Here is a 144,179-nt window from a genome sequence, read left to right as displayed (position 1 = left end):
CATCGTCTCTCTCTATATATATCCCTGTAATAATTAAGAAAGACAATAAAAATCACAAACTAATAAGGATTCAGGTGGGGATTAAATACCCCCCTTCTCTTTTTTTTTTCTTCCACTTCCAGGGAATGTTCCCTAGACACACTAATTCTGTGTAATTCGATCCCTTTTACCCATTAATTCATTAAGAAGTCTTCTAAGGATAAGTTAAAGATTTACAATAGTTAGTTTTAACAGTTTTAACCTTAAAAGTCTTTGTTAAGGCGGTCTCTCACTTATCAGGTTTAACTGATGCTTTCACCTGGGTGTAATGAGTCCACCATTTCTCAGCTGTTCTTACTGCCCTCTCAGTAGTCAGGAGTACCTGCAATGGTCCGTCCCACTCAGGTTGCAGCTTTGATTCCCTCTACGTTCGTATCAGAACCCACTCTCCTGCTCGGAATGGATGAATTGGGACTTCCAAGGGTGGGGTCTGAGCTAACAATCCACGGGTCCTGAGAGATGACAAAGAGGACGACAGCCCAAGTATATAGTTTTTAGGAAAAGCATCTTTTGTCTTGAATTGAGGTAATTCATTCTCTTTGCCTAAGTTCAGCAATCCAAATAATATTTCATATGGTGAAATTCCCACATCTTTTCTTGGCGCCATTTGAATGCAGAGAAGTGCCAAAGGTAAGGACTTCATCCAGCGGAGCCAAGTTTCCAGAACTTAGTCAATTGCTTCTTTACTGTCTGATCCGCTCCACCCTTCCAGAAGAGGAAGGATGCCAAGGAGTTTGAAATTCCCATTTAATTCCTAGAGTCCGCATTAGCCCTTTCAATTTTTGTGACGTAAAGTGCCTTCCTTGATCAGTGTCAATATTTTTGATGATTCCATACCTGGGAATTATCTGTTCTAGAATTACCTTAGCTACCACGCTTGGCTATCTTCTTTCCAGTGGGGAGGGTACTCTCAAATATGCTCTAAATACTTGACTTCTCTTTCCACATATTGTAATTTAATTTTCAATACTATCAAGCCCTGTTTTCCCAAAAAGTTGAATAGCTTGTTAGTGGCTTCTTTCACCACTGTTTTCTCTTATTCTGATAATAAAAGATCATCCACATATTGTAACAGTAACACCCCCTCTGGAGGTTGGAATTACTCCAAAATCTGCTCTAAAACTTGCCCGAATAAATTTCATGATTCTGTGAACCCCTGAGGTAAAACTGTCCATCTATATTGTTGCTTCCATTTCATTTCAGGGTCTTTCCACTCAAAGGCGAATATACCTGTTGAGGTTTAACCCGGCTGGCAGCCAAGCTAAATCCAAAACACAGCACTATACCAGCTACTAGGAGGAAAATTAACTCTATTCTAGCTGAAACCAGGACAGTATCTTTGGTCTCAGGGTCTGAGAGCACCCCATTAATAACAACATTATTTCAGTGTAACAATTTACTATTTGAATGCCCAATTTCATTATCAAATCCTTTCCCAACAAGTTAGTCCCCGCCTCGGGTACATACAATAATTGCCCAGTGATCATTTTATCCCCTAGTCTCAGCTTGGTGTCCCCAAAAAGTAGCTCTGTTATCCCAGTCCCTTCTACCCCCATCACCTTTAGGGTTTCGTTAGTTAATTTAAGCCCTGATACTTTACAGGCCAGTAATGACCTAGCTGCCCTAGTGTATTGGGTTTACGTGGCAAGGCTCTGGTAGCGGAGGGGTGTGTGTGTTTGCAGTGGTGGCCTCTGTGAGAAGAATCCAGAAGCTGCCCTATGTTAGATAAGGGCCAGTTTCAGCCAGCTCCAAAGGGGCCCACCACTGCCCAGAGCCAAGCCATGAGCGAAGCAGTTTGTGCCTCTGTGAGAACATATCCAAGAAAAGAAAAAAAAAAAAAAACACCCTGCTGCACAACAGCAGCTGGGAGAGTGAGGAGTGAGAAACCTCCCTGCAGGCACCAAGGTCAATGAAGAAGGGGAGGGGGAAGAGGCGCTCCAGGTGCTGGAGCTGAAGCCCCCCCACGGCCTGCAGAGAGGCCCATGGTGGAGCAGGTTGTTCCCCCTCCCCCCCCGCAGCCCATGGTGTACCACGGCGGAGCAGATCTCCATGCTGCAGCTCGTGGAAAGCCCTTGGGCTACTGGGTCCTCAGGATTCATCCCAGAGTACTTTCTCATGCTGATCCCAAGTCTCTCATGATTTCTGTGTTGTGGGTTGTTATTATCCCAGTTGGATAAGTGGATATTTCTGCTCTGTCGGAATTACTCCCATTCCGGGGGTGGTGGTGGTGTTAGTTCTTTCCCATTCTTGCATAGCTGCCTGCTGAATCATTCCCATCCTAAACATTCTTCTCCAGTGAATAACTAACTCAAGATTGACATTTCCCCCCCCCCGGAGGAATACAAATTAGGCCTTAGAAACTGATCTTACTGTTCTGCTAGTCCTATAGGGTCCTCAATTAAAGAGTTCATTTCCTTCTCAGAACTCCTAACCTCTCTGCTGGTATGGGGGGGAGTTCACATAACCTATTTGTCCTTGTCCCACTGGGACCTCCCTAAGAGGATACATAGGAGTGTTAGTACTGGTAGTATCAGGGAAGGTGAAATTCTCAGTATCTCTTCTAGATTGTTCTAATTCTTGCCAGAGCCTAGAGTGCACTCCTTTTCTAGGGACAGTGTTAATTGCAGTCCCTGTCTCCCTTCCTGGAGCGGCTGCTGCTGCCACCGGTAAAATATTAGGATTATATGGAGCATAACTTGATTCCTTCTCTGAAAAAGTTTTATTATTTATATATAAATTTAAGGCCTGAGTTTTCATCAGACCCATATTTTGGCCAAAATACTGAAGTTCCTTTAATTGGCTTTTTAGGCCAGACAATTACACAGTATCTAACCATTGTTTTTTTTTATCTTTCTCCCTGTTTTTTGGGTTGTTTTTCCAATTCCTTATCATTCTCCTCAAAGGACTATCTTTAGGCAAAATTCTGGGGTCTCCATCCCCATTACGCTGATGCTTGGATCCCTTATTCCCCATCTCTTCCTGACATGCTGCTGTGGACTTTACTGCCCACAGGGGTACCTAGGATAAGGAGAGAGGTGGGTCGTACTGCCGAACACTTTACCATGCCTGGGGTACTGTACATCTAAAGGGTCCCAATTCACCGAGACTCTCTTTTGCCCTTCTATTTTTTGTTTCGTCCGTCTCCAGCCGTGCCCCTCGCAGGACTACGGAACTGCGGATCAGGACTCCACACTCACTTCGCACTAAAAGCGCAACTTATCCCCCCCCCCAAGGCAATATAGTAAAGCTTATCTTATACTGGTCCATGCACGGTATTACTGGGACCGGCTCATCAGCAGTTACGCCTGTGCTGTGCCTCCCTTCTCCTCAGTGCTTCACAGAGCCTGTCTTCAGTTTAACAGTCTTGGTCCTTTGTTGGCAGTCCTGGAACAACCCACCATCCCCGACGTGCAGATGTGCAGGGTGCACACCAGGGTGCACACCAGCAGGATGCACCTTCCTGTCTGTGGTGGCAAGAACTCTCTGGTAGGCGACAAGATCCCGGATGAGCCCCCAAATTGTGAGAAAAATCTCAATAATGTTTTCAGACAGGGTCTTCCGTGAAGCTATTTTATTTGCAATTAGAATGGCGGGCATCCTGCAAGCAGGAGCACACAGTAAAAGTATATCGTAACCTTATATTCCCTATTATCTGACACTTGATTCCTCCCCTGTTTCTTCACTGTCTGACTACAGGTTCACAAACTACTTGATGCTTATTACTATACCATATATGTAAAATTTTATTTGACCAACCATTAATTTCTCCTTTTCCTTTTTTTCCTTCTTTTCCTTCTTCTCTCGTGACTAGAGGGCCCATTATTTTTTCATTTTTACTGATTTCGTACTGCTTGTCCTGTTTTTCTTAGCTGTCATCCTTATTTTGGGACAGTGGGACCTTCCCCTTATGTGCTTAACATACTCCCCACTGCTATGCGACTGTCATGCCTGCACAATCACTTTTGAATATGCAAGGTTAGTGGAATTTTCCACTGCAAAAACACATTCTACTTCAAAAACACAACTTTGTTTCTTTGTTAGCTTGCTTTTGCAGACAGTAAATTATCGCCGGCAATCCAAAGAACCTGTGTACCTGTTGTGTTGCTGTAATAAATTGCACCTAACTGCATTGTTCCTAGCTGTGATAGTTCTCATTGAACGTGACTAGAGTAAGGACGTGATACGTTATTGGTGAACCTGTGATCGTGATAGTTCAGTACCCTGAATCTGACCGGACCCGTAACGGTTAATCGGCTACACCCCTTAACGCGACAGGCCCCACTTGGAGTACTGCATCCAGGTGGGGGGGCACAGCCCAAGAAGGATGTTGATTTGTTAGAATGTGTCCAGAGGAAGGCCACAAAGATGATCAAGGGGCTGGAGCACATCTCCTATGAAGAAAGGCTGAAAGAGCTGTGGCTGTTCAGCCTGAAGAGAAGACTCTGGGGAGACCTCATTGAACCTTTTCAGTACTTAAAGGGGGCTTATAAAAAAGATGGAGAGCAACTTTTTGCTCAGTCAGATAATGACAGGAAAAGGGGGAATGGTTTTAAACTAAAAGAGGGGAGATATAGATTAGAGGTTAGGAGGAAATTGTTCACTCAGAGGGCACTGAGGCACTGGAACAGGTTGCCCAGAGAGGTTGTGGATGCCCCATCCCTGGAGGCGTTCAAGACCAGGTTGGCTGAGGCCCTGGGCAACCTGATCTAGTGGGTGGCATCCCTGCCCATGGCAGGTGGGTTGGAACTAGATGATCTTTGAGGTCCCTTCCAACCTAAGCCATTCTATGTTTCTTATAATTAACTGACCTACTGTTGTTAGATCTTGATTTTTTTTTCCATTTCTTCCTATTACATCTCTTAAGAGTAGATCAAAGGGAGATGGAGAGATGTGACAGCCTGTCCTGGTTTCAGCTAGGACAGAGTTAATTTTCCTCCTAGTAGCTGGTAGGGTGCTATGTTTTGGATTAGAATGAGAAGAGCGCTGATAACATGCTGATGTTTTAATTGTTGCAGAGCAGTGCTTACACCAAGCCAAGGACTTTTCAGCTTCTCGCTCTGTCCTGCCAGCAGGCAGGCTGGGCGTGCAGCAGGAGCTGGGAGGGGACAGACCCAGGACAGCTGACCCAAACTGGCCAAAGGGGTATTCCATACCATCTGAGGTCATGCTAAACAATATATAGGGGTGGCTAGCCGGGGTGGGGGGCCGGCTGCTCGGGGATAGGCTGGGCATCGGTCAGCGGGTGGTGAGCAACTGTATTGTACATCACTTGTTTTGTACACATTATTATTATTATTACTATTATTATTATTATTATTTTCTTTTCTTTTCTGTCCTAATAAACTGTCTCTATCTCAACCCACAGGCTTCAGTTTTCTCGTTTCTCTCCCCCATCCCGGAGAGGGAGGGGGGAGGGTGCGCGAACGGCTGTGTGGTGTTTAGCTGCCAGCCGGGTTAAACCACAGCAGTCTTTTTGGCGCTCACGGTGGGGCACAAAGGGTTGAGATAACGACAGATCTGACCAGAGTGTGTTAAAACAAGATTCTGATAAGCATTACATCAGTTTAATAGTTACTAATCACAATGCCGATTTTTGTGATCTCAAGTATGCTGTGCCTGTTTTCTGAATTGAGTTATATAGCACATTACTTAGTGTATGTGTTCTCTGTCGTGTTGCTTATCACTTCTGGGGGTTGGTACAGGGTTATTATTTTGCTGTACTGTGTAACACTGGCTTACGATATGATAAAATTACCAGCCATGAGACTAATCTGGTATTTGTACTCAGCACTGTCATCAGCTCCATACTTTGGGAACCCTACCTCAGAAACTATTAATAATTACACCTTTCATGCTTTTTCTTCAGGGGGACAACCTATGGAGGGGTCAGGGGAAGATGTTTTTTCCCACTTGTTCACTCTCCCTTTCTTCTCCTCCAGGCGAGTTATGGTAGCTTTCCCAAACTTTGAATATCCTTGGGATGTTCAGACCAGCATGGTGTTATTGTTATGTCTCCTGAATGCACTTCAGGTTTTGTCTAAGGTTAAAAAAATACTTAAGAGTGTCATCCAGAGATCTGTTCTGAGGCAGGATAGTTATGAGTGGCAGGGAGAGTGGGAGGATATGGGCAGGCATCTAGAGCAGTGGGCACCTCCAGTGCTTTGGAAATTCACCCCCGAACAACTGCAAAATCCTAAAAAACTGGTAGAGTGCTTGAAAAAGGTGTGTCATCACCCTGGCAGTACCAGACATACAGAAATCACTGCAACGTGCTGGGGCTTCGCCTATGCTTACCGAGCTGCACTCAATGCCAATATAACCCCAGTGACAGACCTGGCGGCCACTTCAACCTCTGAGACAGGCCCAGCGGCCACTCCTGTGGGAAAGGAATTCGCAGGTGGCTTTGCGCTGTTTCACATGTCCCTGAATTAGAGATAATGAGGAAACAAGTGGTAGAAACAAAAACTTGAGCAAGGTCGAGATAAAGTAAATTGGCTACAGTGTTAAAGATGAGCTTTGGGCAGTGGCCAATTGCTGGCTGGCTCGAGGCACGTGTCTGAGGGTCTCTAACCAATTGTATGACAGATTGGGGCGCATGGACAGCGCGTGGGGCTACAGGGAAAGTATATGTAGTAGTGAAAAAGGGCAATAAACGTCTCCTGTTCAAGAGCCATCAGGAGTCCGTGTCTTTCATCCCTTCAAATGGTGACCCCGATGTGATAGGGGAGGAGCAGCGCTGCACGAGTGTCCGAAGGGAACCCAGACGAACGAATCAAACTCGCAGCTGGACTGCAGCTTCAACCCTGGGACATCACCTGAAGGACAGGTGAGCGGCTGGGCATTAATCATGGGAGCTAGCCTTTCGGCAGAGGAAGAGGCTATAGTGAAAGTACTAAAGCAACTCCTAACAGACAGGGGAGTAAAAAATGATCCGTTTAAGATAAAGCTATTATTGAAATATTTGTGAAAACAAGGGCTCCCCTCAATGGCTTCCACAGTATTTGATGTAAAAACTTGGGACCAAGCGGGGGAAAAAATATGGGAAGCAGCGTCCAGTGGGGATACTAATGCTGCTGAGGTGATGACTATGTGGCGGCTGGTGACTGAGACTTTAAGATCGTGGCAGGCAGAAAAGGAAGTACAGAACGCCGCTGCCCAGGCAATAACAGCAGCCGAACCGAGATCAGAGCCTGCAAGGTCACCAGAGCGGTGCAATTTGATAGACCTGAGGGATGATAAGGAAGAGGGCCGCGGACCGCCGCCGCAGAGCCCCTCCCCGCTGACCCCCTCGGCTCCCGCCTTGCCTGCCCCCGATAATGCCTCCCTGGGGGCCCGAGCTTTCGACCCGCGGGAACGATGGGAGCTGGTGCGCCGGGAAGCGCTAAAGGACGGGGACCCGGTAGGAATGGCTTTCCCGGTGCAGGTGCGACCCAACGGTCCAAATGAATATAATGCCTTCCACTGGGACCTAATTAAAGAATTAAGAAAGACTGTGACTATGCTAACGCAGGGTCCAGCGCCCCCTGCAGCCCCGCTGTTACCTCCGAGCACCCGCCCACCCGTCCCGCCGCCGGCTGCTGCATTTCTCAGGTTTGAGTGCCCGCCCGCCCGCATCGGGCGCTGCCATGTTCCGCCTGCTGCTGTGCCCGGGCCCGCCGCCTCGCGGGCCCCCGCTCGCCGCCGCCCGCCGCCGCCGCCGCCGCCGCCGCTGCTGCCCCCCGCCATCCCCCCCACCCCCAGGCCGGCCTCCCCTCAGTCCGCCGGCCCCTCTGCTGGCGCTGCGGGACGCCGCCGGCAGCTCGGCCAAGGATGTGGGTGGATCCCCTGAACAGGCAGCCACAGATCTCAGCAGTGAACACAAACTCAATAAATCCCAGCAGCTGAAAAAAGTTTTCAAAGAATGTGGTGCTGTAGGGGTTTCATTCCACGTTGGTGTTTCATTAGTATCTCTAGGAATCTTCTACCTGGCTGTGTCAAGTGGTGTGGATATGACTGCAGATCTCTTCAAACTTGGTTTCAGTGAATCATCGCTGGAATCTAAAAGGGCTGCTGGTACAGGCACATTTGTGTTGGCATATGCTATTCACAAATTGTTTGCTCCAGTATGAATAATTTGTGTGCCAGCGATACAGATGACAATGTTTAACAACAGGAAAACATTACATTGTTCCTTATCCAGCTAAATTAGATGGCTAAGTACCTAAACATGCTTCCTCACAAACCACCGTGTCCCCTGCTCACCACCTTTGGGTTTTTCCAACTAAAACAAGAGTTGCTGTTGTAACATCACAATTTGCGTGAATAACAATCTGTGTAGCTCAAAAGATTACACTGTTTCTCTCTCTTGGGGTAGAATATTTGCGTTGTGCCAAATGCTAGTAGATATTTTCATATATTTTCTATGCTCTGTGATACCTTAATATATGCAGATTTTCAGACTTGTGTCCTCTTGTGTTAGAGATAAAAACCATAAATGATGGAGAAATTACATTGTGAATGTGTCTTAGGCTGTTAAATATTTGTTTTTCAGATTTTTTAAAAATGTATATATTTAAGTACATTTGTTAGCATATTTTTGACAATTTATGTTCATAAATGTTTTGAAGTAATTGTTTCAGGGAAAGTATCTGTGCTGCACCCTCAATAAAAATGTGTTAAATAAATAAATAAATAAAAGAAGTAAAAGAAAAAAAAAAGACAAAAAAAGGAAAAAAAGGAAAAAAAGGAAAAAAGAAAAAAAGAAAAAAAGCTAGTACCTTTGAATATTGTATCGGACTCGCAATATGCTGTGTCGCTCAGCACATTGAGAGGGCACATTTGAGATATATCTCAAAGGAAAACTTGTTTCTAAAATTTAAAGAGCTGTTATTTTTGGTAGAGCAGCGAGTGCACCCATACTGTATTATTCATATGCGGAGCCACACCATGTTACCCGGTATTTTTACAGAGGGTAATGCACGCGCTGACCAGCTAACTAATATGACCCTGACTGCCCCGGTGCCTAAGGTGCTGGAGCAAGCACGGTTATCCCATGCCTTTTTCCATCAATCCGCCAAAGTCTCGGCGAAACAATTCACTATATCGATCACTGACGCCAAATTGATTGTCCAAACATGTCCTGACTGTCAACAACATGTTTCGACCCCGTCTTTAATGGTAAACCCTAGAGGTCTACGGTCCTTACAGTTATGGCAGACCGACGTAACGCATATTCCAGAATTTGGTCTCTTGAAATATGTTCACGTATCGGTAGATACTTTCTCTCATGCTATTTGGGCGACAGTTGCGGTGGGTGAAACTAGTCACCACGTCCAGGCTCATTTCCGTGTCGCTTTCGCAGCGCTAGGCATCCCAAAGGAAATAAAAACCGACAGTGGCCCCGCCTATACTAGTCACTCCCTTCAAACCTTTTTTCAAACTTGGGGTATCCGACACATCACAGGCATTCCTCATTCCCCCATGGGCCAAGCCATTGTAGAGCGCACACATCGCACCTTGAAAACACTGCTAAATAAACAAAAAGGGGGAGACACCCAGGAAACACCACAGAACAGGTTGGGAAAGGCACTTCACGTAATGAATCACCTATCATTACCCTTTCCTCACAAAGAGGTACCGCCCATAGTAAAACATTACAAAAATATGAATTCCGCGCTCTCACGGGTGCCACAGTCAGAGCAGGCCTTAGTAATAGTAAAAAATTTAAATACAGGTCTTTGGGAGGGACCCCAGCCTCTAATAACTTGGGGTCGAGGGTATGCTTGTGTCTCCACAGGTCACAGACCAAGATGGGTACCATCAAGGGGGGTAAGGCTATGGTTGGCCTCCTCCTCACAATCGCCGCTGTCATCGGTTATTGCCAGCCCTGGGTCTCCATCCAACCACGCCGCAACATCTGGGTCACCCTCGCCAACATGACAGGACAAGAAGCGATGTGCCTGTCCCGGGCTAGTGCTAACGACCCATTCACGACATGTCTGGTGGGGATCCCGGCAGATAACAAAGACTGGACTGTCTACTTGCCGCAAGCGCCCCTAGAGCCACAGGAATTAGATATCCTGGGATGTGTAACAGCAACAGCATGTGGAAGGTTTAATTGCTCAGGCAAAAAAACAAATCATGAAACAAATGGTCAACGCCACACTTGCTCCTTACTGCAATGCATCTCTTTGCTGTAATTATACAAAACTATAATAGCATCCTTCCTTGCGCCAGGAGCTGCTCTGCTCGGCTGTGGGATCGACTGTGGAATGGACGCCCCTAGGTGCACCCCGAGCATTTTCCTCGGAGGGGTCTCCACTCTCAGCCGCTCACCATGGGAGTAGACAAGGACCTCCTGAAGCCACGGACAAATTATTTTAAGTGATATTTTCTAGTGGTATGAATGAGAAGTGCAAGAGGCCTCTTTGCGTGACTGTGTGATTGTGTGATTGTGCTGTGCGAGTGATGCAGCATCGCTGCGAAGCAACATCCCTAGCACTTAGTGGCTTATTGACTGATGTAGATTCTAGTAGGCACGCTACTTTACAATCGTAATTCTGCATGTGATTTTTACCCTGTTGCTTATTGTACCTTGCTTATTGCAATGTCTGCGGCGATTGATAGAAAAATCTACAGAAAGCGTTCAGTTGGTTGAAAATAAAAAAGGGGTGTTGTGGTTAGCCCGGCTGGCAGTCAAACACCACACAGCCGTTCGCTCACCCTCCCCCCTCCCTCTCCGGGATGGGGGAGAGAAACGGGAAAGTGAAGCCTGTGAGTTGAGATAAAGACAGTTTATTAAGACAGGGAAAAGAATAACAACAATAATAATAATAATAATAGTATTAATAGTAATAATGTGTACGAAATAAGTGATGCACAATGCAATTGCTCACCACCCGTTGACCGATGCCCAGCCTATCCCCGAGCAGCCGGCCACCCCTCCACCCCGGCTAGCCACCCCTATATATTGTTCAGCATGACGTCAGATGGTATGGAATACCCCTTTGGCCAGTTTGGGTCAGCTGTCCTGGGTCTGTCCCCTCCCAGCTTCTGCTGCATCCCTAGCCTGCTCGCTAGCAGGACAGAGAGAGGCTGAAAAGTCCTTGGCTTGGTGTAAGCACTGCTCTACAACAATTAAAACATCAGCATGTTATCAGCGCTCTTCTCATTCTAATCCAAAACATAGCACCCTGCCAGCTACTAGGAGGAAAATTAACTCTGTCCTAACTGAAACCAGGACAAGGGGGAATTGTGGGAAAGGAATTTACAGGGGGCTTTGTGCTGTTTCACACATCCCTGAATTAGAGATAATGAGGAAACAAGCGGTAGAACCAAAAACTTGAGCAAGGTCGAGATAAAGTAAATTGACTACAGTGTTAAAGATGAGCTTTGGGCAGTGGCCAATTGCTGGCTGGCTCGAGGCGTGTGTCTGAGGGTCTCTAACCAATTGTATGACAGATTCAGGCGCGTGGACAGCGCGTGGGGCTACGGGGAAAGTATATGTAGTAGTGAAAAAGGGCAATAAACGTCTCCTGTTCAAGAGCCATCAGGAGTCCGTGTCTTTCATCCCTTCACACTCCAAGCCCTAAAACGGGCCCCAAGGCTGAGCCAGTGAAACAAACTGTACCACTGTCGGTTGCACCTGTAACCAAGGTGGAAAAATGGTATAGAGAGTCAGATCATTTAGTACACAGAGAAACTCCTGCTAAGACAAGGTATGGAGACGACGAGGCTGGGCCATCAGAGGAACAGGAGGATGAAGATGTCGCAAAAACAACGGTATCTAGCCAAAACCTATATGAGCGTGAGATATGAGATGTGCAAAAAGATTTTGGTCGCTGCATAGATGAGCAGCTTGTCACCTGGCTGCTCCGGTGCTGGGACACCGGAGCCAATTGTGTGGAATTAGAGGGCAGGGAAGCCAGGCGGCTGGGATCCCTTGCTAGAGATGCAAGCATTGACAAAGCAATTGGAGATGGAGCACGACCTTACAGCCTCTGGAGGCGTCTCCTGTTAGCTGTGAAGGAAAGGTGTCCCTTCAAGGAAGAACTTGTATGTCTACCAGTCAAGTGGACCACTAGGGAGAATGGAATCCAGTACCTGAGGGAATCAGCCATACGGGAGGTGATTTATGAGCACCAAGACAACGAACAAATATCCACAGATCCAGATGAAGTCCAGTGTACTCGACCCATGTGGCGGAAGTTTGTACGGAGTACACCATCATCATATGCCAGCTCATTGGCAGTAATGGCCTGGAAAGAGGATGAGGACCCCACAGTGGATGAAGTGGCTAAACAACTCCGGCAGTACGAAGAAAGCCTCTCCTCTTCCCTACAGGCCTGCGTCTCGGCTATGGAGAAACTTTCTGCAGAGTTCCACCAACTTAAAGAGAATTTATTTTCCTCCCCACCTGTACAAACCAGTGTCTCAGCTATTAGGGGTAAGCGTCCTTCCGTGCAAGGAAGACAATATAATGGGTACACACCCCGTGCCACCCTGTGGTTTCACCTACGTGACCATGGAGAGGACATGAGAAAATGGGATGGAAAATCTACTGAGACCCTAGAGGCACGGGTATGTGAGTTGCAAAAGAAAACAATCGGGAGAAAGGGGTTCTCTGAGAAACTTGCTGCTACAACTTCCAGTGGCAGTCCTCCAGACACAGAAACGAAGATTCTGACCAGGATTAGAGGGGCTCTGCCTCCAGCCAGGGGGAGGAAAGGGACAATCGAGTTTATTGGACTGTGTGGATTCGATGGCCTGGCACGTCAGACGCACGGAAGTATAACGCTTTAGTAGACACCGGTGCACAATGTACTCTAATGCCATCAAGCTATAAAGGGCCAGAACCCATCTGTATTTATGGGGTGACAGGGGGATCCAAGCAGTTAACTGTATTGGAGGCTGAAGTGAGTCTAACCGGGAATGAGTGGCAAAAGCACCGTATTGTGACTGGCCCGGATGCTCCGTGCATCCTTGGCATAGACTGTCTCAGGAGAGGATTTTTCAAGGACCCAAAAGGGTTCCGCTGGGCTTTTGGCATAGCTGCCTTAGAGACAGAGGACATTAAACAGTTGTCTACCTTGCCCGGTCTCTCAGAGGACCCTTCTGTTGTGGGGTTGCTGAGGGTTGAAGAACAGCAGGTACCAATTGCTACCACAACTGTGCACCGGCGGCAATATCGCACCAACCGAGACTCCTTGATTCCCATTCATAAGCTAATTCGTCAACTGGAGAGCCAAGGAGTGATCAGCAAGACCCATTCACCTTTTAATAGTCCCATATGGCCAGTGCGAAAGTCTAATGGTGAGTGGAGACTAACAGCGGACTATCGTGGCCTGAACGAAGTCATGCCCCTGCTGAGTGCTGCCATGTTAGACATGCTGGAACTCCAATATGAACTGGAATCAAAGGCAGCCATGTGGTATGACACAATTGATATTGTTAATGCATTTTTCTCCATCCCTTCAGCAGCAGAATGCAGGCCACAGTTTGCTTTCACTTGGAGGGGTGTCCAGTACACCTGGAATCAACTGCCCCAGGGGTGGAAACACAGCCCTACCATTTGCCATGGACTGATCCAGACTGCTCTGGAACAGAGGGAAGCTCCTGAACACCTCCAGTACATCGATGACATCATTGTGTGGGGTGACACAGCAGAGGTTTTTGAGAAGTTTTTGAGAAAGGGAAGAAAACAGTCCAAATTCTCCTGAAAGCTGTTTTTGCCACAGAACAAAATAAGTTCAAAGGACCTGCACAGGAGATCCGGTTTGGAGTAACAGAATGGCAAAATGGATGTCCTCAGATCCCCATGGATGTGACCAACCCACTAGCAAAAAGGAAACACAAGCTTTTTTAAGTGTTGTGGGTTTTTGGAGAATGCACATTCCAAATTACAATCTGATTTTAAGCCCACTCTATGAAGTGACCCGTAAGAAGAATGATTTCAAACAGGGCCCTGAGCAACGACAAATCTTTGAACAATTTAAATGGGAGACAGTTTATGCAGTAGCCCTTGGGCCAGTTTGAGCAAAAAATGTATAAAATGTGCTCTATACCACAGCCAGGAGAATGGCCCTACCTGGAGCCTCTGGCAGAAAGAGCCAGGAAGACTCAAGATCAACACATTTAGCAAAGGCTACCTGGTTCATCAACACTAGGGGTCTGCTAACCGAGCTGGCCCTGCCCAATTGAAGCAGTTACATCCTGTAGAAGGGGATAAAGTCCATGTAATGCACGTAAAAATCATGTTGGGGAAGACAGTCTGGGCTATTCCTGTCCTAGGCAAAGGCAAACCCATTCATGGGATTACTTTTGCTCAAGGACCTGGGTTCACTTGGTGGTAATGCAGAAGGATGGGGAAGTTCGATGTGTACCTCAAGGGGATTAAATCTTGGGTGTGAATAGCCACATGATTTGAATTGTGTAATGTTAATTGCTATATAATTCTTTATGTCATCACTACTATGGCAGCTATATGCCATATTATGCATAGAGCCAGTAAGTCAGCCTCATCAAGGGCCCAACTTAAATGTCTCTATGCTAACGAACATAGCATGGGGAATAAGAGGAGTTAGAGATGTAGGCATGCCTGCAGGGCTATGACCTCATTGGCATCATGGAGACGTGGTGGGATGGCTTCCATGACTGGAGTGTTAGGATGGAAGGATACAGGTTCTTTAGGAAGGACAGGCAGGGGAGGTGAGGAGGGGGCTTTGCCCTCTATGTCAATGAGCAGCTGGAGTGCATTGAGCTCTGCCTGGGGATGGGCGAGAAGCTGACAGAGAGCTTATGGGTCAGGATTACAAGGAGGGCAGGGACAGGGGACATTAGAGTGGGAGTGTGCTACAGGCCACCTGACCAGGAAGACTGAACGGATGAGTCCCTCTATAGACAGATAGAAGCAGCCTCATATTTGCAAACTCTGGTATTCATGGGATACTTCAACTACCCCGATATCTGTAGGAGAGACCACATAGCAGGGCATTGGCAACCCAGGAGGTTCCTGGAATGCATTACAGAATCGCAGAATCACAGAATGGCTGAGGTTGGAAGGGACCTCTGAAGATCATCTAGTCCAATCTCCCCTGCTGAGCAGGAACACCTAGAGCACATTGTGCAGGATGGCATCCAGGAGGGTTCTGAGTATCTCCAGAGAAGGAGACTTCACAGCCTCTCTGGGCAACCTGTTCCAGTGCTCTGTCACTGTCCTGGTTTCAGTTAGGACAGAGTTAATTTTCCTCCTAGTAGCTGGTAGGGTGCTATGTTTTGGATTAGAATGAGAAGAGCGCTGATAACATGCTGATGTTTTAATTGTTGTAGAGCAGTGCTTACACCAAGCCAAGGACTTTTCAGCCTCTCTCTGTCCTGCTAGCGAGCAGGCTAGGGATGCAGCAGGAGCTGGGAGGGGACAGACCCAGGACAGCTGACCCAAACTGGCCAAAGGGGTATTCCATACCATCTGACGTCATGCTGAACAATATATAGGGGTGGCTAGCCGGGGTGGAGGGGGGGCCGGCTGCTCGGGGATAGGCTGGGCATCAGTCAACGGGTGGTGAGCAATTGCATTGTGCATCACTTATTTCGTACACATTATTACTATTAATACTATTATTATTATTATTGTTGTTGTTATTCTTTTCCCTGTCTTAATAAACTGTCTTTATCTCAACTCACAGACTTCACTTTCCCGTTTCTCTCCCCCATCCCGGAGAGGGAGGGGGGAGGGTGAGCGAACGGCTGTGTGGTGTTTGACTGCCAGCCGGGCTAAACCACAACAGTCCATTTGGCGCCCAACGTGGGGCTCGAAGGGTTGAGATATCGACAGATTTGACCAGAGTGTGTTAAACTAAAATTGGTATAAGTATTCGACCTGCTTAATAGTTGCTAGTCACAATGTTGATTGCCTTAATCTCAAGTCTGCTGTGCCTGTTTCCCAAATTGAGTTTTATAGCAAGTTACTTTCTGTATGTGCTCCCTGTCGTGCTGTTTATCCTTTCCGGGCCCTGGTTTAAGATCATTATGGTACTGTGTGGTGTAACGATGGCTTATGAAATGATGAGGTATCTGGTCATGACTCTAACCTGGTATTTGTACTCAGCACTGTCGTCGACTCTATACTTCGGAAACCATATCTCAGAAACTATTAGCAATTACACCTATTGCCTTTTTTCATCAGGGAGTCAGTCTCTGGAGGGGACAGGAGAAGATATTTTTTCCTACCTGTTCACTCTCCCTTCCTCCTTCACCACCCTCTTATCCCCCGAGCTAGTTACGGTAGCTCTCCAAGATGTTGAATATCCTTGGGATACTCAGACCAGCATGTTCTTGTTGTTATGTCTCCTGAATGCGCTTCAGGTTTTGTTTAAGGTTAAACAACTACTTAGGAATCTCATCTGGAGATCTGTCTTGAGGCGGGATATTTGCGAGTGGCAGGGAGTGTGGGAGGATATGGGCAAGTTTCTAGGGCAGTGGGCACCTCCAGTGTTTTGGACATTCACCCCTGAACAACTGCAAAATCCTAAAAAACTGGTAGAATGCTTGAAAAAAAGGTGTCATGACTCTGGCAGTTCCAAAGTGACACAAATCACTGTGGCGTGCTGGGGTCTGGCTTGTGCCTATCGAGCTGCAATTGATGCTACTATCAACCTAGTGACAGACCCTGCGGCCGTTCCAGTCCCGGCTCCTGCAGCCATTCCAGCTCCAGCTCCCGCAGCCGTTCCAGCTCCCGCAGCCGTCCCAGCTCCAGCTCCCGCAGCCGTCCCAGCTCCAGCTCCCGCAGCTGTTCCAGCTTCAGCTCCCGCAGCCGTTCCAGCTCCAGGTCCCGCAGCCGTCCCGGCTCCAGCTCCCGCAGCCGTCCCGGCTCCCGCAGCCGTCCCGGCTCCAGCTCCCGCATCCGTTCCAGCTCCCGCAGCCGTCCCGGCTCCAGCTCCCGCAGCCGTTCCAGCTCCCGCAGCCGTTCCCACTCCTGTGGCTGGGTCAGAGAAACGAACTGTAGCAGTGCAAGTTGCCCCTGCAGAGGGTATTCCAACCCCTGTGGCAGACCCTGTGGCTGGGTCGGAGAAACGAACTGTAGCAGTGCAAGTTGCCCCTGCAGAGGGTATTCCAACCCCTGTGGCAGACCCTGTGGCTGGGTTGGAGAGGCGAGCTGTAGCAGTGCAAGTTGCCCCTGTAGAAAAGGTGAAAAAATGGTATAGAGACGCAGGTCGTTTAGAACGCAGAAAGTCTTCTGCTAAGTCTGGGTGTGGAGAAGATGAGGCTGGGCCATCAAGTGTGCAGGAGGATGAAGATGAGGATGAGGATGTCAGTAAGTCAACAGTAACTACCCGAACCCTATACCAGCGTGAGCTACGAGATGTGCGAAAAGATTTTGGTCGCTGTATAGGTGAACAGCTTGTCACCTGGCTGCTCCGGTGCTGGGACACTGGAGCCAATGGTGTGAAATTAGAGGGCAGGGAAGCCAAGCGGTTGGGATCCCTTGCTAGAGATGCAAGCATTGACAAAGCAATTGGAGATGGAGCACGATCTCACAGCCTCTGGAGGCGTCTCCTGTTAGCTGTGAAGGGAAGGTATCCCTACAAGGAAGAACTTGTATGTGTACCAGTCAAGTGGACCACCATGGAGAAGGGAATTCAGTACCTGAGGGAATTAGCCGTACGGGAAGTAATTTATAAGGACTTAGACGATGCACAAACATCCACAGACCCAGATGAAGTCCAGTGTACTCGACCCATATGGCGGAAGTTTGTACGGAATGCACCATCAACATGGGCCAGCACATTGGCAATAATAACCTGGAAAAATGGTGAAGATCCCACAGTGGGTGACATGGCTAAACAACTCCGGGAGTACGAAGGAAATCTCTCCCCTTCCCTACAGGCCTGCGTCTCGGCTGTGGAGAAACTCTCTGAAGAGTTCCACCAACTTAAAGAGAATACTTTGGAGAAACTTTTTGAAGAGGTCCACCAACTTAAAGAGAGTGTATTTTCTTCCCCACCTGTACAAACCAGCGTCTCGGCTATTAGGGGTAAACGTGCATCCGTGCAAAGAAGACAATATGGTGGGTACACACCCCGCGCCACCCTGTGGTTTTACCTACGTGACCATGGAGAGGACATGAGAAAATGGGATGGAAAACCTACTGAGACCCTAGAGGCACGGGTACGTGAGTTGCAAAACAAAACAATCGGGAGAAAGGGGTTCTCTGAAAAGTTTGCTGCTACAACTTCTAGCAGGCAGTCTTTTAAACACAGAAATGAAGATTCTGACCAGGACTAGAGGGGCCCTGCCTCCAGCCAGGGGGAGGAAAGGGACAACCGAGTTTATTGGACTGTATGGATTCGATGGCCTGGCACGTCTGACGCACAGAAGTATAAGGCTCTAGTAGACACCGGTGCACAATGTACTCTAATGCCATCAAGCTGTAAAGGGCCAGAGCCCATCTGTATTTATGGCGTGACAGGGGGATCCCAGCAGTTAACTGTATTGGAAGCTGAAGTGAGTCTAACCGGAAATGAGTGGCAAAAGCACCGTATTGTGACTGGCCCGGATGCTCCATGCATCCTTGGCATAGACTACCTTAGAAGAGGATATTTCAAGGACCCAAAAGGGTTCCGCTGGGCTTTTGGCATAGCTGCCTTAGAGACAGAGGACATTAAACAGTTGTCTACCTTGCCCGGTCTCTCAGAGGACCCTTCTGTTGTGGGGTTGCTGAGGGTTGAAGAACAGCAAGTGCCAATCGCTACCACAACTGTGCACCGGCAGCAATATCGCACCAACCGAGACTCCCTGATTCCCATCCACGAGCTAATTCGTCAACTGGAGAGCCAAGGAGTGATCAGCAAGACCCATTCACCTTTTAATAGTCCCATATGGCCAGTGCGAAAGTCTAATGGTAAGTGGAGACTAACAGTGGACTATCGTGGCCTGAACGAAGTCACGCCACCACTGAGTGCTGCAGTGCCGGACATGCTAGAACTCCAGTACGAACTGGAATCAAAGGCAGCCAAGTGGTATGCCACAATTGATATTGCTAATGAACTTTTCTCCATCCCTCTAGCAGCAGAGTGCAGGCCACAGTTTGCTTTCACTTGGAGGGGAGTCCAATATACTTGGAATCGGCTGCCCCAGGGGTGGAAACATAGCCCTACCATTTGCCATGGACTGATCCAGTCTGCGCTGGAGCAGGGGGAGGCTCCTGAACACCTGCAGTACATCGATGACATCATTGTGTGGGGTGACACTGCAGAGGAAGTTTTCGAGAAAGGGAAGAAAATAGTCCAAATCCTTCTGAAGGCCGGTTTTGCCATAAAACAAAATAAAGTTAAAGGACCTGCACGAGAGATCCAGTTTTTAGGAATAAAATGGCAAGATGGACGTCGTCAAATCCCAATGGATGTGATCAACAAAATAACAGCTATGTCTCCACCAACTAGCAAAAAGGAAACACAAACTTTCCTAGGTGTCGTGGGGTTTTGGAGAATGCATATTCCAAATTACAGTCTGATTGTAAACCCGCTCTACCAAGTAACTCGTAAGAAGAATGCTTTTGAATGGGGCCCTGAGCAACGACAAGCCTTTGAACAAATTAAACAGGAAATAGTTCATGCAGTAGCCCTTGGGCCAGTCCGAACAGGACCAGATGTAAAGAATGTGCTCTACACCGCAGCCGGGGAGAATGGTCCCACCTGGAGCCTCTGGCAGAAAGAACCTGGGGAAACTCGAGGTCGACCCCTGGGGTTTTGGAGTCGGGGATACAGAGGATCTGAGGCCCGCTATACTCCAACCGAAAAGGAGATATTGGCAGCATATGAGGGAGTTCGATCTGCTTCGGAAGTGGTCGGTACTGAAGCGCAGCTCCTCCTGGCACCCCGACTGCCGGTACTGGGTTGGATGTTCAAAGGAAGGGTCCCCTCTACACATCATGCAACTGATGCTACATGGAGCAAGTGGGTTGCACTGATTACTCAGCGGGCTCGAATAGGAAACCCCAGTCGCCCAGGAATCCTGGAAGTGATTATGGACTGGCCAGAAGGCAAGTACTTTGGGATATCATCAGAGGAGGAGGTGGCCCGTGCTGAAGAAGCCCCACTGTACAACAAGCTACCAGAAAATGAGAAGAAATATGCCCTGTTCACTGATGGGTCCTGTCGTATTGTGGGAAAGCATCGGAGATGGAAAGCTGCTGTATGGAGTCCTACACGACGAGTTGCAGAAGCTGCTGATGGAGAAGGTGAATCGAGTCAGTTTGCAGAAGTGAAAGCCGTTCAGCTGACCTTAGATATTGCTGAACGAGAAAAGTGGCCAGTTCTCTATCTCTATACTGATTCATGGATGGTAGCAAATGCCCTGTGGGGGTGGCTACAGCAATAGAAGCAGAACAACTGGGAACGCCGGGGCAAACCCATCTGGGCTGCTGCATTGTGGCAAGATATTGCTGCCCGGGTAGAGAACCTGGTTGTAAAGGTACGCCATGTAGATGCTCATGTGCCCAAGAATCGGGCTACTGAAGAACATCAAAACAACCAGCAGGTGGATCAGGCTGCTAAGATTGAAGTGGCTCAGGTGGACCTGGACTGGCAACATAAAGGTGAATTATTTATAGCCCGATGGGCCCATGACACCTCAGGCCATCAAGGTAGAGATGCAACATACAGATGAGCTCGTGACCGAGGGGTGGACCTGACCATGGACACTATAGCACAGGTTATTCATGATTGTGAAACATGTGCTGCAATTAAACAAGCCAAACGGTCAAAGCCTCTCTGATATGGAGGACGATGGCTGAAATACAAATATGGAGAGGCCTGGCAGATTGATTACATCACACTCCCCCAAACCCGCAACGGCAAGCACCACGTACTTACAATGGTGGAAGCAACCACCGGATGGCTGGAAACATATCCTGTGCCCCATGCCACCGCCCGGAACACTATCCTGGGCCTTGAAAAGCAAGTCCTATGGCGACATGGCACCCCAGAAAGAATTGAGTCAGACAATGGGACTCATTTCCGAAACAACCTTATAGACACTTGGGCCAAAGAACATGGTATTGAGTGGGTGTATCACATCCCTTATCATGCACCAGCCTCCGGGAAAGTTGAACGATACAATGGACTGTTAAAGACTACACTGAAAGCAATGGGTGCTGGGACATTCAAAAATTGGGAAACACATTTGGCAAAGGCCACCTGGTTAGTCAATACTAGAGGATCTGCCAACCGAGCTGGACCTGCCCAATCAAACCTGTTACGCACTGTAGAAGGGGATAAAGTTCCTGTAGTGCACGTAAGAAACATGCTGGGTAAGACAGTCTGGGCTACTCCCGCCTCAGGAAAAGGCAAGCCCATTCGTGGGATTGCTTTTGCTCAGGGACCTGGATGCACTTGGTGGGTAATGCAAGAGAATGGGGAGGTCCGGTGTGTACCTCAAGGGGACCTAATACTGGGTGAGAATAGCCCATGAGTTGAATTATAGTATGTTAATTATCATATAATACTGTATGTCATTGCTACCATGGTTGCTATATATCATAGATGAAAATGGTGATTAACTAGAATGTATTGGAAAGAGTGTAACCTGAGCATGACATAAATGGTATGGAATAAGGGGTGGATATCTGTCCTGGTTTCAGTTAGGACAGAGTTAATTTTCCTCCTAGTAGCTGGCAGGGTGCTATGTTTTGGATTAGAATGAGAAGAGCGCTGATAACATGCTGATGTTTTAATTGTTGTAGAGCAGTGCTTACACCAAGCCAAGGACTTTTCAGCCTCTCTCTGTCCTGCTAGCGAGCAGGCTAGGGATGCAGCAGGAGCTGGGAGGGGACAGACCCAGGACAGCTGACCCAAACTGGCCAAAGGGGTATTCCATACCATCTGACGTCATGCTGAACAATATATAGGGGTGGCTAGCCGGGGTGGAGGGGGGGCCGGCTGCTCAGGGATAGGCTGGGCATCGGTCAACGGGTGGTGAGCAATTGCATTGTGCATCACTTATTTCGTACACATTATTACTATTAATACTATTATTATTATTATTATTGTTGTTATTCTTTTCCCTGTCTTAATAAACTGTCTTTATCTCAACTCACAGACTTCACTTTCCCGTTTCTCTCCCCCATCCCGGAGAGGGAGGGGGGAGGGTGAGCGAACGGCTGTGTGGTGTTTGACTGCCAGCCGGGCTAAACCACAACAGTCACCCTCACAGTAAAGAAGTGCCCTCTCATATTCAGATGGAACTGCTTCCTGTGCTTCAGTTTGTGCCCGTTGCCTCTTGCCCTGTCACTGGCCACAACTGAAAAGAGTCTGTCCCCATCCTCTTGACACCCTCCCCTCAGATATTTATAAACATTGATGAGGTCTCCCCTCAGTCTTCTCTTTTCCAGGCTAAACAGGCCCAGTTCTCTCAGCCTGTCCTCGTACGACAGGTGCTCCAGTCCTCTAGTTATCTTCATAGCCCTCCTCTGAACAGTAGCTCCATGTCCCTTTTATACTGGGGAGCCTATAACTGGACACAATAACTCCAGGTGTGGCCTCACCAGGGCTGAGTAGAGGGGGAGGATCACCTCCCTCGAACTGCTGGCAAAACTCTTCCTAATGCACCCCAGGATCCCATTGGCCTTCTTGGCCACAAAGGAGCATTGCTGACTCATGGCTAACCTGATGTCCACCAGGACTCCCAGGTCCTTCTCTCTGCAAAGCTGCTTTCCAGCAGGTCAGCCCCCAGCCTGTACTGGTGCTTGTGGTTATTCCTCCCTAGGTGCAGGACCCTGCACTTGCCCTTGTTGAACTTCACGAGGTTTCTCTCGGCCCAACCCTCCAGCCTGCTGAGGTACCTCTGAATGGCAGCACAGCCCTCTGGGGTATCAGACACTCCTCCGACCTTTGTGTTGTCAGCAAACTTGCTGAGGATGCACTTGGTTCCAGTTCCATCATCCATGTCGTTGATGAATAAGTTGAACTACACTGGGCCCAGTACTGACCCCTAGGGGACACTGCTATCTACAGGCCTCCAACTAGACTCCGTACCACTAAGCACAACCCTCTGAGCTCTGCCATCCAGCCAATTATTAATCCATCTCACTGTCCACTCATCTAGGCCGCATTTACTGAGCTTGTCTATGAGGATGTTACGTGAGACAGTGTCAAACGGCTTGCTCAAGTCAAGGTAGACCAGAGCATTGACGACAACTTCCTTCTCCAACTGATATAGAAGCCAACGAGGAGAGGTGCTATGCTATATCTCATTCTCACCAACAAGGAGGAGCTGGCGGAGAATGTGAAACTCAAGGGCAGCCTTGGCTGCAGTGATCATGAAATGGTGTGGTTTTGGAATTAGAGAGTAGCGAGGAGTGAGCACAGCAAGATCACTACCCTGGACTTTGGGAGAGTAGACTTTGCCCTCTTCAAGGATCTGCTTGGTAGAGTCCTCTGAGATAAGGCCCTGGAGGGAAAAGGGGCCCAAGAAACTTGGTTAATATTCACGGATCAACTCCTTCAAACTCAGGAGCAATGCATCCCAAAAAAGAGGAAGTTGGCCAAAGCGCCAGGAGGCCTGCATAGATGAACAAGGAGCTCCTGACCAAACTCAAGCAGAAAAAGAAGGCCTACCGAGTGGAAGCAAGGACAGATAGCCTGGGAGGAATACAGAGACATTATCCATGCAGCCAGGGATCAGGTTAGGAAAGCCAAAGCCCTTTCAGAATTAAATTTGGCCAGGGACATCAAGGGCAATAAGAAAGGCTTCTATAGAATCATAGAATCATTAAGGTTGGAAAAGACCTCCAGGATCATCTGGTCCAACCATCCTCCTAACACCAATATCAGTCAATAAACCATGTCTCTAAGCACCACATCCAACTTTTCCCTAAACACCCCCAGGGATGGTGAATCCACCACCTCCCTGAGCAACCCCTTCCAATGCCTGACTACTCTTTCTGAGAAGAAATGTCTCCTAATTTCCAACCTAAACCTCCCCTGGTGCAACTTGAGGCCATTCCCTCTAGTCCTATCACTAGTTATCTGTGAGAAGAGGCCAACCCCCAGCTCCCCACAACTACCTTTCAGGTGATTGTAGAGAGCAAATAAGGTCTCCCCTGAGCCTCCTCTTCCCCAGACTAATCAACCCCAGCTCCCTCAGCCGCTCCTCATAAGACTTGTGTTCCAGACCCTTCACCAGCTTTGTAGCCCTTCTCTGTACATGTTCCAGGGCCTCGATGTCTTTCTTGTAGTGAGGGGCCCAAAAGTGAACATAGTACTTGAGGTGCAGCCTCACCAGAGCAGAGTACAGGGGGAAGATCGCCTCCCTGGTCCTGCTGGCTACACTATTCCTGATACAAGCCAGGATGCCGTTGGCCTTCTTGGCCACCTGGGCACAATGCCGGTTCATGTTCGGGCGAGTGTTGACCAACACCCCCGGATCCTTTTCCTCTGCACAGCTTTCCAGCCACTCTGCCCCAAGCCTGTAGCATTGCATGGGATTGTTGTGACCAAAGTGTGGGACCCGGCACTTAGCCATGTTGAACCTCATCCCATTGGCCCTTGCCTATCGACCCAGCCTGTCCAGGTCCCTCTGCAGGGCCTTCCTACCCTCCTCTGGCATATTGACACTTCTCCCCAACTTGGTGTTGTCTGCAAATTTACTGAGGATGCACTCAGTTCCCTCATCCAAATCATCAATAATGATATTAAAGAGGATGGGCCCCAACACTGACCCCTGGGGAACACCACTGGTGACCGGTCACGAGCTGGATTTCAATACATTCAGCACCATTCTCTGGGCCTGGCTGTCCAACCATTTTTTAACCCAGCAAAGAGTGTACCTGTCCAAGCCATCGGCTTCCAGCTTCTCCAGGAGAAATTACATTGGTGATAAAAAGAAGACTAGGGAAAGTGTGGGCCCTCTCCGGAAGGAAACAGGAGACCTGGTCACCTGAGATATGGAGAAGGCTGAGGTACTTAATGATTATTTTGCCTCAGTCTTCACCGACAAGTGCTCTAGCCACACCGTCCAAGTTACAGAAAGGTAAAGGCAGGGACTGGAAGAATGAAGAACCGTGCACTGTAGGAGGAGATCAGGTTAGAGACCATCTAAGGAACATGAAGGTGCACAACTCAATGGGACCTGATGAGATGCATCTGCAGGTCCCGAGGGAACTGTCAGATGTAGTTCTTAAGCCGCTATCCATCATATTTGAGAAGTCATGGCAGTCTGGTGACGTTCCCACTGACTGGAAGAGGGGAAACATAACCCTCATTTTAAAAAGGGAAAAAAGGAATACCCTGGGAACTACAGGCCAGTCAGTCTCACCTCTGTGCCTGGCAAGATCATGGAGCATATCCTACTTGGAACTATACTAAGGCACATGGAAAATAAGGAGGTGATTGGTGACAGTCAACATGGCTTCACTAAGGGCAGATCGTGCCTGACAAATCTGGTGGCCTTCTACAGTGGCTTTACAGCATTGGTGCCTAAGGGAAAAGCAACTGACATCATCTACCTGGACTTATGCAAAGCATTTGACACTGTCCCCCAGGATATCCTGGTCTCTAAATTGGAGAGAGATGGATTTGATGGATGGTCCACATTTGGGGGTGGATAAGGAATTGGCTGGATGGTAACACTCAAAGAGTTGCAGGCAACAGCTCAGTGTCCAAGTGGAGATCAGTAATGAGTGGTGTTCCTCAGGAGTCAGTATTGGAACCGGTGCTGTTTAACATCTTTGTTGGTGACATGGACAATGAAATTGAGTGCACCCTCAGCAAGGTTGCCAATGACAGCAAGCTGTGTGGTGCAGTTGATGTGCTGGAGGGAAGGGATGGCATCCAGAGTGGAAGTGGGAGAAGGGGGCTATTTAATCCCCACCAGAAGAAACCTTATTAGTTTGTGATTGTTATTGTTTTTCTTAATTATTATTTCTTAATTATTATAGGGGTGTATATATACAGAAATAACACATTTTAAGTTTATCTTAGTAATACCTATTCTCAAAGGATTAGTAATAGGTTGGAGGGAAAAATCAGCATTTCCAATTAATCCAGAACATCTCTCGAGTTCTGTCTTGAAATAATTGTTAGATTTGCACCCAGATGCCTAGAAACACTGAAAAGGCCTTGTCCCTGATTGCCATTTCCAGCAGCAACTGTGTCTGGATTCTCTAGATTTCTAAAAATGACAGATCATACACAGTCCCGGGAAGGAATCGATTTTGAAGTTGAGCTCCCTACACATAATCCTGGCTACAATATAAAGTGCTATCAAAGGTGCCTTTTAAACAACATTGATAGAAACTCAGGGGGCAATAGTACTAACCCTGGGTGTGGAAATATTATCCATGAAGTAGGGAATCATCCATACTGTACTGAATATGGTAGCCACGGGAATGCTAATATACATAATGCACACCAGCTACAACACGAGAATCCTGTAACCAGATGGCCTGTCCCGAATGGAAAGGGGTGGTACTGGCTATGTGGCCATAAAGCCAGGAAGGTGTTGCCCCTAGGATGGAAGGGAGCTTGCACCCTGGAGGCAATAATTCCAAATGTAACTATTATTGAAGACCCACAAAGCCAAAGCCCCCTTGAGACAACACGCAGAATTAAGCAGACTCCAGATAATCCTCTAGTAAAATTCTCTAGCATATCATAGTTTTGCAAGGTGGTTTTTACCTTGGTTAGGGGTGAGTGAATTAGAAAAAGCTATTGTAAATATCTCAGCTATAACTGAAGAACTGGAAAATAACAGTCTGGATGCAAGAAAAAGGAGATATGTTTGCAAAAATAGTACTTCAGAATCAAATGGTATTAGATTTATTACTAGCCTCACAAGGAGGAGCGTGTACTGTAATTAATGCTAGTTGCTGTATATATGTAGATCAAATGGGACGAATTTGATTGATCTCAAAAATATTTGGAAAAAAACGAAACAAAACAACAAAAAAAAACAACAACAAAATCCCACATAGAGCAGCTCAAGATGACACTTCCTGGGGATTTAGAAACATTTGGGAGCAACTAACTTCATGGTTACCTGAATGGAATTGGCTCAAACAACTATTTCCTGATATCATAATAATAATGGCATTGTATATCTGTCATCCCCTGTGACATCCAAAGAAGAATATTGCGCCTTAATGTTGGAAAAACTCAAGAGTGGGGTATGTGAAGAAGTGCAAAAACAACAACAGGAGTAAGAATAGAAGAGGGGGGAATTGTGAGAAACTAAGTTTTGTTTTTGCAGTAGAACATGTTTTTGAAGTAGAGTGTGTTTTTGCAGTAGAAAACTAACCTTCTATATTCAAAGGCAGTTGTGTAGTCAAAATAAAGAGAAATGCTAAGTAGATAAGTGGACAGTAGAAGGCCTCACTGTTCCAAAATAAGGTAGTAGCGTGAGAAAAACAGGATGAGCAGTGTGAGAACAGTAAAAACAAAGATAACAAGTTCCCTAAACATAAGAAAGGAGGAAAAAAAAAGGAAAAAGGAGAAATTAAAGGGTTGATCAAAAAAATTTGTACATGTATGGTATAAAGAAGCATCGAGTAACTTGTGAACCTGTAGTACTCAGCCAATGAGGAAACAGGGGAGGTGATCAGGTGTTGGGTAATAGGGAATAAAAGGTTATGGTATAGAATCATAGAATCATAGAATCCAATAGAATCCATATAGAATCCAATATTCCAAGTTGGAAGGGACCCATAAGGATCATCAAGTCCAACTACTGGCACCGCACAGGTCTGCCCAAAAGTTTAGACCATGTGACTAAGTGCACAGTCCAATCGCTTCTTAAATTCAGACAGGCTTGGTGCAGTGACTACTTCCCTGGGGAGCCTGTTCCAGTGTGCGACCACCCTCTCGGTGAAGAACCTCTTCCTGATGTCTAGCCTAAACTTCCCCTGCCTCAGCTTAACACCGTTCCCACGGGTCCTGTCACCGGTGATAACGGAGAATAGGTCACCTGCCTCTCCACTCCCCCTCGCGAGGAAGTTGTAGACTGCGATGAGGTCCCCCCTCAGCCTCCTCTTCTCCAGGCTGAACAGGCCCAGTGACCTCAGGCGCTCCTCATATGTCTTCCCCTCTAGGCCCTTCACCATCTTCTTCGCCCTCCTCTGGACACTCTCCAACAGTTTAATGTCCTTTTTGTACTGTGGTGCCCAGAACTGCACACAGTACTCGAGGTGAGGCCGCACCAGCGCAGAGTAGAGTGGGACAATCACTTCCCTCGACCGACTAGCAATGCCGTGCTTGATGCATCCCAGGATACGGTTGGCCCTCCTGGCTGCCAGGGCACACTGATGGCTCATATTCAGCTTGCTATCAACCACAACCCCCAGATCCCTCTCTGTGGGGCTGCTGTCCAGTGTCTCATCCCCCAGTCTGTACGTATAGCCAGGGTTGCCCTGTCCCAGGTGCAGGACCCGGCACTTGCTTTTTTTAAACTTCATGTGGCTGGTGATCGCCCAGCTCTCTAATCTGTCCAGATCTCTCTGCAAGGCCTTTCCACCCTCAAGGGAGTCCACAACTCCTCCAAGTTTGGTGTCGTCGGCAAATTTGCTCAAAACACCTTCTAGTCCTACATCCAAATCATTTATAAAAACATTGAAGAGGACTGGCCCTAGAATGGAGCCTTGAGGGACCCCACTAGTGACCATCCGCCAGCCTGATGTGGCCCCATTTACCACAACCCTTTGAGCCCTGCCCGTCAGCCAATTGCTCACCCATCGTATGATGTTTTTGTTTAGCTGTATGCTGGACATTTTGTCCAGTAGGATCCTATGGGAAACCGTGTCAAAAGCTTTACTGAAATCCAAAAAGATCACATCAGCTGGTTTCCCTTGATCGACTGGATGGGTGATCTTATCATAAAAGGAAATCAAATTTGTTAGGCAGGACCTACCCCTCATGAACCCATGTTGGCTGGGACCAATGACTGCATTGTCCCCCAGGTGCGCTTCAGTAACTTCAAGAATCATCCTCTCCATAATTTTACCAGGCACTGACGTGAGACTGACAGGCCTGTAATTGCTAGGGTCTTCTTTCTTACCCTCCTTGAAAATTAGCACAACATTTGCCAGCTTCCAGTCCTTCCAGTCCAGGACCTCTCCAGATTCCCAACATCACTGAAAAATAATTGAGAGAGGTCCCGCGATGGTGTCAGTCAGCTCTTTAAGCACCCTGGGATTATACCCATCCGGACCCATGGACTTGTATGGATCCAGGTGGAGCAGCAAATCCCGCACATGTTCAGGGTCGGTAGGGAGTTTGTCATTCCCACTGTCATGGTACCTCCAGCTCAGGGCACCCAGGGTCCCGAAGCCCATCATCAGTGTTGAAGACGGAGGCGAAGAAGGCGTTAAACGTCTCTGCTTTGCCTACGTCATTGTCTGTGAGGAGACCTTCCCCATCTAGTAGCGGACCTATGTTTTCTTTGGTCCTCCTTTTTCTGTTCACATATCTAAAAAAACCTTTTTTATTGTCTCCCACAGACATGGCCAGCTTCAACTCTAGTTGGGCTTTGGCCACACGAATTTTCTCCCTACAAACACGAATAGCATCCCTGTATTCCTTCCTCGTCGCCTGACCCTCCTTCCAGCAGCCGTACACTTTCTTTTTCCGCCTAAGCTCCAGTAGAAGATCCCTGGTCAGCCAGGCCGGCCTTCTGCCCCGCTTGCCTGACTTCCGATATTTTGGAATCGCCTGATCTTGTGCTTTTAGGAGGCAGTACTTAAAGAATGACCAGCACTGATGGACGCCAATGCCTTCAAAAGCGGTTTCCCAGGGGACCTTGCTGACTAGTTCCCTGAGCAGCCTGAAGTCTGCTCTCCCCATATCCAGGGCTGAAGTTTCGGTGGCAGTTTTCCTTCTGTCACCATAAATTGTAAACTCAACCACTTCATGGTCACTATGACCAAGACGGCCGCCAATTGCCACGTCTCCCACAAGACCCTCTCTGTTCTCCAGCAACAGATCTAGGAGGGCACCTTTCCTAGTTGGCTCCCTTAGCACCTGCACCAAGAAGTTATCATCTAGGTGCTTTATGAACCTCCTGGACTTGCTCGTGTCAGCTGTGTGGTGATCCCAGTTGACGTCTGGCAAGTTGAAATCCCCCATTAGGACAAGGGGAGTTGATCTTGAGGCATCTCTTAGTTCTGCAAAGAATAATTCATCGGCGTTGTCGTCCTGGCAAGGTGGTCTGTAATAGACTCCCACAACGACATCCCCTTTATTTGTTCGTCCCTTAATCCTTACCCAGAGGCTCTCAACTTTGCCATCGCCAACTTGAAGTTCCACACAGTCTAGCCCATGCTTCACGAAATACATTGCCACCCTGCCACTCGCCTACCCTGCCTGTCCCTCCTGAAGAGCCTGTAGCCATCTATTGCAACACACCAGCCACAGGACTCATCCCACCAGGTTTCGCTTATGCCGATGATGTCGTAGCTGTGGGACTGGGCCAAGACTTCTAGCTCATCCATTTTATTCCTCATACTGCGTGCGTTTGTGTAGAAGCACTTCAAATGCACCTCCCTACACGCAGCACCTTGTGTAGCTGACCGAAGGGCCTCACTAGCACACAGTCCCTCTGATTCTGGCACACCATCCCTTAGCTCATCACCGGCGTGCCTGGTTTTATCCCCTTCCTCCTTCGACTCTAGTTTAAAGCCCTATCTATCAGCCCTGCCAACTCCTGAGCAAAAATCTTTTTCCCTCTCTGAGAGAGGCGCATCCCATCTGGTGCCAGCAGGCCCGGTGTCACGTAGACCTTCCCGTGATTGAAAAACCCAAAGTTCTGTCGGTTGCACCAGTCCCGAAGCCACGTATTAATGTGATGAGTCTGTTTGTCGGCATTGATCCCCCCTATCAGAAGGACAGAGGCAAACACAACCTGTGTCCCTGATCCTTTAAGTAGTCGCCCCAAAGCCCTGAAGTCCCTTTTGATCGCTCTCGGACTTCTCGTTGCTACCTCGTCATTACCAGCCTGAAAGACCAGTAGCGGGTAGTAGTCGGTGGGCCGTACCAGGCGCTTGACTTTCTTAGCGAAGTCTCTCACCCGATCCTCAGGGAGGCAACAGACTTCCCTGTGGGTTGGGTCCGGTCGGCATATCGGGCCCTCTGTCCCTTTCAAAAGGGAGTCCCCCATGACAATAACCCTTCTGTCTTTCTTGACAGACAATGTAGCAATGTGGGGGATAGGTTGCCTTGCCTTAGGCATCCTCTCCAACTGGGACGGGCTTTCGTCTACTTTGTTGTTCTGACTGTCATGTTCTAGAGCCTCATACCTGTTATATAAGGGTAGATGGGAAGGTGAGGTGGGCAGGGACAGGGCTCACCTACCACCCCAAACAGGAACCTGCCTCCATTCCCCCCCGTGGCCTAGGTCTCCTCCTACTGCCTGGCGGGATGAGGGAACTTTTGTCTTCTGCGTAGCAGGAGACATTTGTGCTGCGGCAGGCTCCTGAGTCTGTCTCAGAGAGGGTAGAGCACACCTCCACCAGTCAATTTCCCTCTCTGACTCCCTGATGCTCCTGAGCCTGCTCACCTCCTCCCAAAGCTCCGCTACCTGGCTGAGCAGCTCTTCAACCTGGGCACACCTCCCACAGGCATACCCCTCGCTGCTGCTGTCGGATACCGACAGAAGACTCGGGCACACCCTGCAGCCCAAGACCTGGACGGCGGTGTGTTTCCCCGAGCCCTCCGTCTGAGTAGCCACATCGGTGACCGCGGCTGGAGAGGCCGCAAGAGATGCGGAGGCCATGGTTTTCTGCCTGGTCGATACCATGACCAGGTTCCTCGCAGGCAGGTTACAAGTACCGAAGGGAAAGACCGCTGCAAAAGAGCGGCGAGGGGCCCTCCCTGCTCGCCCTGCCCGCGCGAACTGCCGCGCCACGCCCTGTTTGCCCGCGCTCCTGGTCGCTCGCGCTCCCTAGGAGCTACTTTTGAACGGCCGGGGAGGGGGCGCTGCTGGCTTCGCCTACGCCTCGTCAGCCTCCCTCGCGAGGGCTGCCGGGTCTTGGCGGCTCCTTCGGCTGCTTCGAGTGGCCTCGATGCCGAAAAAAAGCCCTGCCTGTCTCGATCCCCCGCTCCGCTGCAGAACGCGTCTGCCCCGAGTGGCCTCGATGCCGAAAAAAAGCCCTGCCTGTCTCGATCCCCCGCTCCGCTGCAGAACGCGTCTGCCCCGGAGCCGATCACCTCGGCAAGTGGATATGTTTACTATAATGTGCTCCTAATTGGCAGGACGGCCGCCATTGCAATCGCGAATAAAATAGCTTCACAAAAGGTCCTGTCTGAAGAAAATTATTGAGATTTTTCTCACAGATTATACTTCTTTTAGGAATCTTTGCTAAATGTCTTTCCACAATGTGTAGATGTGACAGAAAAAGAAGCTTATTAGACACAGGGTATGCAATGGACAGAGAAATTGGCTACCACCAGTGACATATTTTGTTGTAAATTTTCCAAAGAACAATTAACTATACAATGAAATATGGGACCAGCGCTGTTTAACATCTTTGTTGGTGACATGGACAGTAAAACAGCGCACCCTGAGCAAGTTTGCTGATGACACCAAACTTTGTGGTGCAGTCAACATGCTGGAGGGAAGGGATGCCATCCAGAGGGACCTTGAGAGGCTTGAGAGGTAGGCCCGTGCAAACCTCATAAATTTCAACAAGGCCAAGTGCAAGGTCATGAACCCGTGTTAGGGTAATCCCAAACACAAATACAGGCTGCGTGGAGAATGGATTGAAAGTAGCCCTGAGAAGAAGGACATGTAGGTGTTGGTTGATGAGAGACTCAACATGAGCCAGCAATATGTGCTTGCAGCCCAGAAAGCCAACTGTATCCTGGGTTGCATCAAAAGAAGTGTGGCCAGCAGGTTGAGGGAGGTGATTCTCCCCCTCTACTCTGCTCTTGTGAGGCCCCACCTGGAGTACTGTGTTCAGCTCTGGAGCTCCCAGCACAAGAAGGACATGGATGTGTTAGAACGAGTCCAGAGGAGGGCCACAAAGATGATCAAAGGGCTGGAGCACCTCTCTTTCGAAGACAGGCTGAGGGAGTTGGGGTTGTTCAGCCTGGAGAAGAGACGGCTCTGGGGAGACACAGACTAAACAAACTCAGTGGACATTTTATATACATATATGAAAAGTGGTGATCAATTGGAATGTATTGGAAAGTGTGGGACCTGAGCATGACATAAATGGTATGGAATAAGGGGTGGATATTGTCCTGGTTTTGTCTAGGATAGAGTTAATTTTCCCCCTAGTAGCTGGTAGGGTGCTATGTTTTCGATTTAGGATGAGAATAATGCTGATAACACACTGATGTTTTAGTTGCTGCAGAGCAGTGCTTATACTAAGCCAAGGACTTTTCAGCTTCTCATGCTGTCCTGCCAGTGAGGAGGCTGGGGGTGCACAAGTTGCTGGGAGGGGACAGAACCAGGACAGCCGACCCAAACTGGCCAAAGGGATACTCTATACCTTATGATGTCATGCTGAACAATTAATATGGGGTGTCTGGCCAGGGTGGGGGTGGACCGCTGCTTGGGGATGGGATGGGCATCGGTCAGCGGGTGGTGAGCAATTGCAGTGTGCATCAGTTGCTTTGTACATATTGTTATTATTACTATCATCATTATTATTATTACTCTTTCTTTTCTGTGCTATTAAACTGTCATTTATCTCAATCCATAAGTTCTTACTTTTTTTTCCCCCCAACCAATTCTCTCCCCTGTCCCACTGTGTGTGTGAGCGAACAGCTGTGTGGTGCTTAGCTGCCTTCCAGGGTAAACCACAACACCATGATATGTTCTTTGCTTAGCACCATTCAGAGGCAGTGCACATATGCAGCATTATTAAGAAATTAAGACAATTTGAAAATTGCTTTGCACAATCCAGTACATTTCCTCCCCAAAATCAGTGTATAACTGTGCACTTAAATGGCATGTTCTTAGACTACACACATTTGGCCAGAGTTATTTTTTTTTTTTTAATTGTCTTTGGACATCCTCACCTAATCTCTAATCTGACTGATATTTGGCCTTAAGATCCAAGATTTCTCTAAACAACCAAATTAAGTGTTTTTATTGACATCCACTGTTCTGCTGAATTAAGTTCTGCAACCTTTTTCCATTCCTCTTTCCATGCGATATTTCAGAAAAATACTTTGATTTTTGCCTTTGAAACAAACCTCCTAATGAATGCAGTGTTCATATAGTGCTGTTCAGTAGCTACTTGAATAGAGAATAAAAAAGATGATAAAATGAGGTAAGGTTTAGCCCTTTATTGAAGATAAACCTGGAGTTAGAGCCTAACTAGTAGAAAAATGAACAGAAATCAGAAATCTTCCACAACCGACAATTGAAGAGACACATCCTAAAATATTCATCTTTAATTGAGGAGTTATTTGTTCTTCCGGGTTTTCTTTAAAGACGTTATCCTGGGAATTCCACTGATAGTATTAAACGATACTTATTTGTGTTACAGCTGTTTTAGCCCTTTATTTATTTTACTTGAAAATGTATTTTCAAAGAGACCTTATAACAGTATTTCTGCATTATCAGTTCATTTTGTTCTCTTTTTTCTTAGATATATTAGCCAGGAAAAGAATTTTCCAGTCTGTAACAGACATTAATTCACACGTTTTAGTTTGTTCACATGGAAAGATACAATTTCTAGATCATTGAGGCATATGGACTATGAACAAGACACTCCGAAAACTAACTATCCAGATGGGAATATACTTACAAAAATCTTTAATGTCAAAGTCAGAATTTCACAACATAACATGCTGATGTAAAATTCAGTAGCACCTGAAAGATTAAGGTAGCAGCTGCTATCACTTGCACTTACTTGAAAAAGATTTAAGAAAAAAAAAAGTAAAAAGTACATTCTCCAGAGATCAGCAAGTGTGTTTCAAAATAAAAGCTCTATTTTTTATTTTTCTTCTGGTTTTGTTAGGTATTTCTGTTAGTTTTTTTGTAATCATTTTTTAAATTATTTTTTTATTTTAAACAAGACTGTTGTTGCCATATAACAAGTTATATGCAACGTGACTGCTTACCTCTCTCCGGTGTAAGTTCATGTTCATGTTTTCAGGTTATAGCACTCAACACCATTTTATGGTATACATAAAATAGTTTCTCATAATTTGATCAAAGATAGATACAATGCATAATACCTGTCTCTGGGAAAAGTATGTTTCAAACAGGCAAACCATCACCTTAAAACATAAGTGGAGAGGCTACAGTAGGTATAACCACCCAAGTATGAACTTTAGGTTGTAGTTTTTAAACACACATTTACTGCAAATAAGCATTAAAAATATTCTTAGCAATAAGATTTTATTTATATGTGCACGTATGTCCCCCTTATTCCATATTTATGTTAGGCAACTATTTGGGAGTTCAAAGGTGCAGCCCTCAGTAATTGTATTATTCAAAAAAAAAAGTAATGAAACATATCTACTGTATGAGAAAAGAAATTCTCAAATATCAATTTCCAGTTTAAAATTTAATTTCAATAGGAAAATATTAAAATTGTGCACATCTAATTATTCCATATTCTGTATATACGTGTGTACATAGAAATACTCATGTACCACACATTCACAAAATTTAAGTGGAAATATTTCTGTCCACTATTTTCCCACATGTGAATGACATAATATATTTTAAAATGACAATAATAATATCATTGAAAACAATATTACATTTATTCCATTATCAACTTTCTATTGTTTGTATTCTTTCTTCATCCTTATTCTGTCCATTGAGCATAATGGGCCAGATTCTCCTCGTACTTCCACAAATGAATATTGCTGATCCCATCAGGGACACATATGGTTTGAAGCAGTGCAAGTGACAGGAGAATCAGGCCCAAATATCCACAGGTAAATTAAAACATGGTGATATTTGCTTATCTGGACCTGATGTAGATATACACATTACTGTTTTAAAGCCACCGAATGAAAAACATGTAGCTCACCACAAAGTTTTCAACCAGTAGCATGCTGAACCAAGGTTCCCACACCCCTTTAATAAATAAAATATATGAGAAAATACCCTAAAATATGGAGAAAACCTAAACATTGTGTACATTAAATACAGTATAATACATGATGTTTTAGCATTTGACCTGAACCACTTTCCCGACTAGTCAGGAGACACCTGGTAAATCACTGGTAAAGAAAAAACACAGTATTTTGAAATAAATAATGTATTTCTGATATAAATGAAAACCCACGTATATTATATGCTGTATATACATACAGTACCCACATAAAAACAAACTTTTCTAGTTCTATATAGAAGTCTCTAAGTTGAGAAAATCGTGTTATACAAATTTAATAAGCAGCTAGATTTCATGTTTAAAAATCAAATTTGGAGAACAAACAAAGGTCAGTGCATCTTTTGGCTCTGAACTCTGACACTCATTCATACATTTTTAAAAAGCCCTCTTCAACATTACAAGCAATTTATGGCAAGAACGTACTTTGTTGCAAGACACATGACACTTGGCTTACCTTTCAGAGCTTTCTGTGTTGTTTGCTTTTTTAATAAATCTATTATATAAAGAAAGGTGTTTTTGCCCAAAGTGTTAAAATTACATGAAAACAACTTAAAAACCTGTCCACTGAAGATAATTTAATTCCATTTCCTGTTTTTAAACATTTAGTTAGCAATTCGGAATATTGCCTGGTGTAGTAACAATAAAGATGTGATATGAAGATTCATAAAAGAGTAAATGTCTCCATTTCAAATTGCTATGACAACAAAACTTCTAGAAACAGCTTTCTTGGCTGGGTAAGTTCAGTGTATGAGCAATCCCTTTCAATAGCTCTGTGCCCTTAATGCAGTCTATAATAAACAGTGTTCCCCATAAGCCATTAGTCACAATACCAGAAATTCATGTGACATTCTGAAAAAGTCTCCTGCAGAACAGGTTAACAGCTAATTGAACATACATATTTGATATATGTACTGGCCATTTCTTGTTATTTGTGCATGTCAAATTCTCCTTTTTTTTTTTTTCTGAGGGACTCACCTGATATCATTGGTTGGCTTCAAAACATAGTTAAGTGGAAATATCGCACTGTAATTACATAGAATTCATATGAAAAAGTAAACCTTACATTGGTCAGTATTGTAGAACATCAGAGTAAGCTCCATAAAGAAATACAGCATTTCCAGTATATATATAAAACAACCAAACAAACAGAAACCCCAAAAGGAAGAACTTTATACAAGCAGTTATAGTAACTTTGTTTCAATTAAAGATGCAACTCTCACACCTGGGAAGAATAAATTAGTAATGGCACTGCTTCTCCACAGTGTAAAATATCCTGAGAAATTAAGAACAACAAAATACAGGGCCATCAGCACTAAGTTTTTGAACAAATTAAATATCTTGAATAAATAAAACAGCAGATAACCTATATTGTGTCTATTACAAAAAGAAGATGTAACCTGGGCCACTACTACTTCTTCCATCACTGAGAATTAGAAAAGGATTGCATTCAATTACTGTTAATATCTTTCAAGTTATCTATGCCCAATAATGTACAAGGAGGTAATTTGTAATTCAAGTTTTTTTTGTTGGTGGTGTTTTTTTCTTCAGCTAGCTTCAAGCTGAGTTCTAAATTTTACATTGAAGTATGACTCAAATTTAAAATAAGCCCTCTCAGAGAAGCATTTTAAAAGTTGCACAAAATTAGATGCAGAGCTCAAGACAGTCCTACAAAGAGAGACTGCATCTTTAAGCTGATTGGCACTGAAATCCCATTTTCTTTAGCTGCATTCTATTAGCTTGGCCAAGTTATCTCGTAACTCGGTCAGTTCAAATATTTTTCCATCAAGATTTTCTAAAAGTGTCTTCAAGTTATTGTGAAAAGCTTCTTGCTCATTCTGACTTTTCTCCAGACGTTGCTCTAGATCAGAGAGCTGGCCTTCCAGGTCTTTGTTTCGAATTTCTACTTCCTTCAGAGAAAATACATAACATGTTAACGTGCAGTCTACAAACAGGAAGTAGTCTAAACTCCTGCTGATGTTCATGTGCTATTTCTGTTTTTTAAACAATTTGCGACTCTTTAAGGTTTCCACAAAGCCAAAACCAGAACCCAAATTGTTTTTAGGATTGAACGTGTACTATTGTATCCTCCATTTTTTCAGTAATTTATATGAAGGACAAAAACTTTGAGACAGGGATAAAATTTAGTCAGTGAACAATGCATTTGATATACTTACTCAGGTAAATTATTACTTACGCGGTGGCGGGCCATTTAAATCAGGTGTAGCCACCATTATACAGTCACTCGCCCAGGCAATTGGTGATCCCCCCCTCTGCGAGGGATTGCAGCATGCAGGGGGTTTCCTGCTTCAAGGCCACTCAAGGCAGAAGAGAAAGCAGCCAGGACCCGGCAGCCCTCATGAGGGCAGCTGACAAGGCTTGAGCGGAGCCAGAAGTGCCCCCCTCTGTTGTACAAAGGCAGCCCCTGGGGAGCGCAAGAAACCAGGAACGCAGGGACCAGGACGTGGCAGGTCAGTTTGTGCAGGTAGGGTGGGCGGAGTATCCCTCTCCACTCAGGAAACAGGCTGACCTATTGGCTGCCTCCCAGATGGCAAATCCAGCCGTGGTGTCCTCCACACAGAAAGCTCTCGCCAAAAAGACTCTGGCAACCGAGACTAACTGCCTTTCCAATGATGCGGCTCTTCAGGTCTCCGGTTGTAGGGAGTGCCTGAGCCTGTTGCTACCAATGGAGGGTGGCAGAGATACTACCTGCATGAGGTGTGAGCAGGTGGAGGATCTGATCAGCCTGGTGGCAGAGCTCAAGGAGGAGGTGGAGAGATTGAGGACCAACAGGGAGAGTGAGCAGGATTTAGACTGGTGGAGTAACTCCCTGCCATGCCTGAGAGAAAGGCATCGGGGTGATACACCCCAAATAGTGGTGGACCCCCTTCCCTGTCACTGATGGGCAGAGGGAGGGGACCTAAGAGATGGAGAGGAATGGAAACAGGTCCCTGCTCAGTGTCGCAGGCGAGCCCCCTCCGTACCCACCTTGCCTCCCCAGGTGCCCTTACACAATAGGTTTGGAGCTTGAGGGATGGGCTGGTGAGGATATGGGGGAAGGTCCACCCAGGAGGTTGTCTAGGGCAAGGAAGTCGACTCCACACCTCAAGACTTCCTCCACCAAGAAGGAAAGAAGGGTAATGGTCGTAGGTGACTCCCTTCTGAGGGGAACAGAGGGCCCCATCTCTTGGCCAGACCCTACCCATAGGGAGGTCTGCTGCCTCCCTGGGGCCTGGGTCAGAGAAGTTACCAGGAAACTTCCTGGCATGGTTTGCCGCTCCGAATATTATCCCTTAGTGATAGTTCAGGCTGGCAACAAAGAAATTGCTGAGAGAAGCCTGAAGGCTATCAAAAGGGACTTCAGGGGATTGGGGCAGTTAGTGGGAGCACAGGTGGTGTTTTCCTCTATCCCTTCAGTGGCAGAGAGGGATAGTGAGCGGACCTGGAAAGCACAGCTGATCAATACATGGCTGAGAGGCTGGTGCCATTGCAGGAATTTTGTTTTTTTTTGACCATGGGGTGGTTTACTAGGCACCTGGTCTGATCACTGCAGATGGGTCCCACCTGTCTCAAAGGGGGAAAGGGATCCTAGCCCAGGAGCTGGCAGGGCTTGTTGAGAGGGCTTTAAACTAGGTATGAAGGGAGATGGGGAGGATATGAGGCTCGATAGAGATGAGCCTGGGGGAGACGTCCCAGGGTTGGGGGTGAGGGCAGCGGTGCAACTGAAGTGCATCTACACTAATGCATGCAGCATGGGCAACAAACAGGAAGAGCTGGAAGTCATTGTGTGGTAGGCAAACTACAACTTAGTTGCCATCACTGAAATGTGGTGGGACCACTCCCACTACTGGAGTGCTGCAATGGATGGCTATAAGCTCTTCAGAAGGGACGGGCAACAAAGGGGAGGTGGCATGGCTCTCTATATTAGAGAGTGTTTTTATGTTGTTGAGCTCAGCGCTGGAAATGATAAGGTCGAGTCCCTATGGGTAAGGATCAGGGGGATGGCCACCAAGGCGGACATCCTGGAGGGGTCTGTTATAGACCGCCAAACCAGGATGAGGAGACGGAAACCAGGATAAAGAGGTGTTCTACAAGCAGCTGGTGGAAGTCGCTCAGTCGCCAGCGCTTGTTCTCATGGGGGACTTTAACTTCCCTGTTATATGCTGGAAATACAACACAGCCCTGAGGAAGCAGTCTAGGAGGTTCCTGGAGTGTGTGGAAGATAGCTTCCTTACCCAGCTGGTTAGTGAGACTACTGTGGGGGGGTGCCCCACTAGACCTGCTGTTCACGAATGGAGAAGGACTGGTGGGAGATGTGGTGGTCGGGAGCTGTCTTGGGCAGAGTGACCACAAAATGGTAGTGTTCTCTATTCTTGGTGAAGTCAGTAGGGGGGTCAATATAACAGCTACCTTGGACTTCCGGAGGGCAGACTTGGAATTGTTCAGGACACCGGTAGGGAAGGTCCCTCAGGAGTCAGTCCTAAAGGGCAGAGGGGTCCAGGAAGTCTGGATGTTCCTCCAGACGGAAGTCTTAAAGGCGCAGGAGCAGGCTGCCTCTGTGTACCGTAAGATGAGCTGGCGGGGAAGAAGACCGCTGTGGCTGAACAGGGAACTTTTGCTAAGTCTCCGGGAGGAAAAGAGAGTTTATGTCCAGTGGAAGAGGGGACATGCAACTCAGGGGGGATACAAGGAAGTTGAGAGCATATGCAGAGAAAAAGTCAGGAAGGCCAAAGCCCAGCACGAGCTCAACCTGGCCACTATGGTTAAGGATAATGAAAAATGCTTTTATAAATATATTAATGGCAAGAGGAGAGCCATGGTGAATCTCCATCCTTTACTGGGCGCAAGAGGGAACATGACTACTGAGGATAAGGAAAAGGCGGAGGTTCTCAATGCCTTCTGTACATCTGTCTTTACTAGTCAGACCAGTTATCCTTGGGGTACTCAGCCTCCTGACCTGGAAGTCTGGGACGGGGAGCAGAAAAAACCCCCCACGATTCAAGTGGAAACAGTTAGAGACCTGCTGCTCCACCTGGACTGTCACAAGTCCATGGGGCCAGATGGGATCCACCCGAGGGTGCTGAGGCAGTTGGTGGATGTGATTGCTGAGCTGCTTTCCACCATCTATCAGCGGTCATGGTCATCCGGAGAGGTCCCGGATGACTGGAGAGTTGCTAATGTGACGCGCATCTATAAGAAGGGTCGTAAGGAGGATCCGGGGAACTACAGGTCTGTCAGCCAGAAAAGGTTATGGAACAGATCATCTTGAATGCAATCACGCAGCATATGTGGGACAACCAGGGGATCAGGCCCAGCCAGCATGGGTTCATGAAAGGCAAGTCCTGCCTGACCAACCTCATCTCCTTCTATGATCGGGTGACCCGCCTGGTGGATGAGGGAAAGGCTGTTGATACAGTCTACCTAAACTTCATCATTGCCTTTGACACGGTCTCCCATAGTATTCTCCTGTAGAAGCTGGAAGCCCATGGCTTGGACAGGTACACTCTTTGCTGGGTTAAAAACTGACTGAATGGCTGGGTCCAGAGAGTAGTGTCCAGCATTATAGGACCTGGTGGTCACCAGTGTGGAAGAGCTCATTAAATAGGTTAAGATTTGAGGAATCCTGGGTTTCAGTGACCATACCCTGGTTGAGCTTGTGATCTCGAGGAACATGGGCCTGGCCAGAAGCAAATTCAGGACCTTAAGCATCCGAAGAGCGAACTTCAAGCACTTCAAAGAATTAGTGGATGAGATCCCATGGGACATGGTACTTAGAGACAGAGGAGCTGATCAGGGCTGGCAACTCTCAGGCAGCTCTCAGGCAACTGGATATTTTCCTTAGAGCACAAGAGCTCTCCACTCCTATACACAATAAATCAAGCAGGGAAGGTAGGAAACCGGCATGGATGAACAAAGATCTGCTGGTCAAACTTAGGCAAAAGAAGGAAATGCACAGACGGTGGAAACAGAGACATGTGACCTGGGAACGGAGCGAAATCCAGCTGTGACCGGTCACAAGTGGTGTTCCCCAGGGGTCAGTGTTGGGGCCCATCCTCTTTAATATCATTATTGATGATTTGGATGAGGGAACTGAGTGCATCCTCAGTAAATTTGCAGACAACACCAAGTTGGGGAGAAGTGTCAATATGCCAGAGGAGGGTAGGAAGGCCCTGCAGAGGGACCTGGACAGGCTGGGTCGATAGGCAAGGGCCAATGGGATGAGGTTCAACATGGCTAAGTGCCGGGTCCCACACTTTGGTCACAACAATCCCATGCAATGCTACAGGCTTGGGGCAGAGTGGCTGGAAAGCTGTGCAGAGGAAAAGGATCCGGGGGTGTTGGTCAACACTCGCCCGAACATGAACCGGCATTGTGCCCAGGTGGCCAAGAAGGCCAACGGCATCCTGGCTTGTATCAGGAATAGTGTAGCCAGCAGGACCAGGGAGGCGATCTTCCCCCTGTACTCTGCTCTGGTGAGGCTGCACCTCAAGTACTATGTTCACTTTTGGGCCCCTCACTACAAGAAAGACATCGAGGCCCTGGAACATGTACAGAGAAGGGCTACAAAGCTGGTGAAGGGTCTGGAACACAAGTCTTATGAGGAGCGGCTGAGGGAGCTGGGGTTGATTAGTCTGGGGAAGAGGAGGCTCAGGGGAGACCTTATTTGCTCTCTACAATCACCTGAAAGGTAGTTGTGGGGAGCTGGGGGTTGGCCTCTTCTCACAGATAACTAGTGATAGGACTAGAGGGAATGGCCTCAAGTTGCACCAGGGGAGGTTTAGGTTGGAAATTAGGAGACATTTCTTCTCAGAAAGAGTAGTCAGGCATTGGAAGGGGTTGCTCAGGGAGGTGGTGGATTCACCATCCCTGGGGGTGTTTAGGGAAAAGTTGGATGTGGTGCTTAGAGACATGGTTTAGTGGCTGATATTGGTGTTAGGAGGATGGTTGGACCAGATGATCCTGGAGGTCTTTTCCAACCTTTATGATTCTGTTTCTATCACTTCTATCATTGAGAAATATGCCACCTACTGAAAATAGCTTCTCAAAGGATTATTTAAGTTCAAACATCCCCTTATTTAGACTTCATGAATTGCTCAAGGACATAGTCCCTGTTAAATGGTCTCATGCAGCAGCTCATCCAGAACACTCGTTTATGGATGGAGGATTACCGCCCTACTCCTTTCCCACATTATATGCCTTGTTGTACTGAAAATTAAGACTGAAATAAAAATTAGCAAGACTGATGTCAAGGTGAAATGAATTATAACATATTTAAATCATACAAGTGCAAGCTCAATATCTTGTCTCACTGCTGTGTGCCCTGGGGCACCTAACTGCAAGGTCCATGGCACAATAGAAAGCATCAGAGCTATTAGTGCTGTACAGACAAGCTGTTCCAAAACAGTTGCTGGAAAGATGGAGCAGCAATGTTACATGTAGCTCATGGGATCTGACCCCAAGCAAGCTCATCTCTCTCAGATTTTATGTGGAAGAGAAATCCCCAAACTGCTACAAGTAACAGCACAGAGTCACTCTGCCTCATGTCAAGCAGCTTGTGGGGAGCACTCCAGGCTGGGACCACCACCATCTCTGGCTTGTGTATGAATAGGAGGAGAGGTTGTAGCCTCATTTTTTGCCTCGTGCAAAGTGGGTGCCCTATCTTATATCAAATTATATAACATATATATGTATATAATATATATGTATAACAGTGATGTGGCTCTGGAATAGCAAATTGTTCATCTCATTTGTTGCATGTCTCAAATTCATGCAGAATTTCATAATTTCAGCTATGAAAACCCCTTTCAAAGGCAGCACTGGGACAGTGTACTTAGTACACCATACATCCTGAGCAGCCATTTTCTGGAAAAGTGCATGGTTAATTAGCATTTATGTACACTAACATTTTTTAAACACTGTTTACCTTTACAGCGGCTTTGTGTCACAAAGCTTTAACAGAGCTCCTCTGAGTTTTTACAACCGCTTGTTTCGCACACAGCCATAGGGAGAGCTGCTTGGCATCCTGCAGCAGTCCTTCCTCCCAGCACAAATGACTCCTCTTTCTGCCCTCCCACACTCCCACTGTTTTTATTATTAGCCTTCTGTCTCCCTTGAAGCTAACAAGTATATTCATGTTTACACTGGAGTGATCTCTGTGAATCATAAGAAACAACCTGACCCATATGTAATATGTATTTGAGAAGTCAAGAGTAATAGGAAAAAAAAGGAAGCTTTGTGTCAAAACCCATTGCCTAAAACATATTTCCATCTGCGACGGGCATGACTGCTTTGTCAATTGGCTGTTGCACCTCTAGGCAGAGGAAGAATGGGGCAATGTGGCCAGTGCTCAACATCATCTCCCAGCTCCATTGGGTAAGAGAGCTATGGGACCCCCAGAGGCAGTGCAGGTGGAGAAGACAGAGCAAATTGTAAAGGAGAAGAAGACGACAGAGGAATTGTAAAGGAGAGCTCAGGGCCACAACCCTCATGAGTGGTGATAGGGCTGGGGTGCAGACCTCATCTCCTCAGAACTGGAATACCTCACTTCTTGTTTGTAAATGGACAAATATTACAGAGTTTTGGCCACCAGTCTTGAACAGCACAGCTGAGAACAAAAATTAGCCCTTGCTGCCAGAATTAAGAGAATAATTATTTTAATCTGTTTAACAGTGAATAACATAGTTGCCAAATGACTAAAGGAAACTAACTGAAAAAGAGTATTTGTAGAAACAATATAAATTAAAATGCATGCATGCTAATGTAAAGATTAGCTACTTCACAGTTGCTATAATGAACAAGCTAGCTGATTATAACCCAATCCATAATTGCTGTAGGCTCTCCTTCATTGGGCCTACTCTGTCCTCCAAACCAAGTATTGACAAGTACTAAACTGTGTAATGACTGCATGGATTCAAGACCCTCTGAGGCTGAGTGACTGTATATAGGACAAAAAAAAAAAAAGGGAATTCAGGGCCCTCTCAGCTCTGCAGGAATGACACAGTCCTTTCTGTAGCTCACACAAAAGTGGTTGCTCACACTTTCTGCTTCTCCTGTCACTGTTCCTCTTCTACTCACCAAACTCATGTGCTCTAGGAAGTCTCCTTGCCACTGCTCTTAATCCAGATAAATTAATTTCTGTAACTAGGGAAGCCAGTGATGAAAGGGATCACTTTGGAACAAATGCATGGATATGTATATGGTTTTATTTCACAACATGGACACCAGCTGGGTCTGAAGAGCAGCCTGCTGGCCTGTATCTAGCCCTGAACATCTTTCAGGTCCTCCTCAAATGCTCTTAAATTTAGGAATTGTTCTGCTGTGAGCTGTTAGGGCAGGAGCACCCAGGTAAAAAACAAAACAAAACAAAAGCTTTAGATTAGATGTAGGAACTTCTATCCATATCCAGCATAAAGCATTTCCCTCTAACCCCCTCCATTGCTAGTCCTTGCCCTGTATCTCCTCAAACCAAGTGTTCCTTTCTTTTGTTTAAACTTCCAGCTTGCATATGTAGTAATTTTTATTCCGTGCTTGACGTCTTTCCTTATCCATATACATTTAGCTTCCCAAACATTTTCTCAGATATACTTTCTCCATATTTCCTCCTGTTTTATTTTTCCTAATCTGCGCTTAACATATTTAATGACTTATGGGAAGTAGAACTAACTGAAATATGCCAGGAGCAGTTGCTTTTAATTTCTGGAAAATGCTACTTCCCAAATTTTACATTTGATCCTTACACATATTTACCCTAAATTAGTATTAGTGATTTTTCAAAATAGCATTGTATTACAAGTTCATGTCCATCTCATGTGCAGTTTCTTATTATAAGTCGGTCTACCTCAAAACTCTTGCTTCTTGATTGGAAGAAGTGAAGAGGTATCCATGTAATATAATTGATTCCCCTAGTTGTGTCATTTCACTTTATTTGCAATTAATCTCATCTGACAATAATCTGACTCTTCTGATACATTCAGGCCCTTTACAAGGTTTATTTTATACTGTTTTTTCAAGCTCTTCTTACAGTTGGCATAATCACTTTTCATCTATTGTTTTCATTTAGAAAAGAAATTATTAACAAGTTATGTTTATTGTTTGCACTGTAATAATCTCTTGTGGAACTCAGAGCAAGGATCAGAATAAAATATTCAAACCATACAAAACAGCTATATTTAGGAATCAGCCATATAGTAATAAAGATATCCTGATTTACAGTGAGAGTCACACTGATCATGATTCATTGATATGTCTTCTCAACATTGGTAATGAAATTATTAAGTGTCAAGGGCCCTGAGAAAATTTTTGAGTTTCTCAATTTCCTTTTCAGCTGAAAGCTCCCATGCTTAGTCTAAAGCCAACAACAATTTTTGGAATAGTGGAACAGGCAAGCTCAGATGTACTCAAAATCTTTAAAGAAGCACCATAATAACATACTTTTTACAAATAATTTGACGTAAGAATGGGGAACAAATAATAAACTTACTTTGATCTTATGTGGTTTATTCTGTAGGTTAAAATGAGATTCAAGGAAGTTCCAATTCATACAATGCATTTCAAAGAATACCTGTTTAGTGATTTTTAAGCTGGGGATAGCCTGACAAGGCTTGCTTTTAGGGTGATTTAGGTTGAGATGCAGAACAGTGAGGGTGACTTTTCAGCACTTTGTATTTGGAACTATTTAATGCCTCAGTTTCCAGTCTTATCTAAACTCTGAAGTCTGAATTCAGAGTTTAAACCTATCTAAGCATTGGGGCAGCCTCATTCAGAAGGCTGGTGCTTCCCAAGGCAGGATTGTCTGTGCTGGCTGGTCAGTAGCTCAGACATAGCAAGGGAGGGTATATACAAAATAAATTAAAAAAAAAAGAAAAAAAACACAATAAAACCACAGTGATTCTAAATAATTCCAAGAAAATGTCAGAGTCTGTTTTTAAAGTCTGTACTACACAAGAATGCTTTAACTTTTACTTTATCAGAGAACGTTTAGAAGCTGAATACAGACTCATCCCAACATGATGATATAGAACCTGACAGTTCAACGGCACACAAGACCTATGAGAAGATACTGCTGTGAAAATGGGACCATAACTGTCCAGAATATGTATCGATGAAGGATATCTGCTAGCCCTGGAGTACTCCGTGGAGTTCTAGATGAAATTTGGGTCATTTCCCTCAGGAAAAAAATAACATCTTACAGCAGGTGGAAATTGTGGTACAAATTCCCAAGGAGCATCCTGACCCTCCACTTTGCCATGCAATCTAACCTACATATTTATCTATCAGTTTCAATAAATATATAGCACAAGGTGCTGATGTGAACTGCTTACTTGAAGATCATTTTGACATTCTACCTAAATTAAGATGATGCACTATAACTCACCTGTAACTTCTGAGTCAAAGAATCCCTCTGTGCCTGGAGCTCTCTGGCACTGTCAATTTCTTGTTTCAGTCTTTCTATTTCCTGAGCGAGAAGAAAAAACTCTTTAGCAACACATTATCTGGCTCAGACTCAGTGCAGGTAAGATGGCTGCTGCTGCTTCTCTCAGAGCAAGCCATTGCAATAAAATGAAAACTGGGAATTGGCTACTGCACATCATAGCACATGAATTTTAAGCTCTGCTCCCAATATTCTTGAATCACAGTCCCAAAACAGCATTTCCATTGTGAATAAACAATACAGATAAGTATTTTCTTTGTTATAAAAGTCCAAGCATCCTTCCAACACAAAAGATCTGAAATATTTTTTTCTCCTGGAAAATTAAGGGTCCTTGTAATTAGAGAAACAGTCTTATACTTTAAGTTCTATTTTAATCCATCCTTCTTCATTTTTTTTCAAGATAAAAATACAATGTTCATCTGTGAGCTGCTTATTATGCCACTAGCAGCAGGGCTGAGCATCAGAAATTACCTGATTTGACCACTGATTTCTGAAAAAGGGATTCAAAAAGAAATATATCTTTAATTTACCAAGAGTACAGTAATAAGGTATAAAATAGCATTATATATAAAATAAAGAATGGAAGAGAAATATTTTCTTAGATTACTTTCAAGAGTTAATGAAACTAAAAGGTATCAAACTTATAGCTAATAAATACTTTTTCCCAGAAGGGCATATTTACCTCCCAGAAATCCTTTTGGAAAGGATTTCTTTGCATCTTCATAATTCAAAAGAGGATGGGACCAAAACAGGAAACATTACCAATGTGAAGCTAATCTCTTAAGTGTGTGGGAGTTTGGAAAAGGTGTTCTTCCATTTCCTGCCATTGTACCCCCAAGAACTGGATTTCCTGTGGTCCCTTGACCTTACTCTGTTTAATAGCAAAACCAGCTTTCAAAAGGATTTGGATTATTTTCTTCCCTTTCTCAAAAACTTCTTCTGCTGTGTTGCCCCACATGAGGATGTCATCAATGTACTGCAGGTGTTCAGGAGCCTCCCCCTGCTCCAGTGCAAACTGGATCAGTCCATGGCAAATGGTAGGGCTCTGTTTCCACCCCTGGGGCAGTCGATTCCAGGTGTATTGGATGCCCCTCCAAGTGAAAGCAAACTGCGGCCTGCATGCTGCTGCCAAAGGGATGGAGAAAAATGCATTAGCAATATCAATTGTGGCGTACCACTTGGCTGCCTTTGCCTCTAGTTCGTACTGGAGTTCTAGCATGTCCGGCACTGCAGCTCTCAGTGGTGGCGTGACTTCGTTCAGGCTGCGATAGTCCACCGTTAGCCTCCACTCGCCGTTAGACTTTCGTACTGGCCACATAGGACTATTAAAGGGTGAGCGAGTCTTGCGGGTCACTCCTTGACTCTCCAGCCAATGAACCAACTCATGGATGGGAATCAGGGAGTCTCAGTTGGTGCGATATTGCCGTCAGTGCACCATTGTGGTAGCGATTGATACTTGCTGTTCTTCAACCCTCAGCAACCCCACAACAGAAGGGTCTTCTGAGAGACCAGGCAGGGTAGACAGCTGCCTAATCTTCTCTGTGCTCAAAGCAGCTATGCCAAAAGCCCACCGGAACCCTTTCGGATCCTTGAAGTACCCTCTCTTGAGGTAGTCTATGCCAAGGATGCATGGAGCCTCGGGGCCAGTCACAATGGGATGCTTTTGCCACTCATTCCCAGTTAGACTCACTTCACCTTCCAATACAGTTAGCTGTTGGGATCCCCCTGTCACTCCAGAGATTCAGATGAGTTCTGTCCCTTGGTAGCCTGATGGCATTAGGGTACACTGTGCACCAGTGTCCACTAGAGCTTTGTATTCTTGTGGTTCCAATGTGCCAGGCCATCGGATGCACACAGTCCAATAAATCCGGTTATCCCTCTCCTCTACCTGGCCAGAGGCAGGGCCCCTCTAGTCCTGGTTGGAGTCTGCCACTTAATTCTTGCAAATGAGAAGCAGAGGTCCCTTCATCAGGGTTAAGAATAACATCAGCCCTTCTACTGCCTCTGGGGAACTGCCCAACAGAAACTGGAGCAGCATTTTTCTTAGGAGCCCCTCTTCTTGCTGCTGCATTTCCTTTCAGTTCACGTACCCGAGCAGCTAGGGTTGAAGTAGGTTCACCGTCCCATTTCCTCATATCTTCCCCATGGTCACGCAGATAAAACCACAAGGTGCCACGTGGTGTGTGTCTTGGGTACTCTCTCTCTCGAGCATGAAAATACTGATTCTTAGTGGCTGAAATATCACTCCATCTGGATGAGGAGGGAGATGCTGTTTCTACTAGGTCGTGAAGCCTTTGGAACAGTCTCTCTACAGCCGAGACACAGGCCTGTACTGGAACAGAGAGATTGTCTTCATATTTTTGAAGCTGGTTGGACACAGCATCCACTGTTGGTCCCATCCCCTCATCCCAATGAATTACTGCCAGCGTACTGGCATGTGATGATGGTGCACTGTGCACAAACTTACGCCACATGGATGTTGTGCACTGGACTTCATCGGGATCTTGAGGTGTCTGGGTGTTGTCCAAATCACTATAAACCATCTCCAGCACAACTAATTCCTGCAGGTGCTGGAGACCTTTATCCATGGTGGCCCACTTGCCTACTTGATATACAATATCTTCCTTATGGGGATACCTTTCTTTCACACCTGCCAGGAGTCACCTCCAGAGGCTGAGAACCTGTCTCTCTCTCCCCATTACTTTGTCCTTTGTACTTTGTATTTTTTTTAACCCCTTCTCTAGAGAGGGATCCCAGCTGCTTGGCTTCATTGCCTTCTCATTGTTGGCTATTGGCCCCAGTGTCCCAGCATCAAAGCAGCCAGGTGAGGATGTGTTCACTTGAGTGTCGACCGTAATCCTTTTGTATTTCTCGCAACTCACTCAGGGATAGGGATCGGGTGGTTTCTGATTTGTTTATGATTTCCATCTCTTCTTCCTGCTGTTTTTGTGATGGCTCTGCTTTAGAGCTGCCTGCCTTTTCCCCTTCTCCCTCCTTCTTAGGAAAGGCTTCTTCCCTTACTAAATGAGCTGACTTCCGTTTCCATTGTTTTGACTTGACTATGGGGGCGACTGATACCATAGTCAGTTGGTCCTCTGGGTCAGCCACAGCATGTGTTATCTGGTCATCAGATTCAGAGACTTCCTCCCTCCCTTGGGGGTCTTGGGTGGTGTTAAATAGTGTTTGATAGGCGTAAGACAGGACCCAGCACAGTGCTGCAAGCTATCTTTCTCCGGCATTGTCAGGGTCAAGGCATACGACTCTCAAACATTCTATCAGGTTTTTAGGATTTTGTACTTGTTCAGGGGTGAAGTTCAAAACTATTGGAGGAGGCAACCATGACAGATATCTGCCTATATCCTCCCACACACCTTGCCACCCGCCACCACACTGTTTCGGGACAAATTCCCGGGTAAGATTTCTAAACAATCGACTAATCTTAGAGAGAAGAGGAAACCCATTATTCAGAATTAGAAATAGCAATATATGGGTTATACATGGATATTCAAAGTACTCAAAAACTGTTGTAATTAGCCCACTGTGAAAGAAGGAGGAGGTACCATTCCTGATATTATTCATAAACTGACTTCCAGATGAGGAAAGGAAGGCAGTGTAATTCTCTAAAAGTGCAGAGCCTGAATGCCAGATTAAACTCAAGGCCAGTGCTTGACAGCACAGCGAATTAAAAAAAAATGAACACAGATAGTAGCACACCCTTGGATCAGATATAAAGGAGAACATTACACAGATTACATGACACATGATCAAACAGGCAAATATTAACAGGACACTGAACATGGTGACTAGCAAGTAAGTGTGTTAGTTGTAAGAGTTTTAATCAATTCTATTGTTATTTCAACCCTTCGTGCCCTGTGATGGGCGCCAAAAAAGACTGCTGGTTTTACCTTGCTAGGCAGCTGAACTCCACTACAACTGCTCTCTCACTCCCCCTCCTCAGAAGAGGAGGGGAAGAAGAAAAGGAAAGAAACAACTCACAGACTGAGATAAAGATAATTTAATTAAAGGAAAAAATAATTATTAAGGAAAAATTATTATTAATTAAACAATTTAACTAAAGAGAAAAAAGGGAAAGGGGAAAAGGGAAAAAAAAACAACAAGCAAAGGCTGTGTGGAAGTGCAGAGGAAAGAAATTACTCTCTACTTCCCACAAATGAGCGATGCTTGACCACGTCCTTGAAGCAGGGCCTCAACACACGTAGCCGGTGTTTGGGAGGAAGACAGACATTTTCACAACGAGAGCCCACCCCTCTCCCCTTCTTCATTTTTCCACCTTTTATTGCTGAGTGTGACATCATATGGTATGGAATATCCCTTTGGTTGGTTTAGGTCAGCTGCCCTGGTGATGTTTCTTTTCTCACATTTTTGCCCACCCCCTAGGAGAGAGGGGGTTAGATAGAGTCCTGATGCTGTGCCAGCACTAATCAGCAGCAGACACAACACTGGTGTGATACCACTGCTGTTCTAGCTCCAAGTGCAGAGCACAGCACTGTATGGGCTGCTGCAGGGAAAGTTAACATCCCAGCCAGACCCAGTACACAGGATCACCTAGAGCGCACGGCACAGCATTGCATCCTGGTGGGTTTTGAATATCTCCAGAGAGGGAGACTCCACAACCTCTCTGGGAAACATGTTCCAGTTGTCTGTCACCTTCACAGTAAAAAATGTTTTCTCATATTCAGATGGAACTTCCTGTGTTTCAATTTGTGCCCCTTGTCTTTTGCCCTGTTCCTGGGCACCGCTGAAAAGAGTCTGTCTCCATCCTCTTGACACCCTCTCCTCAGATATTTATATATAAATATCTCTATATATCTATATATATATAAACATAAATATAAATATCTATAAAATATAAATATTATATATATATATAATATATATATATATATCAGTCTTCTCTTCTCCAGGCTAAACAGGCCCAGCACTCTCAGCCTCTCCTCATATGACAGATGCTCCAGTCCCTTAATCATCTTCGTAGCCCTCTGCTGGACTCACTCCAGCAGTTCTAAGTCCCTCTTGTACTGGGGAGTCCATAACTGGACACAATACTCCAGGCGAGGCCTCACCAGGGCTGAGTAGAGGGGGAGGATCACCTCCCTCGAACTACTGGCAACACTCTTCCTAATGCACCCCAGAATACCGTTAGCCTTCTTGGCCACAAGGGCACATTGCTGACTCATGGTTAACCTGATGTCCAGCAGGACTCCCAGGTCCTTCTCTCTGCAAAGCTGCTTTCCAGCAGGTCAGCCCCCAGCCTGTACTGGTGTATGGGGTTATTCTTCATTAGGTGCAGGACCCTGCACTTGCCCTTGTTGATCTTCATGAAGATCCTCACTGCCCAACTTTCCAGCCTGTCCAGATCCCTCTGAATGGCTGCACAGCCCTCTGGGGTATCAGACACTCCTCCCAGTTCTGTGTCATCAGCAAACTTGCTGAGGGTGCACTCTATTCCATCATCCAGGTCATTGAATAAGTTGAACAACACTGGACCCAGTACTGACCCCTGGGGGACACCGCTAGCTAAAGGCCTCCAAGTAGACTAAGCGCAACCCTCTGAGCTCTGCCATCCGGTCAGTTCTCAGTCCACCTCATTGTCCACTCATCTATCCCACAGTTCCTGAGCTTGCCTATGAGGATGTTATGGGAGACAGTGTCGAAAGCCTTGCTGAAGTCAAGGTAGACCGTGTCCACTGCTCACCCCTCATCTACCCAGCCAGTCATCTCATCATAGAAGGCTATCAGGTTGGTTAATCATGATTTCCCCATGGTGAATTGATGCTGACTATTTCTGGTCACCTTCTTATCCTCCACATGCTTGGAGATGACCTCCAGGATGAGCTGTTCCGTCACCTTTCCATGGATGGAGGTGAGGCTGACTGGCCTGTACTTTCCTGGGTCCTCCTTCTTGCCCTTTTTGAAGACTGGAGTGACACTAGATTTCTTCCAGTCCTCAGGCACCTCTCCTGTTCTCCATGACCTTTTGAAGATGATGGAGAGTGGCCTAGCAGTAACATCGGCCAGCTCCATCAGCACTTGTGGTTTTATCCCATTGGGGATGCACCATGGATTTGTGGGTGTGAAGTTTGTCTAAGATATCTCTAACCCGATCCTCCTTGATCAAGGGAAAGTAAATTATTATTATTATCTAACTACTGTGTCTATCCTTCATCCTTCTCCAAAACACCCAGCAGCAGCCCTGCTGGAGGCAAGACACTGCAGGACACACTGCCCCTCCAAACATGCACAACAGTGCCCGCTGTGTCTTTCATGGAGGACTTAAGGGATCTGGTCTTAAACAGGGCAAGCAATCCTTCATACACAACACCTTTCAACTCATTCCTCAGCCATAAAGAGGTGATTCTTCATTCTGTGGCACAAATATGCTTTTCTCTAGGACACATGCCAGTACAGGCGTTACACCAGTTCCTTGTATTTTCCTGCTGCTGGTCCAGTCCAAGGCAGATGTCATAATAAATATCAAGTTACAGACTGGGATTTTGGCATGCATTAAAGGAAGGACTGATCTGAGGGATCCTAGAAGTCAGTTATATTAACATAGTCTGAGAAATAGATTGGCCTGAAAAAAAAAAGGCATTGATCTATTTCTTGCTCCAAACCCCACTGTCCAGAAAAAGGAAAGTGTGTTTACAACTGCTTTTCTTCTTAGTTGGAGTGCATCAGTGTGACGACTGCTCTGTAGAAACCACGTGTCTCAATGCAGGCTTACTTTTGCAGAGAGATGCTCAGTAAAAGCAAAGAATCTGTTCTTCACATACCCAGCACTATATTGGACTGATGCAAGTATATACAAGGAAAAATATCAATCATTTCAAAGAAGCTGAAAAATGGATTTTACTTTTTAACATCTGTAGGAAATACCACAGTATGTACCAGCCATAACAAGATTAATATTGAAATGCCTTTAGAAATGATGCAACAGAAAAGCCAAGAATAAATGTTAGCAAATACCTCTTGTTTTTTCTTCAATGTAGATTCAAATTCCTGTATTGTCTGGTTTAATTCTGTTTTATGTGTGTGGACTACATTGGCTTGACTGCTTACACATTCTAGCTCAGTTACCTGTTGAAATTAGAAGCAACACATACAGAATTAATTGCAACAATTTCAAGGCACTGTTACTTTTTTGCATAAATAGCTGCATTTGAAATATACCCTTAGTTCTGTGTGACTTATGTTGATTAAAACGTTGAAGGTGTTCTTATGAAGTCAGTACAAAATCCCTTAACAAATTGTTTTGCATAAAATTGTTGCCATGACGTCTAGTGGTTACTGTAATATCTTGGAAACAATACATTTAAAATGTTGCAGGCTGAAAAGAACATTAATTAAAAATTATACTTAATAAGCTGAATTACCATTTCAGAAACAGTAATGTCTAGATGATTAAACACAGATCTAACCTCTCCATCTGACACTTTTTAATGCTTCACCATCTTAATCAACTAAGCCACAATGCTCACCTACTTCCTTTTAGCAAGTCAATTAACATTTCACAGCCTCAGTTTCTGACTCTGCATCAACTCTACTGCCAACTTCTTACTACTAGTTTCAAATCTTACCTCTCAAAGCCAACAGCTAATAGCACAATTTGTATTCATTTGTACAGTTCCTCTTTAATAGCAGGCAGCAAACACTCTCCACGTGCACTTGGATAAGATAAGATACCTGGCAATGGTATGCCTTTTTCTTTTTATTATTTTTTTAATTGAAGAGATGTTAATATACTGTCATTCACAAACAAATGGTCATGTAAAAATAGCTTATACACCAAAGAAATAGAATCCATGTATCTACACAGAGTCTACAACATGAGTCTACGCAGAAAAGTCTTTGTTCATGTACCTCTCAAATTACAGATCAAAATATTTGAGAACTCTTACACTGTATGTCTATGTGGACATCTGCACTAAAATATTTTTGATTAATAACAAACTGTTAAAATATTTAAAAATACTTTATTTTTTTTTTCCCCAGAAGATATGTGCCTATCATTCTTAGTATATAGTCTTCAACAGAGGTGCATCATCTACCTAGAGAAATTAACAAATCTGGCCCCCAAACTCCTCAAGTATATTTCTGTGCTACCCAATTCTTCAGTGAAAACTGTTAGGTCTCCATTTCACTTCCTTAGAGAAATAGCCCCCAAGGGAATGTATTCTCCAGGACAATTTTCTTTCTTAGATAAAAGAACATCACAAGGAATCAAGGTTGGTGCCCTCTACCATCAACGTAGTCTAGCCAGTGAAGCCACTGTGATGCCAGTAATTTCAGACTCTGAACTATTTGTAAGCTCAAAAGGTAGATTACTGAGTGCAGGGAGAAGTCAAGCAAATGCCAAGATGAAATACAAGAAAATTGAAACAAAATTCCAATCAGCTTTTCCTTTCTGAGTCACAGGGCATGAACTACCCCTGTTTAACAGCCATGACTAGTCTAGTTTGTTCTACTGGAAAACTGTCATTAAACATTTTTGTATATCAGGCTTACAAATGGAAAGACACTGAAATTACAGCAATTCTTGGGAGGGATAAGAGGAATTAGGGAAAAGGAGAATGTCAACACCAAGAACTATTCTGTTTGATGGAATTGCCTAGAAAGGAATATCTGTGCTTGTGGCAGAAAAAAAGTAATTGCAGTTTGTTCAGTTTTATATATCATTGAGCATTATGATTGCAATCTTAGACCATTTTCTCAATTTGCTAAAATTGCACAGAAATATATCTATTTATATATTTTTTGTGACTACTACCAATTGTGACCGTTACAGTATTCACCACTATAATTACACAAAACAAACAGAATTGTGACATAACCACTTGGATAAACCTGTCTAAATAGTGTCTGAACTAACATCTATATACAGCAGGAATCATAGAAAAAAATAAATAATAATAAAGAATAATTTTGGCTGGAAGAAAACTCTGGTGGTCATCTGGTCCAGGTCCCCTGCTCAAAATAGAGTCCATTTTGAAGCCACATTTGATTGCTTAGGGTCTTGCCCAGTCAAGAATCCTCCACCTTCCAGCAAAGCTGCCACACTTGTATGCATGCTCATGTATTTCTGCCCTGGGCACAGCACAAATTCTGCCACTGTTGAGCTCTAGTTCAATCCTAAATTTTGCTGGAACTGTCAACCTCATCCACCTTCACCCTTTCCAAAGTTAAACCTGTTAAACATTTCCAAGTTTTTCTGCTGAACTATCTTGAGTTAGAGGCAGAAGCCTCTGTGAATCCAGGGTCAAACCCTCTCCTACCTGTTGTAAAAGAGTGGAACATTATATGGTAACCTCCAAAAAGGGAAATCTTTCTTTAAGATTAATAATAGAGATTAATAATGGCAATGACAGGGTTGAATGTTTATGGGTAAGAATCAAGGGGAAGGCCAATGAGGCAGATGTCCTGGTGGGCGTCTGTTAAATACCACCTAACCAGGCCAAAGAGGCAGACAAAATATTCTACAAACAGCTAGGAGAAGTCTCGCAATCACTAGACCTTGTTCTCATGGAGGACTTCAACTTACCAGATGTCTGCTGGAAATACAACACAGCAGAGAGGAAACAGTCTAGGAGGTTTCGAGAGCGTGTGGAAGACAACTTCCTGACAGCTGGTGAATGAGCCAACTAGGGACCGTGCCCTGCTGGACCTTTTGCTCATAAATAGAGAAGGACTTGTGGGTGATGTGAAGGTTGGAGGCAATCTCGGGTTGTGGTTTTACTCGGGTGGGCAGCAGAGCTCCACCTCAGCCGCTTTCTCACTCCCCCTCCTCAAAGGGGAAGAAAATACGATGGAAAGGGCTCAAGGGATGAGATAAGGATGGGGAGATCGCTCAACAATTATCGTGACGGGCAAAACAGCATAGGGAGATAGTAAGATTTATTGCCTATTACCAACAAGCTAGAGAAGTGAGGCACAAAGGAAGGAAACCAAAAACGCCTTCACCCTATCTACCCTCTTCCATCTTCTCCCCTCGAGTGTTGCAGGGGAACAGGGGAATGGGGGTTGCAGTCAGTCTATAGCGCTTCTTCTCCGGCACTCCTTCTCGGTCACTCTCTTCCCCTGCTCCAGTGTGGGGTTCCTCCCACCGGATGCAGTCCTTCCTGAACTGATCCTGCGTGGGCTTCCCACAGGCAGCAGCTCTTCAAGAACTGCTCCAGATATGGGTCCGTACCATGGGGTCCATCCCTCAGGAGCACACTGCTCCAGCCTGGGTCCCCCATGGGCTAGCAGCTCCTGCCAGGTCACCTGCTCCTGTGTGGTCCCCTCTCCACAGGCTACAGGTCCGGCCCGGAATCTGCTCCAGCGGGGGTCCTCCACAGGCCACAGCCTCCATCGGTGCAGGTCCACCTGCTCCACCGTGGCCTCCTCCACAGGCTGCAGGGTGGAACCCTGCTCCACCGTGGTACTCCATGGGCTGCAGGGGGACAGCCTGCTACACCATGGTCCTCACCACAGGCTGCAGGGGACTTCTGCTCCGGCACCTGGAGCACCTCTCTCCCTCCTTCTTCATTGAAGGGCAAAGGAGTCCAGGAAGTCTGGACACTCGTCAGGAAAGAAATCCTAAAGGCACAGGAGCAGGCCGTCTCCACATGCTGAAAGATGAGCTGACACCAAAGAAGACTGGCTGTGGCTAGAGCTCAGGAAGAAAAAGAGGGTTTATGACCTGTTGTGGTTTAGCCCGGCTGGCAGCTAAACACCACACAGCCGTTCGCTCACCCTCCCCCCTCCCTCTCTGGGATGGGGGAGAGAAACGGGAAAGTGAAGCCTGTGAGTTGAGATAAAGACAGTTTATTAAGACAGGAAAATAATAATAACAGTAATAATAATAATAGTACTACTAATAATAATGTGTACGAAACAAGTGATGCACAATGCAATTGCTCACCACCCGTTGACCGATGCCCAGCCTATCCCCGAGCAGCCGGCCCCCCCCACCCCCCCGGCTAGCCACCCCTATATATTGTTCAGCATGACGTCAGATGGGATGGAATACCCCTTTGGCCAGTTTGGGTCAGCTGTCCTGGGTCTGTCCCCTCCCAGCTCCTGCTGCATCCCTAGCCTGCTTGCTAGCAGGACAGAGAGAGGCTGAAAAGTCCTTGGCTTGGTGTAAGCACTGCTCTACAACAATTAAAACATCAGCATGTTATCAGCGCTCTTCTCATCCTAATCCAAAACATAGCACCCTACCAGCTACTAGGAGGAAAATTAACTCTGTCCTAACTGAAACCAGGACACCTGTGGAAGAAGGGGCGGACCACTCAGGAGGACTATAAAGATGTCATGAAGCTGTGCAGGGACAAAATTAGAAGGGCCAAAGCCTGACTGGAGCTCAATCTGGCTATTGCTGTTAAAGATAAGAAAAAAATGCTTTTTTATAGATACATAAATAAGAAAAGGAGGAATGATGAGAATCTCCATCCTTTATGGGATATGGGGAGAAACAGTGACAAGAGATGAGGAAAAGGCTGAGGTACCTAATGCCGTCTTTGCCTCAGTCTTTAGCAGCAAGACCAGTTGTTCTCCAGGTACTCAGACCCCTGAGATGGTAGATAGGGATGGGGAGCAGAATGAAGCCATTGTAACCCACAAGGAAATGGTTAGAGACCTGCTACACCAATTAGATATATGCAAGTCTATGGGGGTCAGATGGGATCCACCTGATGGTACTGAGGGAGTTGGGGGAAGTGCTCAGCAAGTCCCTTTCCATCATTTATCAGCAGTCCTGGCTATCAGGGGAGGTCCCTGTTAGCTGTGATACACACAAAAATCTATTTCAGAAAAATTTGATAGCAATTATAGAATAAAAAATGTTGGGTTTAAAATAATTTAAAACACCTTAAAAAGCAAAGTTTACAATGAATACCGCATGAGCCAAAAGACCCATTTTATCACAGTGAATGAGAATAATGGAAAATAGAAGGGTACGATATAATGTAAAATCAAAGGATGTTTATAAATTAAACATGACAAAGTTCAACCTGTGAAAAAAACTGCCATAAGAAGTCAACTAATAAATAGTATTAGCAGAAAAAAATATTACTTTATTTATTAAAAAAGGAACCTGTTTATGTAAATAAGGCCTTTTATAACACTGTTTATATAAAGAGGGAACTAAAGATAGAAATAATAAGCTAAAGTTTACTAACCAATATGTATTACTTCCCCCCCCACCACACTTGACAGAGAAATCCGATGTGGCTTGCAGATAGATGACTCTGGCACCAAAATGTGTGTATATACCTAAAGTACATAAGGAATGAATACTGCAATTACATTATATACAGACCACATAATATATTATTAAATTGAACTAAACTTAGCAGCTAGTGTTGGAAGTACAATTCTTCATTTTAGAGGCTGGCCTATTTTGTACAATTTTTGATCTTATAAGTGAGTGTACTCTTCTAATGCATACATATTCACATTCTTCTTTTCCAGTGGGCAAGATGCTGTGACAGCCAATTTTTGCATGGAAAACAACAGCTACATGGCAAATGAACATGAAAACTTTGTTCCTCCTTGAAATCAGCTTGTCCACAAGTATTTCTAAAAATCCAATCTATTCACCTTTCCTCAACAAATTTTGTTCTGGATAGAATTTTTTTTTTCTTCTGAAAGGGCAACAGATGAGAGTTGCAGCACAGCAAATTCCAATTAGATATTAGAATCATAGAATCATTAAGGTTGGAAAAGACCTCCAAGATCATCTGGTCCAACCATCACCCTACTACCAATGTCACCTACTAAACCATGTCCCTAAGCACCAAGTCCAACCTTTCCTTAAACACCCCCAGGGACAGTGACTTCACCACCTCCCTGGGCAACCCCTTCCAATGCCTTTCTGCACCTCGAGTACTGTGTTCACTTTTGGGCCCCTCACTACAAGAAAGACATCGAGGCCCCGGAGTGTGTCCAGAGAAGGGCTACAAAGCTGGTGAAGGGTCTGGAACACAAGTCTTATGAGGAGCAGCTGAGGGAACTGGGGTTGTTTAGTCTGGAGAAGAGGAGGCTCAGGGGAGACCTTATTTGCTCTCTACAATCACCTGAAAGGAAGTTGTGGGGAGCTGGGGGTTGGACTCTTCTCGCAGATAACTAGTGATAGGACAAGAGCGAATGGCCTCAAATTGCACCAGGGGAGGTTTAGGTTGGAAATTAGGAGACATTTCTTCTCAGAAAGAGTAGTCAGGCATTGGAAGGGGTTGCCCAGGGAGGTGGTGAAGTCACTGTCCCTGGGGGTGTTTAAGGAAAGGTTGGACCTGGTGCTTAGGGACATGGTTTAGTGGCTGATATTGGTGGTAGGGGGATGGTTGGACCAGATGATCTTGGAGGTCTTTTCCAACCTTAATGATTCTATGATTCTAAATGCTGTCCGGATGTACAGGGATGGGATCAGGAAAGCCAAGGCAGTGACAGAAATAAACTTGGTGAGGGATGCAAAGAATAACAGGAAGGTGTTCTACAGGGTAAGAAATAAAGTTGTGCTTTAGCAGTGTAAAATTCCACTAACCTTAAATATTCAAAAGTGATTGTACAGGCATGACAGTGGCATAGCAGTAGGGAATATGTTAAGCAGATAAGGGGAAGGTCCCACTGTCCCAAAATAAGGAGGATAGCTAAGAAAAACAAGACGAGCAGTGCAAAATCAGTCAAAACAAAAAATCATAGGCCCTCTAGTCACGAAAGAAGGAAAAAAGGAAACAGAAATTAACAGCTGGTCAAATAAAAATGTACATATATGGTATAGTAATGAGAGTCGAGTAGTTTGTGAGCCTGTAGTACTCAGCCAATGAGGAAAGAGGGGAGGAATCAAGTGTCGGGTAATAGGAAATATAAGGTTATGATATATGTTTGCTTTACGCTCCTGCTTGCAGGATTCCTGCCATTGCAATCGCGAATAAAAATGCTACTTCACTGAGATCTTCGCCTGAGCCTGTGTTGTTGATTACAGATTGTTTCTCACAACAGGTACATTGGCCACAAAAGAAAGGCTAAGGAGAGTGTATCGCATCTGACAAATGAAGATGGAGAACTGGTAACAACAGATGTGGAGAAGGCAGAAGTACTTAACAACTTCTTTGCCTCGGTCTTCACTAGTGGTCAGACTTCCCACATCACTCGAGTCCCTGAATCTCTAGGTGGGGCTGGGGGAACAGAGTCTCTCCCACTGTAAGAGCAAGTTTGGGACCTCCTGATGTGACAACAACTACAGGTCTATGGGCCCTGATGACATGCATTGCAGGGTTCCGAGGGAATTGGCTGATGTAGTCACCAAGACACTCTCCAACATATCTGAAAAATCCTGGCAGTCAGGCAAAATCCCTGGTGACTGGAAAAACTGAAACATCACTCCCATTTTTAAAAAGGAAGACACAGGGATCCACAGAACAGTTAGCCTCACCTTTGTGCCTGGGAAGATCATGGAACGGATACTCCTGGAGGCAACATTAAAGCACATGCAGGACAAGGTGATGATTCGGGACAGCCAGCATGGCTTCACCAAGGGCAAATTCTGCCTGACCAATCTTGTGGCCTTCTATGATGGAGCGACTGCATCAGTTGACAAGGGAAGACTGACCAATGTCATCTACCTGGACTTCTGTAAGGCTTTTGATATGGTCCCACGTGACATCCCGATCTCCAAATTGGAGAGATGTGGATTTGACGGGTAGATCATTCAGTGGATAAGGAGTTGACTTGAAGGTTACACTCAGAGAGTGGTGGTCAAGGTCTCTATGTCGAGGTGGAGGCCGGTGACGAGTGGTGTACCTCAGGGGTCTGTCCTGGGACAGGTACTGTCTAATATCTTCATCAGTGACATAGACAGTGGGATAGAGTGCACCCTCAGCAAATTTGCAGATGACACCAATCTGAGTGGTGCAGTTGATACAAGAGAAGGAAGGGATGCCATCCAAAGGGACCTGGATAAGCCTGAGAAGTGGGTCCACATGAACCGTATGAGGTTCAACAAGTCCAAGTGCAAGGTGCTGCACCTGGGCCGGGGCAATCCCAGACAGGAGTACAGACTGGGAGAAGAACTCACTGAGAGCAGCCCTGCAGAGAAGGACTTGGGGGTTCTGGTGGATGAAAGGCTCGACATGAGCCAGGAGTGCGTGCTTGCATCCCAGAAGGCCAGCTGCATCCTGGGCTGCATCAAGAGAGGCGTGGCCAGCAGTTCAAGGGAGGTGATTGTCCTCTATTCTGCCCTTGTGAGGCTCCACTTGGAGTACTGTGTCCAGGTCTGGAGCCCCCAGCACAAGAAGGATGTTGATCTGTTAGAACAGGTCCAGAGGAGGACCACAAAGATGACTGAAGGGCTGGAGCACCTCTCCTATGAAGAAAGGCTGAGAGAGCTGGGGCTGTTCAGCCTAAAGAAGAGAAGGTTCTGAGGTGACCTTATTGTGACCTTTCAGTACTTAAAGGGGTCTTATATAAAGAATGGAGAAGGACTCTTTACTAGGGTAGATAATGATAGGACAATGGGGAATGGTCTTAAACTAATAGAGGATATATTTAGATTAGACATTAGGAAATTCTTCACTGTAAGTGTAGTGAGGCACTGGAACAGGTTGCTCAGAGAAGTTATGGATGCCCCATCCCTGGAGGTGTTCAAGACCAGGTTGCATGGGGCCTTGGCCAACCTGATCTAATGTGTGGCAACCCAAGCCATTCTATGATTCAATGATTCAATGATTCAATGCTTCAATGATTCAATGATTCTGTGATTCTATGATTCTGTGATCCTCATCCTCTGCACAACTTTCCAGCCACTCTGTCCCAAGCTTGTAGTGTTACATGGGGTTGTTCTGACCAAAGTGCAGGACCCAGCACAGAAGAAAACTGTGGGAGACCGTGTCAAAGGCAATGATGAAGTTTAGGTAGACTGTATCAACAGCCTTTCCCTCATCCACCAGGCGGGTCACCCGATCATAGAAGGAGATGAGGTTGGTCAGGCAGGACTTGCCTTTCATGAACCCATGCTGGCTGGGCCTGATCCCCTGGTTGTCCCACATATGCTGCGTGATTGCATTCAAGATGATCTGTTCCATAACCTTTTCTGGCTGACAGACCTGTAGTTCCCCGGATCCTCCTTACGACCCTTCTTATAGATGCGCGTCACATTAGCAACTCTCCAGTCATCCGGGACCTCTCCGGATGACCATGACCGCTGATAGATGGTGGAAAGCAGCTCAGCAATCACATCCACCAACTGCCTCAGCACCCTCGGGTGGATCCCATCTGGCCCCATGGACTTGTGACAGTCCAGGTGGAGCAGCAGGTCTCTAACTGTTTCCACTTGAATCGTGGGGGGTTTTTTCTGCTCCCCGTCCCAGACTTCCAGGTCAGGAGGCTGAGTACCCCAAGGATAACTGGTCTGACTAGTAAAGACAGATGTACAGAAGGCATTGAGAACCTCCGCCTTTTCCTTATCCTCAGTAGTCATGTTCCCTCTTGCGCCCAGTAAAGGATGGAGATTCACCATGGCTCTCCTCTTGCCATTAATATATTTATAAAAGCATTTTTCATTATCCTTAACCATAGTGGCCAGGTTGAGCTCGTGCTGGGCTTTGGCCTTCCTGACTTTTTCTCTGCATATGCTCTCAACTTCCTTGTATCCCCCCTGAATTGCGTGTCCCCTCTTCTACTGGACATAAACTCTCTTTTCCTCCCGGAGACTCAGCAAAAGTTCCCTGTTCAGCCATGCTATGAACATGGCACGGAAGCATGGAAGGAGGATGGCTGAAAAAACTTTTGTGTGGATTAGAATTCTCACTGTGAGGATGGCTTGCTTCCTTACTTCAGTTTACATTGACAGTAAGCATTGTAATTATTATGTTTTGCATATTATTTGCTTGTATCATATCTATGCTAACCTGGGTGTTGATTTGTCAAGTGCTCATGGTGTCTGGATGGACCGAAATAGAGGTGCATCCAGGTGGAGAGGAAAAAAAAATCAAACAGAAGGGATACCCCCAGGATCGACTTTATACGAACATGATTTGGATCTGGAACTGAGTGACTGTAGTCATGGGTTGGATAATATGTAGAACAGTCAGACTTGTTAGTGTCAGTGATAAGCACCAGTCTTGGGCAAAGGGGAATTGAGCAGCTTGTTCTTGTTTATCTCATACAAACTTTGTGGATGGAAGTCTGCAAGCTTGGTGTGAGAGGATGCTCAAGGAGCGAGTCCTGTGTTGGCAGGATGGCCCTGTTTTGGCAGCAGAACGGAATCTTGAGGGCCACGGTGCCCAGGTGAAACCTTTTGCTTCATTATGTATAAAATGATTGTTAAAGTTCACAGCCCTGAATATGATAATGACCCTAAAGAAGTACATGCTAAACATTTATGACTGTAGTATTCAACACTTCACCCAAATCACGCGAAACATCACCCCAGGTAGGGAATAGATAAGGTTAGGACATAAAAGACTGTTAGGAGTCAGTGTTAAAAAAAAAAAAAAAAGTTAAAAGAAGTTATTGTTAGGAAAAAAAAAGTTAGAGTTAGGAAAAAAGAAGAGCTGGGGGCAAAAAAGAAGAAGAAATAAATGTGGAAGAGGCAGTTGACTGACTGCTCCTTCTCCTCCACCAAGAGAGGGATGTCTTCTTGGTAAGCTCTGCACCTTCAGCTGTTGGTGAGGAATAGCCAGGATAGCCTTTTGCTAGCACTATTATCATATATTAGTGCTATTGCAGTAAATATACTTACCAACGGTAATTCCGAATCTGTCGCCTTACTAAATACATTCAACTTTGTAAAACTGTCTCAGTGAAAGTCCTTGGCAGGGCTCTGAAACAGGCAAACATTGGACTACAAATATTGTCAACTTTCTGAGACTGTCTCAGTGAATGCTCTTAGCAAGGCTATTGAAACAGGTAAATGTTGGACTACAACTATTTTCCAATGAAGCATTGTACTTTTGATGAGCTATCCTATAGTAATTCTGCCTTGGTTTGGGCTAGGATAGAGTTAATTTTCCTCCTGGTAGCTCTACCAGGTGCTGTGTTTTGGATTTAGGACGTGAATAATGCTGATAATACACTGATGTTTTAGTTGTTGCAGAGCAGTGCTTACACTAAGCCAAGGACTTTTCTGCTTCTCATGCTGCCCTGCCAGTGAGGAGTCTGGGGGTGCAGCAGGAGCTGGGAGGGGACAGACCCAGGACAGCTGACCCAAACTGGCCAAAGGGGTATTCCATACCATATGAAGTCATGCTGAACCATTAACATGAGGTGGCTGGCCGGTGTGGGGAGGACTGCTCCTCAGGGACAGGCTGGGCATTGGTCAGCAGGTGGTGAGCAATTGCATTGTGCATCACTTGCTTTGTACAATCTATTATTATCATTAGCATTATTATTATTTCCCTCCCTTTTCTGTCCTATTAGCTGTCTTTATCTCAACCCATGGGCTTTTACCTTTTTTTCTTTTCCGGTTCTCTCCCCCATCCCACTGGGAGGGGGGTGGTGGAGCGAACGTGTGTGTGGTGCTTAGCTGTCTGTCAAGTTAAACCACAACACATGCCCAGAGAGCCATAGATAGGCACAGAGTATTCCTATATTTTGTGTTAGATTTCAGCAAGCCATGAGGTCACAGATTACAGGAAGATTTAATACAAGAATGTAAAAGGTGATCATAAGAGTGCAGTGTAGATGATCTCATAAGATTTTGTGTTCCCTCAGAAATACAAAATAATTGCAGGAAATTTGCTTGGCAAAGGTTATGAAAAATAATTAGCTATTAATGAATGTAGCTACAAAGACTTAGTTACTACTTTTGTTAACTCTAGTATCAGGTGCATGCAAAGTGTCATGCAAAATTTTTTCCTATATTCATTAATTGCATTTGCTAATAACAGATTTTAAATAGGATAGGAGTAAGAGTGAGAAAAGCATCAAGAAAAAGAGATCTTCTACAGCAAAGCCTTGGTCATCTTGTCTGGTTGGATTACCCCACAACAGGCAAGCAAATAATTCAGTTGCTGTTCTTCTGTGATAGTTTTCTTTTCTTTGTTGTATCAGAACTGTACTGTCTCAGCTTTGAAACAGAAGTTCTTAGTACATTTTATTATAAAGAATGCTACCTCATTATGTCTGTATTTTAGTAATGAGTTCTTCACTGTAAAATATCTGGTGGTCAAATCCACCTGAACTTCTGCACTATAGTAATTATAAGGTTATAATTTAAATAATTTTATAAACAACGACTACTATCATTCATTCACAAACCTGGAGCACAAGTTAGAACTTCCATCCTTCCAAAGGAGAAAATTAAATGAGAAAGTAAAATGAAAATCTCTCCCTATAAAAACACACAAGACAAGCTTGTGCATGACTGGAAAAATTTTCAAGCAAAGCAGATTTTTGTCAGCAACCATCAATTTCTTGAAATGAAAAGCACTTTAAAAAAAGCACCAGTTTAATTACACTTGATGCGTTCCATCCAGCCAGCTATTACACAGGCAGTTAGAACGCAAAAGAAATTGTCATTCTTCTCTATAAACTCATATGGCTGTGTTGTGGTTTAACCCGGACAGCAGCTCAGCACCACACAGCTCAACCCCCCCACTCCCTCTCTGTGGGATGGGGGGAGAGAATCAGGAAAAAAAGTGAAAGCTTATGGCTTGAGATAAAGACAGTTTATTAGGACAGAAAAGAAAGGAAAATAATAAGAATAATAATAATAGTACTACTAATAATAATGTGTACAGAAAAAGAGATGCACAATGCAATTGCTCACCACCCACTGACCAATGCCCAGCCTATTCCTGAGCAGCCGGCCCCCCCACCCCAGCTAGCCACCCCTATATGTTGTTTAGCATGACGTCAGATGGTATGGAATATCCCGTTGGCCAGTTTGGGTCAGCTGTCCTGGGTCTGTCCCCTCCCAGCTCCTGCTGCACCCCCAGCCTGCCCGCTGGCAGGACAGAGCGAGAAGCTGAAAAGTCCTTGGCTTGGTGTAAGCACTGCTCTGCAACAATTAAAACATCAGCATGTTATCAACATTATTCTCATCCTAAATCCAAAACACAGCACCCTACCAGCTACCAGGGGGAAAATTAATCCTATCCTACCCCAAACCTGAATAATATCCTTGCCTTATTCCATACCATTTAAGTCATGCTCAGGTTCCATACATTCCAAAACATTCCAATTAAGCACCACTTTTCATATATGTATATAAAATGTCCACTGAGTTTGTTTAGTCCATGACTTCAGGCTCCATCTGTCACAGTAGTCTTTCAGGGCAGAAGAGATGGTGTGTGATGTTGGATCATAGCACGCCGAAGCACGTTCTCGTTCCATCACATCTCTGTGCTTGTCCATTTCTATCAAAATTCTTTCGTCATTATCTGTGTGGCTGTTACTGTGATACCATTAATAGGACACTGACATATAGTAATCATGGTAGTGATGACATACAGTATTATATAATAATTAACATCATACAATTCAACTCATGGGCTATTCTCACCCAGTATTAAATCCCCTTGAGGTACACACTGGACCTCCCCATTCTTTTGCATTACCCACCAAGTCCACCCAGGTCCCTGAGCAAAAGCAATCCCACGAATGGGTTTGCCTTTGCCTGAGGCAGGAATAGCCCAGACTGTCTTCCCCAGCATGTTTCTTACGTGCACTACAGGGACTTTATCCCCTTCTACAGTGCGTAACAGGTTTGATTGGGCAGGTCCAGCTCGGTTGGCAGATCACCTAGTGTTGACTAACGAGGTGGCCTTTGCCAAATGCGTATCCCAATTTTTGAATGTCCCAGCACCCATTGCCTTCAAATGTAGTCTTTAACAATCCATTGTATCGCTTGATTTTCCCAGAGGCTGGTGCATGATAGGGGATATGATATACCCACTCAATACCATGTTCTTTGGCCCAAGTGTCTATAAGGTTGTTTCGGAAATGAGTCCCATTTTCTGACTCAATTCTTTCTGGGGTGCCATGTCGCCATAGGACTTGCTTTTCAAGGCCCAGGAGAGTGTTCCGGGCAGTGGCGTGGGGCACAGGATATGCTTCCAGCCATCCGGTGGTTGCTCCCACCATTGTAAGTACGTGGCGCTTGCTGTTGCGGGTTTGAGGGAGTGTGATGTAATCAGTCTTCCAGGCCTCCCCATATTGATATTTCAGCCATCATCCTCCATACCAAAGAGGCTTTGACCATTTGACTTGCTTGATTGCAGCACATGTTTCACAATCATGAATAACCTGTGCAATACTGTCCATGGTCAGGTCCACCCCTCGATCACGAGCCCATCTGTATGTTGCATCTCTACCTTGATGGCCTGAGGTGTCATGGGCCCATCGGGCTATAAATAATTCACCTTTATGTTGCCAGTCCAGGTCCACCTGAGCCACTTCAATCTTAGCAGCCTGATCCACCTGCTGGTTGTTTTGATGTTCTTCAGTAGCCCGATTCTTGGGCACATGAGCATCTACATGGCGTACCTTTACAACCAGGTTCTCTACCCGGGCAGCAATATCTTGCCACAATGCAGCAGCCCAGATGGGTTTGCCTCTGCCCTGAAAGCTTCTCTGCTTCCATTGCTGTAACCACCCCCACAGGGCATTTGCTACCATCCATGAATCAGTATAGAGATAGAGAACTGGCCACTTTTCTCGTTCAGCAATATCTAAAGCCAGCTGGAAGGCTTTCACTTCTGTAATTTGGCTTGATTCACCTTCTCCCTCAGCAGCTTCTGCAACTTGTCATGTAGGACTCCATACAGCAGCCTTCCACCTCCGACGCTTTCCCACAATACGACAGGACCCATCAGTGAACAGGGCATATCGCTTCTCATTTTCTGGTAGCTTTCTATACAGTGGGGCTTCTTCAGCATGGGCCACCTCCTCCTCCGGTGATATCCCAAAATATTTGCCTTCTGGCCAGTCCATAATCACTTCCAAGATTCCTGGGCGACTGGGGTTTCAAACTTGAGCCCACTTACCCCATGTAGCATCAGCTGCATGATGTGTAAAGGGGACCCTTCCTTTGAACATCCAACCCAGTACCAGCAGTCAAGGTGCCAGGAAGAGCTGTGCTTCACTACCAACAACTTCCGAAGCAGATCGAACTCCTTCATATGCTGCCAATATCTCTTTTTTGGTTGAAATGTAGCGGGCCTCGGATCCTCTGTATCCCCAACTCCAAAACCCGAGGGGTCGACCTCGAGTTTCCCCAGGTTCTTTCTGCCAAAGGCTCCAGGTGGCTGCGGTGTAGAGCACATTCTTTACATCTGGTCCTGTTCGGACTGGCCCAAGGGCTACTGCATGAACTATCTCCTGTTTAATTTGTTCAAAGGCTTGTCGTTGCTCAGGGCCCCATTTGAAATCGTTCTTAAGGGTTACTTGATAGAGTTGGCTTACAATCAGACTGTAATTGGAATATGCATTCTCCAAAACCCCACGACACCTAGGAAAGTTTGTGTTTCTTTTTTGCTAGTTGGTGGAGACATAGCTGTTATTTTATTGATCACATCCATTACAGTGATGTTGATCACATCACTGTAATGCCATCAAGCTATAAAGGGCCAGAGCCCATCTGTATCTCTGGAGTGACAGGGGGATCCCAGCAGTTAACTGTATTGGAGGCTGAAGTGAGTGCAACTGGGAATGAGTGGCAAAAGCACCCTACTGTGACTGGCCCGGATGCTCCGTGCATCCTTGGCATAGACTACCTCAGAAAGGGTACTGGTGGGCTTTTGGCATAGGTGCCTTGGAGACAGAGGACATTAAACAGTTGTCTACCTTGCCCGGTCTCTCAGAGGACCCTTCTGTTGTGGGGTTGCTGAGGGTCGAAGAAAAGCAGGTGCCAATTGCTACCTCAGCGGTGTACTGGAACTTCAAGATCCTTGTCTTCAAGTCAGTCTAGATATAGGACAATCCCAACAACGTGACATTTCTTCAGGTTTCTCAGATCAAGGGAATTCTTGCTATTCTTCCAGACCTCCAGGTTAGATGCAGCCTGCTGAATTTCTCCTCTTCAGACCAGCATGATTCTTTTTCCTGTGACTACAAACAGCCTCCAGTGGGACAGGTTCAGCACAGGCATGAAAGGACCCTACGAAATTTGCAGGGTTTGGCTAAGTCCAGTTGCCATACCTTATTTCGTATTAGAGAATACAGCATATCATAGAATAATAGAATCATGTAATCATAGAATGCTTTAGTTTGGAAAGGAACCTAAAGATCATCTAGTTCCAAACCCCCTGCCATGTGCAAGGATTCCACCCACTAGATCAGGTTCCCCAGGGCCCCATCCGACCTGGCCTTGAACACAAAGAATCATCGAATCATAGAATATCCGAGTTGGAAGGGAGCCACAAGGATCATCAAGTCCTATTCCTGGGTTCCCAAAGAACCACACACAACAAAAATAAAAATCAGATCAAGTGTCTGAGAGCATTGTCCAAATGCTTCCTAAACTCTGGAAGGCTCGGTGCCGTGACCATTTCCCTGGGTCACCTTCCCTGGTGGCTCGACCACCTTCTCAGTGAAGAACCTGTTCCTGATATCCAGACTGAACCTCCTCTGTCGCAGCCTCAGGCAGTTCCCTTGGGTCCTATCAGTGGTCACCAGAGAAGAGATCTGCGCCTGCCTCTCTGCTCCCCCTCATGAGGAAGTTGTATACCGCAATGAGGTCTCCCCTCAGTCTCCTCTTCTCCAGGCTGAACAAACCAAGTGACTTCAGCTGCTCCTTATATATCTTCCCCTTTAGACCCTTTACCATCTTTGTTGCCCTCCTTTGGACAGGGACAGTTTTATATCTAACAGTTTTATATCTTTCTTATACTGTGGTGCCCAAAATTGCACACAGTACTCGAGGTGAGGCCGCACCAGCGCAGAGTAGAGCGGGACAATCACTTCCCTTGACTGGCTAGCAATGACGTTCTTGATGCACCCCAGGATACGGTTGGCCCTCCTGGCTGCCAAGGCACACTGCTGGCTCATGTTCAGCTTGCTGTTGACTAAAACCCCCAGATCCCTCTCTGCGGGGCTGCTCTTCAGCCTCTCGTTGCCCAGTCTGTACATATAACCAGGGTTGCCCCTTCCCAGGTGCAGAATCCAGCAGCATTTGAGCTGTTATTTCTGCCCCCATTGTGCTCTCATTTCTGGTTTGCCAAATTACTTCTGCAGAATTCAAAGTGAAGGGAATAGGATCCTGCCCCTCCTGTATGAATACAGGAACAGATCTTTATTTGCATCTGATGAGCTTCATTTGATGATCAGTTTTCTTTGAGTGCAAGCCTGAAAGGAAGCTGCTGGTCTTTGGTACATGTGGAAACTACAAGAGGGTTCTTTAAAATTACAGATCTCATGTAAAGTTTGTATGAGATTAAATGCAAGAGGAATTGAAGTGCAATGCTCTGGAGAAGGTCCTGAAACAGCTGTGATGCAGCTGGCATAAAATGAAGAGTGGAAGCTGGCAAATATGTCCTGTTTCTCAGCTCATATAACTTCCTGCAACGAAACCCTCTGCAGAAAAGGAACTGCTACAAAAGAAAGAATTCCCTAACTGAGAAACCCTGTGTGCTTTAAAATAATCATTAATTTCCTAAAGATTTCCCAAAGATTTACCTAAAGCCCCAAGAATAAGCTTGTTTTACTTAAAAATGAGCCATTACAGTCACCAGTGCTTCCATCGCAAGGATCCTGGCTGTTTGCCTTGACTTACCCGCTTATGAAGACGTTCTGCTTCCTCCTGATATGCAGCAAGCTGTTGTTTCCATTGTTTTACATTGGCAGTGGATTCCAGAAGGGCTGCTGTGAGCTTAGCATTATTACCTTTGAGCGCGGCCAGTTCTGCCTCCCAATGCTTGCTGACTGTCAAACTGCACAGACAGAATAAGAATGGTCAGTCTTCAAATCTCTTCTATTTTTTTCTTCAAATCTTATAATTATTTTTTTTTTTTTGAGAATTCAAAGGGCTCACAAGAACTGCTAGAGCCCATGGCCATAATTGTGATCATGAAACAGCTGAACTAGAATCTCTCCGGATAGGTGTGGGAGGGCTACGCATACTCTTCCTATCTAAAACCTTTTACTTAATTCCTTCTAATCTTTACTGTGCAAGTGACTGAGCACTTGAACAGGTTTCCCAGAGAGGTTGTGGAGTCTCCCTCCTTGGAGATCTTGAAAAGCCATCTGGACATGGTCCAGAGCAACCTGCTCTAGGTATCCCTGTTTGAGCAGGAGGGTTGGACCAGATGACTTCCAGAGGTCCTTTCCTACCTAAAACATTCTGTGGTTCTGTGAACTGACCATGGTATACAAAAAAATACTTCCATAACAGAGGTTTAGGTTATATGGATTGCATGTAAAATGATCTTTACAACGACAACTGTTCAAACCCAAAGGGGCCACAACCTCCCCAGGCAGATGCCTAGACCAAAACAGACCTCCTGAGGACTGAAATTGCTGCCCAGACCCTCAGTTCCAGGGCAATACAGAATCTGGGAGTCCTCCTAGGAGGCTCTGAAGGCAGAGGTGGGTGTCATGGGTGCAAGCGTGCCCAGCTGGATGAACTTTTCAAACAGGATGCCATGTTACAAGAGGAGTTCAATAGTCAACATAGCATCCAGGAATCCAAGCAAGAGATTGATAAATGGTATAGGCTTACACGAGCTGAGCAACAGTCTTGCCTTAAGTCCTGTCAAGGGGAAGGTAAGCTAGTTTCCAACCCTGAATCAACAAACTTGACTGACTCACGAGACCAGGGAGACTGCACCCTCATCTCTGCTTGGAGCAGGAGAAGGAGTCTCCCCCTTGCCCCTGAAGTGCCCCTACACAACAGATACAATACTCTGGGGCTTGAAAAAGAAGAGTGTGTGAGTAATGGTGTACTGGTCTTGGCTAAGATAGATTTTCCCCCTAGTAGCTGGTCAAGTGCTGTGTTTGGGATTTAGGATGAGAATAATGTTGATAACATGCTGATGTTTTAATTGTTGCAGAGCAGTGCCTACACCAAGCCAAGGACTTTTCAGCTTCTCGCTCTGTCCTGCCAGCGGGCAGGCTAGGGGTGCAGCAGGAGCTGGGAGGGGACAGACCCAGGAGAGCTGACCCAAACTGGCCAAAGGGGTATTCCATACCATCTGACGTCATGCTAAACAATATATAGGGGTGGCTGGCTGGGGTGGGGGGACAGGCTGCTCGGGAATAGGCTGGGCATCGGTCAGCGGGTGGTGAGCAATTGCATTGTGCATCACTTGTTTCGTACACATTATTATTAGTAGTGTTATTATCATTATTCTTATTATTTTCCTTTCTTTTCTGTCCTACTAAACTGTCTTTATCTCAACCCACAGGCTTCACTTTCCTGATTCTCTCCCCCATCCCAGAGAGGGAGGGGGGAGGGTGAGCAAATGGCTGTGGTGCTTAGCTGCCAGCCAGGTTAAACCATAACAAATGTAAAGACCTCGGAAAGGGCAACCATCCAAAGTTGGCCAAGTCAACCACCTGCATTAGAACCAGTGCCACAAAAAAGGCGCAAAGGGTGTTAGTAATTGGAGACTCCACACTAAGATGCACTGAGGCACCCATTTGCTATTCAGATAATCTCTCCAGAGAGGTTTGCTCTTTAAAATATAGACCAGTTCTTCCCAATTCAACACTTATCTGAAACAACAATTTCAAAGAAGAATATAAAGTTTTGCTCCCTGCTCCTCTCCACCCCCAGTTTACATAACTCATCACAAATCCTACAAGTATGCAGAGTATGAAGTTGTGTAAGTTTTGCTAGTTGTGATTTAACAGATGGCAGAAGAGATCCTGAGCTCCCATGCTTTCACAAGGCTATGCCTACATACCACGGTAGTGTAAGAGCATGTTTATTTTCTAACATTGTGAGCTCTATTTCACTTTCATTGATAAGGCATCTGGAATAGAAAAAGTGTAGGGCAAACTGCATGATATGAAGACATTTAAAAGACAACTTTCCTGAGCCTACCACTGCGCTAAACATAAGCCCAGGACAGAGGATTCCTAAAGTGCTAAATTAGAATTAAATAATAATACTAAAATCTCTGGAAAGTGTAGAAAGAAGGTGTCACACAATCCATGCTGTCATGTAATTATATTAGTTTTAAATTTCAGAGTATTTCCTAAATAAAGTGAATGTGTAAGTCCCAGTCATACAGAATAATCAGTTAGATCACAATTCGTGCATGTAGGAAGCTATTTTACCTAACCTCTTAAAATTCAGACCAACCTAACCTGAATATATTGCCTACATAAAAAAGCATTTGATTTGAGACAACAAACCCATACCTTATTAAAAAAATATTTTTTTTCCTTCAGCAAACTACACATTTGGATAACTTACTATCATCATGAAGCACAATTTAATTTTAGGTGTTTTTGTTTTGTTTTGTCTGAGCCATGTTGATTAAATAAAATGATTTTCTAATTTCCTACGTGGTTTCAGTCTCCTAGAAGAATGGTTTCCAATATTCTAACTTGAATTTAGAAACTAAACCCTTTGCATTTCATGAGAGAAAGACAGACATCATTACACTGAAGTGCCACAGAGTAAAATTTGCAAAGGCAACAGCCCTACAATTGAAGTTCATCACAATGAATGTTTTATTATTGTGTACTGGAGAAAACAAAGTCCTAGACATCCCAGCCATTTTATTTCATCACGGTCACTCAGCTCCAGCTTCGTTCATTTGCCAAATGGATTAAAAGCTGATAAAGAAAAAAAAAAAAAAAACACCTCTTATATTCTACTTCATTGCTGATTTGTTCCAACCCATTTCATTACTGACAAAACTTGATGGCTGTTTGGTGTCACTGTGAAATACTTTGATGATGCTTATGAAAGCAATGCCATGCTCATCAAGCACGGCATTGCTAGTTGGTCAAGGGAAGTGATTATCCCTCTCTACTCTGCACTGGTGCGACCTCACCTCGAGTAGTGTGTGCAGTTTTGGGCACCACAGTACAAAAAGGATGTGAAACTATTGGAAAGTAGTGGAGAAGGGGTACAAGATGGTGAAGGGCCTAGAGGGAAAGACATACGAGGAGCGGCTGAGGTCACTTGGCCTGTTCAGCCTGGAAAAGAGGAGGCTGAGGAGAGACCTCACTGCGGTCTACAGCTCCCTCATGAGGGGGAACAGAGGGGCAGGTGCTCATCTCTTCTTTAGTGACCAGCGATAGGACCTGAGGGAATTGTGTGAAGCTGTGACAGGGGAGGTTCATGCTAGATATCAGGAAAAGGTTCTTCACTGAGAGGGTTGTCACACGCTCCACAGGGACATAGTCATGGCACCAAGCTTGTCAGAGTTTAAGAAGCGTTTGGACTGTCTGAATTTTTGGGTAGACCTGGCACCTTTGTGGTGCCAGGAGTTGGACTCGATGATCCTCGTGGGTCTCTTCCAACTCGGGATATTCTGCGATTCTATGATTCTATGAATTGTCAGTTGTCCACATCTCACCAAAGTCCTATCAGAAACTTGAATTCATCTCAGCAGAGACTCCTGTTATATGATCAAAACACTGATGAACACAAACTGTTTTCTGCCTGTACTATAAAACGCTGGTGGCATCTACAGTGATATTAAAGGAACTCAAAAGATGTGATACTTCAGGTACAGAAAGCTTCCCTAAAGCATAAAAGTGAAGAAAAATTACAGATGTTGATCTCCATTTAGCTGTATTCCCCATTTTATTCTTCAAATTAACTCTTCCCTCAATAAGAGAATATATTAAATACTTCATATTTTTGACAGATAAAACAGTCCACTTCTGTGTTTATGTGTGCCTGCCCCTAACCTCTACCCACATCTGCAGGAAGAAGGTTGATGCCATTGAACTTCCACTGCAAGAGGTCTGCCTACCACAATGCAACAGGAAATGATCATTACAGTCATCCTGACACAGTTATTTTCAGTAATACAACTGCTGTAGGTAGAGCCTGCACACTGTTTATGTGCATTCTGAAATGGCTTACAATAAAGCAACTTTGGACTTCTACTTTATCAATGAGATTTACTCTAGTCTTCGGGAGGCTTAAATTATCTTGATAGTAACCATCACCTGGAGAGTGGGTTGAGTGAATGAAATAGCCTACCAGAGAGCCATGGCAGGGTGACAGCAATGCTGGGGAACGCAGTACTGTGTTACCTCCATAGAAAACAAGCAGCACAGCTCTGATTCATAATGTTGGCAGGAGGTACAATTCAATGCTGGACCTGGTAAAGAGAGCATAGTTGGATGAACTCCATCTTCCCCAGGTTTAGATATTTAAAAGTTAAAAGTAAGCATCCTCAGATAGCGATTCATCTGACCAGTCCTCAGTGCCTATATAGGATGAAATGCATTAGACACTATTGAAAGCAAAATTTTTAGGCCCCGGTGTCACATGAATGTGGCAAAATTTGTAGGTTCTCCCCCAGAGAACCCAGGACACAGCATTCTCCAAAGGAATCACTACCTTAACTAGGTTTACTTGTAATGCCTAGCTCTGTGTAAGGGAGAAGCAATCTTAATTCATCTGACAAAAATCACACACTCCAAAGAGTATGATATTAATAAGACAGTGTGGATCTTTTGGATTAGGCTTAAAACCAAGCTTTTTACTTTATGTAGGTCCTACATCTCTTGTAGGGACGGAAAAAGATCCCTCAAAGCATACACAGATTATGAAATTGTCAGCTCTATTCAAGATACATTCTAGAAAAAAGAAAAACAACAACCAAACAAACAAAAAAACCCCAACTTTGATGAAAGATATTTTTTTAGAAGGGCTTCATTTAAATATGAAACAATTCTTTAAAAACTGCTAGTACTCATGGTATATATTTTTAATATAAAGAGTTTTCTAAACTGCATTTCTCTCTGACAAAGTTTAGTTTTTAAATATGAGTTCTTTCAAAAAGTGGGCAGAGGTAATCCATTTGGCTGGATCCTATCAATAAATATGAAAAAGACCAGCAAGTGGCTTCATCGAGTTCACCATGATTTCTTTGTACTGCGCAGACAACCTTATGTTGGCTCTGAACTGGAAAAGTCAACAGACACAACACAGCTAGTTCCTAAGCCAGGCTCCACACATGCCTGGAAGTAAAAAACATATTCCAGGGTATAGAAGTGTTCATTCAGTTCTATCCAGTCCCCCCTACTGTATGACCACTGGAGGAATCTGTTCCAACTACTTAAGGTACAGTTGCTAATTAGCTTTAACTATGGCAAAGGAATAGGAGTTGCATCCACCCCCAAAACTCAAACTTCACCTCTGCTTCCTCTTAACCCAAGCAGAATTTGGCACAACAGTACATCTATCTCATACCTTCAAAAGGAAAAGAATCCATAACTGAAATTAAATATTTGTTGCCAGCTATCATTGGCTCTGACTTCCATGGTCAGTCCCCCAGAAGAAAGTTATCTAATTAATCAAAAACTAGCCAATTTGTAAGACCATATGGGCTTCATTAACACAAACTGAGCACCCTGCAAAATGGAAAACACTCCTCTATGGATCTATGTAGTGCATTTTAGGTGAATCCACAATTAATAATTCACCATGACTGAAAGTGAAAATGCTCCACAACTTAAGACATTTGGCACCTTATAACTCAGTCAAATATAATGCATATTTCCCTGCCCCATATCTAATCATATCCTTATAAATGCCAACAAGAATAAAATAAATGACAGGTTGTTAGGCTTAAATCACTGCAGAGGGATGCTAGACAGACTGATTTCTGCTTCCAAAGCACCCCTCTCCTCCAAGGAGAGAGGGGAGATAAGAATAGAGTAATACAAAAAAGACTAGAAGGAATAATCCATTGATCATTTCATCTTCAATTTGAGTTGTTAAAGGCTGAAGGTATTTTTTTTTATATTCTACTTGAAAGTTTGAGAAAAATAGTTTTATACTGTTCAAAGAATAATAATTGTTTAGTCATTAACATTGTTATCATATTTGTATGTTATCATCAGTCATTCCAGACAGCAGTGAAACCGTAATGACACATCATATAAAAAAAATAAAAATCAGAACTGCATATCTATCTATCTATATGCAACTTCTCATATGAGAAGTCCATGACTCATGATCCACAACTACACCTGAGACAACACAGAAGATAGAGTAATGTGTTGGTATCAGTAAGAGAAGGACTAAATTAATATCAATCAGATGGATTCAATAGAGCTTCACCTACAATAAAATGGACTTGGTTATGGACTCTTTTATTTTTCTCCTTTTAAAAAATATTTCCCTCAAGTACCCCCACTGGTTTTGGCCCTGCTGCCTAAAGAAATTGATGTATATCTTTTCTCTCAGAGTAAAACAGACAGACAACCTACAGTGACAGAGATCTTTCAGAGGAGCGAGTGGGCAAAACAGATACCTGGCATAGGGTAGAGGGGTCGAGTGACTTGGAAATATGAAGAGACTACATTTGAAAAGAGGCACAAACTGAAAGGTTTGGATTTTAGTTGCTTTTTTTGTTTTCTTTTTTTGAGCTTTTTTTAAAGCTTCTTTCTTTCAGAAGACTTCCTTTTAGCTCTTGTCTTCTCAGTAAAGCAGGAAACTGATTCCTGGTATACAGGTGCAATTATAGAAGTACTCAAGCAACTAGGCAACTGGAGATGTTTCCTGAGTAAGAATACACACTTTGAAAATATTGAAGAAAGTATGGTTTTGGGGCATAGGTTTATTTGGGCTTTAAAAGAATAAAGCTGTATTTTAAAACTGTATCATTGTTATGAGTTGAAAAAGATTTTAAAATAGCAAAACTGATAATGTTGGCTTTTTGATCTATGAAATACTAAATTTTCACTTGTTTTCTTTTTTTTTAAGCTTTTTTTTTTTTTTTTAGCTTGTGGATTTTGAATTAGTATTAGAATAGTTCAGTTGGAAGGGACCTACAAAGATCATCAAGTACTGCCTGACTACTTCAGGGCTAACCAAAAGTTAAAGCATATTAATGAGGGCATTATCCAAATGCCTCTTGAACACTGATGGTCATGGGGCATCAACCATATCACTAGGAAGTCTGTTCCAGTGTTTGACCACCCTCACACTAAAGAAATTTTTACTAATATCCAGTCTGAACCTCCCCTGGCATAGCTTTATGCCATTCACAGAATCACAGAATCACAGAATTGTAGGGGTTGGAAGGGACCTCAAGAGATCATCGGGTCCAACCCCCCTGCCAAAGCAGGTTCCCCTACATGTCCTGTCATCAGTTACTATGGAGAAGAGTCTGGCACCTCCCTTTCCACTTCCCCTCCTCAGGAAGTTGTAGAGAGCAATGAGGGCACCCTTTAGCCTTCTTTTCTCCAGACTAGACAACACAAGTGTCCTCAGCCTCTCCTCATATGACATGCCTCTCCTCATATGACGTGCCTTTTACCAGCACTGTTGCCCTCTTCTGGATGCATTCAAGTACCTTAACATCCTTTTTATATTCTGGAGACCAGAACTGCACACAGTACTCAAGGTGAGGCTGCACTAGCACTAAATATATCAGGAGAATCACCTCTTTTGACTGTCTGGCTATACTGTGTTTAATGCACCCACAAATGCAGTTTATCCTCTTGGCTACCAGGGTACACTGCTGACTCATGCTGAGCCTAATGTTGACCAGCAGCCCTAGATCCCTTTCTGCAGAGCTGCTCTCTAGCTACTCATCTCCTAGTGTCTGGCGTTACTCTGTCCCAGGTGCAGAACCCAGCATTTACCTTTGTTGATTTTCATGCCGTTGTTGACTGTCCAATGCTACTATGTATCTAGACCCCTCTGCAAGGCCTCTCAGCCCTTGAGATTGTCAACACTTTAGTATCATCAGCAAACTTGTTGAGGATGCATTCCACTCCTGCATCCAGATAATTGATCAAAATGTTGAAAAGAACTGGCCCTAGAATTGAGAATTGTTCAACGCCACTAGTGACTGGCCACCAGCCAGATGTAGCCCCATTCACTATGACCCTTTGAGCCCTACCATTCAGCCAGTTCATCACCCAGCATACTGTGAACCTGTTCATTTCACAGTTGGACCAGAAGGATGCCATGAGGGACAGTATCAAAGGCCTTGCTAAAATCCAGAAAAACTACATCCACCACCTTCCCTTCATCCACTAAGCAGGTGACCTCAGTCCCTGGAACAGTTATGGAGAAGATTGTCCTGGGGCATGTTGAAAGGCATTTAAAGAACAAAGCTATTATCAGGCATAGTCAGCATGGGTTCATCAAGGGAAAGTCCTGCCTTAGTAACTGGATCTCCTTCTATGATAAGGTTGGACAAATTGTCCAACTGTGAGATTAACAAGGTCTGTAGTTTCTTGGGTCTTCTTTCATGACCTTTTTGTAGATGGGTATAACGTTAGCTAGTTTCCAGTCAGCGGGGAACTCCCCAGACTCCCACAATTAAGCACATCTGTAAATTGTTGAGAGGGGTCCAGCTATAACATCTGCTAACTCCTTCAACACTCTGAGGTGAATCTCATCAGGCCCTGTGGATTAATGAACATTGAGCTGATGCAACTGTTCCCTTACAATTTCAGTGACCACTGATGGAAAGTCACTTCTCTCTCAGTAATGGTCCTCTGAGGTCCTGGCAGCCCAAGATCTGTTGTTACTGTTAAATACTGAGGCAAAAAAGGCATTAAATGCCTCCACCTTTTCCTCCTCCCTACTTGTTAGGTGACCACCTGCATCAAGTATCAGTTCAATGTTTTCCTTTGACCTCCTCTTGCTGCTGGCATACTTGAAAAAGCCTTTTTTTGCTATCTGACACCACAGTGGCCAGCATCAACTCACGTTGAGCTTTGGCTTTCCTTGTGTTCTCCCTGCAGAAGTGAACTGCAGCTCTGTACTCTCCCTGTGAAGCCAGACCTTGCTTCCAGAGGTCATATATTTTCTTTTTCTGTTCTAGTTCCAGGAGGAGTTTCCTGTTCAGCCAGGCTGGTCTTCTGACCTGCTTGCTTGACTTGCAGCACAGTGGGATTGCCTGCTCCCGGGCTTTTAAAAGGTGGTTCTTGAAAAGTGACCAGTTCTCATGGACCCCCCTAAACCCTCTAGAGCAGTTTCCCAGGGGACGCTGCTAACTAGCTTCCTGAGAAGCTTAAAGTTTGTTCTCGTAAAGTCCAGGGTGGCAACTCTGCTGACCTTTTTCCTTCCGTACACCAAAAATTTTGAACTCAACTAATTCATGATCAAGACAGCCACCTACCATCACCTCTCCCACAAGGCCTTCCCTATTCTCAAACAGCAGGTCTAGGAGGGCACCTTTCCTACTTGGCTCACTCAGTACTTGTAACAGGAAGTTATCTTCAACATGCTTAAGGAATTTCCCAGACTTGCTTGTCACAGAAGTATGATAGTTCCAGTTTATGTCTGGGAAGTTGAAATCTCCCATGAGAATGAGGGCAACTGATACCGAGATTTCTCCTAATTGCCTATAGAATAACTCATCTGTGCTATCATTCTGGGTGGGTATTGATCAATAGTAGACACCCAAGATGACATCTGCTTTGCTATCCATTCCCTTAATCCTCACTCAAAGGCTCTCTACTGCATCATCCCTAACTGCAAGGGTTGTATAATCTAATCTCTCCCTTACATACAGCTCAACACTCACCTGCAACCTCACCTGCCCTGCCTATCCCTCCTGAACAGCCAGTAGCCTTCCATCCCAGCATTCCAGTCGTAGGACTTGTCCCACCAAGTCTCACTAATACTAATGATATCATAGCTCTAGGAAAGGACTAAAGCTTCCAGTTCATCCAATTTGTTCCTCATACCATGTGTGTTGGCATATAAGCATTTCAGATGTGCTCCTAAACCCTCAGTGTTCCCTGGAGCAGAATAGATGCTCCCATTACAATTGTCATCCTCAGATGGTGCCATAACATCTTGTGGTTTAACCTCAGTGTTCCTAATGGTATTCCCCTCCCCCACTGATCCTAGTTTAAAGCTCTCTCAATCAGTTTTGCCAGGTTATGAGCCCAGAAACTGAGACTTGTGCAGTACGGCTTCATTTTCCTGTATCTCTGAGGAATATGACAGAGCCATTTTACCATGACTACAGTCACGGTTTTAAGTTACACAAGTTCATCCATGTTCTGTATATTAATTTTACAAAATAATCCAAAACTGACAATAAATGAACCTTGAAATTAAACAAGAATCAAAATAAGATAGTAATGTGTATTGTTCTGCAGCATACTGAAAAGTGATCTGAAGGCGACAAATCCTCCATTTTCTTTAATTTCCTTTCTCTAGAACTGTGTAACCATTTCAATAATTTCTATGCGGATAGGAAAATGTAACCTGAAACCAAAGTCTAGACTATTCTCCAATTTCACAGAACCAGATTATGACTCCAGAGTCCATTTTAGAGATAGGAAACAATACATGAACAAGTCTGGAAAAGTTTCTTTAGCATTTGTCTACATACAGATAGTTGTTTAAGTGTTATATTTTGTGCTGGTAAAGATAAATGGACTAAGTCTTGCACCTGAAATGAAGCAGCTACATACCAGCTACTAGGAGCTTTTAATTTTCAAACATACTTTTTAGTGCTTGTTGGGGCATAATCTGAAGAGGTCTATCTTTGGAGAGGCAAAGCATTTGTGTGTACAGATGGGTGTAAACTGGATGATGCTCTTACCTGCAGAACAGATTCCCATATTGTGGGAGTGTGGCCATGGGGGTCGACAAGCCCCATGGTTGATGATAACATCGGACTCTTAACAATGAGACCATCAGGAAAGTAAAGAGTTTAGAGGGAACAAAGAAGAGTGATTCAGGAGATGCCTTGTTGTCTCAGACTGCTTGTTCTCCAGCCGGTAAGACAAGACGTGGAAGTTGCTGGGTGTTTGCTGTTGCCGGGCAAAGTTGTTGACCAGTGAATAGTTAGTGGAAAAGTACTGCTGTAGAGCGAATGGTATAAGAAGGGAGCCTGTCCTCAATAAGAGAGATGAAGTTATGCCCTCAGTGTAAGAGTTGAAGTTATGTCATCAATAAAGTGGTAGCAGCTACTGATCCTAAAAAAAACCTGGTGTCCATGTGGTCATTTTGCAACACCATATGAAAGTCTTGTTAAAAATAGTCAAAATTCCATACACTGAAGAAAGCCCTCTACCTCTGCATCAATAATTAATCCTAAACCAAAGGTATTAGCATGAATGGTTCACATTATCCTGGTCATGAAATACTTTCACACATTAACTTCCCTAACCAAGCAAGATCATACAGTGGAAGTTTGAGTAATCAGACAGAAAAAATTGTTCATATCTGTCCTGCAAAACATCCCCTCTGCCTTTGTTTTTCACAAAAGGCTTCACTTTTCTAGGGTCATGACTAAGAAAATTTACTTGAGACTCAGGGGATTAATAGCGATGTATTTTTTTCTTTGTAGTTTCACGTGCTATTGGCTTTCTGGTTCTGTAGAAGATATTTTTTTGGGGGAATCCCACACAGTAGTATCAGTTCGGGAAGGACTGCAGCGCATGGTAGGAATCCCACGTTGGAGCAGGAGCTCCATGAAGACATTATGGACTGACCGCAACCCCCATTTCCCGTTCCCCTGTGTCACTTGGTGGGAGGAGGTAGAAGAGGGTGGATGGGGGGAAGGTGCTTTGAGTTTTCTTTTAGTTTCTCACTGTTCTAGTCTGCTAGTGAAATGCAATAAATTATATTAATCTCCCCACGCTGAGTCTGTTTTGCCTGTGACGATAATTGATGAGTGATCTCCCTGTCTTTATCACAACCCTTCAGCCCTTCCCATCATTTTCTCCCCCTTTTCCTTTGAGAAGGGGAAGTGAGAGAGCAGCTATGTTGGAGTTTGGCTGCCCAGCAATGTAAAACCAACACAGTGATTAAAGGAGGAATAGATTACAAGTTACAAGTTGTATTTTTTTTTTAAATAAATTGTATAAGGATTGTATTCCTCTTCTAAGTAACTACTTGACAACTATGTTAGAAGAGTGCTCGCTTGTCCCTGCAGATGGTATTTACATCATCTAATTTCAAACACCCTGCTCCCATCATCTGAATCTCCCCTTAGAGCTCTCGTTGAATAAATAGTAAGAAGTAGATAATTCACATGCTCCAAACTAGAACTTGCTTTGGTGCACAAGGAAGAACGGTGAAATTACTCTCCTAAATGTTGGGCCATTTTTAGTTTTGCCTCTCATCCATTCCCCCAGCAATTAAAATCATCTCTATCAATTGCAGATTTGCTTTATTTGAGAGCTTAGCAACACATATATCATGACCATTCTTCTAGTAGTAGATGGAAGTCCTCTCCACTTCTCTTCCCATTTTTAAAGACATCCAATGAAAATGTTATAGCATGAGCTGTATTATGCTGTGTTTGACATGTCACTGGTTTAAAAACATGCAATGGTTTATGATTTATTACAGAGATTCCCTACAAAATTTTCAGAAATTGTCACAATCGGGAAAGTGAGAGACAAGAAAAAATTTACATGATTTTCCTTTCAAATGAATAATTTCCTAGTGAGAACTTTTACTGTGAAGGACAGTCTACCTAAGATAAATACCAGCGGTTTAGGCAGAAATGCAGGAAGCAGTGGTAATTGGGTCAGGGAGGGAGGGAAGAGTAATCCTTCTCGATGTGCTTCTTCCTGACACCAGGATCTTGCTGGTGGAGCACAAGAGAGGACAGCACAGCTACTGTTTCAAAATATCAAAAAAGTGTTGGTTGAGGTGAAGTCAAGCCATACTTCTAAGTTGCTTTATTAACTAGCCCTTTGCTTACACTGACATCAGGAACACATCACCTTTGAGTTTAGTTTCTAAATGAGTCTCAGGAAATAAAAATCTTTCTCAACAGAGTAATTCAATTTACCAGAGTTCCTCTGGTGTGACCTAAAATGTCACAGTTCATTCTAGGCACAGCTGGAGCTGAACTTGGCAAGGGATGCAAATAATAAGAAGGGATTTTACAGGTACATTAGCCAGAAAAGGAAGACTAAAGAGTGTGTACTCCCTCTGACAAACAATATTAGAGAACTGGTAACAACAGACATGGAGAAGGCTGAGGTACTCAACAAGTTCTTTGCCTAAGTCTTCACTGGCAGTCACTCTCCCCACATCTCTCAAGTCCCTGAACCTCAAGGCAGGGACTCAGGGAGCGAAGTCCCTCCCACAGTAAGTGAAGATTGGGTTTGAGACCACCTGATGAACCTGAACATATATAAGTCTATAGGGCCCGAATACATGCATCTGAGGGTCCTGAGGGAAGTGGCTGATGCAGTTGACAAGCAACTCTCCATCATATTTGAAAAGCCATAGCAGTCAGGTGAAGTCCCTGGTGACCAGAAAAAGGGAAACATCACTTCCATTCTTAAAAAGGGCAGAAAGGAAGACCCTCAGAACTATAGACTGGTCAGAATCACCTCTGTTCCTGGGAAGATGATAGAACACATCCTTCTGGAAGCAATGTTAAGGAACATGCAGGAGAAGGAGGTGATCTGAGACAGCCAGCACAGCTTCACCAAGGGCATGTCGTGCCTGACCAATCTGGCAGCCTTCTGTGATGGAGTGACCGCATCAGTTGATAAGGGAAGACTGACCGATGTCATCTAGCTGGACTTCTGTAAGGCCTTTAACACAGTCCCATCTGACATCCTGATCTCCAAACTGGAGAAATATGGATTTCATGGGTGGACCATTCAGCGGATAAGGAATTGGCCTGAGGGACTGTAGTGGGTTTACATGGCAAGGTTTTGGTAGCAGGGGGACATAGGGGTGGATTCCGAGAGAGGAATCTAGAAGCTGCCCCATGTTAGATAAGGGCCCCACTGCTGACCAGAGCCGAGCCAATAAGCAATGTTGGTTGCGCCTCTATGAGGGCATATTTAAGAAAGGGAAAAAACAAACAAACAAAAAAAAACCCACAAACCTTCTGCTAGACAGCAGCTGGGAGAGAGAGAGGAGTGAGAAACAGCCCTGCAGGCGCCAAGGTCAGTGAAGAAGGAAGGGGAGAGGTGCTCCAGGTGCTGGAGCAGAAGTCCCCTGCAGCCTGTGGTGAGGACCATGGTGAAGCAGGCTGTCCCCCTGCAGCCCATGGAGTACCACGGTAGAGCAGGGTTCCACGCTGCAGCCCGCGGAGGAGACCACGGTGGAGCAGGTGGACCTGCACCGATGGAGGCTGTGGCCTGTGGAGGACCCCCGCTGGAGCAGATTCCGGGCCGGACCTGTAGCCTGTGGAGAGGAGACCATGCAGGAGCAGGTGACCTGGCAGGAGCTGCTGCCCGTGGGGAACCCAGCCTGGAGCAGTGTGCTCCTGAGGGATGGACCCTGTGGTACAGACCCATATCTGGAGCAGTTCTTGAAGAGCTGCTGCCTGTGGGAAGCCCACGCAGGATCAGTTCGGGAAGGACTGCATCCGGTGGGAGGGACCCCACACTGGAGCAGGGGAAGAGAGTGACCGAGAAGGAGCGGCAGAGACGAAGCGCTATAGACTGACTGCAACCCCTATTCCCCTGTTCTGCTGCACCGCTTGGAGGGACAAGGTAGATGGGGGGAAGGCGTTTTTGGTTTCTTTCCTTTGTTTCTCACTTCTCTAGCTTGTTAGTAATAGGCAATAAATCTTACAATGTCTCTACTCTGAGTCTGTTTTGCCCATCATGATAACTGTTGAGTGATCTCCTCATCCTTATCTCAACCCTTGAGCCCTTTGCATCATATTTTCTCCCCCTTTCCCTTTGAGGAGGGGGAGTGAGAGAGCGGCCGTGGTGGAACTCGGTTGCCCACCTGAGTAAAACCACCACGTGGACTGGTACTGTTCAATATCTTTATATACGACATAGACAGTGGGATCGAGTGCACCCTCAGCAAGTTTACAGTTGACACCAAGCTGAGTGGTGCATTTGATACAAGAGAAGGAGGGGATGTCATCCAAAGGGACCTGGACAAGCTAGAAAAGTGGGCCCATGTGAACCTAATGAGGTTCAACAAATCAAAGTGCAAGGTGCTGCACCTGGGTCAGGGCAATCCCAGACATGAGTACAGACTGGGTGAAGAACTCATTGAGAGCAGCCCTGCAGAGAAAAACTTGGGGGTTCTAGTGGACGAAAAGCCGAGCTTGAGCCAGCAGTGCGTGCTTACATCCCAGGAGGCGAATTGCATCCTGGGCTGCGTCAACAGAGGCATAGCCAGCAGGTCGAGGGAGGTGATTGTCCCCCTCTTCTCTGTCCTTGTGAGGCCCCACCTGGAGTACTGCGTCCGGGTTTGGGGCCCCCAGCGCAAGAAGTATGTGGGCCTTTTAGTGCGGGTCTAAAGGAGGGCAGTGAAGATCATGCTAGAGCACCTCTCCTATGAAGAAAGGCTGAGAGAGCTGGGGTTGTTCACCCTGGAGAAGAGAGGGCTCCGTGGAGACCTCATTGCAGCTTTTCAGTACTTAAAGGGGGCTTGTAAAAAAGATGGAGGGCAACTTTTTGCTCAGTCAGATAATGACAGGACAAGGGGGTATGGTTTTAAACTAAAAGAGGGGAGAGTTTGAGTAGATGTTCAGAGGAAATTCTTCACTTAGAGGGTGGTGAGGCACTGGAACACATTGCTCAGAGAAGTTTTGGATGTCCCATCCCTGGAGGTGTTGCTGGCTGATGTCATCGCGGGACCTCTCTCATACATTTTTCAATAGTCTTAGGAATCTGTAGAGGTCCCAGTTGACTGGAAGTTGGCAAATGTGGTTCCAATTTTCAAGAAGGGCAAGAAAGAATATCCTGGGAATTACAGGCCTGTCAGTCTCACTTAAGTGTCTGGTAAAACTGTGGAGAAGATTATTCTGGGAGTCACTGAAGAACACCTAAAGGACAATGCAGTCATTGTTCAGAGCCAACATGGGTTCACTAGGTGTAGGTAATGTTGTCCTGGTTTCGGAGTTAATTTTCATCCTAGTAGCTGGTAGAGTGCTGTGATCCGCCCTGAAAGACTACTGTGACAGATGGAGCCCGAAGTCATGGACTAAACAAACTCAGTGGACATTTTATATACATATATGAAAAGTGGTGATCAATTGGAATGTATGGAACCTGAGCATGACTTAAATGGTATGGAATAAGGCAAGGACATTGTTCAGGTTTAGGGTAGGATAGGGTTAATTTTCCTCCTGGTAGCTGGCAGGGTGCTGTGTTTGGGATTTAGGATGAGAATAATGTTGATAACATGCTGATGTTTTAATTGTTGCAGAGCAGTGCTTACACCAAGCCAAGGACTTTTCAGCTTCTCATGCTGCCCTGCCAGTGGGCAGGCTGGGGATGCAGCAGGAGCTGGGAGGGGACAGACCCAGGACAGCTGACCCAAACTGGCCAAAGGGGTATTCCATACCATCTGACGTCATGCTAAACAATATATAGGGGTGGCTGGCTGGGGGGGGGGACAGGCTGCTCGGGAATAGGCTGGGCATCGGTCAGCGGGTGGTGAGCAATTGCATTGTGCATCACTTGTTTCGTACACATTATTATTAGTAGTACTATTATGAATATTATCATTATTATTGTTATTATTATTTTCCTGTCTTAATAAACTGTCTTTATCTCAACTCACAGGCTTCACTTTCCCGTTTCTCTCCCCCATCCCAGAGAGGGAGGGGGGAGGGTGAGCGAACAGCTGTGTGGTGCTTAGCTGCCAGCCAGGTTAAACCACAACACATGTCTAACCAACTTAATTTCCTTTTTACATGGGCATGTAGTGGTAGGACAAGGGGTAATGGCTTTAAACCGAAAGAGAGTAGATTTAGTTTAGATATTAGGAAGAAATTCTTCAGTATGAGTGTTGCGAGACACTGGAACAGGTTACCCAGAGAAGTTGTGGATGCTCCATCCCTGGAAGTGTTCAAGGTCAGTTTGGACAGGGCTTTGGGCAACTTGATCTAGTGAGAGATGTCCCTGCCCATGGCAGGGTGGTTGGACTAGATGTTCTTTAAAGGTCTCTTCCAACCCAAAGCATTCTATGATTGTATGATTCCATGATTCTGTAGCACCATGCAATTCAATGCCAGTTTTCGCCTTTTAAGTTATAGAGAAGCCTTTTTAAAAAGCTCAGCTTTATCTTTATCCATTCTTGAAGGTTTTCAAAACCCAACTGGATAAATCCCAGAGCCACCTAGTCTGGTCTCATAGTAATCTGCTTTGGCCAGGAGCTTGGAATAGAGACTTCCTGAGGTTCCTCACTACCATAAATTATCCGATGATCTGCCCAAATAGCATTTAAAAACAAGAATTACCCCCCCCCCCCCAAAAAAAAAAAAAAAAAAGTAATACACACCTCCAGAAACTACTTGGTAAGGAAACTATGCATAACATTATAAAGAATGTCCAAATACTGGGATTTGAATATAAATTCAAAATTCCAAAATACCACAAAAATTATTAACTCAGAACTTATCTTCAAAGCCAACTTAACAATTCGACAAGATCCAAAGTACTTTCCCTGTGACATAGCAAAAATATTAAGTGGATGGTTGTGATACACAAAGTGGAAAATCTACTGAACAGATTTCTGCTTACAATTTTTAATGAAAACTCAGTGAAGGAACATGAGCTAGCAGCATGTTTGTTTTTTTTTTTGTCACAGTATGTGATTTATATGCAGCATTAAATGGTAAGCTATCTAGACAATAAAATATTTAAGATACAAACTACTTGAAATAAGTCAATTTTCACTAAGGGAATGAGTCAAAAATTCATATTAAAAACTTGTTTGAATGCAAAAATAGGAATTTTAATGAACAAGCAACAAACACACATCATTATCAAAACATTATGTAATAGAAATTCCAAGTTTCATTAAGTTTAGATGAAACATCATTACATATTACATGAAAAAATGATTTACAGGTTCAAGTCATGGTTGACAGAAAATTGAAGACACTTAAAATTTGTTCCAGCAGAATCCTCTTATAGTAAGTTTTGTTTCTGAAAGTGTTTTATCCCACAGCTTTCTTAAGTGCCAAGAAATGGAATACGACTTGTTATAAACAAATGTATTGTTTTCAAGGGGGAAAGATCACTGTTACCAAAGTTACCAAAAAGCCCCAAGCAGCAGTTGCAGAGTTCGCCAGACACACTATCCAGTTTTTATATTTGAATTATATTCTAAGTCTGAGTAAGCTTAGAATAGCATTCCTTTGGGCTCATTCAGACAACTAGGAATTGTATACTATGCACCAACATCATTAAAATTTACATTTAAAAGCCAAGTACAGTCACATCAGAAGTGATTATAATTTTTTTAGCAACCTTTCCTTTCTCTCCAAACCCCAGTTTATGGTCAACTTTTTTTTTTTGTCGTTGTTGAAAAAAATCACAGTTACAGAATTTAGAAAATATTGCAAAAAAAAAAAGTCTGAGGAGACTAAGATTTAGTTAAGAAAGAAAATATGTACTTGAAAAATATTAATTAGTTTAAATATTAGATTTGATTAACTAGCTTTTGTTAGAAAAAAAGCCTTCCTGGACTAGCCATCGTTCAGAAAATGACTGATCAGTGTCTCAGCCAAGATTTTTTAAATTCTAATGTCAGGCTTGGGCTACTTTTTATTTTCATTTGTTCTGGCAACATTTAATAATAAGAGCATTGCTCAGGCTATACTATATTACAGGAAGTGGAAGTTCCCAAGTAATATTAATTCATAATTCAACATTAACCATCATAGCTAGTTTTAAAAAAGGCAAGAGGTTTAACTGCAAGAGTTGATCTTTCTGTGCAAGGTTCATAACTGTTTAATATCCTTATCTCTCGAGCAGTTGAGTAGAGTCACACTGCTTGTGAACAGCTTTAGGATTTTCCAGTTAAGGATAAACTGAAGCAACTAGACTGACTTTTACTCCGTTCATGGGATATGAATGGGATTGTAGACATATACTAGAGAAAGTTCATTTCAATACTTACAATTGTTTATTGAAACAATTAGAAATTAAAGTTCTAATAACAACACTGGTGACTTAAGTAATGCTTTTATTCAGTTTCTGAGTATAAATGGTCAGAAAATAACTATAAATACCAAAGTAGTCTAACACTGCTGAAATAACAGAGGCCCAACTGCCTACACTAAGACGTACAAAATGCAGAGGATAATGCTTGCAGAAGAGGACATATCTGGCCAGAGAGGATGTGTTATAGCAAAATTAAATTGAACATTTTTCAGGTGTGCAGATTAAAAGTGACAACTAGTAAGATGCAGACTAAAACGTGACCTCTGCTCCTCTGATTTCTGTCCTTGTTAACTCCTATCAAACCCTTCCAGTCCATACAAAGACATGAAAACACCTTCCCCTGATCACTGTTTTGATAAGAACCCCCTTCAAACTTTTACCCCCTGTCCTCTGCTGCAGAGGCACCTGCACTCACCTGAGCTTGCTGACTCTCTCAGCAGCAACACGCTTCTCACCTCACTAGCTATCCAGGCCATGTGGTGCTGTGGCACCTTGTCCTGCCCATGAAGCTCCAACCCTTTCCCCACACATGCCAGGCTCCTGTAGGGTGGCCCCACATGTGCCTTCCCTATGCTCCAGCCTACACTGAGGACCACTCCTTTTGGACCCTCACTGGATAAGCTTGCATTGTCACACCAGAGCAGAATATACCTTTCTTTTTTATGGAAGGAATGAACTTGCTATGCTAGTGTTATTTCAGTGAAGCGTAGCCAGCCTCAGTAACTCTCATGTCCCCTATAGATGAACTCATTGGAGGGAAGACCATACAATATTTTCTTTTGAAAAGCACCTAGTATTTGATCAACATCTCCAGAAATAAAGGTGAATATGTAAAAAGCATTGCCACGCACAAAACAACACTCACATGCCCTTCCAGCATTATCCTCCTCACCCAGAAGAACTGGATAAACTTTCCCTTTGCTGAAACACAGGGTGCTGGAGGAAGAGGCTCAGTGATTGGCAGGAGTTACCAGGGTGCACAGGGAAAGGGTTCAGTGCGGCAACTCCTTTCCATCAAACACAAAGTGCCACCAACATACAACAGCATCAAAAGGGCAGGGAACAAGGAGGTGCACAATCGCTTTTCGTAGCCCTGACACATGAAAAACCCAGTGAGTCTCCAGTGAGTGGTTTTTTTTTGTTTGTTTGTTTTAAAAACAGGGGCAAGCAAACTGCCTTCAGAAAACACCCTTCCAGTCAGCACAAGCAACTAGGTATGTCTACCTAGTTGCCCACTTAACATTATGAAATGCCTATTCAAAAACATGTCCATTTAGACAGGACTAACACAGTTCTGAAGGCTTCAGTTTCCATCTCTTTCATGCATGTGTTATATACTGCCATTTTAGAGAGCCTAATTGTTATAGCTAACAATTAAATCCAGTCAAGGTAGCTGATTTTCAAACTAAGTTCTGCCATCAACTTGCAAAGTGTAATTGTGCCTGGGAAATAACTGGTATCTTTTGGAATATATATATATATATATGAATAGCAGTTCCCCTCTGATTGAGGGAAACACACACACACAAAGGCTTTTCTTTCTATATGAAAAAATTGTCAGAAAGCACTCAAAAGCATTTTCAATAATATATAAATAATTTATAAATGACCTCAGTTGAGCTTGTCAGTATAAATAAGAGTGGCCTATATACATTTTTATTTATTTATAACAAAAACCTTATCTAGCCTAAAATTCAATTAATTTCGAAGGGTTTTAAAAAATGGGATTTTCTTCAGTAATAGCTCACTAACTTGAGGCTACCATGAGCAAGACAAAACTCTGGTCTTTTGAGAATCATCATAAGAAGTGACCCTCTAAACACAGAGAGATTGTCAGAAGACCTATTCTAGCTAGTGGTATATAACCGGACAACAAACTAAGACCAGGCACTCACTTTGCATAAATGAAGTAGATAGAAAAATGCAATGCATGTAAGTTTTGTAACCTCTATTTTACACCATCCAAAATTACAGCTGGGTAGTTTCAAAAATATCTTCAGTCATGCTAAATGCAGAGCAAAGTGTAGTTAATGTATTGGCATACCAGAAAACAAATTTACATATGCAAAAAGAAATGGAAAATCTTGCAGCTATCATTTTTTTTTAAACAAACAACTGCTAGAGTGTGGACTTTATCATAACTACTTTTCACAAAAATACTGAGAATTCTAACACAAAAACAAGTTTAAATGAACTCTTTATAGAACACTGATGGATGTGCAGCATCTATAATACTCCTTCAACATGCACATAGCCCTCTTACAAAGCACTGCTTCTTAAAAGTATAATAGACGCACTGCTAACAGTAAAAGTATAAAAATAAACACAATCACTTCTAAAAAATTAATGAAAAGGATCAACTTTTTCTCATTTGAACATGTAAATTATTTTTTTCCGGGTACATTTAAGAGTATTATTCTCTTACAAAAAATGAGAAGTCTTGAAGGATTCCAGTTCCATCGCTGCTCATTCCGAATTATTTGCATGAACTATCCAAGGTCCCAGTGTTCCCCAACCTTTGATCAAGAGCTCTTAAACTATTTAAACTCTATCAAGATCATATTATTAAAAAAACAGTATTTCTAGCTTTACTCTAAGTTTATTAAATATTTATGTTGCTCTCCATAGTCTTAGTACATAATGTGTGTTACTGAGTGTGTCCCATTTACAATTTCTAATAGGCAAGATATATCCAACTTAGTTCATGGTTTGTATGATTAAATAAAAAGTCCCAGTTTTCATAAAGAGCAATGGAGTACAGAATTCCTAGTGCACCAAAGTATAATTCAGTCTGAAGCAGAACTGCGCATTTCTCATGTTTTGAAAAAAAATTGAAAAACCTTTTCAGCCAACAGAGAACTGTTCGCTTAAAGATTTCTTTAAATTGTATAATCCAGAAGTGTTGTAAGAGTCCCTTTTCTTTCCACAACTCATCACTGAAAGGCTGATCCAATGTTATCATTTAAAGAAAACATGCAAAAATAATTTAACTGGCATATTCTATGAAGCACTTACCATTACTAAGATGTCAGACACTGAAATAATGTTTCCTGTTAAAGGGACAGCTACACTAACCAGTGTTCAAGTGCTCACACTGAGCTGATTAAACTATAAAAAACACATACCGCCACCCCCAAATCTCATTCTAAGAGATTTCCTCATACTATTTTTTTTTTGGGGGGGGGGGGGAGGCAAGGGGGGGGACAAATATTATATTGCAAATATGAAAGCCAGTCCTGTATTATTATTTTTTAAATCACATAATTAAATTCTTAACTGTGCTAGGTAGAAGCCACAATATAGAAAAAGGTCCCTTTAACAAGGAAGGAGACAGCTATCACTTAATCAGAATGTGGGAATGGAATCTGTACCTATGAATAAATGGCAATGTGTTCTGGGTTGGTTCAGCCCTTGGGTCCGAGTTCTGCATCACTTCTGGTGTCACTCTCTCATCATCTGTCCCGTTAATAGTTTCTGGCGTTAAAGGAGACTGAATATCCCCTCCAGCTGATTCCTTAAGTAAAACAAACAAATGACATATTAGAGTTACAAACCAACTTGCTCGGGAAGACAATATGTGCATAGGTACTAAAATTAATTCTTAAATGAGATAAGAATTTTAGGCAATATTACTGTGAGGCTCACTGATTTCCAGCATCCCTCATAGGAATATATTACCATAAAATTCATATTATCTTGTACAAAACACAACTGAACTATGATTTATTTGCAAGCATCCTGCTTATTATAGAGCTCTCTCTCTCTTACCTGATATTATTATATACAGCCCCCTGGAGCTGGAAGATGGTGACAGGGAGTGAGATGAAACCTTTATAATCCAATGGGAAAGTGCGTGACCTCCTACATATTTTGAATGTTCAAAAGTCTATGGGGCTGGATGGGATTCATCTAAACGTACTGAAGGAGCTGACAGAAGTGCTCGCCAAGCCGCTTTCAATAATTTACTAGCAGTCCCGGCTAACCGGGGAAGTCCCTGTTGGCTAGAGGTTAGCAAATGTGACACCCATCTACAAGAAGGGCAGGAAGGAGGATCTGGGGAGTTACAGGCCTGTCAGTCTGACCTCAGTGCCAGAGAAGGTCATGGAACAGATCATCTTGAGTGCCATCACACATCACATACAGGACAATCAAGCAATCAGAAGAAACCAGCGTGGGTTTATGAAGAGCAGGTCCTTCCTGACTAACCTCATCTCCTTCTATGACAAATGACCCACTTAGCAGATGAGGGAAAGGCTGTGGATATTGTTTAACTGGATTGTTTATTTATTGTTTAGCTGGATTTTAGTAAAGTGTTTGACACTGTTTCCAACAGTATTCTCCTGAAGAAACTGGCTGCTCATGGCTTGGACCTGCGTACATTTTGCTGGTTGAAGAACTGTCTGGATGGCCAGGCTCAAAGAGTCACACAGAATAACAGAATCACAGAATTGTAGGGGTTGGAAGGGACCTCGAAAGATCATCGGGTCCAACCCCCCTGCCAAAGCAGGCTCCTTAGAGCAGGCTGCCCAGGTAGGCGTCCAGACAGGCCTTGAATATTTCCAGAGAAGAAGACTCCAAAACCTCCCTAGGCAGCCTGTTCCAGTGCTCTGTCACCCTCACCATGAAGAAGTTCTTTCGCATGTTGGTGCAGAACTTCCTGTGATCCATTTTGTGGCCATTGCCCCTTGTCCTATCCCCACAAACCACTGAAAAGAGGTTGGCCCAATCCCTCTGTCTCCCACACTTAAGGTATTTATACACATTGATAAGATCCCCTCTCAGTCTTCTCTTCTCCAGGCTGAACAGACCCAGGTCTCTCAGCCTTTCCTCATAGGGAAGATGCTCCAGGCCCCGTATCATCTTTGTGGCCCTCCGCTGGACTCTTTCCAGGAGATCCCTGTCTTTTTTGTAGTGGGGAGCTCAGAACTGGACACAGTACTCCAGGTGAGGCCTGACCAGGGCAGAGTAGAGGGGGAGGATCACCTCCCTTGACCTGCTGGCCACGCTCCTTTTAATGCACGCCAGGATCCCATTGGCCCTCTTGGCCACGAGGGCACGCTGCTGGCTCATGGTCAACCTGTCGTCCACCAGGACCCCCAGGTCCTTCTCCTCAGAGCTCCTCTCCAGCAGGTCATCCCCCAGCCTGTACTGATACATCCGGTTGTTCCTTCCCAGGTGCAGGACTCTACACTTGCTCTTGTTAAACCTCATTTGGTTTATTCCTGCCCAGCTCTCCAGCCGGTCCAAGTCTTGCTGAGTGGCGGCACAGCCTTCTGGCATGTCAGCCACTCCTCCCAGCTTCGTGTCATCGGCGTACTTGCTGAGGGCAGACACTATTCCCTCATCAAGGTCGTTGATGAAGATGTTGAACAAAACTGGACCCAGCACCGACCCCTGGGGAACGCCGCTAGTCACAGGTCTCCAGCCGGACTCTGCGCCACCAATCACCATCCTCTGAGCTCGGCCAGTCAGCCAGCCAAGAGTCATAGTGAATGGAGTTCAATCCAGTCTTGGGGCCAGTTTTGTTTAACATTTTTATCAATGATCTGGATGAGGAGACTGAATGCACCCTCAGTAAGTTTGTGGATGATACCAAGTTGGGGGGAAGTGCTGATCTGCTTGAGGGTAGGAAGGCTTTGCAGAGGGATCTGGATAAGCTAGATCGATGGGCCACATTCAGTTGCATGACATTCAAGTGCTGGGTGCTGCACTTGGGTCAAAACAACCCCATGTAGCGGAATAGGCTTGGGGAAGAGTGGCTGGGAAGTTGCCTTGCAGAAAAGAACCTGGGGGTGCTGGTCAACAGCCAGCTGAACATGAGCCAGTAGTGTGTCCAGGTGGCCAAGAAGGCCAATGGCATCCTGGCCTCCATCAGAAATAGTGTGGCCAGCAGGACTTGGGAAGTGATTGTCCCTCTACTCAGCACTGGTGAGACCACACCTCGAGTACTATGTTCATTTTTGGGCCCCTCACTACAAGAAAGATATTGAGTTGCTCGAGCGTGCGCAGAGAAGAATAACGAAGCTGGTGAAGAGACTAGAAAACAAGTCTTATGAGGAGCAGCTGAGGGAACTGGGGTTGTTTAGTCTGGAGAAGAGGAGGCTCAGGGGAGACCCCATCGCTCTCTACAACTACCTGAAAGGAGGTTGCAATGACAGTCTCTTTTCTCATGTGACAAGTTATAGGATGTAAGGAAATCACCTCAAGTTCCACCAGGGGAGGTTTAGATTGGATAGTAGGAATAATTTCTTCATGGAGAGGGTGGTCAAGCATCGGAACAGGCTGCCCAGGGAAGTGGTGGAGTTCCTATCCCTGGAGGTATTTAAGAGATGTGTGGATGTGGCAGTAAGGGACATGGTTTAGTGGTGGAACTTTGTAGGTCAGGTTGACGGCTGGACTTGATGTTCTTGAAGGTCTTTTCCAACTTAGATGATTCTACGATCATCACATATTCAGCCCTCATCCAGCTACACGACTGGCAACTATTCACACCCAGGATTCTTCTCTCTTACTTTATATTCTAACAAGCAGAAGCAAACAATTCTGATATTTGTTTCAAAATCTAGCTTTAATATTCTTTATTAATGAAAGTGAACAGTGCAGTCAGAGTCTCATGTATGAGCCATCTGTAAAGAATGCTTGCTCAGCAGAGTCTTTGCAAAACTTTCATAGACACATTAGCCTGGGCCTTGCTCTTGCTTTTCATGTATTATCTGGGAAGGAGAACACACCAACTATACCCAGGAAGCTTCCATTACTGCTCCATAACTAGATACCTGAAAAACTTAATGTCTGTCTCCTAGCAGAAGGCACTGGTACTGTTTTAATCACCCTTCATCATGCCAACATGTACATTTGTGTTTTGCCAACACACACTATTTGCTGATTTCTAGTCACTGAAAGGTATTTTCTTTAAAAACAAACAAACAAACAAAACACAACAAAGTATACTGTGCAGCCCACATATTATGTTAAAGCATTATAAGCTTTTCAATCCCTGTATGCAGTTTAATTTCAATATTTTCTTTCCTATTATAATCTTTTCAAGTAATGATTGTTGCAGGATATAAGTGAGTCATAAGGTAAGTAGCTTATCTTGATTGTAGAATGTAGGCTTTTAGTAATGAAGTGGTAACATTTAACTCTAAGATAGACAAGTTTCACGAAAAGAGTTCAATGGATGTCATGGAGAGGTGTCTATACAGCAGAGGACTGGTTGAATTACAATATTTCCAAAAGCTAAGCATCTCCTATGGCCACACAGCCTCCTACCATCTGCATGGGGAACAGATAAAATTGCAATTTAATGTTATTAAATTGAAGCACAAACACAGTCTCTTGAAGATTAGCTGCTCCACTTCCCAGCTCTTTGACACTGCATAGAAAGCTGAAAAACAGCAATCTCAGAAGGTATCTGAAGATGCTCGTGGATCTTAAAAGATCAGGGTCTAATTTTGAGCCTCCAGTTGTAGCCTTCAACTAGTTTACAAAAGACATCAAAAGATGTCTTAAATTTCAAAATCTTATAAACAAAATGCATGCACTCACAAAGGAGTCTCTAAAGCAAAACAAAGGAGTAGGTGTTTCTAAAATCATGAACAAAACATAATGATTCCAGCTTGTTTTCTTATTAAGCATTATACTGTTTTTTTCATTAAGCATTCCACACACTTCCCTGGAATTGCTGTTCTTCAAAGAGCTTCCCTATTCAGTACCAACTGGCAATAGAATAAAGCTGCAGATATTGATTCAGATACCATAATATGGCTGAAATATTTGTTCCAGAAATTCAAACGACATCCCAGAAAACTACTTTTTCACAAGCTTTGTAAGTAAACTGCATATTTCCACAAAGAAAAAGCTAACAGGTGACAGGCTTATGACCATTTTGCCAAAATCAGCCTATTCTTTGCACTATAAAAATATTGTGATACCAAAACCTATCAGGCAATCACTATTCTTAATAGCCTACATAGGAGGGGCTCAGAATCACAGAAGAAAGAGTTGGACTGTTTTGAATAAGTTATTCACCACATAATTTCATATATTAACAGAGGTCTTAATCTGAAATGACCAGGGTCATAAGAAATATCTGTGGACAGATTCTGGCTTAGAGAAGAAAAGAACTGAGATTCAGACTCTGGTTGACAAAAACCTTGTCACGTAAATCCAATTCACTGCCTTGCAGCAACTTTTGGGGAGGTGATCAAAATGACAGTAAGTGCTCCATCAAATGTCTCTAGGGTACCACCTCCCCTCTCTACTACCAAGCATCCATCTTCCCCCTAGTCATAAATATCTCTGAGTCCTAGCACCATGGAAGTGCTGCAGTCTGCTGTGAAGCCATCACTTCATCTGCATCATGGAGTTCATTTGCTCTAAACTCCAAAGTTCCTGATACAGAATCACACAGAATCACAGACCGGTTGAGGTTGGAAGGGACTTCCAGAGATCATCTAGTCCAACCCCCCTGCTCAAGCAGGGTCACCTAGAGCATGTTATACAGAATCGCATCCAGGCAGGTTTTGAATATCTCCAAAGAAGGAGATTCCACAACCTCTCTGGGTAGCCTGAGCCTGTTCCAGTGCTCTGTCACCTGAACCATAAAGAAGTTCTTCCTCATATGTCTATGAAACCTCCTGTGGTTCAATTTATACCCATTACCCCTTGTCCTATCACTGGCCACCACTGAGAAGAGTTTGGCCCCATCCTCTTTACATTGTCCACTCAGGTATTTGTAGAGGTTGATAAGATCCCTTCTCAATCTCCTCTTCTCTAGGCTAAACAGGCCCAGCTCACTTAGTCTTTCCTCATAAGACAGATGCTCCAATTCCTTAATCATCTTTGTGGCTCTACACTGGCCCCTCTCTAGAAGTTCTACATCCCTCTTGTACTGGTGAGCTTAGAACTGCACACAATATTCCAGGTGTGGCCTCACCAGAGCTGAGTACAGGGGGAGGATCACCTCTCTCGACCTGCTGTCCACACTCCTCCTGATGCAGGCTAGGATCTCATTGGCCTTCTTGGCCACCAGGGCACATTGCTGGCTCATGGTTAACTTGTTGTCCACCACGACCCCCAGGTCCCTCTCCACAGAGCTGCTCTCCAGCAGGTCAGCCCCCAGCCTGTACTGGTGCTTGGGGCTGTTCCTCTCCAGGTGCAGGACCCTGCACTTGCCCTTGTTGAACCTCATGAGGTTCCTCTCCGCCCAACTCTCCAGCCTGTCCAGGTCCCTCTGAATGGCTGCACAGGCCTCTGGTGTAACTGCCACTCCACCAAGCTTTGTATCATCTGCAAAGTTGCTGAGGGTGCACTCTGCCCCTTCATCCAGATCACTGATGAATAAGTTGAACAAGACTGGACCCAGTACTGACCCCTGGGGGACACCACTTGTCACAGGCCTCCAAGTAGACTTGGCACCATTGAACACAACCCTCTGAGCTCTGCCATCCAGCCAGTTCTCAGTCCACCCCACTGTCCACTCATGGATCCCACACTTCCGGAGCTTGCTCAGGAGGATGTTATGGGAGACAGTGTCAAAAGCCTTACTGAAGTCAAGGTAGAGCACATCCACTGCTCTCCCCTCATCCATCCAGCCAGTCATCTCATCGTAGAAGACTATCAGGTTGGTTAAACATGACTTCCCCTTGATGAATCCATGTTGACTGCTCCTAATCACCTTCTTTTCCTCCACGTGCTTATAGATGGCCTCAAGGATGAGCTGCTCCATCACCTTTCCAGGGATGGAGGTGAGGCTGACTGGCCTGTACTTTCCTGGGTCTTCCTTCTTGCCCTTCTTGAAGACTGGAGTAATGTTGGCTTTCTTCCAGTCCTCAGGCACCTCTCCTGTTCTCCATGACCTTTTAAAGATGATGGAGAGTGGCCTAGCAATAACATCGGACAGCTCCCTCAGCACCCTCAGATGCATCCCTCCAAGATCCTGAGCTTGGAGGAAGTGGTGCTTGAATATTAGCCAACTCTCCTGGGCCCCCTTTCCCTCGAGAGCCCTGGCCCAGGGGATTCCTCCAATTAGGTCCCTGAAGAGGTCAAAGTCAGTTCTCCTGAAATCCAGGGTTGCGATCCTACTTTTTGCCCTGCTTCCTCCTCACAGGATCTTGAACTCCAACATCTTGTGATCACTGCAGCCGAGACTGCACTCAATCTTCACGTTTCCAACTAGACCATCTCTGTTAGTACCAGGTCTAACAGTGCCCCTCTCCTTGTTGGCTCACCTACCACCCACATCAAGAAGTTATCCACAGTGTTCTGCAGTAACTTCCTGGACCGTTTGTTCCAAGCTGTATTGTCTTTCCAGCAAATATCAGGGTGGTTAAAGTCCCACATAAGAACCAGGGCCTGTGAACGTGAGGCAACTTGCAGCTGCCTGTAGAAGGCCTCATCCACTTCGTCTTTCTGATCCGATGGCCTGTAGTAAACACCCACCACAATGTCACCCCTGTTGGTCTGCCCTTTAATCCTCACCCATAGGCTCTCAACTCGCACTTCATCCTCCCCTAGACAGAGCTCCATACATTCCAGTTGCTCACTCACGTAAAGAGCAACTCCACCACCTCACCTTCTGTAGTGGGTTTACGTGGCAAGGTTTTAGTAGCAGGGGGCCATAGGGGTGGCTTCTGTGAGAAGGATCTAGAAGCTGCCCAATGTTTGGTAAGGGCCCCACTGCTGACCAGAGCGGAGCCAATAAGTGATGTTGTTTTGCGCCTCTGTGAGAGCATATTTAAGACAGGGAAAAAAAACGCTGCACCACACAGCAGCTGGGAGAGAGAGAGGAGTGAGGAACAGCCTTGCAGGCGCCAAGATCAGTGAAGAAGGAGGGGGAGAGGTGCTCCAGGCGCCGGAGCAGAAGTCCCCTGCAGCCTGTGGTGAGGACCATGATGAAGCAGGCTGTCCCCCTGCAGCCCATGGAGTACCACGGTGGAGCAGGGTTCCACACTGCAGCCCGTGGAGGAGACCACGGTGGAGCAGGTGGACCTGCACCAATGGAGACTGCAGCCTGTGGAAGACCCCTGCCAGAGCAGATTCCAGGCCAGACCTGCAGCCCATGGAGAGGGGACCACGCAGGAGCAGGTTATCTGTCAGGAGCTGCTGCCCGTGGGGGATCCAGGTTGGAGTAGTGTGCTCCTGAGGGATGGACCCCGTGGTACGGACCCATATCTGGAGCAGTTCTTGAAGAGCTGCTGCCTGTGGGAAGCCCACGCCGGATCAGTTCACCAAGGACTGCATCCCGTGGGAGGGACCCCACAGCACAGGGGACGAGAGTGACTGAGAAGGAGCGGCGGTGAACAAGCACTATAGACTGACCATAACCCCCATTCCCCTGTGTCGCTCGGGGGGAGGAGGTGGAAGAGGGTGCATGGGGGGAAGGTGCTTTTGGTTTCTTTCCTTTGTGCCTCACTTCTCTAGCTTGTTAGTAATAAGCAATAAATCTTACTGTCTCCCTATGCTGAGTCGGTTTTGCCCGTCACGATAATGACTGTGCGATCTCCCTGTCCTTATCTCAACCCTTGAGCCCTTTTCATTGTATTTTCTCCCCATTCCTCTTTGAGGAGGGGGAGTGAGAGAGCGGTTGTGGTGGAGCTCGGCCGCCCACCCGAGTAAAACCACCACACCTTCCTGGCCTGTCCTTCCTAAGAAGCACAAAGCCATCCATGGCCACATTCCAGTCATGAGAGCTATGCTACCACGTCTCAGTAATTGGGATGAGATCATAGCCCTACAACCGCATGCACACCTCCAGTTCCCCTTGTTTATTCCCCATGCTGTGTAAGTTTACATAGAGGCATTTGAGATGGGATCTCAATGCATCTGCCTTTTCAGATGGAGCAACTGTAACTCATCCATGTGGGCCTACGGTAGCTCTCCTGTTAAGCTTTGTTCCCTCTCTAGGCTTTGGGCATCCTTTGCCGGCTCTGGTGTTCAGCTGGCATGAGTGGGATGGCATGTCATCCCGTACCTTATTGCCAGCATCCCTGATGATATCCCCCTCCCTCACTGAATCTAGTTTAAAGCCCGATCAATGAGCCCCGCCAACTCATGACCAAGGACCCTCTTTCCCCTTTGGGAAAGATGAATCCCCTCCGATGCCAGCAAGCTCCGTGTCATGTAAGGCTTCCTGTCACCAAAGAACCCGAAATTTTGGTGATGACACCAGCCACAGAGCCACATGTTAATGGATGCTATCCTTCTGTTCCTGTCGCTGTCAGTACTGGGGAGAATGGAGGAGAAGATGACTTGTGCACCCAAGTTCCTGATCATCCGTCCCAGTTCCTTGAAGTCCCTTTTGATTGCTCTCGGGCTATGCATTTCCACTTCTTCTCTTCCTAGATGTAGGACCAGAAATGGGTAATAGTCTGAGGGTTGAACCAAGCTGGGAAGTCTCCTAGTGACGTCCTTAACCTGGGCCCCAGGAAGGCAGCAGACTTCCCTTATAGGCGGGTCCCTTCTATATATTGAACCCTCTGTTCCCCCTGTTGTGGAATCAATCATGCACAACTAAAACCCGCCTTTTCTTCCTCCTGCCTTCTCCCTTCTCTCTTCTTCTTCTCTGGAGATCTAATATGAAGCATTATATAAAGACTATTATGCTATGTGTCAGCACTTGCACTAACTGTATCTTTCAGGACAATATACTAACTTACCAACACAGCTAAAAGACAAATTGAAAAGTAAGGCCTGAATATGAAATTATTCCCAAGTGTGCAGTAATTAAATTGCAACTTTCAACATGCAGTCTAGAACTCCTTAAGATAAAATTTCTATAGCTGCCTACAACATAAAATGTAGGGCTCCAAAGGCAAAATCCATACAGGAAAGTTAACAATATCAATAGCTCATATAGATTAAGAGAAAGTTTTAACCCTGGGCAACTGTTAGATAAAAGTATCTTGTCTCTGAGTAATTCTGTCCAAAACAAATAATAAGTCACTCAATTTGACGGTGTCAAATTTAAATCCTGATTTTTAAACAGCATGTCAAAAGATAAGCAGAGCAATTGCTTTCCCTATGAACATAGAAACATGGAAACATTGAGTGGCTTGGTTGGAAGGAACCTTAAAGATCATCTAGTTCCAATCCCCCTGCCATGGGCAACAATGCCACTCATTGGATCAGGTGCCCCAGGGCCCCATCCAACCAGTCTTGAACACCTCCAGGGATGGGGCATCCACAACCTCTCTTGGCAACCTGTTCCAGCGCCTCACCACCCTCACAGTGAAGAATTTCTTCCTAACATCTAATCTAAATCTCATGTCTTCGAATTAAAAACCATCACCCCATGTCCTATTATTATCTGCCCGAGCAAAAAGTTGCTCTCCATCTTTTTTATAAGCCCCCTTAAATTATTGAAAGGTTGCAATAAGGTCTCCCCGGAGCCTTCTCTTCTCTAGGGTGAACAACCTCAGCTCTCTCAGCCTTTCTTCATAGGAGAGGTTCTCCAGCCCGCTGATCATCTTCGTGGCCCTCCTCTGGACCCGTTCTAACAGGTCAACATATTTCTTGTGCTGGGGACCCCGCACCTCGATGAAATACTCCAGGTGGGGCCTCACAAGGACAGAGGAGAGGGGGACAATCACCTCCCTTGACCTGCTGGCCACTCCTCTGTTGATGCAGCCCAGGATGCAGTTGGCCTTCTGGGATGTAAGCGCACACTGCTGGCTCAAGCTGAGCTTTTTGTCCACTAGAACCCCCCAAGTTTTTCTCTGCAGGGCTGCTCTCAATGAGTTCTTCTCCCAGTCTGTACTCAAATCTGGGATTGCCCTGACCCAGGTGTAGCACCTTGCACTTTGATTTGTTGAACCTCATTAGGTTCACGTGGGCCCACTTTTCTAGCTTGTCCAGGTCCCTTTGGATGACATCCCCTCCTTCTCTTGTATGAACTGCACCACTCAGCTTGGCGCCATCTGCAACTGCCTATGTTGTTAATAACGATATTAAACAGTACTGGTCCCAAGATGGACCCCCTGACGGATACCACTCATCACCAGCCACCACCTGGACCCCCTTGACCACAACTCTCTGTGTGCGGACATCCAGCCAATTCCTTATCCACTGAATGATCCATCCTTCAAATCCACATCACTCCAATTTGGAGACCAGGATGTCATGTGGGACCGTGTCAAAGGCCTTACAGAAGTCCAGTGTAGATGACATCGGTCGGTCTTCCCTTATTGACTGATGCAGTCACTCCATAATAGAAGGCCACAAGATTGGTCAGGCACGATTTACCCTTGGTGAAGCTGGGCTGGCTGTCTCGGATCACCTCTTTGATTTTCATGTGCCCTGACATTGCTTCCAGGAGGATCTGTTCCATGATCTTCCCAGGAACAGAGGTGAGGCTCACCTGTCTGTAGCTCTCCAGGTCTTCCTTTCTACCCTTTTTAAGAATGGAAGTGATGTTTCCCTTTTTCCAGTCACCAGGGACTTCGCCTGACTGCCAGGACTTTTCAAATATGATGGAGAGAGGCTTGGGAACTACATCAGCCGCTTCCCTCAGGACACCGGGATGCATGTCATCAGGCCCCGTAGACTTGTACTTGTTTAGTTTCATCAGGTGGTCTCAAACCTGCTCTTTTCTTACACTGGGAGGGACTTATCTCCCCCAGCATCCATCTGCAGATTCAGGGAAACAAAAGACTTGGGAAGCCTGACTCGCAGTGAAGACTGAAGCAAAGAAGTTGTTGACTACCTCAGCCTTCTCCATGTCTGTCGTTACCAGTTCAGCCTTCTCATCCATCAGAGGGGGTACACTCTCCTTGGCCTTTCTTTTCTGGCCAATGTACCTATGGAATCTCTTCTTGTTATTTTTTGCATCCATTACCAAGTTTAGTTTCATCTGTGACTTGGCTTTCCTTATCCCATCCCTGCACATACGGACCGCATCCCTGTACCCCTCCCAGGCCACATGTCCCTGCTTCCACTGCCTGTGCATTTCCTTCTTGCGCCTCAAGGACCTGAGCAGGTCCTTGCTCAGCCATGCCAGTTTTCTTGTCTTCCCTGCTTGATTTCTTACCCATGGGGATGTAGCGCTCTTGCACGCTAAGAAAAGTGTCTTTAAATAGTTGCCAGCTCTGATCAGCTCCTTTGTCCCTAAGGACAGTGTTCCATGGGATCTCATCTGTTAGGTCTTTAAACAGCTGGAAGTTTGCTCTTCAGAAGTTCAGGGTCCTGACTTCACTCTTTGCCCATATCCCTCGAGATCACAAACTCAACCAGGGCATGGTCACTGCAGCCCAGTCTGCCTCCAGTCTTAAACTCTTCAATGAGTTAATCTGCATTGGTGAGCACCAGGTCCAGTAATGCTTCTGCTCTGGTTGGTTTGTCTAATACCTGGACCAGGAAGTTGCACTCCAGGATTCTTCTCCCCACCTCTATCAAGTAACTAGAGGCCTGGCCGAAGTACTTTACTGCACATAAAGCCAAATGTATACTAGGTTATAATACTGAAATACATATTTCTATTATTTATGTGTTTATTTATGGAATTTTTCAGAAATTCAGGGACAGTCAAGAAAATGAATAAGAAAGACAACCTTGTTTTTTTCTTGTTACGCTAGAGCAAGCGGCTTCCCTTTAATACCAAAAGCCAACGTAGCACTTTGGCAAAAATTCCTGCCAGGGAAAACAACATGAGATTGGTTCATTGTGTACATTTTTGTCCTTGTTCCACTGACTTCTCTTAGAAGGATGTAGCTTTCTAGTGGCAATAAACCTATTCAGACAGCATGTTGTAAACTTCCTGCCATCCTTGTTCTATCAAAGATCAGAAGTATATCGTGGTGCAAAGCACACAAGAAATGCACTGATTCAATGCATAAAGATGCATTCCCTAGAAAAAAATTTAAAAAGAATCAGTTGTATTAATCCTACTCAACTCAGGAATCCCTGCTGAAGTTTTAAAACTGTTTCATCTTCTAAGAACAAGATTTACCTTTGTCTTCACTATTGCTTAAAACAAATAGGCTAACTATAATAAACCCCCAGAACCCACATATGACTCTCATCTTCCTTCAACACACTTCACAGGTGAATACTACACAGTAGGAAATAAGTAGAAATAGTTTGCTGTTTTAACTTTGATTGTTTTTTGTAATGTTTCTTATATGAAGTCCTTTACAGTGCGTCACCTTAAGTTTCATAGATACAATAAGAAAAAACACAAAAGGTCTTTACTATAGATTTACTTATATAACTGATTGCCATCTTTGCTCATAACATTTTCTGGGGGAAAGCTCAAAGAAAGGAATGGGCAAAACAAAAGGCTAATTTTGTTCTAAAGCAAACACCTTTGACTCTTCTTTAATGTATGTTAAATGCATTCTTAGAATCATAGAATATCCCGAGTTGGAAGAGACCCACAAGGATCATCGAGTCCAACTCCTGGCTCCACACAGGACCACACAGAAATCAAACCATATGTCTGAGAGCATTGTCCAAAGCTTCATGAACTCCGACAGGTTTGGTGCCATGACCACTTTCCTGGGGAGCCTGTTCCAGTGCCCGACCACCCTCTCAGTGAAGAACCTTTTCCTGATATCCAGCCTGACCCTCCACTGTTGCAGCTTCAAGCCGTTCCCTCAGGTCCTGTCCCTGTTCACCAGAGAGAAGAGATCAATGCTTCCCCCTCTGCTCCCCCTTGTGAGGAAGCTTTATACCACTATGAAGTCTCCCTTCAGCCTTCTCTAAGCTGAACAAGCCAAGTGACCTCAGACACTCCTCATACATCTTCCCCTCTAGACCCTTCACAATCTTTGTTACCCTCTTAGATTTCTTGACACTTCTAGCTGACTGTTTAGAGGATTCAGGTTAACTGGGAAGTACCCTGTTCATTTTTAATACGTGTGTAAGAAACAATATGAATTCTTAAAACAGAAGGTAGCACAAAGCATGAAGTACTAGGCTTGAATCAGAGAATAAGACTCACTTGAGAGGGTGTACTTGTTAGCTCCATCTTTTCTTGGGATTTTTCCTTTGCTAGTCGTGCAGCTTCTTTGAATTCCTGAAATTTTTCTGCAAACTGAAAGTACATATGTTTAAAAAAAAGAGAGAAGGTGTGAAGTAGTTACACTACATGCAGAAAAAAATGCTGTACTTAACATTTTATGAAGTTAAATTGTCGGTAGAATTTTTAATTTTTTCTCCTTATTAGATACTCATTTAAGTGAGATACACAGTGACATACCTTTCAGTACCTTTCAGACATAATGTACTCTGTTTATGACAGGAAAATTATGATGCAGCAAAGTTTAACCTGTTGCTGATAGCATTTAAAACAAAACCAACACCTCAGATATGGTTAATTGTACTGGGTCTGGCTGGGATGGAGTTAACTTTCCCCACAGCAGAGCATATAATGCTGTGCTTTGCACTTGTAGCTATAATGGTGTTGATATCGCACCAATGTTTTGCCTATTGTTGAGTAGTGATTGCATAGCATCAAAGCTGTCTCTCTAACCTCCCACCCCCAAAGGCCAGTAAGTTGGGGGTGGGCAAGAGGTGGGGAGGGGACATAGCTGGGACAGCTGACCTAAACTGACCAAAGGGATATTCCATACCATATGACATCATGCTTATTGGGGCCCTGCTTCCAGGAATTGGATGGACATCATTTGCTGATAGGGAGTATAGATTTTTTTTTCCTTTTGCTTCCATGCATGGCCTTTTCTTTTCTTTCTTTAAATTGCTTCTATCTCAAATCTGCAAGTTTCCCTCCATCTTATTTTCTCCCCCACCTTCATCCTGCTGAGGAGGGGGAGTGAGAGAGCATCTGTGTGGTGCTTAGCTGCCTACCAAGGTTAAACCAAAAAACAGTGATAAACTGCCTTACACAGCTGCTTTCAAATTCAGGTTTTACTCTCTTCCTTACAATAAATGATCTGGTTCTGAAGCTTACTGTAGTCATTATTAGCCTAGAGACTTTAACAGGCTTCATTCTTTCATGATTGAAACAATACTAATTTCTTCCCAAATTTTAACTGCATTTATAATTTAAATAGCTAACTAAGAAAACAGCAGTGGGAATACTGAGTCAAGTTCATTTCTTGATGTATCCCCATTGACATCAATCAAGCTAAAGAACAGATTAATTGAACTGAACACTCACATATACTGAACACTAAATTCAAGAATTGCACATTCAACTGTGAAGTTTGTGAAGACTGATTTCTCTGCTACGTATACTTCTTTTAGAAAATAGCTAAAGCAGCAGTTTTGAAATGCATGCAGCCTTGAGCTTGAGAAATTAAATCACTTTATTAAGAATTGGGCCTAAATTCTCTGGCTAGAGAAAAATTTGGCTTCATTGCTCTTAGCTTTACATTACACCAATTGCTATAGTAGCCAAGCATTTGTTTTTGCTAGCTACTGCTTTTATACAGAATATGACCTTATTATGGTCAACTAAAGACTAAAATGATTCTGCAAAAACTGGAAACTTCACCAACAGCTTCTAAATTTCTCCAGCAGCAGAAAAGATATTGTTTTGCACTGCGTGCATTTAGGAGGTATGAAGGCTACTTTTGTGTGACAAAATCTCAACTAATTTCAATTAGAACTTCACTTGCTATCCAAGATGTAAAAAACCTTATTGTCTTTAAACTTCTTCTCCTGGTAGGCTCTTAGTACTTAAGGAAGTATTATTTTTCTCCACCAGTATCCTATATTTCAGCTGTCAAGTTATTTAAAAGCATATGTTTCCTGAATATAGAAGGAAATAAGAGATATCGTGCTGAAACATTAATCCAGCATCAAAAAAGGACTCAGAACAGATGATAAAATTGGCAACAGATCACCAGAACTAGATGATACTCATTTAAGACTTGTAGATAGACCTCAAATTCTCATGGGTAACCTATTATTTAAATTGACTTGAGGAGCAGAGGATTGGTAAGTGGAAAGCATGATGCTGAGGTTTGGAATAAATAGCTGAAGAAATACAAGGCAGTAAATATGATCTTCTGTATCAGAGTGGTAGAAACTGTAAAAAAGATATGTAATGAATAGACAGAAAAACAGATAACATTCTGAGAAAGAGCCAATGATGCTAATGTAGAGGGATTTTTTACAAATTTACTACAATTCCTTGAGACAGTCAGGTGATAGATCATAGCAATATTTTGATATATAAGCCCTAAATAACAAAGATGAGATCTCATAGTATGAAAAGAAGGGTTCTCTGGGGGATTAATAATATAAGGAAAAGATGAAAAGTTGTGGAAGGAGAATACAAGGATCTCACAAGTACCTGTGATGGCACTTTTGGCATTTAGTATGCTCTTAAGTTATTCAGAATAAATCAGGTTAACTAACTAAAGGGATAAGGCAGCAAACTTGAGAAGGAGCACTTCTTCCCATATAGGGGAAGCACAGACTTACTTATATTCTAGTTGAGAAATTGGACTCAGCTTTCTCTGAATATTACGGAACATTCTGTTCCTCCTACTACAGCAGCAAGAGGGACTGTGCTAGGAAATCCCGATCCTGTGAAAGGAATACTCTTCAACGTAGGAATCATCATTTAGGTATCACTGACTTCTGCCTGATTCCTGATGGAACAATCTTGAGGTGAATTTGTGGTCTGACATATTGAGAAAAGGTCCAATGAAGATAAACAAATGTTTAATTATTTTTCTTTTATTCTGTTTGCATATAAAAAGTTGTTTACAGTGCTTTTATTCTTCAGTTGGATATTCTCACTTCTCAAATTCTCACAGTCACACAGAATTGTCATACAGAACCACTGTTGCATGCTACCCTACTAATCAGTTAATGAAGACAAAGGCACATGAACCAAAAAGGAACAGTCCAAAAGTCAAACACAGTATAAGCTTTGGAAATCATCTACTTGTTTAGAGCGATATAGCTAAGCAGACAATGATATGAGAATAAGTAGTTTATTAGAAGACATTACTTTTATTCTCTCTGTCCTGATTATTTGCTTCATTAGCCTGCTGAAATCAGTCACACACTAGACTAAGTTTTTTTTGTGGTTGTAGGTTGTCTTTTGCTCCCTGGAACTTGAAATATTTCATTGAGGCCCAGAGACACTACTCCAAAACAAATTACATATAATAGTGTTGTTCACTTAGGAACTCTGATAAATCAAATACAGAAGAAAAAAAAAAAGTTCCAGAATCAAGTTTTAAGACAACTTCTAGAAGCAACTGGTTTCTGAATAAATACATTAATACAGTTTATTTGTCAGTACTATTGGTAACATTCAGTAGTACCTTGAGCACTAAATTACATTTCATGTCCTACAGTAGTAGGTGTGTCAAAAAGTGGTCTGGTGAACCTGATTACAATGCCAGTGCACAGAAGAGCTAGTAATCTGAGCAGACAGACAAGAGGAGATAGATATGATTTCTCTAAAGATACACAGCAGATTCACGGTTTCTAATTCAGCAACTCCTTTCACCTCTATGAATTTTAGTAGCAATTATCAGCAATTTTAACTCACATGAAAATCACAGTTTGATAATTAAGATATAATGCTATAGGAATGGTTTGCCCTGAGGATTCATCGCTATAATCTTCTGAAAAGATCTGTGGATTGATATTTTTCTCAACAGATTTGTGTATTCTTCACAAATCACAGCAATCTGAGTAACTGCTAATCAAACGTACTTTTGACAAATTATCTACTGTAGCTTTTCAGATTATTTTTATGACAGAAATATAAAGTTTTAAGCCAAGGGTATATTAAAAACTCTTAGACATCAGTTTGAGGGCAGCTAAAGAATGGGATGCTTATCCTTGTATAGTGACAATTACTTTCTCAACAGGGTTGGTATGTGTGTTTGTGTGTGTGTTTGGGGGGGTGGTAGCGTGTTTTTTTGTTTAGCAAAACATAGCAGAAAAGTTAAAGTGAATGTGGCTTAAGACAAAAATGCATCTGAAGACTCAACTTTTTAAGGTCTAAATACAGAAGAAACACTGAACTGTCTACTCCTTTAAATTGTCATGAAAAACTCTAATGAAAGAACAACTTTAAAAAGAGAAGCCTAGCAGATGAAAAACTAAAAAGCATTAACAGCATACACTAGTTTAAATCTCCCTTCTTTCCTCAGTCAGTTAAAAGAAAATTTGCAGGTATCACTGTTAAAAGCATATTGTGATCATACCTTATCTTGTCTTCTCATATTATAAGGATGGATACAGCCTTTTTAAAAAAATTATTATTATTTGTAAATAACAGTGGTGAGAATTGAGTCAAGATACAACCAGAAGGAAAAAAATATTCTTAAGCCACTTCACTGGTCACATGGTTTCCATTGGTCATACTTACTTTTGAAAGATGATGTTCAGATGAAAATCCCAAGCCATAGACTGTATTCGCCCTGCTGTCTGCCCATTGGCCAAACTTCTGGGATGTTTTAGTAAATGTCATGTTGGGGGTGATAGTGCTATTTATTATTGCCTGAAAAAAAGTAATAATTGTAAAAAAAAAAAAAAAAGTTTTTGATTTTTTAAAGGCTACTCATAATCAAAACTGCCAATATTGTAGACAAATATCAGTGTGAGACAAACTGGCAACTACAAAACAGTTTTCGTCTAATTCAATCACAGCTAAAATTCTGAAAGCATATATTAACATAAATTCTATAAAAGGAGTGGAGCAAAAGCTGGGAGGGGCACCTGTTCACAATAGATGCACTCCAGGTGGGGCCTCACAAGGGCAGAGGAGAGGGGGAAAATCACCTCCCTTGACCTGCTGGCCACGCCTCTCTTGATGCAGCCCAGGATGCAGCTGGCCTGGGATGCAAGCACGCACTCCTGGCTCATGTCAAGCTTTTCATCCACCAAAACCCCCAGGTCCTTCTCTACAGGGCTGCTCTCAATAAGTTCTTCTCCCAGTCTGTACTCCTGTCTGGGATTGCCCTGACCTAGGTGCAGCACATTACACGTAGACCTGTTGAACCTCACTGGGTTCAAGTTGTCCCACTTCTCAAGCTTGTCCAGGTCCCTTTGGATGGCATCCCTTCCTTCTCTTATATCAGCTGCACCACTCAGCTTGGCGCCATCTGCAAATTTGCTGAGGGTACACTTGATCCCATTGTCTATGTCGTTGATAAAGATATTAAACAGTACCGGTCCGAGGACAGACCCCTGAGGTACACCACTTGTCACTGGCCTCCACTTGGATGTAGAGCCATTGACCACCGCTCTCTGGGTGTGACCGTCAAGCCAACTCCTTATCCACTGAATGGTCCACCCATCGAATCCATCTATCTCCAATTTGGAGAGCAGAACGTCATGTGGTACCGTGTCAAAGGCCTTACAGAAGTCGGGGTAGATGACATTGGTTGGTCTTCCCTTATCGGACACGATTTGCCCTTGGTAAAGCCATGCTGGCTGTTTCCGATCACCTATTTGTCTTGCATGTGCAAGCCTTCTCTTTAGACTGAAGAGGCCCAGCTCCTTTCTGCACAGGAGAGATCATAGAATCATAGAATCCTTAAGGTTGGAAAAGATCTCTAAGGTCATCTGGTCCAACCATCCCACTAACACCAATATCAGTCACTAAACCATTTCCCTAAGCACCACATCTACCCTTTTTCACCCTTTCCTCCAGGGACTGTGACACCACCACTTCGCTGGGTAACCTGTTCCAATGCCTAACCACTCTTTCTGAGAAGAAATTTCTCCTCATATCCAACCTGAACATCCACTGGCACAACTTGAGGCCATTCCCTCTTGCTAGTTATCTGGGAGAAGAGGCTTACACCTACCTTGCTATAACCTCCTTTCAGGTAGTTGTAGAGAGCGATGGGGTCTCCCCTGAGCTTCCTCTTCTCCAGACTAAACAACCCCAGTTCCCTCAGCTGCTCCTCATAGGACTTGTGTTCCAGGCCCTTCACCAGCTTTGTAGACCTTCTCTGGACACACTCCAGGGCCTCGATGTCTTTCTTGTAGTGAGGGGCCCAAAAGTGAACACAGTACTCGAGGTGCAGCCTCACCAGAGCAGAGTACAGGGGGACGATCACCTCCCTGGTCCTGCTGGCTACACTATTCCTGATACAAGCCAGAATGCCGTTGGCCTTCTTGGCCACCTGGGTACACTGCCGGCTCCTGTTCAGGCGAGCATCGACCAACACCCCCAGATCTCTTTCCTCTGCACAGCTTTCCAGCCACTCTGCTCCAAGCCTGTAGCACTGCATGGGGTTGTTGTGACCAAAGTGCAGGACCTGGCACTTAGCCATGTTGAACCTCATCCCACTGGCCTCTGCCCATTGATCCAGCCTGTCCAGGTCCCTCTGCAGGGCCTTCCTACCCTCCTCCAGCAGATCGACACTTTCCCCCAACGTGGTGTCATCTGAAAACTTCCTGAGGGTGCACTCAGTTCCCTGGTCCAAATCATCAATAAAGATATTAAAGAGGATGGGCTCCAACACCAACCCCTGGGGAACACCACTTGTGACTGGACGCCAGCTGGATTTCACGCCATTCACTACCACTCTCTGGGCCTGGCCGTCCAGCCAGTTTTTAACCCAGCAAAGAGTGTACCTGTCCAAGCTTTTCCAGGAGAATATCATGGGAGACCGTGCCAAAGGCTTTACTGAAGTCTAGGTAGACTACATCAACAGCCTTTCCCTCATCCACCAGGCAGGTCACCTGGTCATAGAAGGAGATGCGGTTGGTCAGGCGTGACTTGCCTTTCATGAACCCATGCTGGCTGGGCCTGATCCCGTGGTTGTCTTGTATACGTTCATATTAGATGATATGCTGCTTCTATTAAAACCAGCTAAAGTTTTACAAAGGATTTCAACAGTATTTTCATCACATGAAAGTTTTTCTAACATAGCCTAAATCTGTGATGTCCAGTTGAATTACAGGATAAAGTCTTATAATGACACCATTGGATTCCATTTAACTAAAAAAACTGACAGTTAATAAAGTTTATAACCAGCCTACATGAACAAGAAAGAACTAGCCATAAAACCAACGATTTGTATACTTGAAATGAAATGTAGGCATGCTTTCTCATGTGTCTGGTGCTATTAAGAGTTTAAGCCACATTTATTAAACAATTCACAGCCCTTTTCATAAAGCATTGTTTAGTAGGTGTGGGTTTACAAAGCAAGGTTTTGGTAGCAGGGGCGGGGGGGGGGGGGGGCGGGTCGGACAGGATTGTAGGGGTGGCCTCTGTGAGAAAATTCCAAAAGCTGCTCCATGTTAGATAAGAGCCAGTTTCAGCCAGCTTCAAAAGGAACCCGCCGCTGGCCAGAGATGAGCCAACAATGATGCTGCACAACAGCAGCTGGGAGATAGAGGCGTGAGAAACAGCCCTGCAGGCACCAAGGTCAGTGAAGAAGGAGGGAGAGGAGATGCTCCAGGCACTAGAGCAGAAGTTCCCCTGTGGCCTCTGGAGAGGACCGTGGTGGAACAGGTTGTCTCCCTGCAGCCCATAGTGTACCACGGTGGAGCAGATTTCCACACTGCAGCCTGTGGAGGAGCCCACAGTGGAGCAGGTGTATCTGCCCTGAAGGAGGCGGAGGCCTGTGGAGAACCCCCACCGGAGCAGACTCCGGGCATGGCCTGTAGCCCGTGGAGAGGAGCCCATGCAGGAGCTGCCACCTTGTGGGATGCATGTTGGAGCAGTTTGTTCCTGATGGATGGACCATGTGGTATGGACCCAAATTAGAGAAGTTCTTGAAGAGCTGTTGCCTGTGGGAGGCCCACATAGGATCAGTTCAGGAAGGACTGCATCCTGTGGGAGGGACCCCATGTTGGAGCACGGGAAGAGAGTGACCATGAAGGAGTAGCGGAGACAAAGTGTTACAGACTGACCACAGCCCCCATTCTCCATTCCCCGTGCCACTCGTGGGGGAGGACACAGAAGAGGGTGGATGGGTGGAAGGTGTTTTGAGTTTTCTTTTAGTTTCTTACTGTTCTGGTCTGCTAGTGAAGTGCAATAAATTATATTAATCTTCCCATGCTGAGTCTGCTTTGCCCATGACAATAATTGTTGAGTGATCTCCCTGTCCTTATCTCAACCCTTGAGCCCTTTCCATCATATTTTCTCCCCCTTTCCCTTTGAGGCGGGGGAGTGGGGGAGCGGTTATGGTGGAGTTCAGCAGCCCAGCAGGGTAAAACCACCACAAAGTGCTTTTTAATTCCCACATGAAAAATTCTCTATAAAGAATGTCCTTAAAACTTCCCAGAAAATAGCATAACCTGGGAGCAGAACAATTTATGAAGAATCTTTCTTACATGTCAGTTACTGTGCTCCAAAGGATATTCTCAATATGGGTCCTAATGCAAATCTCTCAGTATAGAGTTAGGAATCTTTTGAACATCAGTGCACATGTGCCTTTTTGTGCTTCCATGAACCCATAATCCCCATCTTACCTCCAACAGTTCAAAGCCAGTGATTATTGAAGAACCCTAGAGGAACAAAATCCACAGGGTCTAAACTGACTTCTCTGGTGCAGATAAAGAAATCTTTTATTCTTTGATTAGCAGGAACTGGAATGGTGCATAGAGCATAACAGCATTTTCTCAGGATGGTGACGGGTGAGAAACTTCAACATCAGAGACCAAGTAATGCTCTCCCAAGCCTGATATAGAAGCCTGTACTATTTATGTGAGATGGCCTTCTTGATGGATATTAAAATGAGTAGTTAAGGAGTTACTTGGCATCCTTTGCTTCTTCTGAGATTTCGGTAGCACTGGAGCACAGCTACCATCAATATCAAATTTTCTCTGAATTTACAGCTGAGGGGTCAGCTAAGCCCACAAATAGCTTCCATGTATATATGCTGATTCTCAGATGAAGTGGGGGAGAGGAGTATTGCAGGAAAGTTCAGAAAAACATTGAGTACCACAAAAGGCAAGCTAAGATACTTCAGCACAAACAAATTTAACAAAACTGGCAGCTTCTACAGTAGTTTCGGGAGCTTCACTATGCTCACAAATAATTGGAAGAGCAAATCTAGATGTAGCTGAGTATATCAAACAGGCAGTTCTCTCTCATAACCTTTGCCTCCAAATGCAAGTTTTGGCTGCTATTGTGGAAAAATACTGGAAAAATTTTGGAATCCCTGAAAGCTTATACTTGAATCAACGAGCCTCATCAGGTAAACAATTTGCTGTATGACTAAAGACTGGAGCATCTCCATCATTAATTGTCCACAAAACTTCTCCAGTTTTAATATAGGAGAAATTAGTCAGTGAAGTCACTGGAAATTCAGAAATTATTCTTCCTTCTTTAGGCATAAAGTTTTGGGCCAAAATAAATTAAGTGGGCTTGCAATTGCACTATGGCCTCCAACTGACCTTATGGAAAACAGCTGTCTGTGCCACATAGGAGAGAAGAGAAAACATGAGACTATGGAGGTGGACTTCTTGGAAAGGAGGTATTCTGGAGCTCTAAACAGTAAAGTGTGGATGCCCATTATATCATTTAGAAAATATGGTACCATCTTCTAACAATTTTTTCTTCTTGAGAACTATCTCAGGAACTGAGAACTACCTCAGGAATTGCTAACTCCAGACTAAACTCCAAAGCAATTTGAGATGAAACTTTTTCATGGTGAGGGTGACAGAGCACTGGAACAGGCTGCCCAGGGGGGTTGTAGAGTTTCCTTCTCTGGAGACATTCAAAACCGACCTGGACACGTTCCTGTGTGACCTGATCTAAGTGTTCCTGCTCTGGCAGGGGGATTGGACTAGATGATCTTTCAAGGTCCCTTCCAATTCCTAATATTCTGTGATTCTGTGATTCTGTGATTCTGTGATTCTGTGATTCTATTTTTCTTGTATGCTTCTTGTCAATTATTAGTGCCCTACCCCCAGAGCAGTTGATTCCAGGTGTACTGGATGCCCCTCCAAGTGAAAGCAAACTGTGGCCTGCACTCTGCTGCCAAAGGGATTAAGAAAAAGGCATTAGTGATATTGATTGTGGCATACCACTTGGTTGCCTTTGACTCCAGTTCGTATTGAAGTTCTAGCATTTCCAGCACTGCAGCACAGGTGGCGTGACCATTCAGGCCACAACAGTCCACTGTTAGTCTCCACACTCCATTAGGCTTTTGCACTGGCTATATGGGACTATTAAAGGGTGAATGAATCTTGCTGATCACTCCTTGGCTCTCCAGTTGACAAATCAGCTTATGGATGGCAATCAGGGAGTCTCTGTTGGTGTGATATTACCACCAGTGCACTGTTGTGGTAGCAATCAGCACCTGCTGTTCTTCGACCCTCAGCAATCCCACAACTGAAGGGTCCTCCGAGAGACCAGGCAATGTAGACAACTGTTTAGTGTCCTCCATCTCCAAAGCGGCTACACCAAGACCCCACCCTTGTGGGTCCTTGAAGTACCCTCTGCTGAGCTAGTCTGTGCAAAGGATGCACAGAGCCTCCGTGCCAGTCACAATGGGGTGCTTTTGCCACTCATTCCCAATTAGGCTCACTTCAGCCTCCAATACAGTTAGCTGTTGGGATCCCCCTGTCACTCCAGAGATAGAGATGAGTTCTGCCCCTTTGTAGCCTGATGGCATTACAGTACACTGTGCACTGTCCTCTAGAGCCTTGTACTCCTGTGGGTCTGATGTGTCAGGCCATTGAATCCACACAGTCCAATAAACTCCATTGTCCCTTTCCTCCCCCTGGCTGGAGGCAGGGCTCTTCTAGTCCTGGTCTTATTATTCATTGCTCTGTCTGGTGTACCGCCTGCTGGAAACTGGAGTATGTTAAGATAAGCAGATAAGGGGACATTGGAAGGTCCCACTGTCCCAAAATAAGGAGGATGGCTAAGAAAAACAAGACAAGAAGCTGTGGAATCAACAGGATCAGCAAGCCACAAAATCATGGGCCCTTCCAGTTCCAAAAAAAAAGGAGAAATTAAAGGTTGGTCAAATAAAACTGTACATACAGGGCATAGTAACAAGCATCAGGTAGGTTTTGAACCTGTAGTACTCAGCCAATGAGGAAATGGGAGGAATCAAGCGTTGGGTAATCCCAGAATTAGAGGAAATGATAAAAAGAAAATGATTAAATATTGTGTATTAATCTGGACAAAGGAATCAATTAAGGAAACATCAGTATTTTGGCCAAAATACAGGTCTGATGAAGATTGGGTTTGTAAGGCTTTGAATTTATATGTAAACAATAAGACTCCTTTTTCAGAGGAGGAGTCAAGTTATGCTGCTTGCTGGGTGCAGGGGGTAAGTCATTTTTATTGAAAAAGGGTCAGGACCAGGAGAAAGAGGAGTCAGAGGGAAGGATGGGTCGATGGGAACCCTTGGATAATTTACCCCCTTCCTATAATCCTAATGTTGCACCAGCAGCAGCAGCAGTTGCTCCAGGAAGGGAGCCAGGGACTGCAATTAACTCTTTCCCTAGAGAAGGAGTGCGCTCTAGGCTCTGGCAAGAATTAGAACAATCTAGAAGAGATACTGAGAAATTCCCCTTCCCTGATACTAACAGTACTAACACTCCTATGTATCCTCTTAGGGAGGTCCCAGTGGGACAAGGACAAATAGGTTATGTGAACTCCCCCTTACTAATGGGGAAGTTAGGAACTTTAAGAAGGGAATCAAGTCTTTAACTGAGGACCCTAGAACAGTAAGATCAGTTTCTAGGGCATAATTTGTATTCCGTGGGGGGAACTGATGTCCGTCTTGAATCCTTGGAGAAGGACTCTTTACTCAGGTAAATAATGATAGGACAAGGGGGAACGGTTTTAAAATAAAAGAGGATAGATTTAGACTAGACTTAAGAGGAAATTCTTCACTGTAAGGATAATGAGGCACTAGAAGAGGTTGCCAAGAGCAGTTGTGGATGCCCCATCCCTGGAGGTGTTCAAGGCCAGGCTGGATGGGGCCTTGGCCAACCTGATCTAGTGGGTGGCATCTCTGTCTACTGCAGGGGGGGTGGAGTTAGATGATCTTTAAGGTCCCTCCAACCCAAGCCATTCTATGATTCTATGATTTTATGATTCTTTGTTATTCACTGGAGAAGAGCAGGGAATGATGAGGCGGGCAGCTATGCAAGAATGGGAAAGAACCAACCCCCCAGGACCGGGAGTAATTCCAATAGAGCAGAAATATCAGCTTCCTGACCCCAACTGGGTTAATAACAACCCACAACACAGAAATCATATGAGAGACTTGAGGGATATAATAGTAATGGGAATTAGGGAAGCGGTACCAGTGTCCTAGAATTTCATCAAGGCGTTTGAAATCCAACAACAAAAGGATGAATCCCCTAGCGACTTTCTGGAAAGACTTAGGGACAGAATGATAAAGTACTCGGGGATGAATTCTGAGGACCCAGTAGCCCAAGGGATTTTGAAAGTACACTACGTGACTAAAGTGCATCTGGATATAGAAAAAACGCTCCAGAAGGTGGAAGGATGGAGCGCACAGTCACTGGAGACCCTCCTGCAGGAGGCCAAAAAGGTGTATGTAAGGAGGGGAGACAAGAAGGAAAAGCAGAGAGGTCTAATGGTCTCCATAGTGGACCAGGTAGTGAGGCAGAGAGTTGGAGAGAGAGGAATAAAACTTTCAGGGGAAGTTGGACACAGGATAGAAGGGAGAAGAAGAGAGACGAAGGAATGACAAACGGGGAAAGCTACCTGTGTTGCAACATAAATCCTAGCAGGGACAAGCTTTGAGAAGATATTTTAAGTGTGGCTGGGCCAGTCACTTCAAATGGGAGTGTCCAGAGTGGAAGAAGGAGGAGAGATTGTTTGCTGTTATAAATTCAGAATAGGGGAGTGTCCTGGTTTCAGTTAGGACAGAGTTAATTTTCTCTTAGTAGCTGGTAGGGTGCTATGTTTTGGATTAGGATGAGAAGAGTGCTGATAACATGCTGATGTTTTATTTGTTGCAGAGCAGTGCTTACACCAAGCCAAGGACTTTTCAGCTTCTCGCTCTGTCCTGCCAGCGGGCAGGCTAGGGGTGCAGCAGGAGCTGGGAGGGGACAGACCCAGGACAGCTGACCCAAACTGGCCAAAGGGGTATTCCATACCATCTGACGTCATGCTAAACAATAAATAGGGGTGGCTAGCTGGGATGGGGGGGCCGGCTGCTCGGGGATAGGCTGGGCATCGGTCAACGGGTGGTGAGCAATTGCATTGCGCATCACTTATTTCGTACACATTATTATTAGTAATACTATTATCATTATTATTATTATTATTATTATTATTATTATTATTATTATTATTATTGTTTTCCTGTCTTAATAAACTGTCTTTATCTCAACTCACAGGCTTCACTTTCCCGTTTCTCTCCCCCATCCCAGCGTGGGAGGGGGGGAGGGTGAGCGAACGGCTGTGTGGTGTTTGGCTGCCAGCCGGGCTAAACCACAACAGTCCTTTTGGCGCCCAACGTGGGGCTCGAAGGGTTGAGATATTGACAGATTTGACCAGTGTGTGCTAAACTAAAATTGGTATAAGTATTCGACCTGCTTAATAGTTGCTAGTCACAATGTTGATTGCCTTAATCTCAAGTCTGCTGTGCCTGTTTTCCAAATTGAGTTTTATAGCACGTTACTTACTGTATGTGCTTCCTCTTGTACTGTTTATCCTTTCCGGGCCCTGGTTTAAGATCGTTATGGTACTGGTCAGTGTAACAATGGCTTATGATATTATGAAATTTCTGGTTATGACCCTAACCTGGTATTTGTACTCAGCAATGTCGTCGACTTTATACTTTGGAAACCATATCTCAGAAACTATTAGCAATTACACCTATTGCCTTTTTTCATCAGGGAGTCAGTCTGTGGAGAGGACAGGGGAAGATATTTTTTCCTACTTGTTTACTCTCCCTTCCTCCTTCACCACCCTCTTATCCTCCGAGCTAGTTACGGTAGCTCTCCAAGATGTTGAATATCCTTGGGATACTCAGACCAGCATGTTCTTGTTGTTATGTCTCCTGAATGCGCTTCAGGTTTTGTTTAAGGTTAAACAACTACTTAGGTATCTCATCCGGAGATCTGTCCTGAGGTGGGATATTTGCGAGTGGCAGGGAGTGTGGGAGGATATGGGCAGGTTTCTAGAGCAGTGGGCACCTCCAGTGTTTTGGACATTCACCCCTGAACAACTGCAAAATCCTAAAAAACTGGTAGAATGCTTGAAAAAAAGGTGTCATGACTCTGGCAGTTCCAAAGAGACACAAATCATTGTAGCATGCTGGGGTCTGGCCTATGCCTATTAAGCTGCAATTGATGCTACTATCAACCTAGTGACAGACCCTGCGGCCGTTCCAAGTCCTGTGAGAGGCCCAATGGCCGCTCCAGCTCCTGCAGCCGCTCCGGCTCCCGCAGCCGCTCCAGCTCCCGCAGCCGCTCCAGCTCCTGCAGCCGTTCCAGCTCCTGCAACCGTTCCAGCTCGTACAGCCGCTCCAGCTCCTGCAGCTGGTCCAACCCCTGTGATGGGCCCAGCGTGTATTCCCACCCCTGTGTCAGGCCCTGTGGCTGGGTCAGAGAAACGAACTGTAGCAGTGAAAGTTGCCTCTGCAGAGGGTATTCCAACCCCTGTGGGCAGACCCTGTGGCTGGGTCAGAGAAATGAGCTGTAGCAGTGCAAGTTGCCCCTGTAGACAAGGTGAAAAAATGGTATAGAGATTCACGTTGTTTAGAATGCAGAGAGTCTTCTGCTAGGTCTAGGTATAGAGAAGACGAGGCTGGGCCATCAGAGGTGCAGGAGGATGAAGATGAGGGTGTCAAAAAATCAACAGTAATTACCCGAACCCTATACCAGCGTGAGCTACGAGATGTGCGAAAAGATTTTGGTCGCTGTATAGGTGAGCAGCTTGTCACCTGGCTGCTCCGGTGCTGGGACACCGGAGCCAATTGTGTGGAATTAGAGGGCAGGGAAGCCAGGCGGCTGGGATCCCTTGCTAGTGATGCAGGCATTGAGAAAGCAATTGGAGCACTATCTTATAGCCTCTGGAGGCATCTCCTGTCAGCTGTGAAGGAAAGGTATCCCTTCAAGGAAGAACTTGTATGTCTACCAGTCAAGTGGACCACTATGGAGAAGGGAATCCAGTACCTGAGGGAATTAGCCATATGGGAGGTGATTTATGAGGACCTAGACAATGGACAAATATCCACAGATCCAGATGAAGTCCAGTGTACTCGACCCATGTGGCGGAAGTTTGTACGGAGTGCACCAACATCATATGCCAGCTCATTGGCAATAATGGCCTGGAAAGAGGATGAGGACCCCACAGTGGATGAAGTGGCTGAACAACTATGGAAGTACGAAGAAAGTCTCTCCTCTTCCCTACAGGCCTGCGTCTCGGCTGCGGAGAAACTTTATGACAAGGTCTATCAACGTGAAGAGAATTTGCCTTCCTCCCCACCTGAACGATCCAGTGTCCATCAGCTAAAAGAGAATACTTTGGAGAAACTTTCTGAAAAGTTCCACCAACTTGAAGAGAGATTATTTTCCTCCCCACCTGTACAAACCAGTGTCTCAGCTATTAGGGGTAAGCGTTCATCCGTGCAAGGAAGACAATATGGTGGGTACACACCCCGTGCCACCCTGTGGTTTTACCTACGTGACCATGGAGAGGACATGAGAAAATGGGATGGAAAATCTACTGAGACCCTAGAGGCACGGGTATGTGAGTTGCAAAAGAAAACAATCGGGAGAAAGGGGTTCTCTGAAAAGTTTGCTGCTCCAACTTCCAGCAGGCAGTCCTTTAGACACATAAACGAAGATTCTGACCAGGACTAGAGGGGCCCTGCCTCCAGCCAGGGGGAGGAAAGGGACAACCGAGTTTATTGGACTGTATGGATTCGATGGCCTGGCACGTCAGACGCACGGAAGTATAAGGCTTTAGTAGACACCGGTGCACAGTGCACTGTAATGCCATCAAGCTATAAAGGGCCAGAACCCATCTGTATTTATGGCGTGACAGGGGGATCCCAGCAGTTAACTGTATTGGAGGTTGAAGTGAGTCTAACTGGAAATGAGTGGCAAAAGCACCGTATTGTGACTGGCCCGGATGCTCCGTGCATCCTTGGCATAGACTGTCTTAGAAGAGGATTTTTCAAGGACCCAAAAGGGTTCTGCTGGGCTTTTGGCATAGCTGCCTTAGAGACAGAGGACATTAAACAGTTGTCTACCTTGCCCGGTCTCTCAGAGGACCCTTCTGTTGTGGGGTGTCCTGGTTTCAGTTAGGACAGAGTTAATTTTCCTCCTAGTAGCTGGCAGGGTGCTATGTTTTGGATTAGAATGAGAAGAGCGCTGATAACATGCTGATGTTTTAATTGTTGTAGAGCAGTGCTTACACCAAGCCAAGGACTTTTCAGCCTCTCTCTGTCCTGCTAGCGAGCAGGCTAGGGATGCAGCAGAAGCTGGGAGGGGACAGACCCAGGACAGCTGACCCAAACTGGCCAAAGGGGTATTCCATACCATCTGACGTCATGCTGAACAATATATAGGGGTGGCTAGCCGGGGTGGAGGGGGGGCCGGCTGCTCGGGGATAGGCTGGGCATCGGTCAACGGGTGGTGAGCAATTGCATTGTGCATCACTTATTTCGTACACATTATTACTATTAATACTATTATTATTATTATTATTGTTGTTATTCTTTTCCCTGTCTTAATAAACTGTCTTTATCTCAACTCACAGGCTTCACTTTCCCGTTTCTCTCCCCCATCCCGGAGAGGGAGGGGGGAGGGTGAGCGAACGGCTGTGTGGTGTTTGACTGCCAGCCGGGCTAAACCACAACATGGGGTTGCTGAGAGCCGAAGAACAGCAAGTGCCAATCGCTACCACAACTGTGCACCGGCGGCAATATCGCACCAACCGAGACTCCCTGATTCCCATCCACGAGCTAATTCGTCAACTGGAGAGCCAAGGAGTGATCAGCAAGACCCATTCACCTTTTAATAGTCCCATATGGCCAGTGCGAAAGTCTAGTGGTGAGTGGAGACTAACAGTGGACTATCGTGGCCTGAACGAAGTCATGCCACCACTGAGTGCTGCAGTGCCGGACATGCTAGAACTCCAGTACGAACTGGAATCAAAGGCAGCCAAGTGGTATGCCACAATCGATATCGCTAATGCATTTTTCTCCATCCCTCTAGCAGCAGAGTGCAGGCCACAGTTTGCTTTCACTTGGAGGGGAGTCCAATATACTTGGAATCAGCTGCCCCAGGGGTGGAAACACAGCCCTACCATTTGCCATGGACTGATCCAGACTGCTCTGGAACAGAGGGAGGCTCCTGAACACCTGCAGTACATCGATGACATCATTGTGTGGGGTGACACTGCAGAGGAAATTTTCGAGAAAGGGAAGAAAATAGTCCAAATCCTTCTGAAGGCCGGTTTTGCCATAAAACAAAATAAAATTAAAGGACCTGCACGAGAGATCCAGTTTTTAGGAATAAAATGGCAAGATGGAAGTCGTCAAATCCCAATGGATGTGATCAACAAAATAACAGGTATGTCTCCACCAACTAGCAAAAAGGAAACACAAACTTTCCTAGGTGTCGTGGGGTTTTGGAGAATGCATATTCCAAATTACAGTCTGATTGTAAACCCGCTCTACCAAGTAACTCGTAAGAAGAATGCTTTTGAATGGGGCCCTGAGCAACGACAAGCCTTTGAACAAATTAAACAGGAAATAGTTCATGCAGTAGCCCTAGGGCCACTCCAAAGAGGACCAGATGTAAAGAATGTGCTCTACACCGCAGCCGGGGAGAATGGTCCCACCTGGAGCCTCTGGCAGAAAGAACCTGGGGAAACTCGAGGTCGACCCCTGGGGTTTTGGAGTCGGGGATACAGAGGATCTGAGGCCCGCTATACTCCAACCGAAAAGGAGATATTGGCAGCATATGAGGGAGTTCGATCTGCTTCGGAAGTGGTCGGTACTGAAGCGCAGCTCCTCCTGGCACCCCGACTGCCAGTACTGGGTTGGATGTTCAAAGGAAGGGTCCCCTCTACACATCATGCAACTGATGCTACATGGAGCAAGTGGGTTGCACTGATTACTCAGCGGGCTCGAATAGGAAACCCCAGTCGCCCAGGAATCCTGGAAGTGATTATGGACTGGCCAGAAGGCAAGTACTTTGGGATATCATCAGAGGAGGAGGTGGTCCGTGCTGAAGAAGCCCCACTGTACAACAAGCTACCAGAAAATGAGAACAAATATGCCCTGTTCAGTGATGGGTCCTGTCGTATTGTGGGAAAGCATCGGAGATGGAAAGCTGCTGTATGGAGTCCTACACGACGAGTTGCAGAAGCTGCTGAGGGAGAAGGTGAATCGAGTCAGTTTGCAGAAGTGAAAGCCGTTCAGCTGGCCTTAGACATTGCTGAACGAGAAAAGTGGCCAGTTCTCTATCTCTATACTGATTCATGGATGGTAGCAAATGCCCTGTGGGGGTAGTTACAGCAATGGAAGCAGAACAACTGGCAGGGCAGAGGCAAACCCATCTGGGCTGCTGCATTGTGGCAAGATATTGCTGCCCGGGTAGAGAACCTGGTTGTAAAGGTACGCCATGTAGATGCTCATGTGCCCAAGAATCGGGCTACTGAAGAACATCAAAACAACCAGCAGGTGGATCAGGCTGCTAAGATTGAAGTGGCTCAGGTGGATCTGGACTGGCAACATAAAGGTGAACTATTTATAGCCCGATGGGCCCATGACACCTCGGGCCATCAAGGTAGAGATGCAACATACAGATGTGCTCGTGACCGAGGGGTGGACCTGACCATGGACAGTATAGCACAGGTTATTCATGATTGTGAAACATGTGCTGCAATTAAGCAAGCCAAACGGTCAAAGCCTCTTTGGTATGGAGGACGATGGCTGAAATATCAATATGGGGAGGCCTGGAAGACTGATTACATCACACTCCCCCAAACCCGCAACGGCAAGCGCCACGTACTTACAATGGTGGAAGCAACCACCGGATGGCTGGAAACATATCCTGTGCCCCATGCCACCGCCCGGAACACTCTCCTGGGCCTTGAAAAGCAAGTCCTATGGTGACATGGCACCCCAGAAAGAATTGAGTCAGACAATGGGACTCATTTCCAAAACAACGTTATAGACACTTGGGCCAAAGAACATGGTATTGAGTGGGTGTATCACATCCCCTATCATGCACCAGCCTCCGGGAAAGTTGAACGATACAATGGACTGTTAAAGACTACACTGAAAGCAATGGGTGCTGGGACATTCAAAAATTGGGATACGCATTTGGCAAAGGCCACCTGGTTAGTCAATACTAGGGGATCTGCCAACCGAGCCGGACCTGCCCAATCAAACCTGTTATGCACTGTAGAAGGGGACATAGTTCCTGTAGTGCATGTAAGAAATGTGCTGGTAAGACAGTCTGGGCTATTCCTGCCTCAGGCAAAGGCAAACTCATTCGTGGGATTACTTTTGCCCAGGGACCTGGATGCACTTGGTGGGTAATGCAGAAGAATGGAGTGGTCCAATGTGTACCTCAAGGGGATTTAATACTGGGTGAGAATAGCCCATGAGCTGAATTGTATTATGTTCATTACTTTATAATACTGTATTTCATCGCTACCATGATTGCCGTATGTCAGTGTCCTATTAACGGTGTCATAGTAACAGTCACACAGATCATGACGAATGAATTATGTTAGAATTGGACAAGCACAGCGCAGTGATGGAACCAGAACGGGCTTTAGCGTGCTATGATCCAACATCACACACCATCTCTTCCACCCTGAAAGACAGTTGTGACAGATGGAGCCTGAAGTCAGTCATGGACTAAACAAACTCAGTGGACATTTTATATACATATATTAAAAGTGGTGATTAGTTGGATTGTTTTGTAAAGTGTGTAACCCGAGCATAACATAAATGGTATGGAATAAGGGGTGGATATTGTCCTGGTTTCCGCTAGGATAGTGTTAATTTTCCTCCTGGTAGCTGGTAGGGTGCTGTGTTTGGGATTTAGGATGAGAATAATGTTGATAACATGCCGATGTTTTAATTATTGCATAGCAGTGCTTACACTAAGCCAAGGACTTTCCAGCTTCTCACAGTCCTGACAGTGAGCAGGCTGGGGGTGCATCAGGAGCTGGGAGGGGACAGACCCAGGACAGCTGACCCAAACTGGCCAAAGGGGTATTCCATACCATCTGACGTCATGCTGAACAATATATAGGGGTGGCTAGCCGGGGTGGGGGGGGCCGGCTGCTCGGGGATAGGCTGGGCATCTGTCAACAGGTGGTGAGCAATTGCATTGTGCATCACTTGTTTTGTACAAATTATTATTATTATTAATATTAATATTTATTTTCTGTCCTAATAAACCGTCTCTATCTCAACCCACAGGCTTCATTTTTTTCCTGATTATCTCTCCCATCCCACTGGGGGGGGGAAGGGTGAGTGAACGTCTATGTGGTGCTTAGCTGCCGGCCAAGTTAAACCACAAGAAGAAGAAGTTGTGTTTCTAGTAGGTACTGGGGCAGTTAGGTCTTTGCTGGCCCATAAACTGTCATGGCTTAAACGAACTAATGAAACCCTTAAGGTCACAGGAGTAGAAGGGAGTGGGATAACAGTGCCACTTTTGGGGGACACCGAGCTGAGACTTGGGGATAAAATCACCACTGGGTAACTGTCTACACCTGAGGCCGGGACTAACTTGTTAGGAAGGGATTTGATGATGAAATAGGGCATTCATATAGGAAGTTGCCAGACTGGAGTAACTGTGTCAATGAAGTTATTGTCAGAGGTTGTTGAAAAAGAGAGGGACCCCATGGTATGGGTCAAGGAAGGAAATTAAAAAAAAGTCATTTCCAAGACATCCTGCTGGCAAAGCTGAGAAAGTGTGGGATAGATGAATGGACAGAAAAGTGGGTTGAGAACTGGCTGACTGGCCGAGCTCAGAGGGTGGTGATCGGTGGTGCAGAGTCTGGCTGGAGACCTGTGACTAGCGGTGTTCCCCAGGGATCGGTGCTGGGTCCGGTCTTCTTCAACATCTTCATCGACGACCTTGATGAGGGAATAGTGTCCACCCTCAGCAAGTACGCCGATGATACAAAGCTGGGAGGAGTGGCCGACATGCCAGAAGGCTGTGCTACCATTCAGCGAGACCTGGACAGGCTGGAGAGCTGGGCAGGAAGAAACCAAATGAGGTTTAACAAGAGCAAGTGTAGAGTCCTGCACCTGGGAAGGAACAACCGGACGTATCAGTACAGGCTGGGGGATGACCTGCTGGAGAGGAGCTCTGAGGAGAAGGACCTGGGGGTCCTGGTAGACGGCAGGTTGGCCATGAGCCAGCAGTGTGCCCTCGTGGCCAAGAGGGCCAATGGGATCCTGGCGTGCATTAAAAGGAGCGTGGCCAGCAGGTCAAGGGAGGTGATCCTCCCCCTCTACTCTGCCCTGGTCAGGCCTCACCCGGAGTACTGTGTCCAGTTCTGGGCTCCCCACTACAAAAAAGACAGGGATCTCCTGGAAAGAGTCCAGCGGAGGGCCACAAAGATGATACGGGGCCTGGAGCATCTTCCCTATGAGGAAAGGCTGAGAGACCTGGGTCTGTTCAGCCTGGAGAAGAGAAGACTGAGAGGGGATCTTATCAATGTGTATAAATACCTTAAGTGTGGGAGACAGAGGGATTGGGCCAACCTCTTTTCAGTGGTTTGTGGGGACAGGACAAGGGGCAATGGCCACAAAATGGGTCACAGGAAGTTCTCCACCAATATGCGAAAGAACTTCTTCATGGTAAGGGTAACGGAGCACTGGAACAGGCTGCCTAGGGAGGCTGTGGAGTCTCCTTCTCTGGAGATATTCAAGGCCCGTCTGGACACCTACCTGGGCAACCTGCTCTAGGAAACCTGCTTTGGTAGGGGGGTTGGACCTGATGATCTCTGGAGGTCCCTTCCAACCCCTACAATTCTGTGATTCTGTAATTCTGTGAAATAGAGAATGGATTAATATCAGTCCCCTGAAGACAGGTATGTGGGAAGAATATGAGGCAATAAAGCAGAAGTAATACCCTATCTCATTTGAAGGATAAATTGTTCTTAAATCAGTGATAAAAGGGCTGATTAAAGATGTGTTATATGAGCCACGCATGTCTCCCTTTAACACTCCTGTCCTGCGAGTAACTACAGCTGATAGTTCTTACCGATTGGTACAGGATCTACTATGAAAGATCAATGAGTGCAGAAGCAGCACCCTGTGGTTCCAAATCCAGACACTCTGATGAGCAAGATCCCACATGAGCATAAGTGGTTTGGTGTGATAGATTTAAAAGATGCCTTCTGGGCCTGTCTACTGGACCCCGAGAGCAAAGATGCATTCGCCTTCGAGTGGGAAGACCCTGAAACAGGGCAGAAGCAAAAATACAGATGAACAGTTTTACCTCAGGGGTTTACAGAGTCACCAAATTTATTTGGGCGAGTTCTAGAGCAGATTCTAGAGCAATTCCAAACTCGGGAGGGGGTGTTACTGTTACAGTATGTGGACGAGCTTTTAACTGTCAGGACCGGAGAAATATTAACTGTTTTACATCAAGGGAGTCATTGGGGAGTTCAAGGAATGTGTGACACTTTGCTACAGAAATATGTATGTACAGGAATATATATACTCTGGCTAAAAAAGAATGCAGGAGTTGTGTAGCATGCCAAAAGATAAGTAGGAGAATTTTCAGAAGTCAGCCTAAAGAGGGGCGAGAACCAGGAATTTGACCCTTCCAAAGTGTACAGGTAGATTTTAGAGAACTCCCTAGAGTAGGTAGATTTAAATACTTATTAGTGTTGGTCTATCACTTGTCAGGGTGAGTGGAAGCTTTCCCTTCAGTATCTGCTACTGCGAGCTTGGTAGCTAAGATAATTCTAGAACAGATAATTCCCAGGAATGGAATCGTTGAAAATATTGACTCTGATCAAGAAGTCACTTTACATCACAAATATTGAAAGGGCTAATGCGGACTCCAGGAATTAAATGGGAATTTCACACTCCTTGGCATCCTTCCCCTTCTGGAAGGGTGGCGTGGATCAGACAGTAAAGAAGCAATTGACTAAGTTCTGGAAACTCGGCTTCCCCAAACAAAGTGCTGACCTTTGGCACTCCTCTGAATTCAAACTGCACCAAGAAAAAATGTGGGAGTTTCACCATATGAAATGCTCTTTGGATTGCTGTACTTGGGCAAAGGGAATGAATTACCTCAGTTCGAGACAAAAGATGCTTTTCTTAAAAACTATATACTTGGGCCGTTGTCCCCTTTGTCATTTCTCAGGACCTGTGGATCGTTAGCTCAGACCCCACTCTTGGAAGTCCGATCCATCCATTCCGAGCAGGAGATTGGGTTCTGATACGAACGTAGAGGGAATCAAAGCTAAAACCCGAGTGGTACGGACCATTCCAAGTACTCCTGACTACTGAGAGGGCAGTAAGAACAGCTGAGAAATGGTGGACTCAATACACTCATTACACCCTGGGTGAAGGGATCAGTTGACCCTGAGACCTGAAAGACTGTTCCTATAGAAGAGCCTTTAAAATTAAAAATTAGGAGGATGTGTGAATCATAGTTGTAAACTAGCCTTTAACTTCTTTTTAATAAAAAATGATGAATAGCATGTGTAATTGGGGAAAAGAGTTGTATTACATATAATTAGAGTCTTCCCAGGGTATTCTGATTTTTATATTAATATGTATATTAATATTAATATGTACATATACATATTAATATATGTATATGTATATGTATATCATTCTTCATACTGATGGAAATTCAGGGGGCAATAATAGTGTGGAAATGTTACCCGTGAGGTAGGGAATTATCCATACTATACCAAATATGGTAATTATGGGAGTGCTAATACATATAATGCACACCAAACACAGTGTGGGAATCATTCCCATTTCAACGAGGACCTCACGCGGATCGGCTGCAGCGAGGGCTCCTGGCAGGGAGACGAACGGAGCCAACCCCTAAACGCCCCCCAATAACGCGGCACAGAGCCGCTTGGTCAGAGCCGCAGCCCCGGCCCCCTCCCCCCGAGCAGGCAGGAGCTGTGCTTGTGCCGCCGCGGGCGTTGACGTGCTGCGGGCAGAGCCAGGGGTGACGGCAGCCCACCCCCTGACGCCATAAAAGCAGTCCCTAGGGAGCACCGTGACCCAGGAGCGCCGCTAACAGGACCGGCTTGGCAGTTAGCGCAGGCAGTTCGCGCGGGGCAGGGAGGAGTGCGAGGAGGATCCTCTCCCCACTTTCCCACATCCCTTTCTCTTCCCCTCCTCTCCTCGGCGACCTCTGCCTCGTTGCACCTAGAATTCACCATGGTGGGCACCCGTCGCAGCGGCCAGGTCGAGGCGGCAACCCAAACGGAGGAGATGCTGCCTCTCTGGGCTCATGTGGGCACTCAGGTGGATCCCCTGAGGGGGGAAGTAGCAGTCCAGACAGGTGACTGCAGGGAGCTCCGGAATCTGGAGACTCACCTGGGTCCTGAGGGAAGAGAGGGCTGTCATGGGTGCAGGTGTGCCCTGCTTAAGGAACTCCTCAAGCAGGTGGCTGGGCTGCAGCAAGAAATCAGCAGTCTGAGGGATTCCTGGGAGTCTCTGAGGGTGACAGATAGGAGGTGTCAACCTGCCCCTGCTGATGCCCAGCAGCCCCCTCCTAAGTCCCTACAAGGGGTAGTAGCTGACCCAGCTGATCACATGCAGTACAGAGGGCTTGACCGCCCGCAAGAGGAAAGGGGCTGGACCCTCATCTCAGCTCGAAGCAGAAAGAGACGTTTGCCCCCAACACCCACAGTGCCACTAACCCCCAGGGTGTCCCTGGGTAATAGATTTGAGGCTCTCAGGCAGGAAAAGGAAGAGGTTGAGGGTCTGGACAGTAGTCGGAACCCGGGAAGCAACCCGGAGAAGCGTGTCAAGACTGGGGGAAGTACTGAGCATAGGGATCGGGGCCGGACAGGGCACTGCATCACAACCAGTGCCACAAAAAAAGAACAGAGAGTCTTAGTGATCGGAGACTCCTTGCTGAGGGGCACTGAGGCTCCCATTTGTTGCCCAGATAACCTCTCCAGAGAGGTGTGCTGTCTTCCTGGGGCATGTGTCAGAGATGTTAGGAAGGCTCTGCCACAGCTCATTAAACCGGAGGACTACTATCCTCTTGTTGTCATTCAGGTTGGATCCCAGGAAGCTGCAACTAGAAAAATGAGTAATATTAAAAAGGACTTTGCATCCCTGGGAAGGTTGTTGAAGGGATCAGGGGTGCAGGTAGTGTTCTCCTCTGTCCTCCCGCTGGGTGACCGGGACCCAGAAAGAAGGAGGAGAACGGGACAGGTGAACGACTGGCTTAGGGGGTGGTGTCTGGACCAAGGCTTTGGGTATTTCGATCTTGGGCAGTCCTTTGAGAAGCCGGGTATGTGGGCTGCTGACCGACTCCAACTCAGCAAGTGGGGCACAAGTGTGTTGGGGAGCAAGCTCTCGGGGCTGATTACCAGGGCTTTAAACTAGGTTTGATGGGGGAAGGGAGGGGAGCTAAAAGTGACAGAGAAGGGCTGGGGGAAGTTGTCACTGCTGTCACTGTTGAAGATAGTAGGGAAAAACCTCTGAGTTGTCCCATAGGATCATCCGAGGGCTCCTCAGAGAAGGTAATGATCCCAATACCCCATCCGGAATCTTCTTGCATCCCTCCAGGGGTAACTGCACCTTCTGCTTCCCTGAAGTGCCTGCATACCAATGCGCGGAGCATGGGAAATAAACAGGATGAGCTCGAGATCTGTGTTTGGTCGCAGGGCCACGATCTCATTGCAATCACAGAGACGTGGTGGGACAGCTCGCATGACTGGAATGCTGTCATGGAGGGATATGTCCTTTTTAGGAAAGACAGGCTGGGGAAGTGAGGGGGTGGGGTTGCCCTTTATGTGAGGGAGCAATTAGAGTGTACCCAGCTCCACCTGGGGGAGGGTGAAGGACAAGTGGAGAGCTTGTGGGTGAGAATTAAGGGGTGGGCTGGTATGGGGGACACTGTTGTGGGGGTGTACTACAGGTCACCAGATCAGGAGGAGGAGGTCGATGAGGCCTTCTACAAGCAGCTGGTAGTAGCCTCACGATCCCGGGCACTGGTTCTCATGGGGGACTTCAATTATCCAGACGTCTGCTGGGTAAGCAACTTGGCCAGGCACGCGCAGTCCAAACGGTTCCTACAATGAGTTGAAGACGATTTTCTGACGCAGGTGGTGGAGGAGCCGATGAGGCGGGTGGTGCTTCTGGACCTTGTCCTTACCAACAGGGATGGGCTTGTTAGGGATGTGAAGGTTGAGGGCAGCTTGGGATGCAGCGACCGTGAGATGGTGGAGTTCAAGATGGAAATTGGTGGAAGAAGTAAGGCTAAAAGCAGGATTGCTACCCTGGACTTTCGAAGAACCAACTTCGACCTCTTCCGGGACTTGCTTGGGAGTATCTCATGGGCTAGGTTGCTAGAAGGCAAGAGTGCTTGTGAGAGCTGGGCAACATTTAAACAGCACTTCTTCCAAGCTCAGGATCGGTGCATCCCTAGGAGTAGGAAACCGGGGAAGGGGGGCAGGAAACCTGTGTGGATGAGCAAGGAGCTCATCGATAAGATCAAAAGGAAGAGGAAGGTCTATGAAATGTGGAAAAAGGGCCTGTCCTCTTGGGAGGAGTATAGGAGTGTTGTCAGGGCATGCAGGGACGTGACGAGGAAGGCTGAAGCCCACCTAGAGATGAGGCTTGCAAAAGAGATAAAAGATAATAAGGAGTTTTTTTTTTTAAGTATGTAAACAGTAAAAGAAAGACCAGGGATAATGTGGGTCCCTTGCTGAACGAGGGGGGTGTCCTGGTAACGGGAGATGCCGAGAAGGCAGACATACTGAATGCTTTCTTTGCTTCAGTCTTTGCTTCAAGGACTCCCCCCCGGGACTCCTCGACCCTGGCGGGAGGAGAAAGGGTCTGGGAAATGGAGGGCTCCCACCTGGTTGACGAGAGAGTGGTTCGGGAGCGTCTGAGTGGGCTCAACGCACACAAATCCATGGGTCCCGATGGGATGCATCCACGTGTGCTAAGGGAGTTGGCAGAGGTGATCGCCGAACCGCTCTCTATCATCTTTGAAAGGTCCTGGAGAACAGGAGAGGTGCCTGAAGACTGGAGGATAGCCAATGTCACTCCGGTCTTAAGAAGGGCAAGAAGGAGGATCCGGGAAACTACAGGCCAGTCAGTCTCACCTCTGTCCCTGGAAAGGTGTTGGAACAGCGTGTTCTGGATGCCATCTCCAAGCAATTGGAAGAGAAGAAGGTTATGAGGAGTAGTCAGCATGGATTCACCAAGGGGAAATCGTGCTCAACCAACCTCATTGCCTTCTATGATGGCATCACCAGCTGGGTAGATGGGGGGAGAGCAGTGGATGTCATCTACCTTGACTTTAGCAAGGCTTTTGATACTGTCTCCCATGACATCCTGATAGCAAAGCTGAGAAAGTGTGGGATAGAGGAGTGGACAGTAAGGTGGGTTGAGAACTGGCTGACTGGCCAAGCTCAGAGGGTGGTGATTGGTGGCGCAGAGTCTGGCTGGAGACCTGTGACTAGCGGTGTTCCCCAGGGATCGGTGCTGGGTCCGCTCTTGTTCAACATCTTCATCGACGACCTTGATGAGGGAATAGATCTCATCAATGTGTATAAATACCTGAGGTGTGGGAGACAGAGGGATTTGGCCAACCTCTTTTCAGTGGTTTGTGGGGATAGGACAAGGGGTAATGGCCACAAGATAGAGCACAGGAAGTTCCGCACTAACATGCGAAAGAACTTCTTCATGGTAAGAGTAACGGAGCACTGGAACAGGCTGCCCAGGGAGGCTGTGGAGTCTCCTTCTCTGGAGATATTTAAGGCCCATCTGGACGCCTACCTGGGCAGCCTGCTCTAAGGAGCCTGCTTTGGCAGGGGGGGTTGGACCCGATGATCTTTCAAGGTCCCTTCCAACCCCTTCAATTCTGTGATTCTGTGATCATTTGGTAACCAGATGGCCAGTCCTGAATGGCAAAGGGATGTATTGGTTATGTGGTAATAGGGCCAGGAAAGTGTTACCCCTAGGATGGAGGGGAGCTTGCACCCTGGGGGCAGTAATTCCAAATGTAAGTATTATTGAAGACATACAAAGCCAAAGCCCCCTTGGGACCCATATACGCAGAATTAAGAGGACTCCAGATAATCCTCTAGTGAAAAGCAAAAGGGCATTTCACAGTTTCGCGAGGTGGTTTATCCCTTCGTTAGGGATGAGTGAATTAGAGAAAGCTATTGTAAATATATCAGCTGTAATCAAAGAATTAGAAAATAACACTCTGGATGCAATCCCGGCACTATAAGAGGAGGTGTCAAGTCTATCAAAGATGGTATTCCAGAATCTAATGGTACTGGATTTATTACTGGCCTTTCAAGGAGGGGTTTGCACTATAATTAATGCTAGTTGCTGTATGTATGTAGACCAAATGGGGTGAATTGAGACTGATCTCAAAAATATTTGGGAGAAAACCAAGATCCTACATGAGTTGGCTCAAGGCATCACTTCCTGGGGATTTAGAGACATTTGGGAAAAAAATGACCTCGTGGTTGCCTGGATGGGATTGGCTCAAGCAACTATTTGTTAGTATTCTAGTGATAATGGCATTGTGTATCTGCCATCCCCCATGACATATGAAGAAAAATATTGCACCCTAATGTTGGAAAAACTTAAGGGTAGGGGGATGTGAAGAGGTACAAAAACAAGAAGAGGGGGGAATTGTGAGAGGGATACAAAGATGGTGAAGGGTCTAGAGGGGAAGAGGTATGAGGAGCGGCTGAAGTCACTTGGTTTGTTTAGCCTAGAGAAGAGGAGACTGAGGGGAGAAGTCGTGGCAGCCTACATCGTTGCTCACGAGGGGGAATGGAGGGGCAGGCACTGATCTCTTCTCTCTGGTGAACAGTGACAGGACCCGAGGGTTACTTTCTTTTCTTTCTTTTCTCCTTTCTTTTGTCAGTAACTGCCAGAGATTAAATGAAAAAGACAAAGGGATTATGGGAGTAATTTTGAGAAGGATATGGTTGTTTGGATAACGATGAGTTCTGTTTGGCTGCTCCTTCACCCGATTTACACTGATGCCAGTAATTAATTAACTCTGTTTTGTTAACTCTGTTTTGTGTGAAAAGATGTGAAATATGTACTTTGAGGCAAGGGCAAGATGACCCAGAATTTGAAGAAATCTAAAGGATGATTAAGGGACAATTTAATCAGGAAGACCATTTTGTAAGGAAATATCTGATACATATGCCCTTGAATGTGCTACTAATCAAATTGGCTGGAAAACGAGGATAGAGTATTATAATGTTGTGAGAAACAAACTTGTGTTCTTGCAGTTGAATGTGTTTTTGCAGTGGAAAATTCCACTAACCTTGCATATTAAAAAGTGATTGTGCAGGCATAACACTGGGGAGTATGCTAAACAGATAAGGGGAAGGTCCCACTGTCCCAAAATAAGGAGGATAGCTAAGAAAAACAAGACGAGCAGTGTGAATTCAGTCAAAACAAAAAATCATGGGCCCTCCAGTCATGAGAGAAGGAGGAAAAGGAAAAATTAACGGTTAACGGTCAAATAAAATTGTACATATATGATATACTAATAAGTGTTGAATAGTTTGTGAACCTGTAGTACTCAGCCAATGAGGAAACGTGAGGAATCAAGTGTTGGGTAATCCCAGAATTAGAGGAAATGATAAAAAGAAAATGATTAAATATTGTGTATTAATCTGGACAAAGGAATCAATTAAGGAAACATCAGTATTTTGGCCAAAATACAGGTCTGATGAAGATTGGGTTTGTAAGGCTTTGAATTTATATGTAAACAATAAGACTCCTTTTTCAGAGGAGGAGTCAAGTTATGCTGCTTGCTGGGTGCAGGGGGTAAGTCATTTTTATTGAAAAAGGGTCAGGACCAGGAGAAAGAGGAGTCAGAGGGAAGGATGGGTCGATGGGAACCCTTGGATAATTTACCCCCTTCCTATAATCCTAATGTTGCACCAGCAGCAGCAGCAGTTGCTCCAGGAAGGGAGCCAGGGACTGCAATTAACTCTTTCCCTAGAGAAGGAGTGCGCTCTAGGCTCTGGCAAGAATTAGAACAATCTAGAAGAGATACTGAGAAATTCCCCTTCCCTGATACTAACAGTACTAACACTCCTATGTATCCTCTTAGGGAGGTCCCAGTGGGAGAAGGACAAATAGGTTATGTGAACTCCCCCCCTCATCAGCAGAGAGCTCAGGAGTTTTAAAAAGGAAATGAACTCTTTAATTGAGGACCTTACAGGACTAGAAGAACAGTAAGATCAGTTTCTAGGGCATAATTTGTATTCCTGGGGGGGGAAATGATGTCAATCTTGAGTTAGTTAGTCACTGGAGAAGAATGTTTAGGAGGGGAATGATTAGGCAGGCAGCTATAGAATCATAGAATATCCCGAGTTGGAAGGGACCCATAAGGATCATCAAGTCCAACTCCTGGCACCGCACAGGTCTACCCAAAATTTTAGACCATGTGACTAAGTGCACAGTCCAATCTCTTCTTAAATTCAGACAGGCTTGGTGCAGTGACTACTTCCCTGGGGAGCCTGTTCCAGTGTGCGACCACCCTCTCAGTGAAGAACCTCTTCCTGATGTCCAGCCTAAACGTCCCCTGCCTCAGCTTAACACTGTTCCAGTGGATCCTATCACTGGTGATAACGGAGAATAGGTCGGCGCCTGCCCCTCCACTCCCCCTCGCGAGGAAGTTGTAGACTGCGATGAGGTCCCCCCTCAGTCTCCCCTTCTCCAGGCTGAACAGGCCCAGTGACCTCAGCCGCTCCTCATATGTCTTCCCCTCTAGGCCCTTCACCATCTTCGTCGCCCTCCTCTGGACACTCTCCAACAGTTTCGCATCCTTTTTGTACTGTGATGCCCAAAGCTGCACACACTACTCGAGGTGAGGCCGCGCCAGCGCAGAGTAGAACGGGACAAGCACTTCCCTCGACCAGCTAGCAATGCCGTGCTTGATGCACCCCAGGATACGGTTGGCCCTCCTGGCTGCCAGGGCACACTGCTGGCTCATATTCAGCTTGCTGTCAACCAAAACCCCCAGATCCCTCTCTGCGGGGCTGCTCTCCAGCGTCTCGTCGCCCAGTCTGTACATATAGCCAGGGTTGCCCCGTCCCAGGTGCAGGACCCGGCACTTGCTCTTGTTAAACTTCATGCGGTTGGTGATTGCCCAGCTCTCTAATTTGTCCAGATCTCTCTGCAAGGCCTCACCACCCTCGACGGAGTCAAGACCTCCACCCAATTTGGTATTGTCCGCGATCTTGCTCAAAAAACCTTCAAGTCCTTCATCCAAATTGTTTATGAAAACATTGAAGAGGACTGGTCCTAGAATGGAGCCCTGAGGAACGAACCCCACTAGTGACAGGTCGCCAGCCTGATGTAACCCCATTTACAAGAACCTTCTGGGCCCGACTTGTCAGCCAATTGTTCACCCATCTTATTATGCTTTAATCTAGCTGTATTCTGGTCATGTTGTCCAGAAGGGTACTGTGAGAGACAGTATCGAAAGCTTTACTGAAATGCAAAAGATTACATCGACTGGCTTCCTTTGGTCAACTAGCTGGGTGATCTTGTCATAGAAGGAAATTAAGTTTGTTATAGAAGGAAATTAAGTTTGTTATACATGACCTTCCCCTAGTGAACCCATGTTGGCTCTGACCAAGGACTGCGTTGTCCTTTAGGTGTTTTTCAATAACTCCCAGAACAGTGTTCTGAGATGTGGCCAGTGCAAAAGTTTTGTCGGGGATGAATCCTGAGGACCCAGTAGCCGAAGGGCTCCTTGAAGTTCATTTTGTGATTAAAGCCTGGCCATATATACAGAAAAGGCTCGGGAGGGGTGTATGTCAGGAAGGGAGATGAGAAGGAAAAACAGAGTGAAACTAATGGCATTCACAGTGGACCAGGTAGTGAGGCAGAGGGTTGGAGATAGAAGAAGAAAATTTTGGGGGGAAGTCGGACCCAGGATGGAAGGGAGAGGAACAGAGATGAAGGAGTGGCAGGCAAGGAAAGCTACCTGTGTCGCAGGCTAAACCCTAGCAGGGACAGGCCTTGAGAAGATGTTTTAAGTGTGGCCAGGCCAGCCACTTCAAATAGGAGTATCAGGAGTGGAAGAAGGAGATTGCTGTTATAAATTCAGAGTAGGGGAGTCAGGGCTTCTCAGAAAGCTATTCCCACTGAGAGCCCTTGATAAATGAAAAGGGCTCAAGGGCTGAGATAAGGACAGGGAGATCACTCTACAATTATCGTCATGGGCAAAACAGACTTAGCATAGGAAGATTAATAAAATTTATTACCTATTCCATGACGGGCTGGAGCAGTGAGAAACAAAGAAACAGGCTGAGGGCTCCTGCCCTCTTTTCCACCTCCTCCCTGCCCCGAGTGGTGCGGGGGGAGGCAGGAGTGGGGGCTGTGGTCGGGCTGTGGTGCTCTGTTTCCACTGTTCTTTCACAGTCACTCTCTCCCCTGCTCAGGTATGGGGTCCCTCCCGTGGGGTGCTGTCCTTCCTGGGCTGATCCTGAGTGGGTTTCTCCATGGGCAGCGGCTTTTTGGGAGCTGTGATGCGGAGTCCATCTGTCAGGAGGGGGCTGCTCCGGCTTGGGACCCTCACGAGCAACAGATCCCCCCCAGATCACCTGCTCTTGCGTGGGCTCCTCTACACGGGCCACAGTGTGGGGATCTGCTTTGCCATAAGTGCACACGGGCTGCAGGGGGACGGCCTGCTCCACCATGGGCCTCTCCATAGGCTGCAAACTTCAGCTCCGGTGCCTGGAGCACCTCCTCCCCCTCCTTCCTCACTGACCTTCATGTCTGCAAGACTGTTTCTCACTCCTCACTCTCCCAGATGCTGTTGTGCAGGTTTTTTTTTTTTTTTTTTTTTTTTTCCCTTTTCTTGGGTGTGCTCTCACAGCGGCACAAACAGTGCTGCTCATGGCTCGGCTCTGGGCAGCGGTGGGCCCCTTTGGAGCCGGATGAAACTGACCTTATCTAACATGGGGCAGCTGCTGGTTTCTTCTCACAGAAGCCACCCCTGCAGCCCCCTGCTACCAGAACCTTTGCACGTAAACCCAGTACACTGGGGCACCTAGGTCATTGCTGGCCCATAAAGTATCAGGGCTTAAATTAACTAATGAAACCCTTAAGGTGATGGGGGTAGAAGGGGCTGGGATAACAGTGTTACTTTTTGGGGACACCAAGCTGAGACTAGGGGATAAAATGATCACTGGGCAATTCTTGTATGCACCCAAGGCAGGGTCTAACTTGTGGGGAAGGGATTTGATGATGAAATAGGGCATTTGAATAGTAAGTTGTTACATTGGAATAATGGTGTTATTAATGGGGTGCTCTTAGACCCTGAGAGCAAAGATATGTTTACCTTTGAGTGGAAAGACCCTGAAAGGGGGGGGAAGCGACAATACAGATGTACAGTTGTACCTCAGGGGTTTACAGAGTCATCAAATTTATTCGAGCAAGGTTTAGAACAGATTTTGGAGCAATTCCAACCTCTGGAGGGGGTCTTATTGTTACAAGTATTTAGGGCATTGTCCTGGTTTCAGGTAGGACAGAGTTAATTTTCCTCCTAGTAGCTGGCAGGGTGCTATGTTTTGGATTAGAATGAGAAGAGCGCTGATAACATGCTGATGTTTTAATTGTTGTAGAGCAGTGCTTACACCAAGCCAAGGACTTTTCAGCTTCTCGCTCTGTCCTGCTAGCGAGCAGGCTAGGGATGCAGCAGGAGCTGGGAGGGGACAGAGCCAGGACAGCTGACCCAAACTGGCCAAAGGGGTATTCCATCCCATCTGACGTCATGCTGAACAATATATAGGGGTGGCTAGCCGGGGTGGAGGGGGGGGCCGGCTGCTCGGGGATAGGCTGGGCATCGGTCAACGGGTGGTGAGCAATTGCATTGTGCATCACTTATTTCGTACACATTATTACTATTAATACTATTATTATTATTATTGTTATTATTATTATTATTATTGTTATTCTTTTCCCTGTCTTAATAAACTGTCTTTATCTCAACTCACAGGCTTCACTTTCCCGTTTCTCTCCCCCATCCCGGAGAGGGAGGGGGGAGGGTGAGCGAACGGCTGTGTGGTGTTTGACTGCCAGCCGGGCTAAACCACAACAGTCCATTTGGCGCCCAACGTGGGGCCCGAAGGGTTGAGATATCGACAGATTTGACCAGAGTGTGTTAAACTAAAATTGGTATAAGTATTCGACCTGCTTAATAGTTGCTAGTCACAATGTTGATTGCCTTAATCTCAAGTCTGCTGTGCCTGTTTCCCAAATTGAGTTTTATAGCAAGTTACTTTCTGTATGTGCTCCCTGTCGTGCTGTTTATCCTTTCCGGGCCCTGGTTTAAGATTGTTATGGTACTGTGTGGTGTAACGATGGCTTATGAAATGATGAAGTATCTGGTCATGACTCTAACCTGGTATTTGTACTCAGCACTGTCGTCGACTCTATACTTCGGAAACCATATCTCAGAAACTATTAGCAATTACACCTATTGCCTTTTTTCATCAGGGAGCCAGTCTGTGGAGGGGACAGGGGAAGATATTTTTTCCTACCTGTTCACTCTCCCTTCCTCCTTCACCACCCTCTTATCCCCCGAGCTAGTTACGGTAGCTCTCCAAGATGTTGAATATCCTTGGGATACTCAGACCAGCATGTTCTTGTTGTTATGTCTCCTGAATGCGCTTCAGGTTTTGTTTAAGGTTAAACAACTACTTAGGTATCTCATCCGGAGATCTGTCCTGAGGCGGGATATTTGCGAGTGGCAGGGAGTGTGGGAGGATATGGGCAGGTTTCTAGAGCAGTGGGCACCTCCAGTGTTTTGGACATTCACCCCTGAACAACTGCAAAATCCTAAAAAACTGGTAGAATGCTTGAAAAAAAGGTGTCATGACTCTGGCAGTTCCAAAGTGACACAAATCACTGTGGCGTGCTGGGGTCTGGCTTGTGCCTATCGAGCTGCAATTGATGCTACTATCAACCTAGTGACAGACCCTGCAGCCGTCCCGGCTCCCGCAGCCGTCCCGGCTCCAGCTCCCGCAGCCGTTCCAGCTCCAGCTCCTGCAGCCGTTCCAGCCCCTGCAGCTGCTCCAGCTCCTGCAGCCGCTCCCACTCCTGTGGCTGGGTCAGAGAAACGAACTGTAGCAGTGCAAGTTGCCCCTGCAGAGGGTACTCCAACCCCTGTGGCAGACCCTGTGGCTGGGTCGGAGAGGCGAGCTGTAGCAGTGCAAGTTGCCCCTGTAGAAAAGGTGAAAAAATGGTATAGAGACTCAGGTTGTTTAGAACGCAGAAAGTCTTCTGCTAAGTCTGGGTGTGGAGAAGACGAGGCTGGGCCATCAAGTGTGCAGGAGGATGAAGGTGAGGATGTCAGAAAATCAACAGTAACTACCCGAACCCTATACCAGCGTGAGCTACGAGATGTGCGAAAAGATTTTGGTCGCTGTATAGGTGAACAGCTTGTCACCTGGCTGCTCCGGTGCTGGGACACTGGAGCCAATGGTGTGGAATTAGAGGGCAGGGAAGCCAGGCGGTTGGGATCCCTTGCTAGAGATGCAAGCATTGACAAAGCAATTGGAGATGGAGCATGATCTCACAGCCTCTGGAGGCGTCTCCTGTCAGCTGTGAAGGGAAGGTATCCCTTCAAGGAAGAACTTGTATGTCTACCAGTCAAGTGGACCACCAT

General features: G+C 45.4%; 1 protein-coding gene across 1 annotated transcript; it reads right to left on the bottom strand.

Moving 5' to 3' along the window:
- Positions 1–37,004: 37,004 nt before the first annotated feature.
- LOC121062911 (homer protein homolog 1-like) lies at positions 37,005–115,142 on the bottom strand. Its single transcript, XM_040543209.1, has 8 exons — positions 115,095–115,142; positions 112,768–112,899; positions 108,406–108,498; positions 94,838–94,980; positions 72,223–72,379; positions 54,498–54,608; positions 47,454–47,534; positions 37,005–37,989 (listed from the first exon to the last, which is right to left on the bottom strand). The coding sequence occupies exons 1-8, from the start codon at positions 115,140–115,142 to the stop codon at positions 37,801–37,803; spliced, it is 954 nt and encodes a 317-aa protein (XP_040399143.1). The 3' UTR covers positions 37,005–37,800.
- Positions 115,143–144,179: the final 29,037 nt, after the last annotated feature.

Source organism: Cygnus olor, assembly GCF_009769625.2.
Source record: "Cygnus olor isolate bCygOlo1 chromosome W unlocalized genomic scaffold, bCygOlo1.pri.v2 SUPER_W2, whole genome shotgun sequence".
Lineage (NCBI taxonomy): Eukaryota > Metazoa > Chordata > Aves > Anseriformes > Anatidae > Cygnus > Cygnus olor.
Note: the sequence above shows the minus strand (reverse complement) of the source record. Positions and strands in the feature narration are given on the sequence as shown.

Bases quoted from the DNA above. Each gene is read 5' to 3' on its own strand.
- LOC121062911 (XM_040543209.1), bottom strand. From the start codon at position 115,142: ATGAAAGGCAAGTCACGCCTGACCAACCGCATCTCCTTCTATGACCAG. The intron at 112,900-115,094 runs GTGACCTGCCTG...ACTTTTTTTCAG, and splicing joins GCATCTCCTTCTATGACCAG to GCAATAATAAATAGCACTAT. The intron at 37,990-47,453 runs GTGAGTTATAGT...TTTTCTCTGAAG, and splicing joins CTTTGACTCAGAAGTTACAG to GAAGTAGAAATTCGAAACAA.